Source organism: Hippoglossus stenolepis, chromosome 14, assembly GCF_022539355.2.
Source record: "Hippoglossus stenolepis isolate QCI-W04-F060 chromosome 14, HSTE1.2, whole genome shotgun sequence".
Classification (NCBI taxonomy): domain Eukaryota; kingdom Metazoa; phylum Chordata; class Actinopteri; order Pleuronectiformes; family Pleuronectidae; genus Hippoglossus; species Hippoglossus stenolepis.
This window is the reverse complement of record NC_061496.1, coordinates 22590584-22715394: the sequence shown is the minus strand read 5'-3', so window position 1 is coordinate 22715394 and position 124811 is coordinate 22590584. Positions and strand designations below refer to the sequence as shown.

The window sequence follows — 124811 nt, the reverse complement described above, 5'->3', positions numbered from 1 at the left end:
TTATTCTGGTGACCTGATCAGGGTTATCCTGGTTATTCTGGTGACGTGATCAGGGTTATCCAGGTGACGTGTTCAGGGTTATCGTGGTGATGTGATCATGGCTATCGTGGTGACCTGATCAGGGTTATCCTGGTGCGTGATCAGGGTTACCCTGTTGTCTGGATCAGGTTACCCGGTGACGTGATCAGTTATTCTGGTGACGTGATCAGGTTACCCTGTGACGTGATCATGGCTATCGTGGTGACGTGATCAGGTTACCTGGTCGTGATCAGGTTATTCTGGTGACGTGATCATGGTTATCATGGTGACGTGATCAGGGTTACCCTGGTGACGTGATCAGGGTTATTCTGGTGACGTGATCAGGGTTACCCTTGTGACGTGATCATGGCTATCGTGGTGACGTGATCAGGGTTACCCTGGTGACGTGATCAGGGTTATTCTGGTGACGTGATCTAGGTTTTGCTGGTTAACCTGGTTATTCTGGTGATGTGATCAGGGTTATTCTGGTGACGTGATCAGGGTTATCCTGGTGACGTGATCAGGGTATCTGGTGATTTGATCAGGTTGTGAACCTGGTTATTCTGGTGATGTGATCAGGGTTATTCTGGTGACGTGATCAGGGTTACCCTGGTGACGTGATCAGGGTTATTCTGGTGACGTGATCATGGCTATCGTGGTGACGTGATCAGGGTTACCCTGGTGACGTGATCAGGCATCTGTGACGTGATCAGGGTTAACCTGGTTATTCTGGTGATGTGATCAGGGTTATTCTGGTGACGTGATCAGGGTTACCCTGGTGACGTGATCAGGGTTATCCTGGTGACGTGATCAGGGTTACCCTGGTGACGTGATCAGGGTTACCCTGGTGACGTGATCAGGGTTACCCTGGTGACGTGATCAGGGTTACCCTGGTGACGTGATCAGGGTTATGTTATTCTGGTGACGTGATCAGGGTTATCCTGGTGACGTGATCAGGGTTATCCTGGTGACGTGATCAGGGTTATCCTAAAGTGTTTAAAGCTCCACTGCTACAAACACCACTGTCTCAAACACAGCACAACAAGAGCCCTTCAATTACAAACACTGATACAAAGGGTCCTTTCTACTGTATTAGGTACCATACCAATTAGTAGCATTCGGCTGCTATAAAAAGCTCTTGCAGCACATTGATATTCAAGCTTTCAAATGAATAAAATAGAGCAGCCGCATAAACTCAAACTGCAGGTGCATCACCAAAATAATAATCAATAAATTGGAACTATGAAAATATGATATACTTCCTGTACTAAAGTCAGGAGACTTACCCACTGAGTTATCCAGTTCCATATAAAACACATGTATACACATTAAAAATGTAGATTCATGTATACACAAAGATGTATACATGTATATATAATTATTAATAAATATGTAACATATTCATATGTAGCTTTTTAATGGGATAGTTCACTGAAAAATGAAAACTCACTCCATTTCTACTCACCACTAAGCATCGCTACTTCTGCTAATGGACATTTAGGCTAAAAACAGTGTAATTGACGCGTTTTGATTCAAATGGATTGACACTTGGATGAAACCACACAGGGCAGTACGGAGGAATTTGGTTTTTTTTCTTTTGTTTTATACGTTTGAAGAAGTGGTCACCATTTACTGTAATTGTATTGGATTTGGCTGCTGAGTGTTTACCCCTGAAACTCCAAAAGTGTTGTGTGGACTCAAGCACTTCACTCACCCCTCCATCAGCATAGTGGTGAGTAGATAATGAGTGAATTTTCATTTTCCGGTGATGTATCTCTTTAAACTATGAAATTGAAGTGCCAATATTAAAATGCTAATATATATTATTGATTAGGATTAGCTTCTTTTAGGTTAAAGTTTATGCTACAAGTATACATGATTTATCTTAAAATATTGTTCCAAAGTATTTCTTTCTTTCAAACCCAGTTACAGAGGCATGTTCTGTATTTGGCACATGTGCCCACACGTGCTGGAGAAAGAGAAAAGAGAGCTCATCATCATCATCATCATCATCATCAGAGCTCCTGTTTGCAGGAGAACTGGAAGTAGTCCTTCAGAAAGTGACGCGCACTTACCCACAGAGGAGTTGGTGATGAATTGGAGGAGCTCTGGATACACTCAGATTGCGCGCACCCGCGTCTACGACCAGCAGTGCGTCCGCAACCGAGGATGAGACCGCAACTGCGAGAGAGGCTGCAGCTTCGCGTGGAAACGACCCGCGCGGAAGGATGTGACAACTCCGTCTTCAGACTTTTAACCATGAGTGCATTTCTGCTGGATTACAAACTATGACGCGCTTTTCTCCGGCTCTGTGACACGCTCCCGGCTGCGCTGCGCCCTCTCACACATCTCCACTTGTCATCCTGCAGAAACATGTCAACCAAACCACTGGCCTGTGTCCTACTGCTGTCACTGCTTCACACCTGGTGAGTGGCGCACTCTCCTTTGTGGCGCATCTGCGTAAAAGGCGAATCCACGTTGTGTTCCAGCAAAGCGCTGCGCTGCGAATGTTTGTCACCAAAAGTAAACTTTGAGTGAGTTTATGTGCAGGAGCCGCGTGGACGTGATCTTGATGTCTACATGTGTGCACAACAACACCGTGCATGGCATCGCTTGTTTTAACCCCCTTCCTCCTCCTCCGCAGCTCTCTGACACTGGAGTACGAGGACTACGAGGATGTCACAGTGAACCAAAGGCTGGCTCCTAGATCACAGGAAACCGACGCCACGGAAATACTCAACAATCTGCTGAAAGAGTACGATAAGAAGCTCAGACCGGATATCGGAGGTAATGTCACCTTTGTCCCTCATGTTCTGATAGATGTGTTTTCATCTAAAGAGCTGCACACTGCAAATACACAGCGTGCAGGGAGCTGAGGGATGTATGGAATTCACACGGAGCATATTGAGTTCAAAGTGACCTGACCTGCAATAACATCATATATGAACAAATATATGATGTGTCAATCATTAGTCAATTGTGATTAAATCAATACTAATATATAATCTTTAACACTTCATTAAAAAGGCTGGTTTTTACGATACGAGCCTGTATATCACTTTAAATACATCGATTGTGCTATAATGTAATGAATGAGTTGCTGGAACATTTCTACAACAGACATTTATCACTATGCTTTTGTTGATATAATGCTACAGTGGTCTAAGTGTCACATTGTGCTTTTGGTCAAATGGCTGTGACGCCTACATGACAGCTCATCGTCTGCTTCAAGTGTGTTGGGGGGATATCATTGAAAATGAAACCCTCAGACGTAGACTACATGTCACTGGGGGCAGCATCAGCAGGTCGAAATCAGTCATTTGAGTTCATTCATCACATTATTTATTGTGTTTAAACTGTAGATATTCTATTTGATTTATATCTGTATATATCCTTTCATTTACATAGCATGTTTCCTGGTTCATTACTTTAACTGATGTCTATTTTTGGACTGTCCTCTTTGCTGCTACAACACAGCAAATTTCTCCATCTTACCTAATATCATCTTATAAACAAACTGTCTTCATAAGTTTGCAACTTTTGAATTCTGTACAATATGATAAGCATGGGTTTGCTTGTCAGTGTAAGAAGATGCTGGTAGCAGCCGTGCAGTCAGCTGCTCATGTACACAGTCCTAAGTGAAGCGGGAGAGGACACAGTGTGGTCATGTGCTGAAAGTCTGGAGTCTTCATTTTGGATCCATCAAGGATATGAGACCACGTCAGCTGTTTATCTGCCATGTTTTGAATTACACTTAACTAATCAATAGGCGGCAGTGCAATTGTTAAAACAAAGCCATGCAATCAAGAATAGGTTTATTTAAGGTACACCTATCATCATTTTATCAAACTGACTAATATTACAGTGAGATATTTTACTAAAATATCCACAGGTACAACAAGCTGTGAAGAAATTTGATTTTAGCAACATATTCTTGTCTGTAAATGTAATTATATTGTAAATATACTGTAAATCAGCAGTCATCAGTTCAGTAATATTTGAGATTTTTGTGAATTTTTCATATAATCAGGTAGAGTAGTTTGACTGAATGGTAGTTAAGGTGAGGTCCACACTTGAAGGTAATGATTAAATAATATTTGCTTAAAATGTAAAAAGAAAAGAATAAAATTCCTCATAATATCAGAGGAGAGATATAAAAAACATGATTTTTTTAAGAATACCTGGAATATGACGAGCCAAGTTGAAATTTGACCCTCTTACAGATCTAAGTAATAATAGATTAACAATATGAATATAGGGAGGTTTAAAGGTATAATCTTTCTCTCAGGCTGTGCACAGTCTAATCTTAGTTTCTGTCTTCAAGTGAGAATGACCCACTTCTTCAGATGTTTGTTGCCTGGACATACAGCTGACATACAGTAGCAAAGGTCAGCATGTAACTCATCAGCTTGTCTTCATGAATACAAATTACATTTGGAGATTGAAACTTTGAGTGGAGGAGAGAGATATGAGTGCTACAATTCAATGACTCTTGTGCTTTTTCCATTTTCTCACGTCATGTGAGATGATCAGACCATGTGTTACTTGTTGGTTTTGATGAGCCTGGCTCTGCCTCTGTTACTCCAAATGTCTGTCAAGCCAACTTCTATCTCTGTAGAAAAATCCATGGTTTGTGTTATTTTTCAACCATCAGAGTGAAGAGTCAGCTGTCTCTGTGAGACAGCTGACTCTTCACTCTGATGGCTGTTCCACGCTGTTTTGTTTTAAAGCAACGGTCTTGAGAGGATGCGATATCTCAGACATGATTGCCTCTAGTGCAGTTCCAGTTCTAAACCTGCCTGTACTCTTGTCCTGTGTTGATGCTCTGGAGCTACTTCAGAATTATTCCACGTCATTAGTGAGTCCTCCTCAAACAGTTCTACAATATACTGTCACTTTGTATGGTTTGTGAGCTGGATGGTGTGAGCAGAGGTTTTTATAAACAGTCTATGGTGCAGAGTGAATTTTGTGTTCATCCTACCTAGTTTATCTGGAATGAAGATTTTTTATAGTTGATGTTTTTCCTAAAATTAGATTACTTCTCTTCATGTGTGGCCAGGGGCGCCGCTCAAAATGTTGGGCCCTATGAAAGAATGTAATAAACACGGACACAGCAGCCGAAGCTTGAAAATTGATGCAGGTCTATTTCGGGTATTTTGGTACAGGTGCTTGGAGCGGAAAGAAAGGCCGAAAACAAACATTGAAAGTTTAATTTCACATACTATATAAACAAATCATTAATAGAAAGAATTTTAAAGTAAATTAAAGGCAAAGTCTTTTTATTCCGAATTTTTTTTTCTTTCTTAAGTCTTTATTAACCTGCCCACCATCGATGAGTCGACAAAGACATACTGACAGCTAATAATGTTAATAAAAACACAATTCCAAATCAATGCTAACCGTGTTGGATGTGTAAGCTGGTTACCAACATGTTTGCCACTAGGGTTCAGTATGTTTGGGTACTGGTGCAACACTTTCTTCCAATGCCTAGACGGTGCCAGAACGATATTTTTCATGGTTAAGCACATAAGGACAGTCAATGATAAGAATAGATTTTTGCATTGCTAAGGCAAAATTAAAAAAAGTTTACTTGATTTAAATATACAAAAATATGTACATGCAAAACTCTTCCTAAATTTACATAATAAAAAAAATCACATAATTAAGAATACCTAACTAAAATAATGTCTCCCCACATTGCCAGCTGATGTGTTTGACAGGGGGTCACCCAAGTAGTCAAACACAGAGCCTCCCTCTGCTTTCAAATGTATCCATGTGTCTGCAGATGCTTCATTAAGTTTGTCGTGTTCCTCAAAGTTTGAAACACGAGCTGCACGTCACGGCGTCAGAATCATTTTGCGTGAAATACAGCCACACTTTCAACCATTTAGCTTTCGGCATTTTGTTGTTGTGTCGACTAGAGGTAGCTACTAGCTAACTGTAGGCTAACAAACCTATTTGCTACATTATCACGTTGTACTGCCCCAAGTGGTCAACAATAAATGTTAATACAAACTGAAAATGAATGCTGTTTGGCCACACCCAAAGAACATTTGTCAGTCTAATTGGAATTGGCTCTAAAATAACAATATTCAATGATTATAAATCATGATTGATTGAACTGCCATATTTATGAACAGGGTTCAGTGGGACGTTCTGGGTGACAGCAATGTTCACCTCATACAATACACAAGTCAATGCTACGGATCAGAGCTGTGCAGCATTTTTTTGCAAGAATATGTTGCAAGTGGCTGTGACCTATAAATTCACCACGTCTAAGCAGATGGCAGAAGAAAATGTTATCCTGGAGCTTGACCGGGCAAAGCCTCTCTCTCTCTCTCTCTGGACAACTGCCTCAGTGTCACCCTGGGTCCAGGTTTGCAGCCGCCCTGTACCTGTCGCAGTAAACTACATCAAGAGTTACAGGACAACTTCACCTAGTGGGACTATTTTACCTTGGAGATCAGCATTAAAGTTATGAGCGCTCACTCTGCAGCTACATTTGGGGAGCAAAATGTCCCCAGTAGTAAATTTTTCACTGACAAAAAAAGGAAATACTCAAATTGAAGAACCTCAGTAGACTGAGGGGAGGCTGACTGATGATAGGAGTCTTTGGCTTTCAGGGGGCAGCCCTAATATGATGTGCATATCTATGCTTTATAGGTCGCTGCAATGACACAAGAAAAAGACGGTAACTAATCTCCGCATTGGCTCCGCATCCTGTGTTGTGGATCAAATGCACAGAGCAGACCAGACAAGCCAACAGTGTCTCTCCAGTACAGGAAGTTGCCAAGTATAGTTAATTTGTAATTATTCATGCACCTTACGGCAACACCACAAGAAAAGCCTCAAGATTACGCAAGCATCCAAAATCTGCCTTGACCTTTTGAATGAAGTACTTATTTTCTTTCTTAGATGAGAAAAATCTATTCCACTCTCGTTTTGATAGCTACAGCCAATAAGTGATAAGCTAAGCTTAGTTTCAAACATGCACTCATAACAAACATAAATGTACAGATGACAAGTTTAAGATGGATAATTGTACTTAACTGTACAAGTTTGACTATAGCTGACCAGCTGAGACTAATACAGCCAGTGACGTCACAGACTGCAGAGAAACAGTTTTTCAACCGCACGCTCCTAAGTTTGTTGATTTTCGTTAATTACTGTTTGTTATTTTGCTACTTTGGACTCAGACATTATTTAATACGTTAAGCTGCCAGTTGACTTGAATTAGACGTCAGGCCACCTCATATATCACACATTCATTCATCCACCTCGTCTCTGCAACGGGACCCGCAAGCAATTCAACTCACGGTAAGAAGACAATAAATATGTGCTATGTGTTGGAAGTCTCATATGGCGTCTGACTGGCTTTAATATCAAAAGGAGGAACGAAAGCCAGAACAGTACTGTCACATGGTGTCTCCTAACCAATCACAGTGACTTCCTGTTCGCTGCAGGGTGACTGTGAACTCAAAGTAGAACTACAACCTGTCATATTCACATTTTTGTTGGTGTTGTCATTGAATACAGAAGACAATGTGTTTTTAGGGTGATTTTTTAATTTTGGACTGAGCCAGACCGAGCCAGCCTTTCCTCCTGGTGCTATTTCTTATGATATGCTAAGCTAACCAACTGCTGGCTCCAGTCATGGATATTACAGTACATAACAAAGGTGCAGTTAATCAAATAACCATACATGCATTTCCACACAATGAACCGATGTCCTCCTGTGCCCCTTGAGGATCCAGGGCCTATAGTGGTAATTGAATTAGGTAACTGTAGGGTCAATCCTATTCATGGTCTATCATCTGTATTACTTGAGTATTATATTACATCTGTTACTATGGATACCACACCAGGTAAACTCCATTTGACAGAGAGAGGACGGAAAGAACAAACCGGTACACTGGACATCACTGCCCACACATCAAGCCGTGAAAAAGACATTTTGACGTTGTCCTGAGAGAGATGATCTCACTCTCACATCCTAAGTGTCACTTTGACTCTAATATCTCCTCATGCATCCAAACCCATATGGTGTTTTTTTTTGTGCTTCACCCTGTGGCCCCTTTCAGGTGATTTCATTTACCTCCCTCCACGCTCTAAATCCTCGCCTGTCTCTCGAAACACATACAAAAAATAATTCAGTGTAATAAGTTAAAGATTTTCTAACAGTATCAGGAGACATATGGACAGAGCACCACCCAGGCATATATGGTGATGAATCAGCTGGTAGCCTCCTAACCTGATAGAAAGAAAATGACTCAGTGAGGGGAAAAACAGGGGAATGAATCCTATCCCTGGAAGCTAATGGCACCTATTACCTAAAAATCCTGTAGAGTCACACTATGATTAACTGCATATTTACATTTATATAAATCATTCTCGTCAGGAAAACTTGATAATTTATCCTCAGGACCACTAAGTGAAATAGGGCACAAGTGAATTGTAATACTGAACAAGTTTGCCCAAGTTGCAGGAATTATACATTTACAGAGGACAATTTCTGTGTAGCCTTGTACACAAGCTCACCTCTTAGACCATTTTGTAACCGATCAGGAGCTTTCGATTAAATGATAGTGTTTAAGCACTTTAAACTTTACATTTTTTCTCTCTTATTTGCCACTTGAGGGCAGTGGAAACAAGCATTACTTACATTTAAGATAATATGGAGAATGTAAAATCAAGTAAATCAGCTGTTTATCTTGACAAACTAACTCTTACAATTCACATGATAGTGGATGGAAAAGTGCATTCATTTACATTTTCTTTTGCAGATTTTTCATTTTCATAATGTTTTGTAGCCAGAGAAACTAGTGGATGACATTATCCCACCATGTTAAAATGCCAAACTTGGAAGCTGTGATGCGTTTGAGGTGCCTCGCTCCAACAAATACATATTGAATAAATTGTGATTGTATGCATTAACTGTAGACTATATAGATAGACATCACAGCTTCCAAAAAGTGAAGCCAAAAACCTCTTAAATGCCCCCTGGTGGCTGGTGGTCGATAGGTCCTTAACTTGTCTCCTCCATGTTAATGGATGGACTTTGGACTACACTAGAAATTCATAGTACAAAGATACTCTCAAAGATGGTTTCTGTCATTTTAGTTCTTATCACACTGGGATTTGTTGCAGTTTTTTTTCCCCAGTAGGTCTTGTTTTGATTAATTATTTGATCCAAACAGGTTGAAATTTGATGGTTGACAGCTGAGACTGATTAACGATTGGTTGAAAGTGTGTGTCGACGGGACCTCATACTGCAGCTCTATACCCCAGTCTCTACTGCGCACTCTCTGGCTCCAAATGACGTCCTCCGTGCAAGATGGCTGCGTTCGTATCCAGGATATTTTGTCTTCTTTTCTGGATAGAGGGAGGAGATGGAGACACGTTAAAATCATTATATACAGACTATGAAAATGACTTCATTTATGAAGAAGGAATTAAACATTTTATGGATGTTCTGCTCGTCAGTTGTCAACCACTGAATGAGGTGTCTAGGTAATCAACACAGTGACCTTTTCACCAAGCAACCTTAGACACACCCACACACACAACTCATATTCTTTTATATAAATAACACATGTTTTACCAGTCATTACAGAAAGCTTATTGTACAGCCAACCTTTTTATCGGTCGTGGATTATGTTGATGTCATTTATAGGCACTTATCTGCCTCTGTCCTTAAACCTCTTGATGCAGAATATCTTTGCACCCTTGGATTCATAACTACAGACGGCTTAAGAAGGCATCATGAGAAAGTGGGTGGCAGTTGTTGGCTGAGAGAAGAGAACAACAAAGCCGTATTTTTATCTACAAAGTACAGATTGGCAAACCTCCTGGGTACCTGACATCTCTTTTCTGCTATAGCTGACCTTCACACGGAACTAGGTCTCAATAGTTTTATGAGAATCAAGGAAACTTTTGAGAAAGATTGAGAAATTGACTGTTACAATTTATTAATCCCACAAGTGGAACAACATGCAGAAAAGAGCTAAATTAGATGAGCTAATCCCTTTTTAATCTCATTAAATCTGTTTTAGCTGACTCAGGGCCGACTCAATGTTTGTGTCTTAATTGAGCTTGTGTATATATTGCTTTAATGTTATATATTGTGTGTTTTTTACATTGCATTTAATGTTTATTTGGCTTTATTTCTTACGTGTTCATAATTGTTTTTACATTTGTGGATTATTGTTTCTTATATTGTAAAATGAATCAAGATATATTTGAAAAACTGCTTTCTCTCACTGGCATACCCTGTATAAATAAAACATTTGAAAATTCTGAATAAGGCCAGGGAGAGAGAGGAAAGAGAGGAAAACTCTGACAGAGAGAAGCCACAGTAGAAGTGTGATATTAATGCATGGAGAGAGAGAGAAGATGTACTAGAAGAACAATAATTGCTCAGTGCACGATGAGACTTCCTCCAGCACTCAAGGCCCATAGCAGCATAACTATGAGATGGTTCAGGTCTCACCTGAGCCAGCCCGAACTATAAGCTCTATCAAAGAGTGAAGTTTAAAGTCTAACTTTAAATGTAGAGATGGTCTCTCTCTCTGGAACCCAAACTTCAAACTGATTCCACAAGAGAGGAGTCTGGTAGCTCTAGGATATGCCTCCCATTCTATACTTTTAGATACTATAGGAACCATAAGTAAGTCTGTATGTTGAGAATGAAGTATTGATCTATTGGTATGATGAGATACTTTCCAATATACAAGATAAAAGTCAAGAAGTGCGTAGTCTAGTTTTATTGCATAGAGTGTTTCGCAAATTGTGTCTCATACATCTAGCCTCATAAATAATTAAAGCTGGGTGTCATCTGTGTAAAAAGTCCAAGCACAAAACCTTGTGGAACTCCATGAATAACTTTTGTGTGCATCGGAGTCAGTGAGTAAATGAGCTACAATAAATCTACAATAAATCTACAATAAATATGATAAGTATGACTTTAATCAGCCTATTGCAGTTTCTTTAAATTGATTCAGCACTAAGATCCAGTAGCACCAGTAAAGAGAAAAGTCCATTGTCTGAGGCTAAGAGAACATCATTAGGATCTTACAGTAGCACTGTTTCTGTGCGTGGATGGGTTCTAAATCCTGACTGAAAGTCTTCAAACAAACTGTTCCTGCACAAATAATCATGTAATTGGTTTGTAAAAGCCTTTTCAAGGATTAAAGAAATGAAGGGGTGGATATAGGTCAACAGTGTTAAAATATCTGGGTCAAGGGTTGACTTTTGAAAGTCCTGGTTTAATTACTGTAATCTCTGCAGTGAGCAGCCTGTGTCTAAAAGACAAGTTGATGGTTAAGATAAAATAACTATTAAAGTCAGCTCAGAGAGATCTATAGAAGGGAAGCAAATAAATCAGGCATTACAGTTGATTTGAAGGCTGCTGTACAGGACAACGCTTGACCTACCACCAGTTATGGGAAGAAAGTGATGAATTTTTCTCTGATGAATTGAAAGAAAATTGTGAAGAAGCTCATGAATTCATTACTGCTGCAGGAACAGGCAGCTCAATAGAACTATGACTCTCTGTCAGCCGGTCTACACTGCTGAAGAGGAACCTGGGGTTGTTCTTCTACTAATGATGAATAATAAGAGGATCTGGCATTATGGAGGCTTTTATTGTAGGCTATTAAACCATCTTTCCAGGCGAGGTGAAATTCTCCCAGTTTGGTGAAATGCCAATGAACCCCAACACTTCCTTTCCGACAATCCGGAGGTCTGCTTTAAGGCATGTGTTAGTGAATTGTACCATGGAGCTAATCTCCTCTGATGCACTACCTTCTTTTTCAGAGGGGCAGCCGTGTTGAATGTTGTACGCAACGCAGCTGCTGCAAGATTAACAAGATCATCTTCTTGTGTGGGAATAAAGCTGAGATAACCAGTTTTCCATAAATTTGGTTACAGCCTTTTCAGACAGACACCGACTGTAATTGAATTTTTGTGTGGTCCATTATTGTAAATTCAAACTTAACCAAAGACGGTCAAACAGAAGTCAGAGGAGTTTTAGAGGAATATTATTAAATGTTCAATTTCTTTGCCATATGATTGAACAGGATTGAGGGTGTGATTAAAACAGTGAGTGGGTTCATTTGAGAGAAGCTAATTGAGTGTAACTGAATTAAATGCAGATCTAAGGCTGCCACTGTCAACATCTACTTGAATGTTATAATTACTACATGTATTAATGTATTACTTTGTCTGTACTTAGCACTTATCCAGATACAAAGTCTGAGACTTCAGATAAATATTCTGAGTGTACCACAGATCTGTATTCCTCCCTGGCTGCCTGGCCAACGTGGACTAAATTAATTTGTATGGACAACCTCAAAGATACAACAATAGACTTAATGTGAGCAATTAGCTTTTTATTTTCAATTCCACAAACGACAAACCAGAGATGAGCAAATTAGAAAGTCATTTGTTGTGATGCTGGCCCTTACATAGCAGACGGTGCACTGAAGTCATTTGACCTCGTCCCCTTGAGCATAAATGAATGTGACTTTTTAAAGGTCGTAATTGACCATGGGTAAGCAACAAGGGGCATGTCCACCACATGTCTTGAATGTAAAGTGACGTAGGGGATGTTGAAGCATTTGAACTAAACAACATCACAGTGCAACGCTAGTTCCAAGTGTCTCTCTACAACAGACTTGGAGAAAATCCCTTTATAATTGCCAGCAGCGTTTTTTGTTTCTCTATTATGCATAATGTCAAGACACAAAACGTTTAAAGCTGACACCATCACAGTAACATAATAGGCTTTCAGCACGCCACGACGAAACAGAAGATTTAGAGAAATAAGTACAAAAAATACTGGTGTAGAAGAAAGTACAAAAGGAAGATGTTGTTTCAACCAGCACCTTTTCACACACAAGACAAATCACTGACAATTAGAGACTTAGACTGTCACCCAGTAACTATATTGTTTACAAAAGAGGCTGTCAGGATCTGTCAGAAGGAGCTCTGCAGATAACAGTGGTTGATTGATCTTGCTAACACATTGTGGGTTTAGTTCATTGTAGTTAATCAGAGCTGTGTGCCGCAATGTCAGGGGAACACAACTGGTGAAATGTGAGGCTGGAGGAATAATTCATGCTTGTTGTTTACCTCTCAGATGTGCATTTTACATTTTATGCCTTATATTTAGTTGTCTACCATGTCAGTCGCAGCAACTAGAATTCAGTTCCAGCGATGCCATACCACCTTCTTCCCCTCCTATCGACCTAATCCGCAAATGTCTGTCCTCCTGTATTTCTGTGTCTGTATGTGGAACGCGTATCTCGAGAACCAATCATCTTGCCGACTTCAAGCTTGGCATGTGCATTCTTACTGGCATGGGGAAGTGCATTGAATAAACAGACGACCAGCGCTTTGTAGCTATCAGTGGGGGCAGGGCAGGTCCTTCAGTCTGTGGACCGAGCTGAACGTGGAATAAAGTCGGATAAAGTACAGCAGTGGTTGGCAACAACATTCATCAAATCACTTCCTCTTTAGCAATTTGTCAACAAAGTAAAAGCACAGTTTGCTTTGTTGCTGCAATGCTTTATATCAAGCTTGATAACAGAGCGTGGATTTTGTATAGTATTGTTGATGTTTAACAGACCTCTGAAATAGATAGCATGCAATGTATGGAAAAATAACAGCAGTTCAGTCAGACAACTCACGTTCGAATGTTTATTGCAACAGTAGAACAAGTTAGTGTTTGGCGTCTCGGCTCCGACTTAATCACTCCCCCAGATATGATTACATAGATATGATGGGAGTGATGAGCAAATACTTGTAACCCCCCTGTCAGAGCCTAGGGGCTGAAGCAACTAGTAGCAATACTGACGCAGCAGCGGGGGCAAGCTAAGGGAGAAATGGGGCATTTTCTCAGCTTAAATAGACCGCCTATAGGGTGGGTGTGTATTATAGATGATTGTGGAGAGTGAGGTATGTCACATGATGTATGTCACATGATTGGAGCAGTGCAGCTCGAGTTGGCTGCCTGAATTAGCTCGCAAGGGTCGCTCCATTTGTGTCAATTAATAAACCATAAAATCTTTACTGCAGATAAACCAGGTAGGATGAACACAAAGTTTTCTAACTTCACTCTGCACCATAGACAACGTCCAGCACACAAACAGTAAAAAGTGACAGTATATTGTAGAACTCTTTGAGGAGGACTCACTAAAGACAATGAATAATTCTGAAGTAGCTCCAGAGCTTTAACACAGAACAAGAGAACAGTACATTCTAAACAGGCAGGTTTAAAAACAGACACTGCACTAGTGCCTTAAATAAGGGTCAAGGATTTCATGCCATTGTGCGGTTATTTTCATTTAACTAGCTCTGCTGTCTTCCTTACTGGGTGACAGATGAACGGCCGTGGTACAGTTTGCCTGAGGGAGGTGATCTGTTCTGCTTTTTGAATATTTCAGAGCCTTTGGCATTTCTCAAGTAGCAAACCTCGACAGTGAGACAAGAGGCTGAAGTCTTTATAGCATCAGTTATCCTGCTACGGCTCAGAGGATGAAGACACAGACTACAATAAGAATACGATGTGACGGACTACATGAACTGCTTTCCTGCTAATTGAAGTGATTGATTACTTGACAATGCAGCAGTCACTTTAACAATAGTTAAAGAAAAAACACAAGGCTTGCTGCTTCGAGACAGTAATAGAACTGATCTGCTCTTGAAGTTTTTCCATTTATATATGAAGGAAATAAAGAAACATTACTGCCTTTGATTCATACAGTTAGTATACATGTAGCCATTTTCAGACATGCACTGAGGGATCCTTCGCAGTTTGTCTGTAGAGGAGTATGTGTGAACCCAAATGCCCGAAGGAGAGCCTCCAGACTTTCCGCAGACTTTCTTCGCCTGGCCCCCTAGTGTAAAGTCTGCAGAATCCCATGTGAAACACACAAAATTGATAAAAAAAAAAGAAAACAAACATCTCTGGGTGAAAAAGCGGAATCACACATGTAGAGGACATCGATGAAGATGTCAAGAGAGTTTATGGTGATAAGAGCCGACACCATGGTAGATGTGGTGTAAACCAAAACACGATCTTGCAGTGAATATTATGAGATACTATATCTAAGTTATGAGAAAATGGTGAATGAAGTGAGTTTTGTATTTTAGGGGGAGGTTTCTCTACAGTACGTCGAGGAACATTTTTTTTTAATCACCCTACTAATTCCAGTCATCTGTCTGTATGTGGAACTCGTATCTCATTGACCTCATCTTGGCTTCACACTTGACATGTGTATTGTTAATGGCCCAAGGAAGTGCAGTGTTGCATTGGACACGTGATAAGTTCAGTATTAACTGCGCCATGCAGTCAGTGGGGGCCGGGCTTAACAGACCAAATGTCTTGTTGGAGGCCTGCAGCTCAAAAACTGGTGCACCAGCAATAAAATATGTCCCACCAGATCATTCTGATGATTTGATTATTTTTGTTTCACCATATCAGACTGACACAGACAATCACGAGAGACACAGGCGTTGATCTCCATCATGGCAGCAACATTCATTGAATCACCTCCTCTTCTGTAATGTCTCTACAAACTAAAAGCATGTTGTTTTTTGTTGCTGCAATTCCTTATATCAAGTGGAAATACGGAAGATTGTGTTGCTTGCCTAATAGACCTCTGAAGTTGATCAGCAGTTCAGTAAATCATTCAAACTTTAATATAAGCTACAACCCATTATGTTATGATCATTTTTATATGACCATTTTCTGTTGTAGTTCTATGAACCATAAAACTACGTGTGATTTTTCTATGTTCATCATCTAAAAAATATTGTTCTTGTGAGTATTGTGATTTTGATTGATGAAGTTAATCCTCTTAATTCCAGCACTGACCAACAGTCACTAATATGCAGAGTGGGCAACACCTACTCACTGCCTCGGACCGTTTTCGTGATTAGTAATGAGGGTTTATTGAAAATCAAAGATGGATTATCATCCAGACAGAGGAGCCGTTCAGGAGAGGATGTGGTGGGAAGATGAAAAACCCACTCTGAACGATACACAGGGCATCACAGGTCAAACTAATTGATCAGTCTGACCCTTAACATCAGAGGAAGTCATTAAATATTTCAGACGTTTCTAAACAGAGTTAGTCTCCTGCGATGGTGCACACACAGACAGTAAAGTATTCAGAGAGGTGGAAAAGAAGAGATTCCCATATTAAACTCCTCAATATGTAATTTATAAATGCTGAATAGAATCAGTCCATTGAGTTTTTGGGACTCAGTCTCGTTTGAATAAAACTACGTTCTGACAAGCTCATTCAAATACTATTTCAACATGTTTTCCATAAATATCAGTCAGGGTGACTGCTCTTCACCAGCAGCTAATGTACATTCATCAGACAGGGCCAGGCTGCAGAGCAAACCTGGAAATTAGCTAATGTCTCAGGGGACCTGTTCATCATCCTCTGCCCACCCTAATGCCAAATAAATCTCACAAGAGGTTATTGCTTCCCTCTCCCCCCACTGCTTGATTTTATCTCCAAGTACTTGTTACCCATTGCAGAGCAGAATATACCATCCCCTGGGAGAGTTCATTCACTGTTGTTCTCTCGTCTAAACTGCGGTTATTTAAAAAGGCCCAGTTTCAGATGCTGAGTTTTTATTGGCATTTGAGGAGAAAGCATCGCAAACAGTGCAGTGTATTTGGGAGGTGACCATTCAGAGATGGCTGCACTGATAAACAGTCCACACACAACTTCAATTAATTTCCAGTTCAGTTATCTATGTCCCTAAAGTTAATGAGCTGTCCCCATTTACTGAGTGACCAGTCACAGCCTTGCTGCTGCTCAGTGGCACTGTAGGCAGGTGCAGAATTATAGGCTCCAACACAATTAGCATTGTATAATAAAGGAAGTAATGTAATCCAGCTTCATTGCCTAGATTTAAAATTTCAAAAGGACAAAGTGAACACATGGAAAAACCATTGAAAAGCCAATTGGTTTTACAGCATATTTCCCAGGATCGTCTTCATAGACCGACACGAGCAATGCTACAACATCACATTTCCTGATCAAGAAATATGCATCGTCCATCCCTTGGGTGTTTCATTGCAAGGTACAACAATTTCCTCTCTAAGCCGTAGAACTGTCATACACGTAGAGGACACTGATGATGATGTCACTTTAGAAAGACAAGATTTAAGTGTTTATGGTAAAACAGGCCAGTGCCGGTGTTGATGTGCTGTAAACAAAATGATCTCAGCAGTGGAACGTATACGTTACATCCTGCTTCTGCCCGCCGCGCCAGCCCTCACCTGACCGCTTCAGAGTCTCCAGTGTTGTGAATGTGTCTAATTGGAGAATTCCCTGCTGCGTTGTTAATGTGCGAAAGGTAAACTCCGGAAAAAGTCAGTACTCAGTCGTGAGGATATTCTCCGAAGTTCATGGCTAAAAACGGCTTCAAACTGGATGTTGGTATAAATCTGCCCTTCAATGCTTATTGCAGATTTCTCCTACCCTTCCACTTCCAGCATGTTACTGTTTTCAAAATGTCTTTTTGCTACATGAACAAAAACAACCACCAAGCTAAAAATGGGAAGTATTGATGAAGATTTGGATCGTGCAATCATGCAGCAGACATACATCTTGTTCTATTTTTGTAGGGAATTAGCCATTTTAGAGAGTGATCCCCTCCCTACGTGCAAATGCCAACACTATTTTGCAGGGGTCATGCATTCTGTTATTTTCAGTTTGCAAGGTGTGTAAGTCAGACCATTGTCCACAGCATTGACACAGCATCAGGCATTTGAATTGGGTGAAATTACAACTACAATATGTTAGTTGCTCTACACTGATATGCACCATTGTGAAAGGCATCTTTAAAAATCTATGAGACAAATGTATTTGGGAAAACAATAGTTAATCCCCGCGCATTGATTTACATTCCACTTCACCTGACTCTTCTTTCAATGGCACACTGTGCTCAAATGAAAGTAGTGGTGCATATATAGCGTGTCATCGAGTACGAGTCTCATTTCCACATGGTAGATTAAAACGTGGATATCCTGCCGATCTTTCTTTCTGTGAGTGCATTGTACAACGTGTGTCTCTATAGGTGCTCCTGCTGGTCGTCTTTGTGTAATTGTACAGCTGGACATGACATCCTTTATAGATTTTAAGGGGCCGATAATCTAAAGAGACACAAGGTGAGGAGAATCAATTCAAACCTAATCTGTGCATGAAGACAGACAACGCTCTCAGTGAATTTGATCTAAATCCTTGAGCGCCCATCCACTAAACTGACCCACACATTCATAATTTTCATTGCACTGTATGAATGTCAGACTGCTTCCTGCTGAACATTATTACTGATGCAATTAGTTGCATATCAGTCTAATATGAAAGGGGATTACGCAACAGTGGACCTTTTTATAATGGAGAATGTGCTGTCCTGAAATTAAAATGAAACCTGGTGATATTCTCTTTTGAAACAGTGTAATGAACTGGTTTATCTTTCCAATGGGATCACAAAAGTATCATGTTTTTCTCTTCTCCTCTTTGTCTGTTATTAACATAATGACTGCTGTGAAACTCTGTTAATGGAAGACCTTATCTTAACTTATTGGTTTACTTTTAGAGAGTGAATTGATTTAAACTTTTTGAAACTCCTTTGGTCGTTATTGATCTCTGGTAATTAAAGCCTCCATTGAGTGGTACCAGCAGGCTGTCTGCATACAAGCATAAGAAGAGGCGTGAGAAGCAGAGCCGTGGTGAGTTGAGGGCAAACCAGCAGGGCTGATTCGCTGCGCTAAATGTCCTCCCTTGGTGGCAGCTTCCCAGGTCAAAGCACATCCTGCTGCAGGTGCTGACATTGGTACTTGACAGGTTACACACGTTGACTAGTTAGCCCTGTCCCATCTGCTGGTTATGTGGCATTAAGCGGTCGCTGATTAAGACTTGATTTACAGAAACGTACAAATGAGTTATCACAAAAGGTTTTAGAATGATTTGACGTTCAAATCTTTGAAGCGGTCTTAATTTCAGTGGTTTATAGAGTCTCTTTGTTCACCAGGTGTTGTGTTGTGACGAATATGGTGCATTTGAAAAGCTGCATCAGCAGGGACTCTGCGGAAGTGTTCTCTAGTGTGCCATCTGTTAGCACGTGAACCCAATGCTGAAATGGGAACTGGCAGGTGGAAAAATTCTCGCTATGGATTTAAATCGGCCGAGACACAAAGACTCTAAAGACAGGTAATGTAAAATGATGGAGGAGCTCTTTGCTATGCAAATGTGAATGCTCATGGCAGCACTATGTCACATCTGCCACTTAGCTGGTTAAAAAGTTCAAGCTTTAAGTGACACTCTTACACTGAGCATGAAATCCTGAAGAGCAGCAGAGTTGGGGAAAGCCAGGGGGGTTCCACCAAGAGAGAAGCAGTCTGAACCAGGAGGAAGAATCCCATTCCCGTCCAACAGCCACACATATGAGCTGTGTGTACTGGTCTATGTTGATGTAGGTTATGAAATCAAGATGAAAGATTGCATGCGACACCTTTTTCCTAAGGATCTTTCTTGTGGAGGCGAGAATATGTGTGATTATCTGACTCGGCACCTCTGGCAGCTAAAAGCAGGGGACACACAGTATTGACATTGTCAAAGTAGGGCGAGTGAAAGGAGTCACCTTGAATAAAATGGACTGTTGTCAACTGTTAACGTTCGCAGGCCTTATCTGTATCTCTAGGGTTGGGCACCAAAATACTGTGTCAATCAGGCAGCGGTTCATATACAGCCTTAGGGTTGGGGTTGCCTTGTGATTGCCGAATCACAATGCAGATTTCATTGCCTGAGCTCAGTACTGAAATTGTTGTCCTGCTTACAGGCAACATCAACAGTAAACATTACACTTCACTGGCATCACACTCTCTACATGGCTCTGGCAGCATATAACCATAGCTAGTAGCTACCTCAAACTCGAGTTGACATGGCAACAAAATGCCTAGAGCTAAACAGTCCAGAGTGTGGCTGTATTTCACATAAAAGACTTTCAGCCATTGATTTGACACACGATTATGTTCATTTCCATGATTACAGACATGTGTAGTGTAAAGAAATCAGCCCAGTCAATGCAACCGACCTGACCCGCAACACAATAGTTATTTTTTGTCAGAAACCGGCCTGTTTGTCCACGACGAGTTGGGGTCAGGTATCCAAACTCTAATTTGAAAGCAGAGGGATGCTCTGTGTTCGACTGCCAACGTGACCTCAAACCAAGCAGTGTGGAGCTGGAGTATTTTTTCTGTATTCAGCACCGAAACTGTTATCTATTTTTAAATTATTGTAGCTGGGTTAGGTTTTATTTTGTATCTGCTTTTATTATGTGAAATTGTCAAGAGTTTTGCACTTATTTATATTTGTATATATTATTTATTTTTAAGTTAAGTAAACTTTGAACTGTCAACAGTTAATTAAAAAAAAGAAGTTGTTCTTTTCAAACAAAAATGTATCAGTTCTGGCACAGTTTAGACACCAGAACTGATAGAAAGGTATTGATTTTGCACCAGTATCGGAAAAAGGATTCACAAACTAAAGACTTTATGTTGATCTTAGCTCAATCCCCCATCCTCCACCCAGAGGGGGGGAACACATTGAGTCCCTGTTTTGCTGATAGCAGCACTAAATTATATTTTGATGTTAATCAGACGAAAATAAATACATGTAATATATTTTCTGAACCCCAAGCAGTTTCTTGGCATTTTTCCTTTTGCTCCTGTCACATTATAACTCGATGTGTCCTCATATTCTCACTGCAATATATACGTGTGTGTGTGTGTGTGTGTGTGTGTGTGTGTATACAAAATAACTCAACAATGCATGAATAGATGTTCATCCAACTTGCTGGGAATATTACTCAGGAGAGTATCTTCATAGGATTAGTTTATCTCCTGATGATCAGTTAAGAGCTGATCAGCCGAAGGTCAAGGTCAAGAAAATAAATACATTTTTCAAGGTATCTCTGCATCCCATAGGACTAAACACCCGACCTAAAGCCTATACATATACATACATAAATCACAACAACAAAGTAAAAAATTATATATAGTAACGCATTCACTTTAACTGGACATGATCAACAGCCTTTTTAGATTAACCCATCATTCCTCATCATATGATATTTGATGCTTTTCATTTACAATTAGATTCCCTGAAGATTGTTTCACTCACTGTGCAAAAGATTCTGTACAATAAAGTCACTGATTTGGTTTCACTTTGCCTCATTGATTCACAAAAGACAACGCTATGGTATCTAAATGTGACTTAATAATTCTTTTGCTCTTTTCTCCACAGTTAAACCAACTGTCATAGATGTCGACATATTTGTGAACAGCATTGGACCAGTGTCATCAATAAATATGGTAAGTGGACCCGAGCTATAACTGTTGCTCATGAGTTGAGCATAAGTCACATGTGTGGTGCAATGGTGGAAACAGAGATTATGTTTACAATATTCCACTGTTAACCAGATTACGACAATAGCCTGAACAAGACACTGTCATTTAAACAGTATTTTCTGATTATCTTAACCTGAATAAAGTCACACACAGATTAACCAATAACTGATTCATGCATGTGGAGTATTGTGACCGTAGTCTATAGACATCTATACGTCTCAATCACATTCTAACGTCTGATTGGAGTTTTCACAGCATTCTGCAGCATCGACATACAGCAGTTACAGACTGCTTGACGACAGTGTAATTGAAATATTGAAAAACATAATAAATTGAAATATTGTCTTATTCTAAATATGGTCAATAGTCAGAACATTGGTGTCCATGTAAACATAGTCGCAGCACACTGCAAGGTAATGGGTTATTTCTGAGAAAACTGGATCTTGGATGTTTAAGAACAAAGTCTTTCTCAAGACAGCATCACTCAGTTCAGGATTATATGATTTAATCAGAATAAATGTCATGATGGAAATGCCTATGTAATATATACAATGCTGATATATATATATATTTCGAGTCGAATTTAAATGTCGGGGCTGACTGACACTTGGATGACACCACAGGAGTAATAGCTGTGTAAATGATGGTTTAAACAAGCTGCTCACAGGTTTAGATATTAACGGAGTTGTGTTAGACTGCAGCTATAAATGGTGTATGAATCTGAAATTGAGAGATGTTATGTTGTTGAGACATTACTGTGTTTATCAGGGGCTGGCGAAGGTTGTCTCCCAGAGGCGTGACTTTATCCTCCCTTTTTAAATCACAGCTTACAAGACTTTATGAGCCTGTAGAGAGACAGGCTTTAACTTTGAGGCTGAGGGGAGGGAAGGAAGGAAAGTGGGAGATAAGAGGGAACGTACTGACTGGAAGAGGAGGGCGAGAGGCAGGATTTTCCTGCATACGTAGAGTTGAATATACATAAAGAATTGTCAAGTAATGGAGAGTTATGGGTTTTTGAAAAGCTTACATAGTATAGATGGTCAGATGGACGGGCTGAGGGAGATCTTTAATTAAGAGGAAAAACAGATTTAACATCATGTTGAAAGAACTGCAGAGCAAAACAGACAAGACACTTGAGACATTTTTAGACATTGGGTCTGGACCTTCTCCGCAGTTTGTCTTTCCCACAAGCACAATGCAGCGGAGGGTTCTCTGCTCAGATGCATTCACAACAACAATTATTACCACCACAAACTCTCTTGACAACTTCGTCTGTGTCTTCTACGTGTATGACACAACTTTTTTACCTGGAGAAATTTGATTTCCTTTCGTTATTTTGTCGTGTGTTAGAACCATCAACCTCCCCACTCGCTCGCTGTAATCCAGTGGGAGATCCACTGCTCTCTCAACGACTTCTGCGAACCTACCGGGGGTGAGGCGCGGAAAGTCCGCAGAAACTCTGAGGCTCTTACTCAGACATTTGCTTTTTCACACATACACATCCTCCGAAGAATCTGTAGAGAAACTCCGGGGTCCAGTGTATGTCTGAAAGCAGCTTTATTGGACAGCCCACCTCACCAAGAACACTGGTGTTGATACTGTGGTACGAGTATGATGATGACTACAATTATTTCTCTTTGAATGACAAGATTCTAAATCACTTCTGTCGTAATAATTATCTACACAGGGTAAGGTCCCAGAGGACCAACAAACATATTGGAGAAAGTCTGAATTATGACATAGAAATGAGAATTAGAAATTAGAAATGAGAGTCACTTAAAGACCTTCTGTTTGCTGTGTTACTGTCGACCCCTCTGCTCCACTGCTAAATCAAGACACCGAGTGGTGGTTGTAATGGCTCTCTTCCTTAGCTTGTACTCTGCAAAACAGTTTCTCTTCATTAAATGATTTAGAGCTAATACTATGTGATAATTGGCATTTCATTTTTGTCAATTAACAGAGCAGTATTGTATATTATCTAAACTTAAGTATACTGCGTAAGTAAAGTAAATATATTTGGGTTTAGGTGAGATGCATCAAATGCTTTTTGTTGCAGAAGCCTCTTCTTGCTCCTCAACTTATTTGCGATATGTAGAATAACTTTATCGTTAAACAGATGTGTTTCAGATCAGCAGAAAGGCCCTGCTAAACTACGCTGGCATTATCAGTTATTTTGGATGATTCAATTTCAAGTCTAAGTTGGGTGTAACACACGGATGTTACACTGTTCTGATGTGTGAGTGTGTGAGCTTTCTACCTGGTGTGGAGCCACCTCTTGCAGAACACCTGCTGGTTGTATAAGCTGAACTCAGCATTGAGTCAGAGTATCTGAAAAAGGAATAAGCTGTGCTTGCACAGATCTGTGTGACCTTCCAACAAACAGCAAGTCACTGACAATAGAATGGTTATGAATACATGTATTTTCTTGACACAGTAAGATGACACTTCAAATGTGCGTATTCTAATCACAGGTTGAAACATTTTACATCTCTTTTACTTGTGTAATTTATAAAACTGTGCAGTCCCTGTCATTTTTGTATCTTGTCATATCGGCCTAATATGGGACATTGTATTGAAAAGTTAAGTCCTGTTCTTTATGATGGTATTTCTGAAATATTCAGCACCCATGCACAGATAACAGCCTGTTACTCTGTTTAATGTGAAACAGCACTACTGCATTCTCCTGCATCTCCAGTGCTACTATGACAAGTATGCAAACATCCCCCTCTTTACCGTGTGACTAGCTCATTTGAAACCCTATTGTCAGAAGGAGTTATACACAGGGCCATCAGTTGTCATACTTGTATTGTTTCTAATTACAATGCAGTGTATAATTCAGGGTGTCATGACTTCTCCATGAGACCGATGGTGATTCATTTCCTTCTCTTTAAGAGGAAAATTAGGAAATCAAAGTACAATCAAAGAAAAAAAAAACTCCAATATCCAAAGGATATGAACTTATTAACATTGACTCATTAAAGTATTGGACGTTTGACATACAGGTGGGGATACCTACATACAATGCCTGAATGGTTTGAGAGGAGTGGCTGCTGGAGTCTATTCTACACATGCTAAGTGTGAAGCAGATAAGAAGAATGGTTCTCAAGATCTACAGAGGTTTTTTGGAATTAGTAGACTTATATATTCTGAAGTTTTAAAAAAATTATTTTATCTTGCTGTTAAACGTTTAGGCAACAAAGCTACTTGGTTAGGTTTTTGCGAAAACAAGTTTATGGTTAGGTCCAGCATAAATATTGACGAAGTGCATAGATGGCAAAGAATGTAGCTCACATGGTAAGAATGGAGCTTGTTCATTGGCACACTGTTTGGTTGCACGTATTGTTATGTTGCTTATTTGTAGTTTTTCCTTTCTGATTGTTTTCAGTTGGCGCTTGCTGTTTAGTGAGGTTCAGGCAGCAAAGCCACTTGGTTAGTTCTTGCCAAAACAACAATGCTTGGTTTAAGTATAAATACTGACAAAGTGCATAAATGAAACAAGATATGTTGGGTATAAAACAGGACTTTCACTCAGAAGACATGTTCAATTCTTACAAGATATATTATTATTTTCACTTTCCACTCCTTTAGGTGTAGGCACCAAAATGACCCTGGGACTGAATTTGCCATTTTCCACATATATGTATCGTGTGTACAAGGACTCACACTACAATCTTAGCATTGTGTCTTGGTTGACAATATGTGTTTTCCATACAGCTGCAACAATATCTCAACAAATACATAGTGCAATACAGTGCTGCAGGCGTCATATATTGTAGTTGACCAAACTGTGAATTAACATCCGTCTGATTCCCAACACACTACTACTAGCTGTTTCCATGCAGTCATGTTACCTATCCAGAGATTACAGGCTATCGCAAGTGTGTGCAAAAACGTTCCACATGCATATTTGACTGTTATCAGTCTTTACGCTTGCTGTGAGCATCCGTTATTTTTTGTCAACTACCTTCCATCCATTTGTCTGTCATTTTTTCTTCTACAGACTCACTAATGATGAACCACAGCATGAGTGACTCATTCAGAAGAAGCAACAAACATTATGTTAAGTCGGAGAAGGCAGCATCTTTGCAATTATACGGAAGCTATTTTTACACTGAGGTCATGCAGTGTCAAAGGCAACCTTGCGTAATCCAGATTTTCCTTCCAAAACAAAAGCCGACGCCAGTGGGATCCCCAATGCTATTGTCATCTGTGGAGAGAGCCACTCACTCAAAGTCTATCACCCAACGGATACCCAGAGAAATACAGTGTTCATGCCAGTTCATTTCAGACTGCATAAGTGAGCTGCTGGCGGGGCTAATGCAACATCCCTGGTACTGTGGCTTTCTTTTGGCTCCCAGCACAATATTAATTTGCAATGTCCCCGCAATTTGCAGCTCACTAATTGTTTGGCTCATACCTGCTGTGAAATGAGATGGGCATGATATTTTTTATTATCTTCAGTGGGTAAGTCAGCTGGTCCAACTTAGTTATTGGATGACTCAGGTAGCAAAAACACAAAGGGTATTTCACTCAATAAACCGCAGTGGTGCATCTAATTCATATTTCTTTATTTTTTCAGTTTTTCTGGCTGGAAGACTTTGGTAATGAAGTCACTAGCAGGAGGATCATGTAATGAGGCTCTTGGTAACGCCACAAACAGAACAGATCTCAGTGGAATATTAATATGCTTCCAGTGCCGTTCAATCAGAATGTAATGAACGATCAAAATAGATATTTCCTGTTACACCTGTGCTCACAACTTTCATGATACCAGTGTGAACACACTACGAGCTCCCTCTGTCTTTTATAGTGCTGTGACAGACAGTCCCTAAATTCATTTGAAGAGTAATGTAAGGTTTGGATTCCCATCAAGACATAAGCGACCCTGTACTTCTACTGTTCTACTTACTACGATCGAAGCCCTTAACTTTTCAGAAGGGGTAATATTTGAAGCAGATACCGGATGTAGTAACAACAAAAAGGAACAATTCACGTTTCTCACAGTGCATTAGATTCAGCATTTAACAAATAATTGGATGTAGGGCCACGATACAGTGTATTATGTTCCTTTTAGCAGAAGATACATCGAATATTTCCAACAGGCACCTAAAATGTTTTATCTTTACCTATTGTGTTACCTGAATTGTTATTGAAATAAATGTAGAAATGTAAAACCATTGACCCTGATCTTTATTGGACTGGTTACCTCAGAACCGATTGCTTAAGTTCACCACATAGGAAGTGCATATGTGAAACCCTGGCTGTTGTTGCACTGCAGCACATTGAATCAAAGTAGAGATTCCTCCTTCTAACTGTATCTGTGCACTTGACAACAAGCAGCAGGTCACTGCAGGTGGGTGATGAAGTTTTCTTTGTTGCAAGTGACCTTAAACTGGGTCTAATGAGGACACAAGGTCCCAGACAAGGGAACATGACAAGATGTCTCAAAGCACAGGACAGATACAGTATGGACTGTATGGCTTTTACGGCAAGTGTCTGCCTCACACTGCAGAGCTGGAGCTGCATGCTTTGTCCTAATTTACAGTAGTGCAGTGAAGAGAACTGGACTTTTGAACATTAAGTAAGCCCTCTGCCCTAAATATACACACACATTTAGGTAGGAACATGTTTATTTTACTTATATGTTCAGATGTTAAAGTTGTGACTATTTCATGTCTGAATAAAAAGGAGTTATTTCTACACTGAACAGCAGTGAACAAGGACAGAGACGGTGGGGGATGCTAATAGGAAAGTAGGAGAAGGAGCGGATAAGGAGATTAGAACTTCTCTGTTTATGTTTAATAAGACAGGCTGGGGAGTCTGTGGACCAAGTGGAACATGTCTTCTTCTATGTCCTCTGATAAACTACAGCAGTGGTCGGCACCTGGGTTAAACCTCAGGTCAAAATCCCTGCCAGATCATTCGAAAAATGTATTTATTTCTATTTCACCATATTGGACTGACATTCACTGGTGCCGATTTCCGACATGACAGCAAAATTCATTGGAGCACAATTGTGTAACTCTTGTTCATTTTGTTGCTGCAATGATTTCTATATTGAGTGGAATTACAGAGCTTTTGTTTTGAAAAGTTGTGAACTTGAGACAGAACATTGTGTCGAGTGCTTCACAGATCTCTGAAACAGCTGACATGCAATACATGAAACAAATAACTTGAGTAAATCATTCGAACTTGTATATAAGACACACATGTTAACAGTAATAAAGTAAATTGAGTTTCATGTTATACAAAACATTGACTATAAAATCTGTGCAAAAAACAGAATTTGATTCATCATAGGTGACGTGTGGAGTTTCAGAAGGAAAGCTGCAACCAGCATCATCCCAAGGAAACAGTCCATCGCAGCAGGCTTTAGAACAGGCACTGCGCTCGTTGTCTAACAGTGTTTTGTATTAGTACGATTTTTCTTAAGTGGAACTAAACTGTAAAAATTGTGATCAAGGGTTGCTTAAATATTATGGCAACAAAGTGACATGTAATATAATTGAGTGGATTTTAAATGCTACAAATTTAATTAAAAAAACATTGAATAAATTAACTAATCTAAACCAGTTTAATCACAATCAATTTCAAAAGGAAAACATATTTACATTTACTAATTATCCAAGCAACGTTTATTTATCTATTAGATTATTAATTATCCAGGTCAAATGAATTTATATTTACCATTTATCTGTGTGAAATGAATTTATATTTACTAACTATATGGGTGAATTGGATTTAGATTTACCAATTATCAGCAATAAATTAATTTAGAGTCACTTATAATCAGGGTGAAATTGATTTGGATTCACTAAACAGTCCTTATTCTAACTTATATATTAGCACATATACAATACGTATTTCAATTTAACTTTTAAATTGTATCACAGCACTTTAGATTTATTCAATATTATTAGATGCCACTTTGTTGCCGTAGTTTTTCTATTAAAAATAAACTCAATGTCATGCCTTGTTGTGTGGTCAACAGATCACAATGACAAAAGAACAGCAGGTACAACTGCATTTAACAGTGTTGAAGTTGAATTGCAACATGACAAATACAATATACTTAACAGAAGGAGGAGCTATAAAACAATGGTTAATACATGTTGGGAAGTCGTTAATGCAAAAACCATGTGTTAATTTAGTGAACGGTGATAAAAACCAAAGACCTTCCATTAAGTAAAATTCATAATTTTTCTGCATCTTTAACTTTACTGATAAAATATGAATAAACTTTACTAACTGATAGACAGCTGATTTTATTCAAACAAATTTTAGTAAAAAGAAAATAATAAATTCCTCAAATGTTAGACTCCAAACTAACTAACAGACTCATGTAAAAGTTACTATTATTTATTCAGTAAATATTAGTTAACCCCAGTCACAGGCCCTGAAGGAACAGCCTTAAGACCATAAATACAGCTATAGGACAGAAATACTTTTGGCTATACAGTGTGTACCTCTTTATTCCAAAACACGAGCTTCCCATTTCCCTGGGGTAAAACTGATCCGCACTCCAGTTTGAATAAATTCATCATGTAGGGTCCATTTTCAGTGTGCAGCAGTAGCTTTGATTTGACTGCAAGTATATACAGTACCTCTAACTCAGCAGCCTTAATATAGCAGCTCCTCTGAGGTTTTGCAGTGAAAGACCCATTTTCTTCACAGCGATGCCTCCTGTAAGGGCTCAAAGCAGCTGCAGGGAGGGCGGGGGGGGGGGGATCAATACTCTTTCGGCACATTTTAACGTACACACTCACGTGGAATTATAGAAGACTTTACTAAGCTGGAAATTCAGGTGTGTTATCTGTAACTCACCATTTCCTAATGTGATTCTCCCAGCGCTTTACACTCGTTTATTTGATTTGCAGCACTTTTCCTCCTCTGGTCATTAAATCTAACAAAATTGTTCAGGTTCTTCTCCTTTATTAAAATCAGCTGAGTGCCAAACAATTACAGGTCATGAGCACCTAGTGGCTCTCTTGATTATAGACGTCATTCTTATTAGTGAGCTATTCAAACTGGTGCAGAGACTGGGTAGAAGGTCAAATGTAATTTAGGTAGTGGCAGCATTATGAAAGTTGCAGGACGCACTTAATATTTTCATTATATTACATATTTTTCTGTTTATATATTGTCACCAAAGATGCCTCTAAAGCCCAACTGTTGCCGAGGAGAATTTTTGGCTTTGTTTGTGCGAGTGTGTGGCCCCACTAAAGCCGAGATCACACTACACAACTTTCAAATTTGACAGATAGCTGCACAGTTCACACCGCACAACTTCATGATGTGTGATCAGGAGTCTTGGAGTCGTTTGAGTTCACACTACACGACTGACTGGCGACAGAGGAGGTCACACACTGCATCTCTCACCAGGAGAAACCTCAGACTGGACCCCAAACTACTTCAAATCGCAAAAACACAAGCAAGAAGAGACACGTGAATCTGAATGATCAATCTGCTCTTCTGTGTCAACCTGTGAAAGAATGAATAGAGAGCAGCTCCATACAGCTCTGGCCGAATAATTTTGTCCAAGCCAAACTACCGACCTGAACTTGACAGGCATTCAGTTTTTTCCGTCTGAACCGGACCCGAGGCCGATGCAGTTAATATAAACTGCACTGAGTCTGTGTTACTCTGTCCAACACATGCATGGTTATTACTTGATTTCAATGCAATTCCCGTTTCCAGGCATGTGCAAAAAACACGTGTACCCTCACCACCTTCACCCCCATGCTGCGCTCTGATTGGCTGGAATTGGCTGGAGTTGTCACCAATTCCAACTTCCAGGAGGTTGGAAGTCAGACTTGACAGGTACTAATCAAAAAGTGTCTCCAACAGCGTCAGTGAAGAGTTCACACACAGCAAACTGCCGATCAAGCACCAATCTGGGGTTTTTGTCGGCGATTAGCAAAACCCGTCTGCGAATGGCAAATCAGGCTGAAAATCACCTAGTGTCGGCATAGTCAGAAAAATGAGGCATAAACTGGGATCCATCAGTCTTATCCACATAATTTTTAAATAGCTGTTTATATAACCATCTTTATACAGTAACTAGCTAAGCAATCACATATCTTCTTATACACAATACTGTAGTGGTTCATCTGATGAAATTGTATATAGATTGCCAGTGATTCTTTCAATCCAAACCTTTTACACAGGTTTTGCAGAGTAATTTACTGCTGATGTTTTCCCTCTAATCTATGATAAAGTTTACTGTCCTCAACAGGATAATCATTTTTGACTAATTTCACACAAGCAGCTACTGTAACTGACAGGCCGGGGGTTCAGTAAGACTACACACTGCCCTCCACCATCACTGTAGGGAGGAAGAAATACCTGGAGGTTTTGTATGTTGACAGTGTACATTTACTCATAGGAAATGGTGTGACCAACTGTGACTTCTGTGTTTTTCACACTTTAAGGTGTTAAATCACCACAAGTAACAGCTCCGAAGACATCTGATGGTTATATCTCAGCTGAGTACCTTTGTCATGTTAACATTACATGATCTGAGCAACACAGCCTCAACATGATAGAGGAAAATGTTTGTATTCAGTTTACGATTGAGAAAAGACACTGAGCACTGCAAAAACAATCTAGTGGATCGTTTCATTCTGATCTGAATGAAAAATTCTGTATACATACTCATTATAGATGTAATCCAGTTCTAACAACAGGTTGAAAACAGATCTTGCATAGTAAAGAAAGTAACATGAAATGATCACATGGAGACTAAAAGAAGTAAAAATTAGACAACAGTTAGACAACAACAAAGAAGAATCTCAAGAATGTGATATTTCCATAAGGGGCTGGTAGAGAACAAACACAGAAATCAAAGAGTGAATAATTAACTAATGTTTGTCACCAAAAAAACAACTTCAAATGCATGATCATGTTCTACAGCCAGGTGTGTGAATATGCATCAGTTTGCTAGCAGGTTTCCTTTTTACACACCAAACTGACATCGTGAACATTAAATGGTAAGGCCACTAACATGGCTGTGGACCAAGTCTAATTGTTTACTGATGATTTAATAGATCTTGGACAAAGGGATTCAGGAGCCAATTCTCATGCAGCATAACAGAAAGAAAACAAGCCGCACCACCATCATCATCACTTCAGATCTAATAGATTATGTTTTTTCAACAAAATAGAGTTGCTGCTGTTGTGCAGTTATTGCTGAAAACACATGCACTGCATCCTGGGAGTTTGTGGTCAGCACAATGGTGAGTTAGGCAGATCAGTGAGAGATGCCAGGTGAGGTCTGTGCTCCACATATGGCCCAGTGAACATGTAAAATGATAGATGGTGCCGCTGGTGAAAGTGATGAATGATAGATGGCACACAGAGATGTGCTGCTGAAACACATAATGCTTCTACTCACGCTCATTTAAAAGGAAAATCGATTCTATTGAGTAGCAGGTGAATTTGTTCCCTTTTTGTCTGTCTCTTGCTGAGAATACAGAACTGAATTATTATGATGTTTTGGAAATGAAACGAAACCAAGTGACACTGCACATTTATCCACTTCCATGACTTGTGGTTCTCTTATTTTAGGAATACCAAATCGACATCATCTTTGCCCAGACGTGGATTGACAGCCGTCTCAGATACAACAGCACGATGAAGATACTGACTCTAAACAGCAATATGGTCGGACTTATTTGGCTGCCAGACACCATCTTCAGGAACTCCAAGAATGCGGATTCCCACTGGATTACGATGCCTAACCAGCTGCTCAGAATATGGAATGATGGGAAAATACTTTACACCTTAAGGTAAACACACATATTAAGAGATAAATCGAGCTAAGGCTTTTACCATTTAGGGACGAGGATTAAAATGTATATACACACATTTAGAGTTTTCGTCCTTAATTATACAGGATGTTTTATTACCAGTTCTTCTGTGTGCTCCGGCAGTCTGCCAGTGAAAATACCAGCAAAATAATTAGCACTGTTATCTGCGGCTGTGCACATTTGTTGCACCCATATACTAGTTAATTACATGTACCTGAACCTTGCCATGTCAACAGTGACGTTTCAAACAGTGTCATCAAATATAGGTGATTAAGTTTATTGTAGAGCTGCAACATTTATGTGATGCATATAAGCATCTTAAATGTTTCTGTAATATTTCAAGACAAAATGCCAAATGTTTTCAACCATCCAGATCTCCCTGGGAAATTGCAACCTGATCTTATTGTTTATAGAAAAAACTATTAATAGATTAATCTGATTATTTTTGATTAATCAATAATGGAAAGTGATCATATTGAAACACTCCACAAAATGATTGATCGCACAAGTTATTAATGTGCCTCTGATGGGCATTTCACAGATACAATAGCTGAAACTGGCTGACAACCTAATCAAATATTATTTAATTACTAGACGTCTCTCACCTGACTTTTCCATCAACACCCTTTTATATGACCCTTGTGTTACTCACTGCAGAATCAGATTGTCTAAACAGAGGATTACGTGTTGGAAAGCCAGCAGGCACCATTTTGGGGCATACGCAGTGTTTATTCACCTGTTGAGTCAAGATAGTCGACATTATCCAAATGAGTTGCTTAGACATAGTTGTAGAGCTAGGGGCTATTATAGAATGAGAGAATACTGAGAATGGAAATAATTACCTTTTTAAATTGGATCATTTAAACCGGAAAATGACTCAATTAACATGTAGTTTGAGGAAGAAAAAAAAGAAAAAAAATCGCTATTTATACATTCAGTCTAATTTATGGGTTATTACATAGTGTGTTATCTGAAATCATCATTAGCATTTCTTAACATTGTTCCTGTAATGCCATTCACAAATCCCCAATTTTCTGTGCAGTGTGACAATTTATATGACCTGTTTGGAACCAATAATGTTTATCAATAAACCAATTTGTTAACATTGTCACAAATTCAAGCAGCCTCTATCACTAAGACCTTCATGTGAAACAATTTGCGATGCTAACTTTCCCCAAAAAGAACACCACAAAGCAATTAGCCCCTGTTATTAGCAATTGCAGCGCAAACTGCAGTTAATTTCCAGCACCAATTTACTAAGGCAGCCACCCTTGTGCCCCAAAGCACTCTTTGTAATTGTAGCACTCCACATTAATATAAAGTGCTCTTTCACTAATAAGCATCTTTTTGGCATTGTCGTAACATTTGAATGTTAATACAGGAATGACAGTACCTATGGGATGTGGCACAAAAGGTATTCCAGCATTCAAATATCTGTCAAGGAAAAGTTTTACTTCCTCTCTCAGTTGTCCCTAAAATGAACCTTCCCCAAAACTTCCTCCTAAAACTCTAGATAATTTACTGGATTATATACAAGATCACAATTAAGGCACTGATTTACAGCATTATGACCTTATCAAAAACGTCACACCATCTGAGAACCTATAGGTAAGACAGCAGTGGTAGTCTGATCTACACTGAGTTTCAACATTATGTACAGTGACCAAGACGTCTCACACAAGCGCATTTACAGAAAGCATGAATGAAAAAGTGACAACACAAATAGAAAAGCCACACAACGGAAACACAAAAACAATGGAAGTGAGTAACAACGGATGTTGACAGTGGGACGACATTTTCTGAAAACCCGGACAAGCCAGCTGCCGCTTGAAATGTGATCCCTGTCTATTTGAGGTGTTACGGTAGAGGTGCTTGTTGCACCCAAAAAGATTTCGTAAAAACTTTTTTTTCCCTCCTTTTTGGCTGCTCCACCTGTACCTTAACACATGGTATAGACAAATTCATTATAAGCAGCGGCTTGCTTCTCCACGTTTTCACCGATGATTACTAACATGACCGCAGTAAGTTATTTTGCTTGTTGCATTGTCACTTACTTCAACTGTGGTTGGGTTTCTGTGAGTCGCTTTTGTAGTTGTGTTGTGGCTTTAGCATTTGGGTTTTCCTTTAATGTGCTTGTGTGAGACGTCTCGGCCAGCGAAGTTATGCACTTTCAGGAAGTTCATTTTTGACTATATTCCTAAAACATTCATTAATCCATCATCACTCTTTGTTTTCCTTGGCTTCTCACCCAAGAATATTCTTCCATATATCTCTAAATCCCAGAAAGATGCTTCAGTCTTTGCCAACATACAGTATTTGCCTATGATTCTCACAGCCTAGAGGTCTACTCAACCTCCTTCTCATATACACCTGAAGAGAGGTTTAATGAGTTGCCTGCATCTTGACAAGAGTAAATATACACAACAGGGGCGGGTAGAAACTATAATTCAGGCTGGAAATTTGACTCCATCCCTGGGCATCCTCCCACAAACCAAGAGACTAGGAGTCCTAAAGACCATTAATTTTGTATTTCTTGATGTAGACGACTATGGCCACTATGTTCATCTGGCAAGAAAGTCAACCAGATAACAAAATATATTTAAGAAAATGTAATCGACCAGCAAATGTAAAAAAGTATCCATGACAAACTAATTGTAGAAAGAGAGACCTGGCATTAGCTGCGCCACTGCATTCCAGCAGAGCAGCCGACTTGGTAGGTTAACAGGTAAGCTAAGAGTTGTGCCTGTGCCAAGAGGTCCATCAACTCGTTCCTGCTAGTTATATCATTGCTGATGAAGTTGAGTGGTCATTGCAAAACCAAAACCACCCTCATGCCAATGGGAAATGCTCCGGTGATCCCCACGGGCAGTCCGCCACCAGTGACCAATCATGATAGAGAAATATAATATAATTTTGTATTTTTGTATTTTTTGTTTGTAATTTTCCTTTTTTGGTACCGTCTCATCCACTTGTGGAGTGGGAGGGGGGGGGGATGTTCAATATTTAACCTTTACAACTATTATCGCTTATTCCATGAAAAAATTATTATGAAAAAAAATCCAGATTCTTAATCGCTACTGTTAGGTATTGTAGATGTGGAGGATTACACGATCTGTGATGCATCGTGTTGGGCCGAGGGAAATGTAACAATTCATAGAGAGCTAGTCGAGTCTCAAACAAAGCCCCAGCTACATCCTTTTCTCATGCAGTCCTATTGATGTTGACTATTCAGGAGCGTGCACACTTTGAGCACTAATATCCGTCGATGGCTTGAGAGGAAGACAGTGAAATGTCATTTAGTATTAATTGTGCAGTGGCTTGGCTGGAGTAAACAGAGATGACATTTCACGATATCCATGCCTCTCCCATACACATGGTATTGTTCCAATTCCACGCTGTAATGAAATTTACACATCATACCAGAGCAGGGGGCTTTTAAAGTGCTTTCTCTGCTTTAGTCTTTTATGTTATCTTAACATATTTATTATACACATTTTCTTGGAATTGTTATATAGTGGACAAAAGACCCTTTTTATAGAAAGATGCCACTAAATTGCCGTTTCAAGCCTTTGCTGGTTTACATTGAACCAAACAAGGCCAGAAACAGTGTCACAGCGTCCACGTCCGTCTTGCGTTTCTGGCTCTTCCTTTTGCACACACATTGACAAAGGCAGAAGAATAAGGCCTCCTCGAATCCATGTTCATGCTATTAATACACAATTGTGAGGTGGACTGAAGCTGCAGCCTTGCTACTTTGAAGACACCCTGTTAAAAAGGGGCTGAAGACCTTCTGAGAGGCTGCAAGTAGGCTAGACTGGTGCTTTGAGCTGAATGTAATATTGACTGGCTACCATCCTCACAATTACAATGCTAATGTTAGACACAGATTTGTGAATTGAAAGGCTTCTCAGACTGCCAAACACTGTTTTTTAATAATATGAGAAAGGATTTTATAGGCGTCTATGCATGCATATATGTGATTGGACAAACAAAACAGAATACTTATTTATTTGCTTTGCATTAAAAGTTAATCCATGTTCTGATCGCCCCTATCCAAGCAAATGAGTGAGCTGCGCCCCTAGTGCAGTGCCCCTTTTAACCAGGCCTGTTTGTAATGGGCTGTTTTCTTGGCCTCTGGTAATACCCTGGAGGTCTAGAATACACTGTCACCTTCTATAGTTTGTGTGCTGGACATTGTGTGTAGAGTTTTGTGTTCATCCAACCTGGTTTATCTGCAATGAAGCTGTTGCACGTCCATGTTCAACTGGATTCTGTTTTTTTGCACCAATTTTATAGTCAATGTTTTTAATAACATGAAACTGAATTAATGTTATTACTGCTCACGTGTTTGGTTCATATTCAAGTTTGAATGATTTAGTTAAGCTTTTATTTTTTATTTTATTATTTATATTAAACAAAGTTGATCAATATTGACTGATTGCCTGTCTTAATTGGGCCATTAACCATACACATGCCAATGTGAAGCCAATATTATGAATGGTTGTTCAGATATGCGTTCCACAGGCAGACAAAGATTTCTGGAAATAATAGAAATGTAGATTACGCAAGCATGACTACAATTGCAGCCCAAACTTTAACAGAAAGCAGACTTCGCTTGTTTCTCAGTCAGATGATTTAAACGCTATTTTCAGGGGAACACAGATTCCTGGTGTACTGAAACAACCTTATCTTCAGGCTCTGTTAATTCAGGCTGATGTGTGAAAATACTTCATCATGTTAAAGAGGTCAAGCACATTTCTTGTTGCCTCTTTCTTTTTGAGCTGAGAATCACTATTTGTTTGCTTCAACCAGTTTATAATTGAACACCAACCACAAATTGGCTTCAAAATTATATCCGCAGGTTTGTGTTGTCTTAAGGGACAGCTGGCCTGTAGCTACACCACAGACAGATTTACACAGAACCTACATGTGATAATTGCAATTGGCTGTTTCCTAAGAAGTGTGTGTGTAAGCTTGTCAATACTTTATCATGAAGCTACACATGGCACCAGAACAGTGGGAAGATATACAATGTCAAACTGTGTCCGTCTTCACACCACACCAATGTTTCTCAATACTTGTCCAGAGAGTGAACACAGCTACTCATCACATCTAGAAATGTGTGTTTCTTGAGTTTTGTAAGTTATTGGCCAATGGAAGCTGTCAAAGGTCTGCAGGGCCTAGGTTTCCTGAGGAGGCCGATAAAAGTCATCAGAATACATCTTTATGTTTCCAATTCAGGTTATTTCTCTCGTAGATAATAGCTCTCATTTAATGGTCTTACATTAAGCACACAGCATGTTAACAAGAATGCAATGATGTTGCATTTGCGATATTTACTTTATTACCTACTGATAAATGTGTCCCCATGTGCACATCTACAAAATCCAAACAAAACATGGACTCACAACCTTTAATTTGCTATCGAGCGACTGATGTATTAATGAAATGTGTATGTGTATTTAATCTAAAATTTACTTATAATATACATGATAGATTATATCTAAACCTGAAAAACTTAAATTAGAAAAAAATTGGGGTCTGTATTTATATAGCGCTGTTCTAGTTGTAATGACCAATCAAAGCCCTGAATGGGGGTGACCGGGTCTGAGGTCAAACCACTAACCTTCTGGTTGTTGGGGGCGACCCACTCGAGCTCCTGAGCCACAGCTACCAATGAGCACTGGTGGTTATTTTTAAAAACGGTTTAAAAGGTCTTTGTTAACTACAATTGAACTTGATTGGCAATTTATGTAGAAACTGAATGAGGCTGTAAAGGGCAGATTTTTCCCAGCTCCAGTCCATGTGTTCTGAAGCTCGTGATTTAGAGATGTTTCAATCTCACAGCTCAGTCTCACACTAACGGATTATTCTCATCAAATCCCTAAACCGCAGAGGGGTGGCAACTGTTAACTGGTCGAGACTTTTGTAATAATCGTTACTACTCTAGAGGCTGAGGGACAACTTAAAAACCAATATGCACCAATGTATTCACTCACATGTTAATGTTGTATTATAATAATAAAAATGATATAAGATACGTTGCCAGTAAATAAAATAAAATTGTATTTACCCATGTGGTTTACTACTGTAGCAAAACAGTAAACATTCACTCTTTTCTTTGCAGACTGACAATAAACGCAGAATGCCAGCTTCAGCTGCACAACTTCCCCATGGACGAGCACTCCTGCCCTCTCATCTTCTCCAGCTGTAAGTACACCTTCCACAACACATTGATCTCTATAGCTGCTTTTAATAAAATAATAGAAATATCTCCGTGTGAAAAAGCAGTGCCAAGCACGTTGAAGACACAGACGAAGAGTTTGCGGTGATAAAAGCCGACGCTGTTTTCGATGTGCTGTAAACAAAAATCATGTGATCTCTGCAGCCGAATGAGTACGTTACATCCTGCCTCTGCCTGCTGGGTCACCCCTCACCTGTCTGAAATCAGCTTGAGGGGGAGGGATCAGGAGCCTTTTACATGCCTGTGTTCAGGGGCCCATTTTCTCAAACAGAAACACCATCTATTTCTATAACTTCCTATTAGAACATTTCAAGCTGTTTTATGTGGCATTCCTTTGTTTTCTTGTATTCCCTGATTATGTAATTATTTATTGCCAAGAAGCAGGGCTTTAATTTTGAGTCGACCCCTTCATTAAAAGTGAACTCCAAAGTGTCTCAGGAAGCCTCAGCAGTACAGATGCATCAGCTCGTCTGGGGGAAAAAAACACGTTAACACTGATGACTGTGCTGTCCTGCTGCCTTGTCATTAGAGATCCATGTAACATGCACCATGGCTACTGCTCATTCACCAAAACCTGTCCCAAAACGTGTTCATTTACAAGCCAGCAGCCTGTTGTATCTGTTGCCTCTCATAATGAGGCTGGTTTGCAGGTAGCTATGGCAACATTTGACCAATCTGATTCAGCTCCTGTTTCCACACAAGTACAATAAACTGAAGAATACTGCGGGTGCACTGAAGTACAAATTCCATTCAAATCTATTACATATACTATATTATCATATTATAAGTAAAACACAACTTGACCCCAAGTACTGTGGACTAACCTTTGACTCAAGCTAGCTCGTTTCATAACAGCTCTACAGAGTGAATGTCGTTCATCTACTTAACTTTAAATGTCCTGTATCTAGCACTAAATGAATCATGCTGCACGAGTGACATGTTATCTGCAGTGGATCTAAAGTATCAAGATCACTGCTTGGCTTCATCTGAGGGGACATTACAACCTTTTTTTACCATTACAAATCCATCATGTCTCTGGGGAATTGGAATGATCAACTGAGTGCAATCCAAATATGCAGCATAAATAAACAGACATAAAGAGAGCGCAGTTATCAGGTTGTTTACTAAAGGTGCTTTCAGACACGCACTGGGGTTCACTACACTTCTAACACACGTCAGATGCAAAAAAAAAGAGAAAACAAATATCTCCGGGTGAAAAGGCGTTGTCACACACATAGAAGACACCGAAGTAGATGTGTAGAGAGTTTGAGGCCATAAGAGCTGACAATGGTGTTGTGGTGCTGTAAACATGATCACGTGATCTCTGCAGTGGAGTTAATACGTATAATCCTGCCTCTGTCTGTTGCACCAGGCTGCTCCACCACTCGCCTGAATAATACAGAGGTTTTGTGACTGTTGTGAACGCGTCTAAGCAGAGAACCTCCTGCTGTGTTGTGCATGTGTGACAGGAAAACTCTGTAGCTAATTCCCCAGATTTTACCCGGAAGTCATGTCTGAAAAGATGCAATAGTCAAATTAATAGAACACGACCAATATGTATTTGTTGGAACGATGCAGGTATTATGTAGTTAAAAAAAAACTACGGAAACCGATACATCATTATACACATTGAAACAAATTTGCCATTTATTCCCAAAATGTGTTTTAATCATGAAATGTATAATAAATTACTAAAAACACAATTACAACCAAATAAATAAAACTTGAATCAAGAAAGTAAATGTATTTTAAAAATTGTAAACAGAAATGCACATCTTTTCTGCATTGTTTACTAAATGTTTAGCAATAAAAAGAATGTTTCATATAGGTGCATATCAGCAAATTCTGATATGTCTGTGAAAGACTTTCTTCGGGCAATTTTAAATATTACTCTTCTCATTATTAAGAAGTTTAAGGTTCAGAAAATATGACTGGCTCCCTTAATGTGTTTAATCAAATTTCTTGACAAAAAGTTTCACAGCTGGATTTTGTTATTTTTTTTATTTTGGATAATTATCACTAAACTATGGTTCCTCCAGCCCTATGGAGCATTTTATTATCTTTTTTAAGCTAATTGTTTGCTTTATGAACCATAAATTTACTCTATGATTTAACCTTCTTCCAGCCACAGCAACCAGCTGCTGAAAAATATTCTAATAACCGAAACTATATTCCATCTGACAATCAGATATTTGTCTTTGTAGACTGGAGCAGAGCTAAAATAAAGTGACATTTATGTTGTCATGATAGATAAATAATTATAAAAATTGCTAACATTGCCCCGCTTCCGCTGGATGTTTGAATAGGCACTTGTTTGCTAACGTGTTAATCAAAAAACTGGATAAGTTGTTGCAGTCACAAAATGACGAATTACTTAAGCTTAACAGTAGTTTACAAACCATTTCATTGCACTTGGTTACTTTGGTCACAGCTACATGTTTGCATTATATGTGATTGTGTGAAAATATGAAATGTTTCTAAATTCATGAAATATTTCCACTCCAACTGAACTTACTGTCATTATACGGTCTATTTTTTATATTTGCCCTAGTGCTTCCCTGTTAGAGTCACATCTCCATCAGTACATTTTAATGTGGAACATCAAAACACTCAGTAATAGAAGGCTGCTGAATCCTAGTATTAAATATTTTTGGACAATAAGACCTTTTCATTACCGCAGTTGTAAATTAATCTTTCTCTTGCACGGTGGTGATAATCCCTTTTACACTGGATATTTCCACAGAAATCACTACACTGAGACACTGGCCTATTTTTATTTTTAAATACTAAACTGACCAAACATGCAGATTATTATTTTGCAGTTACTGTAGCTGTGTTAAAACAGACTTGACCAATAAAGACAACACATTTGAATTGTCTATTTCAGAAAATACATGGAAACATTTTGAGGAGACTGATCCAATTCAAAAATCAATAGTCAGATGTCCCTATAAACAGTGGAACTGGTTTGACTCATGTAATTATCTTCCAAATAATTATTTAATACTAACATCCCTCTTTGTGTTAAGATCCTCACAGAGGCTTGGTACTGAAACACTGCCCAGGGACACACAAATAAGAAAGATTTTAGTAAAAAAGACTAACCCTTTATATATCAAATTCTATTTTATGGTTTTTCACGTTGTGACTTCATATGTGAAAAAATATGTTGTATAAAGTAGAAAATCAGATTGGTTTCCTCAGGTTACGTTACTGAAAAAAATACTCTCTTATATAAATGACAGACATAAAATGTGTTCCAGATAATAATGGTTACTCTGGATGAAATTAAATTAGTTCTTCAAAAGATGTATAAATAAGTTAACTAATGGATGAAGGTTTTACTGCATAAAAAGGGGCCAATTTTTTTTCAGTTTCTTTCTCTCAATGCCAAAGAGGAGAGAGCTGCCTGAGCGCACAGGAAATTTTTATCAAAAAAGATAACAAGGCAGTCGCCGAAGACTTTGTTATGTTGTCAAGATATTTCTAAGAAGAAACTCAATGCGAGACGTCTGAAGGCTGGTGTGGATTGTAGAAATACGCAGGACATAAAAAGAGCTTCAAAGTGACCTGGAGAAATCTCGAGTTGTGTTTCAGCTGGTTTCTGGGATAACATTCTAAGGACAGATGGAACCAGAATAGAAATCTTTGCAAGTATAGTGCATTAGTTTGTTTAGCTACTGGCTTTCAGTAATATGTATATGTCCCCCATGAGGGAAAGAGAAGTACAGCAGTAGATGGAGGTAATGCACCTTGACGTTGGTTGCCAGCCGCCAATAAGCCGAACAAAGAAGAAGCTTTTCAGTGAATGAAAGAAATGATGGAATCAGAGAATTTCCAAAATTATGAGGAAAACTGTGTTTGAGGTGAGGGTTGACCTGTTGAAAACCTTTGGAGAGCTTGACAAGGAATCGTGCAAACTTAAAAGACCTTGAATTTATAGTAGTTGAGAAGAGGCACAAACTACCAGCAGTAGTGCAGGGAAAAGAAACAACTCTAGATGGCTACAGAAATTCTTTAGAAATTCCCGTGCTGAAGTTCCTGCAACCAAATATGTCGACGATGAATAAACATTTTCTGTTCCGATTTTAATATTTAATATCTGCTGTGTGTCATGGTCTTGTACCCTGTATGATGCTTCGCCGGAACTTGGCCTGTTCTGTCTATTCAAGAGCTATTTAACAATAAACTATTATTTTCTGCAAATTTTGAATTCAGAAGTGAATCTGTGACGACATAATTAATAGCAAATAAGAACAGTGGTAAATGTTATTGTAATTGATTCGTAAAGCAGATTTGAAAATAATTACTATTTAGGGCAACATTCTCTCTCACAGTTCATGTTTTTCCTAATTGAAAGCCTATTACATCGAAGTGCCATCAGGTACGATCATAATATTGTTACCTTTTCTTCTTAAAACGATTATATGTCTGTTTAAGACGGGAAGGATTCAGGCTAGTGCGACACCAAAGATGGAATCATTAACCCATCACTAACCTCACTTGATCGATTGTAAAAGCACTCCTAGGCTTGGTGCACATCATGTGAAGGTCAGGCACAACATCAAGATGGATTCAGTACCTTATTGAACCAAAACTTTCATTTAATCTACATTCCTTCTGCCTCTGTCTTCGTTCCAGACTGTCTTTTCATTAACCAGCCTCCGGCACAAGACAAATGTTGCTCTGGGTGGCCCTAGGTCTGTCTGCACAGGGTATCCATCATGAGGATGCGCCACGTAGCACCTAGGGTCACACACATGCTCTGTGTAATTGCAGATGGATACCCACGAGATGAGATGATTTACAAGTGGAGGAAGAACTCTGTGGAGGCGTCCGACCAAAAATACTGGCGTCTCTACCAGTTTGATTTTATGGGCCTGAGAAACACTACAGACATAATAAAGACTACAGCAGGTAAGAGGCACTGTTACTTTCCCAGGTTTAATAAATGCAAATGTGATGAGGCTGTGGCTTGCAGAGACTTTCACAAGATGCTTTCAGTCATGCACAGAACTCCAAATAATCCCTTATTATTTGGAGGAGCTGTATGCGAGAACGCAAATGTCCCTGTGAGAGGCTCCGGACTTTCTCTAGAGTTTCTTCTGCCATCCTCCTAATAAATACTCCAGATAATGTCCAAATTAACTAATGTGAGAACACAGCAGGAGATCCTCCCGATGATTCACTGCGAGCAAGTGGGTGTGTTGATGACATTTCCAACACGCAGCAGACGCAAAAATGAAAAAACTAAAACAATAAAAATATCTCAGGATGAAAAGCGGTGCCACATTGAACACTCCAGTGATTTGTGTTGTTGTGAACAAGTCTGACGGGAGAATGTCCTGCAGCATTGTTCATGTGTGAAATGCAGACTCCGGAGAAAGTCCGGACATTTATGTAGTCACTAGTTGAAGGAAGACGACCATAGGACATAGTGGTTGCAATGCTGCACTGAATTCCTTTTAAAATCACTTCACTTTCTTTAGACCAGTTACTTTTTTGGGGACTGTACATAATAACCGTCCTCAGCAGGCTGAATAAACTGGTAAAAGGACTGATCTTGTGTGCTCATACGTCACAAGATCACATTCACCCTTTCACACAAAGCATATTTTCCAACATTCACACATCCCATTCTCACACTGTCATCAGGGACAATTAGGGTTCAGTGTATTGCCCAAGGACACTTCAACATGCAGACTGGAGGAGCTAGGAATCGATCCACCAACCTTGCGATTATTGGATGACCCACTCTACCTCCTGAGTCACAGCTGCCGTAGTTGTCCTTATTAAGGCTAATTCATCCTGCTCACTTCCAGCAGCTTGCTAAGAAATTACCTTTATGGTATGAATGACAAGTTGTCATATTTCAGCTGTCGGACAGAATTTACGTTTTAGTCGTGGTTGATTCTGCGTGGTAACATGACAAGCAGTTCGATACTACTTCACAGCTATCCTATGCTTCAGCAGCGGGGAATGGTGGAAAGTAGAGTATATACTATAGAGGTAACTACAAAATGTAATAATATTTACTGCTGAAAAAATAACAGACTATCAAAAAATGGGTTAGATTTTGTGACCATCGTGCTTTTAAAGTACTCAGTGAAACATGTCGATTTTTTATATTATGCACATCAGAAACATAACTGTTGGTATGTAAAAGGTTCTCCTATATATAGCTGATTGGCTAATAAAATATATATCAAACATGTTTATAATGAAACAGTTATAGATCCATAGATATAAATAGCAACAAGCCACAAGTTTTTTACGAAAATCCAGACACTCACAAACTTGATGTCTTTGTTAAAGGAGAAAAGTTAAAGGGGCGCTGGATTTTAAATATATTGGAATCATTCTACATTCAAATCTATCATTTCAAAAGCATGTTAGAAAGGTGACCAATACTATCAAAGTAAACCTCACTAACTTCAGACACACAAGGAAAAAAATGACATAGGCAACCAAACTTTTCATACAAGCTATGATCTTCTCTCACATATTGTTTCACGAGCTGGTCAAAAGCAAGCACGATGATTCCTCTACCAACTGAGCCCCTTTACAGGCAGATGTTAAAAACAAAAAAATCTATTTAATTAATTATTAGTTTGAAATGATCCTAGGCTCATCTTCAAGGTTTTACATGGCCTGCACCTCCCCCACTGGGTCAGTTTATAATGGACAGTAGTGGTCGGGCAACAAGGGAAATCACCAGAGGGGGCGGTGTTGTGCAGTACAGCCACATCAAGTTTGGGCAAACACTCATCTCAGTCAGCTCCACCAATCATTGGAATCATTCACCTGTTGACTTGAGAAGCATTGGTAATTGTTTAACCTTTAAATATTCACTTGGCACTTCACTCTTAGACATGGCTTACAACAAACTTGTGATTATCTGTAATCACTTCACTTTCTCTAATGTGATTTAGTTTACATGTGTATTTGTGGCTGTGTCGTATCTGAGTGTTGCATTACACTGTTTGATTTTTATCATTTATTTTAAATCATGTTTATTTTGCTTGTTTTGATTATGTGTTTAATCAAAGGTTATTCATATAATTATTAAATTATACTATATTAAGGGTCCGTATAGTTAATAATTTCTATGGACAATTAATGTGCATTTTACATGGCAATCGTTTGATTGCCATGTAAAAAGCTAAATTACATTACATTACATTTAGCTGACGCTTTTATCCAAAGCGACTTACAATAAGTGCATTCAACCATGAGGGTACAAACCCAGAACAACAAGAAAGTACAATTAGTCTTCAAAAAGCCAAACTACAAAGTGCTATAAGTAAGTGCCTTTTTTACTAATTACATAAGACAGGTAATTTTATTGTTTTTCAGGTTGCCTTTTAAAAACTGGTTGGGGACAACAGTGGAAAAATGGCTAATAAAGCCAACTCTGTTTAATTTACAGTATTTGGTTTGTTGATTAATGAGCACGGTTTCCTATCAAATTAATAAACCAATCATTTCTTACAAATAACATTATCTGAAATCAGCTGGAGAGAGAAACATGTGTTACAATATACACAGCACTGCATGTTAATGATTATAGTCGTTACATAGTAAAACAAAATATTATAATGATTATAATGAATAATAAATACTTCACATTTATAAGAAGATATTTTAAGTATAGAGTATAGATTTTTATATACATAACAGAACAGAGTTTCTAGTTTATGTCAGCAGGCATGTGTGTGTGTCTGCAAAGTTTGACACCGAGCTCTGCTGTTGTGGCCACAGGGGACTATGTGGTGATGACGGTGTACTTTGACCTGAGCAGGAGAATGGGCTACTTCACCATCCAGACTTACATCCCCTGCATCCTCACCGTGGTCCTCTCCTGGGTGTCCTTCTGGATCAAAAAGGACGCCACGCCAGCCAGAACGGCTTTAGGTACTGTGGACTCACTGCGGTTCAGTAGCTCTATCCACACCAGGACAATGTGTGTGTGTCTGAAACTCTGCTTTTGAGTCAACATTTTTGAACTTCCATTTTAACCATGTTTTGCTTTGAATATGCTTCGTTTTTATGTGTCATTATCTTTACTATGTGGATATTTATTTGCCACTTAACTTGCGTCACTCCATCTGCTTCTTCTTCTGTTTTGTTGTGCTTTTCCCCTTCTGTGTACACACTCTATTTGTTGTTGTTGCAGTCCTGTGGAACATTCTGGTTAAGGTAACTGATTTCAGTCTTTCTTTTCCCTTTTTTCTGTTTATATTTTATCCAACATTCATATGTTTCAGTGGAGATGCGTTTGCTGAGCCCTTCAGTTAAAAATACACCAACTTCAAAGTTTAAGGCTTAAAAATTTAAGAAATTATGTTTTTTTGCTTTGGAATAATTTGAGTATGAGGAAAACATCAGCCACTACTCACAGTGAACCACTCAGCCCTGCTGTTGTTTCATCTGCTCACACTGTGCTCTAAACTACATTCCCCACTGATGAAGAGGGATAAAGGTAGAAAATGAATGAGAGTGTCATCTTTTCTTCAAAGCATCATGAACAATTGCTTGTAAATCAGGAGAAGGAATGAAGACAATGAATGGACCTTAATTGTAAAGGTACAAGGGCAAACTGAGACCATGTGGGAGAAAAGATGAAGCCACTTACATGTAATAAAGAACTGGAGTGAGTCAGTGCCAGGAAGCAAACCTTTCACTTCAGGTGTGAGTCACAATAATATAATATTGAACTGTACTAAGTATGGGTATAAGTATAAGTGAGCCCTCATTGGGACTTTTCTGAGCGAGTAGCATATTTTTCCGCTCAACTCTGAATACAAGCTCATTCTTTTAAAAAATCCCTTGCTTGCTTCTTGTGGAAGCAGCCTGATTGGACGTAAAACAGCCGAACAGAATTGCTTCCTCCCAGTCTGTGATTGGCTGATTTTGTGATATAAGTACGCTGTGCCAACTCAAGGGAGCGCTCAGGCAGAGTTGGGCACACACAGGACAATTTTTTGTTTGCTCAGATTAATATTAATATAATATAAAATATAAAGTATGTGCTTGCGAGAGTCCCACTGCACACTCACTAATGTGGCACAAACATGACGCTATAACTAAGCACTGTAGCAAGTTATCACACAGTAAACCAGCTTGTAGGTTAAGCCGTCTCATACATTGTGCCCTCAACCAGCTGCCATCTCATCCATTGTGTGGCACATTATATGGCAAACCTAACAGTTACATCCACATCAAGCTGCCCGTCAGTAGAGATACATGTGTCCCAGACTTTTCCCTCTCTAAATCCAAAGCTTATTCTATCGTAAAGATTAAAGACTGTAGAATCTGTGTGTCAGCAGAAGGCAGGTAGGGGTAATCACTGTTGCAAGCAGAGGCTAAAGGAAAAGTGTGAGATGTCCGCCTGAAATAGATGGGGCCAGCTTGTTACCATGGGAACCTCAGTGAAACAGTCACAGATGGGTTTTTTTTCCCACATGCTATGGAGGACAGGGAGAGGAGAAAATTAAATCATTCAGAAATGCCTGTCAATCTGAGTGAATTCAGAAACATCTGCTGTTCATCAGAATGAGAGCCCTTCTAGCTTGGCAGCTAATTTGCCCAGTTAAGATAAAGATATGGTTCTCTTAATAATAAAAGAGAGGTGGACTCCATGCAGTAACCCAGAGAATCCTAAACTAGATGAATCTACAGTTTTACCATTACAGTTTTTTTTACAGCACCCTATCCCCACATTTCCTCCAAGGATCAGAGGACTAACATATACAGTATTTTGTCAAAGAGGTCGGTCATAGTGATAAACATCAACATCCCCAAAAGTAAATCAAAAACAACAAACTTAAGTCATTTTAGGTAGTTCATATCACACTGATATATGCTTAAGTGTTCATGTTTCTAATTTGGTTCCAATTATTCATTTGATGCTATGAAAATGGGGTGAAATGTGATGATTGACAGCTGAGACTTACTTGCGATTGGTTGAGCGCGTTCATCGATGGGACCTCGACGCCACGGTTCCAGTTCCACAATACTGCACAGACTCTGGCTCCAAAATGACACCATCAGCACAAGATGGCGGGAAAAAAAATGCTAAAAGGAGAGTGGATATTGGCCATAAATTCTAATGGTTACCATGTCTGCTGGATGAAATAGGCAATTGTTTGCTTTCACAACTTAGTAAAGCAATGGGAAGCAGAGACAGCAGCTCTTTAAGCTAAATTCTAACATGGCTACAAGGGCATCTGTAATGTGCTAATGTTTAGCAGGGAATGTTCTCCATCTAAGATGAGCATGAGGGCACATAAGGCAAACTGGTGTAAGTGTAGGGCCTTCAACCATGAGGTAGCAAACACAACCTGGAACTGGCAGCTACACAGAGCCCACCATATACGGGGTTCCCTTGTGGGAAATGCAGGGACAGGAACTAGGCAGGTACAGGTGAAGTTGATGCAGTGTTCAGGAACTGAAGGGACAGGAAGTGTTACTGCATGTCAAAATAAAACAAAAAATGAATGGAAATAATGCAAATTGATAAACTTATAACAAAGTATAGCTGCTGATTCATTTTGCAGGCATCAAATTATTATTATAAAAATGATTAATCGTTAAGCTCTGTCAGAGTGTAGCAAATGTGGGACACGGCAACAAGTTGTCTGAAAACCTTTATCCACGATAGCTTTTTATTGACAATATTTGAGCTTTATCACTCATGATATTCAACAAGGTTTTTATGGAGTCTACGTTCTCTCTATGCTAAGAAAAATAAAGTGTGCATCTCATTCCAGAGATGATGGTCTCCAGGCAAATACAGCACAGATCCGTAAAATACTTCAATTGACCAGGATCCACTTACTTTCTGTTATCGTCATCCTGCTTGTCACTGCTGAACGTTTTCATTTTTAAAATTCAGTCAGTTTGATTTTGCACTTAAACAATGACGAGATTTTATTTTGTGTGTTGTTTGATTGTTCACAGTTTGTCCTGCAATGTTGGTCTCTCTTGAGATTTGAATGTCAAAGGGAACAAATGTTACATCACAGAAAGTGAGTAAAAACATTTATCAAGACCAGCTTCGGTTTGAGGGAGAAGGATGTGTGTAAATATGACAGAACCAGCCTAAAGATTGTGAATTTCCATCACTACATCTGAGCAGTCCTAACATCGGTTCGTCCTCTCTTCTGACCCTCAGGTATCACCACAGTTCTGACTATGACTACTCTCAGTACTGTGGCCAGGACGTCATTACCCAGAGTGTCTTATGTCACTGCCATGGACCTGTTCGTCACTGTCTGCTTCCTGTTTGTCTTCGCTGCTCTGATGGAGTATGCAACATTGAATTACTACTCAAACAGTGCCAGAAGACTCAGCTGTATGAAGCCTAGACGACCAGTAAGTTGATATTTTCCATACACATCTGTTAAATCAATATTCCCTAAAGGCATTCCTTAAATGAATCCACTGATTAACTTATAAGGAAATGATAACATGCAGATTGAGATGATGCTATTAGGTACAGTAAGATTTTTTGATAATGCTTTGGCTTGATTATCACAAGGCTGAAGTGAGAACACAGTTCAGCGTTGAGATGATGTGATGCTGTTGCCTTTTATAAGCTCTTCTGATAAGACTGTCACTATGTTAAGGGACACTGCATCAGTCTGAACAGGCTTACAAGACTGAGGGGCCTTTTCTAGCCCATCAACAACTAAAGGAGGAGAGCCCAGAGCAGAGCAGAGCCTAAAATCACTCAAAGCTTCAATTACAGGAACATTAAAGGTTCAGTGTGTAGAATTTAGTGACATCTAGTGGTGAAGTTGCATGTTGCAGCTGAAGACCCCTCACTTCACCCTCCCCTTCCAAACATGAAAGAGAACCTGTGGTAGCCGTCAGTTGTAATGGCGGATCCTGTATCATGTTGGCTTCTGATTGTGGAGAATGGTGGTGGACATTGATCGCGGTGGCAGCCGATGGTGAACCCTGATGGCGGCAGTGGATCATGATGATGGATTGTGGATTATGGTGGCATCTGGTTGTGGACTATGATTACAACAAGACTGCTTGATATACAATATACCTACTCAGTATATTATATACTCAGTATCAAATACTATTTTTCTGATGTTCTCCATTACACATGGCATCTATTACACTTCTGTCCGTCCTGGGAGAGGGATCCCTCACATGTGGCTCTCTCTGAGGTTTCCATGTTCTTTTCCCCCTCTTAATAGGGTTTTTTTCAGGTTTTGTCCAGTTTGGACTACTGTAAAAAAACATGGCGTCCTCCACAGAGGGGACCCACTCCCGATAAAGTATTTCAATATAAATGGCCCGTTCTAAGTTAAAGAAAACAACAATTCGTACAATTTGGATGAAACACACTATTGAAAACATCACTAGGATTATTTTATGTTCAATTTCTGCCAGTAGATCCCTTTCACCTAAATCATACACACTGAATCTTTAAATGTATAGCTCTGAATTGAACTGTGACAATATTAGTATGAACTTTTTTATTCCAAATTAGCCTGTTTTCACTGTACTTTAAATCAAAATATAGGATAATTTTGTCAAACCACCTCCATAGGTAATCTGGAGTGTTTGTTTGATGTAGGATTTATTTCATAATCAAGAAAACTATGACTGGATTTCTCAGGCGTCTTCATGTAGTGGTTTATCCCTGAGATTTATTTTCCTGCATGTGATTAATATTCTATATTTTGATGCACCTAATATAATAATACTGCAAACATTTCCATTAGATAATTAATTGGGGCATAACCGTGACCATGTAAATGCAAAAATACGCAGCAATTGTCTAAATTGCTGAGTATTTATGCATTTACGATCAATATTAAATAGTATAGCCTATATAAAATATATATTTATACATTTCTTTGCATTGTATATATATTTATGGTTGACCTCTAGTAGGGATTAACGGTACAGTCACATAAATCTTGTGTTCAGTCAAATGTTCCTACATTCAGATGTGATGTCTTTGTTTCAATGTGGATAATAATAACCAGTTACCAGAGCGACCACCAACTGTAAACAGTCTGTGAGGTCGCTGCTCCACTTTGTAGTCTGCTGGTGTCATATTGTGCATCACTAAACAAGGAGGTGAAGTGCACGAGTCAGCCATGATCCACACAGCTACAGTGGAACAAAGGTGAATTCTGGAGCCATGAGATCAAACCAACATGCTTCAGCATCAATGAAAATGGGAGACACTGAATATTTGCGAGGCATTAAGTCTGGTGTGAATAAGCAGGAAAACTGACCCTGGTAAAAAGAGTTTGACTATTTTTATCCGTCTGAGTAAACTTTATGGAAGTTTTATACCACATTGCTGGTGTATGACTGGGAAAATAGGCCTATTCAAGTTTACACAAAAAAAACTATAAACCATCTAATCTGCACCAGCAAAGTTTTTGCTCCATGGGCTTTATTAGGACTGTCACTCTGTCTCCTCAGAACTACTCCGTCCTGGACATGCGATCTCCACACACCGTCATCACTCTGAACAACTCCCTGTACTGGCAGGACTTTGAGGACGCTTGTGTCTACGAGTGTCTGGATGGAAAAGACTGCCAGAGCTTCTTCTGCTGCTTCGAGGAGTGTAAAGAAGGTGGGTGGAGAAAAGGACGCATCCACATAGATCTACTTGAACTGGATGCGTACTCGCGCGTCTTTTTCCCCACCTCCTTCTTACTGTTCAACGTGGTCTACTGGGTGGGCTATCTCTACCTTTAGCACTCTGCAGGAGCCTGTTTGCTTTCAAACGGAGGACAGCACAATTTAACAGAAGAAATTCAAGTGTAATACAAGGTAACACCAAATTAACTCTTTGTTGTGGCACCTGGAAACCAGCGTTTGTCAGTAGGCCTGTGCCAAACAGGGCGGCAGTGAGGACAGGATGGACTGTCTGCCATGACAATACATAGACAGAGAAGGACTCCAAACTTCTCAGTCAGGAGGATGACCTGTGTCGTAGGGAATGTACAGACACGTTATTATCCAGCCATCAGTCAAATCCAGTTGATGAAACTCCAATGACACTCAAACCATTCATAGTGCCTTCCTCTGGAGGGGTAGATACTATCTGCTACAATAATCAGGGAGACATTATTTATAAAGTGATAATTAAAAGAGCCTGGTTTTGACTGATTATGGCTTCTCTCATTCAGAGCTTTGAGATACATTTATAAAACAGGCGTTTTTTATAAGAACAACATGAAGAACCATTAAGTTCATACGGACTCTCAGCCATTAGACATGACTCATTCCTCCTGCTTGCAACAATATTACTGCTTATACACAATAAATAAATTGTATCCAGGGAAGAGGAAGATCTGAACAGCAGAAGTAATCATTTGTGCTTTACTGGCACATTTTCGTGAAGTCAATGTTTAAATGGCTCTTTATATTGTATTAATGTAGTGTTCGAGCTGGGACAAATCTCTCACCGAGGTGTCCACCGAGGTGTCCACAGTGTGAACCCAGAGGTTAAAGTTATTATGGGGATGTCCTTTTAATTGTCATGGGAAACCTTGTGCACACTCTCAATAAGAGGATTTTGAAAATACCTTTCTTTTAAGGGAATAGTTTTGTTATATTTGACGCTAATCCACCAACACAAAGATAAATACTTGCTGAATAAAAAAGTCGGAATCCATTAGGCTAAGCTTAGCATAAAGGGTTTTTTACAGCATAGGATCATTACTTCAATGTTTATTTTATCTAAATTATTTGTGATTTTACTCTGGAGTCATGGTTTAAAATGACTTTTATTTGTCCCACCACAGTTTCACACTGTTGAGGTAGTTTTTTGATATGGACATTGTGTAAACCATTTTAAAGGTATGTATAAGGGGTATCTATACTTTATGCTAAGCTAACTAGCTACTTACTTTGCTTCGCTACTAACTGAGGACACATAGATAGAGAGACAGATAGAAGGAAAGAAAAAGAAAGACCATTCTCTTTATTTAGAAGGGAGATATCAGCGTATTTTCCAAATTTCAAACTATTCCCTTAAGAGAAAGGAGATCAATGAGTGGTTTATTGATTTGATCTGGGTCATACATTACGACTGTATTAACCTTTCCATGTCAATGCTTAAGGTTTCAGAGGTTGTACAGTTAGAGAAGAAATCTTGTGCTATGTGCAGACATAAAAATTGGAGTTGTGTGTGGAGTCTGCTGACTGCATTGTTTCACAGTTAAAGATGAAACACCCTCAGAACGAAGGCAGCCAAGCACATAATTCAATTGTTATTTTCCTAGATGCCACACATGTTCATGCCATGCATGCATGTTGCACAGCAGCTATGGCAGAGCCCTTAGCACATTAAATACCATATAAAGTGAATAGACATAGAATTGAGTTTTCTGCTTTCAGCTCTTAAACTAACAAAAACCCTACGGTTTTAGAACACAGTTCTTGAATAGGACACTCAAATTAAATATAATGGGTGTTATTTGTGCATCAACTCAGGCAGAAATATAATAATCCCATTCATCTCTGTTTGGCTGTTGACTCTTGTTTGCATGCAATAGACAATTTACCCATTACCATTCATTAAGCTCTAATACATCCAGAGACAGACTTATAGTTTTAATGTGGACTGTTTGTTTCCTGATTTGATTTCCCTGTGTTTAGACTTGGCATTAGCAACCGTTGAACTGCCTTAGCGTAGACTGCCCACAGCCAAGACGAGCAGCAGATATTTACCTCTCATAATAACCTCAGCATGGGGAAGACCTCACTTCAGCGAAGGCCACTTCTTTGCCTTGGGCAGAATACTGAAGTAGAACTTTTTATACCCCCATTTTTTAGCTCTTTTATTTGTATCATTAGATTTGCTATTTATGTGCCAAATATTTTGCTAGTGCCCACTAACCCATTTATGTTTTCAGGAATGTTTCAACAACCCTAAAATACTTAAACTAATGTGTTTTTATATTGCGCACACAGTAAAGTATGGCAACCTAAGGCAAGAAAAGTAGCACAGTGTGTATGTACACTCAGTAGTTCCACATGGAGAAGGACAGTACACTCTGCCGGCTCTGGTGCAAAGTGTTTCCCAATGTGCCTGCAAACAAGACAAACAGGAAGCAGCTACATATGATAGTGACACACACTCCCAAAATCTTCTTAACATACACAAACTACTGACGGCATTTTGGTTCTTTTCTTTGGTGCCACAAACTGGACATTCATGGGTTTTTTCTCATCTCTCTATCTTTAGTCATGAGCGTGTGTTTTGTTCGAGAGCAGGACTCATTGATTTCAGGATTTTGTATTGCTCTCACTCAAAACCCTGCACTCACACTCAAATTCACCCGGCTTGTGTTTAGATTTCCTGCGGCCCTGCTTCAGCTCTTCTCCTCGAGCTCAATCTGCTTCTGTGCGCAAGTGAAACATATGTTCCCAGATTTTTTGTTCTGCTCTTTGATTTTTTTCTTCCTCTCTAGAATTTCTCTGTGCAGCAAATCTTTCAAAATTCCCCAACCAATAGAATGACAGATGTAGTGTTGACAAGTGAAATTGTCCCGCCCTCGTTGTGGGTGTGTCTTTGTGAGTCCCATATGGTCAGTAATTTAAACCAGGTTCATGCACTCCTGCCCTTCACAGCATTCACCAGCTTCCTGTTGGTGTCCTGTAGATTGCTGGTCAATGTGGAGCAGCAAAAGTTGCTAGCAACTATTAAAACAAAAAAGACATCCTTTTTGTTTTCCACTTGTATTTTATGGAAAAAAGTACCAACAGCAAAAGTAACCAAAAGGAGGGTGGGGCAGTTTCATTTGCTTCACTACACCTGGAAATTTAACAGACTTGTGGCACAAAAACATGTGAGAGCAGAATAAGAAGTCTGAGAGCAGAGGTTTCACAAATGCACAGAAGCAGCGTGAGGAGAAGAGCTGAAGCACAAGAAAATCGAAACACAACCAGGGATATTTGAGTGAGAGCACAGGGTTTTGAGTGAGAGCATTATAAAATCTGAACGTGAAATCAGTGAGTCCTGCTCTTAAACTGAAAGACCAAGCTGTTTAATAAAGATAAGGAAAAAAAAAACATAGATGTTAATATAACCACAAAAGTCAAACTCCCGCATGTGGCATTTTGTCGGCCACGACGTGAAAACGGCAAGTGTTCTGACTCCCTCCTGCTGACAGATGAAGGACGATGCAATAAGGTGTTCTGAGTGGTGCTATACTTTACAATAACTTTTGCATTCTCCAAGAACATACACTGTGTTTGTGGCACATTTGCCTTTATGACAGTGAAAGAGTTGAGGCGTATAATGTCGGGCTGCTCCATCGCAGACTGACTCACACCGCATCGCATTCATCCATAAGTCTGTGTTCTGCCAAATGGACCCTGACTGTTAAAATCACACCGAGTGTCAAATAAAGTCGTTCTTGTCTCACTCTGTATTATCAGGCAATACTGTCGAAACACACAACACGAACAGACACAAGAAAGTTCCTGTAACATTTAACTCAATAAGACTGAAAAGAAAAAGTTGAAGAGTCATTGTGAACATGGCTCCAGATGGTTGTATGGACGTTTTCAAAAGTTCATTATTATCAAATGTTCTGTAAGATTTTATTGATACTACTTTAAATAGGATTTTGTCATATGTTAGTTAAGGGATTCCCATGGGACATAGGTCCACCCCGTTGTCCAACATGGTCAATTACAGAATTCTGAGTGTGGGTTACTTACTTTTCATGTAAGGGATCTACATCGAACATTCATGGAACCCCATGAGATACAAAGCATCATATATTTCGACAAAATAAATTCAATGTGCCTCCGATGTGTTAAATTGACGCATTGGTTTTTCGATCATCGGATCTGCCCCCGCTGTGTTATTCCCAACCTCCTCTCTGTATTCACTCTTAATTTCAAGCAACATGTTTCTCCAGCTGGACCGTTGACATTTCGGGTATTATCTTTCCAGACACTGGGACAGAAGAGAGGGTAAGCACTGCAGGGAGGGATTTGATCCCAGGCTGTAGTGTGGGCATGTGTGTGGCTGCAGACTGAAGCGGTGAACCAGCTCTGGACGCCGTGTCGTCTGTGGCAAGGATCAGCGGGATTTATGCAGACGGGGCATCTAGGGGGGCCGAGCCAGTGACAGACATTTAGAGATGAAACTCAACAGTCTGTTGCGGTTGTTCCGTGTTAACCCCTTGCTAAGAAAGTTGTGTATTCTGTGATCTGGAAAGTTTTGTCACTTAAACTGAAAGTTTTCAGAGTGTTAGTGGAATTTGTGTCAACTTCAAGAACAATAAACGCAGTGCAAAGACAGCACTGGTTCTAAGCCACATTCAGCATCAAGCTGTTTTCAGACATGAACTGTGGAAAATGTACAGAGATTAACATCTTCGTCTGGGACCTCTACGTGTATGGCTGCACTTTTTCATCCGGATATATATGCTTTTATTTATTTTTTTTACGTCTGTCACGTGTTAGAGGCTTTATCAACATGCCCACTTGCTTGCAGAAGATCACCTGCTGTGTTCTCCTTCGGACGTTCTCCTGAGGGGGGCTGGCAGGAGAAACTCAGCAGGAAGTCCAGAGGCTCTCACTCGGACATTTGCGTTCTCGCATACAACCCCTCCGGAGATTCTCTGGAGTTCAGTGCATGTCTGAAAGCAGCTTTACTGTGATGAATAAGCCAAAGACATTTCTGTGCCAGTTTTTACTTTGATAGATGGGGAATTGTTGTCTATTGATTTTTTTCAGGCTTCAGTTTCCACATATTCAGTGCTGTACTGTGAAGTGCCATTTATCTGCAAACTATGAGCGTAACAGAAATAATTAGCCTAGAAGTGTTTGAAGATGGTTTTTGTCATTTCATCCGCTGTTGTTTTATCCGTGGCAGAAATCTCACTGACAGCTCGTGCTCTGACTTGGCGTCTCTGCAGCTCTAGTGTGTTTCTACCACGAGCTTTCATTCTGTAGCCAAACAGTGTGTTTCCACAGTGGTGAGTCATATTTCTGTTGACTCACCACTGATGTATTATCGCCTATCTAACCTGATGTGTACACAATACTCAACTGTACAACCTTTTCTGCTTTGTGTTTACATATTAGTGGCTTCAGTGTGACTTAGATATGTCATTTCTCAATGGTAAAGTCCAGTGCAAGTGTTGAGATTGTACTCCTCAACAGCGTAGTGTCCTGTGAGTGGGGTTATTATATTATCATTACATTTTGAAGATGTTGCTTTTTCACCTCCATTATCTACATTTCAACCCTGATGACCATGCTATTTTCATACCTATGGTTTCTTTTATATCTGAAATGTGCATTACTACCAAGGACCAGAAAATATGAAATAAAGATTTGCTTTTTCATAAATGTACATCAGTGCAATTTTGCACTTTTAGTGTCATTTGTTTAAATGCATTCACCTTGAAGCTATGATGGTAGTTGGACTGAATTGTTTTATTAGTAAATGTGCCTGACAGACAATATCTGACCTGAGCTTCTCTTTGTACAGCTCCAGAGCTTTGTCAAAATAGATTTGGGACCAGATGAAATGAATAATGTGAACTATTAGGGAACTGCTGTATTCATAAACCACTTACAACCAGCAGGAGAGAAATTAAATCACTGCCGATCTCCAGAGTTGCACCTGAGCAAAATATCTGAACCATTTATCGGCTGCAGGTTATTGCCCTGTTAGAGGAAAGGAGCGGAATATATTTTTCAAATCTAAAATCTAAACAAATTGGGCCTGAGTCTGTCTTCAAATTCAATTGTACGTGTCCGAAATTCAATAAAGGATGTTCACCTAAAGGCAAAGACAAGTAACATGATTGGGTTTCCCTTCTGAAAACTGTTTGCTCACACCCATAAATAAATGATGCGATTATGTTTGTCCTTTCACCACAGAGGCAAAATACGCGTCTCTTCACTGAACATGCACTGTAAGACATATTTTAACATAACATAACACAATCAGGGTTGTGAGTGTGAAAGTCATGAACATAAAACATCCCTAAAGAGGCTCTAAATGATTTAATAAAGTGCAAACACATCAGTTCTTGATGTTGTTCTCATGAAAACTGTCAACAGTTATATCCACAGTAGAAGGAGAGAACAGGGTTCTGCTGCAACAGAGAGTATAAATAACAATCATTAGAATGATCTGTGAAAAGTGCTGACCCAGCAGAAGGTTTAAAGACGTGGGTCTGTTTACAAATACAGTCGGTCCACAAATCAAGTTAAACTAATCCTGAAGTCGACACAGTGCAGTTCACCTCATCGACCTGACACAAGTCACACACAGTCTGCAGTCGTGAGGTCATGAGTGACTGATGACACATGCTACACCAATTGGACTTTCCCCAAATTTGACACAAAAGTTCAGTTGGACTCACAGATGAACTGATTAGAACGTGTTGGTCAAACTTCAACTTCACAGGACACATTACTGGTTTTGCGAACGCAACATCACAGGAACACCCGGGGGGAATTTCTTCAAATTTGGTACAAACATTAACTGATTAGATTTGGGTGGTCAAAGGTCAAAGGTCAGAGGACAAGGTCACGGTGGCCACACATACCATGTTTTTGGAATCTTGAATACATGAATCTCAACTCCTCGAGATATTCCTTTCAAATGTGGCAGAAATGTTCACTTAGAAGCACAGATTAAATGATGAGATTTTGGTTCTCAAAGGTCAAGGTCATGGTGGTCTCACAAAACATGTTTTTGTTCCTCTTAATCATGATATCTCAATTCTGTCTTTAGGAGATTTCTTCAAATTTTGACCACTTGTCACTGGGACTCAATGATGAACTGATTAGATTTCAGTGGTCAAAGGTTAAAGGTCACGGAAAATGTGTGTAGACTGAAACTGCGCTGATTGGCAAAGGCATACAACCGCGGTATTTCTAGTTCAAGTAAGATTAATCTGAAGCTGAAGCAGGCGAATAAGATACTGTACCACTCGGGGTAAGTTCAAAGATTAGTTAACATTTTAAAGGACTATGTAAAGTTTTGTAATTGCAAAAGCCAAAGTTAGAATTAACGCCTTTTAAAGTCGAGAAACAATGCTGGCAAGTTCATCACATCGCTCTCCAGTGATGGAAAGTTTTAAGTCTTGTTTTGCTTCTAGGAATAAACTGATAAACCAGGGGCAGGGATCAGGTGCAGGCACCTCTAAACCATGAGTTTATCTTCCAGGTCCTCATTGAAAACTCTGAAGTCTCTCTCTGTAAATTTGACCAGTAGCGGCTGCAGCTGTAGTCGGGTAATGCTGTGGAAAAATACACTAAAGTAGATTATCGCATTCATAGATCACCACTGTGCTCACCTGCCAGCACTGCACTACACATCATTGGCTTCCATGGTAACAGTGTTTCTTCTGACAAAATGACACGTACCTACAGGTCTGATGGCAGGCAGCACGTCTGATTTGCATTTTTCTTAAGTACATAATTCACACATGCACTCATGATACAGCTGAATGGGCTCAGTCTATCGCCTGGGACATATTAGACATATACTGTACTGTATATATGATATGTTACAAACTTTTTCCAGCTTATAGATATTATGCAATATTGCATATCCCTGCTTTATTAAATCAACTAATCCACACCGTATTTTCACTTCCAGGAAGTGGAGGTCAGACAGAAGCTGCACATGAATATTATTTTTCCCAGAGCTTTTGTCATTACAAATTTCAAGGTAGTGCTTCCACATTTACCTCCTTGATCTTCGACTGTGAACAACACTTTATGATCCATTGTTTTATTGTGACTCTGCCAACACAGTGCTGCAGCAATGGCTGTCCATTCCACTTTGCAGCACAATCATCTTCTGCTGCTTTCAGAAAGGAGGATGTTGTTCTGTTAACCACAGTGACTGCACATGTGTGTCCTTGGGTTCTGCCAGCTGGGAGCAGGTGAAGACGATGAGGGAGAGGCTGTAGGATGAAGAGCGTGAGCTGCTGGAATAATCCTTTCCTGGCCTTGTACTGTTTCCCACAGATGCTCTCACTCCACATTACACTGAGAGCTGGAGGCTGCTTCTATATGAAAGTTCCCACCAATCAGTAGTTCTCAGAAATCACAGAACATCATCTCTCTCTGTATCTACATATTCATATGGGATACTAGTTTGATTATCAAGTGTAAATGATGGGTTGTGCAAAAAAAATCACATTTCGCTGGGATAAACAAGCAAGGGAGGGAAAGTTGTAGAGGGCAGACCACCCAACCTCCTGTCCAACTGAGATGTAAGATCATCACTGCCTGCTCAGTAGCGTTTTAAATAAGTTATTTAGCCGTTCATTACCTCCACCAATATGATATTGTTTTCATCTGCATATTAGATGGATTTTCCATAAAACTTGTTGGAAGGATACGGTGTTGGTCAGAAAAGAACCCGTTCAATCTGAATGCGGCTCCGTAACGGGGTGGATTCAGGAAGTTTTTTTTCACTTTCTTTAAGATTGCGAGAACAATTCAAATATGGTGCAGATCCAAATAAAAATCTGTATCTAGTGAATTGAAATGTGGTTTCATAAGGGGACTGTTTGACCTTGGTACAGGTACTGTATGTGCTCTGACAGTCAAATAAAATAAAGTAAGAATAGTTTAGTGTTCATTTTAAAATAGCTTTTGACTTTATGTCAGGGTTAACTGGTCGTTGCCTGGAGACAGAGCTCTTTCATTAAAAGAATATTTAGCAATTTCACAACTTACAAATAGGACATGATGTTGACTTCATATCCAACGCTTGAACAGAAAGTAAATATGACTATTCTAGTAAGGATCAAAGTACTGCATTAAAATCTTTTACATTTGACTGCAAAAGATAAAGTTATTTCAACTCAGCATATCAATAGTTAGTTTTAAGATACAACGCATAATGTTGCAATTGTAGGGGCTAAGAATTTATTTTTAGGGTTTCTTTAAAATGAAGTTTTAAGACATTACGCTGGTGCATCCTAGTGCTTGATGTGGCCAGAGTGTGTGTGTAGTTCCGGGATGATGAAGGTGTTGATGCCATTGTCTGGCCCACACGTTCCCTTGACCTAAATCCAATCGAGCACCTATGGGTTGTGATGTATCATTTATCCAATGCTGTCAAGTACGGCCACAGACTGTCCAGGAGCCCTGATCCAGGTCTAGGAGGAGATCCCCCAGGACACCATCCGCCGACTCATCAGGAGCATGCCCGCACATTGTCTGGAGTGCATACAGGCACACGAAGGCCATACACACTACTGAGTCACATTATGAGTTGCCGTGATGAAATTAACGCAAGTTGGATCATTCTGTGATTTAAATTTTTTAATTTGATTTTCGGTGTGGTTTTGAATACAGCCCTCAATGGGTTGATGATTTTGGTTTCCATTGACCGTTACGTCATTTTGTTCTCAACAAATTGTACAATGTACATCAGTAAAGATTTTATACTTGAATAGTTTTTTCATCAAGGTCTGATGTGTGATTTAAGTGTTCCCTTAAATTTTTGATTAGTGACCACAAGCAAATGAAAAAACATCTTTCAGCACTGATGTTATGTCAAGTTCTGCCTTCCCGCCGAGAATTGATACAGGTCCCGGGAGCACACACAGCTACAGCGGAAAGACGTGACCAGACGTAATCACCTCTAAGGCAATGTACTGTTTAACAACTATATAATCTCATTTGTTGGTGTTTATTAATGATGATAAGTCATCTGATGCCTGATGCATGAATGTTGAGAGTCAGTAGTGATTTATTAGACTTATAATAAATTATAATTATATGAACTAGACTTGTTCCGATCAGTCAAATTTCTGTAGACAAGTTCGTTGGCGATAAAATGTTGAAAAATCCCAAACTGCCACTCAATCAAATAAAGCCGGTGCTAGAACACATTTTTTCCTCTCACACTTTGACTAAAGTGTCTTTTAGTGTTGAAGTGCTGAAAGTGTGACTCGATCTGCAGAACTGCAGCCATGTAATGCATGCCCAGCTACTTCAGCATTGCTGACCTGACATTTATAGTCAAATGTTTGAAAAAAGCAATTCGGTTTATGGATCTCTCGAAATAAAATTGCATTGTGAATACATTATTTGGCAGTTGTGTATTTGATTAATTGCTGAGATTTGTGTCCCATTAATAGATACCAACAAACATGACAGCCCCCCCCATGCAGCCACAGTTCACTCAGCTCTAGGAGAGAGAGAGGCAGCGCAGAGCGGTCTCAGCAGGGGCAGTGCCAGGTGAGCTGATGAACACAACTGCATCGAATTAACTAACCACACTCTCCTATTAATGTAGTAGCAACTGGATCAGGAGACAAAAACTGTAGATCAACAGGAAAGTCAGTGGAAAGAACTGGGCGCCAGTGAAGCCGGGCAGCAAGCTCTGTGTCTGTGTGCTCCGAGCCGAGAGAACCCACGGTGACAATAAAAGGTAAATCCAAATGTACAATAAAAACAAGTGCATTAATGCCATATGCAGAACGAGACAACTGTGCAATTATAATGTTTCAGGGAAAAAAGGCATCAGAAATCAAATCAACAATGTCCAAAATGTGCACATACATTTGACATATGCTAAACTGGTTATCTCACAAGTACATTTCTTTAGCAAACAAGATTAACTTTCACTGCTGACTACATATGGGCCCACTGCGATACCTTAGTTACAATGTCACAGAATAAATGTCTATCACAACCTCAGATGCAAATGAAAAATATCCACAGTGCAGCCACAGGGAGAAGTGCATGTCATCCCTTTTCCCCCCTCGCACACAGAGTTCCCACACAGAGACTGAGCATTGATTTTCTACCCACACTTTTCTTTTGATCAGAAAACAGTCCATCGCTCACAAGCTAGCCTCATATGCACAAGCTCCGCCCCCACTCACCACACACATGGTACAATCCCAGCATTGAGCTCGCAGACTGGGAGCGAGCCGCTGTATGTTCATAAGTAGTCTTTAATATTTATATATTTATAATCAAAAATAAAAATAGGCATATACAGTAGCCTAGGCTTGATTGGGGCTGCATAGATTTGTTGCAGGGCTATAGCCCACCCTAGCCCACCTTAGCCCTGGTGTAGACATGGCTTGCTCACACCTGTAGATTTATCTCAGGTTGTTTGAATAAGCACAAAGTTTGTTTAAAGTTGAACCCTGCATGGATCGTGACTTCAGCCCTCACACCCAAAGTTTATTTCTTCATGCACACAAAGGCCAGATAAGAAATCCAATTAAGTCAGTGCCATGCAGTCTTATTTCCCAATTTCTGCAATCACCTCGTACATGTCTATAAACAAAGAGCCATTGAGAGCGTCATGCATTTTCCATCATAGATATGCAAATGCTCCATTATGAGGGAATGGAACAGTAACAAGGCGAGTGAGTTCTGATCAGCTGTGATCACATCTCAGGCTCAAGCACAGTGAGGCACGGCAGCTTTGGCTCTTTCAAACGTCTGGTCTGCTGGTTTGAAAAGAAAATAATAGGCCTTTGACGACTCCTGTTGGCTGTGACAGATAATTATCACAAATAACTTCAATATGGTGGCGAGTGGGGCTCTGTGTGTGTTCAGGCTGCATCAGGGCTATGAAGCCTTCAGGGCCTGAGAGTGTGCACGGCTACACTCCAACGTGATTCACCAGGTTGTTCATGTCTGGTCACACTTGTTCATCAGTGACAGCAGGTGCTTTAACATTTCCGTGGTGTAAGAAAACCTACAGTGACTTAACCCTTCACATTGTCCTCAGTCACTGCTCCCAGTGGTCATCTGGAAATCCTTAATCTATACCTGCTCCTAAAACCAACAGGTGTATGTCTGACCATATTACATGTACAATGTGTGTAGACAGCTATGCCAGTTCAATGATAATAAAAATAGAACCAACACGTGACCAGTGCTCAGTGGGGGTGATGCAGTGTATCTGAGTTGAACATGCTTTCTTCTATGTTCCTATGTAAACTAGAGCAGTGGTCGACAATTGGGTCACCCCGTACTAAGTAGTGATCATTATGATCATTTGATTAACTTTTGTTCACCATAGTGACAGACATTCACGGCTCCTGCAGGTCATGTCATGATGGCAACAACCGTCATCGAATCACATCCTTTTTAGCAATTTATCTTCAAAGTAAAAGCACAACTTAAGTTTTGGTGGTGCCATGCTTCATATCAAGCCAAATTACAGAGCTTTGATTTTGAAAAGAACAGTAATAAATTAATGTCAGTATTATTTTATGAAAAACCCTAACCCTATGAAAAACATTGACTATAAAATCTTCATTGCACATAAACTAGGTAGGATGAAGACAAAGTTTTCTAACTTCACTCTGCACCATAGACAGTTTATTAAAACCTCTGCACACAACGTCCAGCACACAATCAATAAAAAGTGACAGCATATTGTAGAACTGATAGAGGAGGACTCACTAATGACAAGGAATCATTCTGAAGTAGCTCCGGAGCTTTGACACAGGACAAGAGAACAGAACATTCCAAACTGGCAGGTAAAAAAAAAGAAAAAAGACCATGACAGTGAATTTAGATGTTTTATTCCTGCAACTAAACATTCCATGTATTGTCTTCATTGTTTGGATTTTTAAATACACCATGAATTCTATTTCCATTTTCTACCTCCCATTAATTCCACTATACGATGGAACTCAAGTTTGAGCCTTCAAAATAAAACAAGCAATTTATCACAGTGAACAAACATTTATTCATTCATGACAGGCAATTAATAAAACTCCCCTGCATTAAGCTGGGCTGTTAAACCCAATGGGAAAGCAATGGATATTGGATTATAATATTGGCTAATTGTGGGATTGTCAGTAAATGTTGATTGGTCATCTGATGTTTAGCATCTTATTGAAACAAAGAAAAGGTTAAAAGCATCAAAATTTACTTATCAAATAAAAGGACAAATTCTAATCAAACAATTTTGTGTCTTTCCACAAATCCACTTGTAGCTTCAGTTCTATCAAACAGTTCTCATCTGTGTGTGAGTTAATAATCGATAAAACTTCAATGTCATTAAGGGAAATTAAAACCCGTTTTTAAATGAACCTGTTACGCACCAGCAATCTGCTGTCTGGAACAAATTCACGATTTCAATAAACTTTACTGATGAAATTAAATCCGTTTCACATCAACCTGCAGAATTGTAATCCCAAACAACGAAATCAAATCTGCACACAGCAGGGGACTGATGTTGTGCTACTTATCTTGTTTTTGTTTCCTTTTATTGAAAGTCTGATGAAGAACCATTCCCGAACACAAAAAATCTTCACATTGGTTTTAATTCGGCATCATGCCAGATAACAACATTAAACGTTAAAGCAGCACATAATCAAACTATAAAGCTGCAGCAATCCATTTTTTTTATCAACACTGGATGGATCAATTGACTTTAATGACTGTAATGTGAAGGATATTGTTCATAATCACAAGGCCACAGATAAATAGCAGCATCTTTCAGCTCAATCTTTACTTATTTCATTTCAGCAGCCAGCCATTTTTGAGAAAAGCCTTATTTAGCAGAATTTAGAAGCTGAAGAGCCAGAATGTTCCTTCAGGACTTTGAGACCAAAAACAGAGCAAAAAAAGCAGGATGAACAAATGATCATGGTCCCAAAAGACCTCATCTGATTTGACCTGGAGTGCTATCAGGAGGTTCACAAATGGTTTCAATGTAAGGTTTCTAAGTAGCAGGACCCAAATACAGCCGAAGGTGCAAAAGGATATTTAATAACAGACCTTGGTGTCAGGGTGACAGAGCGAAAACGCAGGAACCCAAAACACAAAAACACAGGCAGCAGAAACATCAGCAGACGCTCAGGACGGACGGGAAACACAAGGGAACCCAGCAAGGAACTAATTGTGCAAACTCAACATGACTGAACAGACGAACCAACAATAAAGATTGTTGATTAACATGAGAAACACACCAGGGCGTGGCAGCCAATCACAAAGGAGGGAACCTAGACAAAGACGGAAGCAAAGCAAGGGACAGACACAACAGACGCTATAAAATAAAACAGGAAGTAATAAACTCAAAGTGCAAACAATTGATCCAAAAACCAAAGTCAATGAAAAAACAAGGCCAAAATCCATGAGTAACTAATTAAGTCCAAACATCAAAATAAACAAAAGCAAAGACCAAACACAGGATTAGGAGTCCAAATGTCAAAAAGTCTACAAATTCAAAAATAAGTCCAACACAAATTCTCACAATTAAAAATAAACAACATATTTATCCTCTGATGGCCTGAATTTCCATTTTTCATCGTCACTTTGTCAAAAACTTTAGTTAAAAGTTAAAATCTTTTGTATTTTAACTTTGCATTTAGTAATAAATAGCACAGGTTAGCATTATAACATGCTGAAATAAGATGGTGGAATATAAATACTTAAATATTGAACACCAGCATGTTAGCATTGTAAATATCATGTTAGCATCAGTTCAAAGCACTGTGGCTGCACACTTTTGTTCAAAGACACACTTATAAACACAACTGATCACGACCATGCAAAACTATTTAGAATTTCTAACTCAGTGATTTTACAGTAAAATCCAAAACACTGTGCAAAAACATAAAGATCCTTTGTTATAGATTCACTGAAATCAAATGCTCTCTGTGTTCCACTGAGACCTGCAAAAGGTTTGTGCTTTACTGATGATATACGGCAGCCCTCACAGCAGCATGACAAATCACTGTGCAGCTTGTTCAGCACTGCACTGTGCATCTGTGGAATCTCTGCCTTCTATTTATAGCTGAGTGAACATTATCATCCATGCACTGTCGAGTATAATTATGTATTTGTTCTCTGTCGTACCTTGTTTTCAAATCTGAAGTTCGTTTTAGGGTTTTTTTACCCTGTAAATACATTTTGAATGTCTACAGCCTTCTAATCACTCATCAAAATCACGACTGTTTGCTGTCCTGGCTCCTAAATGGTGGAATGAGCTCCCCATTGACATCCGGACATCAGAAAGTTTACACATCTTCCGCCGCAAACTAAAAACACACCTCTTCCGACTATACCTTGAATAACATTTTTAAACTAACAATTTAGTAGCACTTAAATGGCACTTAATTATAGCACTTTGTAGTTTAGCTTTTTTGAAGAAATTGTACTTTCTTGATTCTTGTTGTTCTGGGTTTGTACCCTCATGGTTGAATGCACTTATTGTAAGTCGCTTTGGATAAAAGCGTCAGCTAAATGTAATGTAATGTAATGTAATGTAATAATCATCAGCAACTGTTCATCATGTGGTATTCCATAATACACCGAACCTCTAACCCGGATTCACCATGAGCGAGTGGGGGGGTTGATGATGCTTCTAACGCATGGCAGATGCAAAAGAAAAAATGAACAAGAAAACTAAAAGAAATCAAATATCTCCAGATGAAAGAAGCATTGACACACATAGAAGACACCGACAAACATGTCTAGAGAGTTGGTGGCGATAAGAGCTGACACATGCGTTGTGCATGTGTGAAAGGGAAAGGGCGGGTAGCAATTCTCCAGATTTTACCCGCAGGTCATGTCTGAAAACAGCTTATGTCTGGGTGATGAAAGAAGAAAATGTTTATTTCAGTCCCTATTGTATCACTTCTTGTAACAAGAGCATCCAAGTTTTTTTTTTACTAGCCTTTAAAGTGAATCCTCTTAAGCTCCCTCACTCCACTTCTTAATTACAGAGGGCAGAACATGTTTAATCCCTTCCTGATGAATAGGAGCATTAGTCCTGGATAGAGGAGGCTTCTTAGAGGAAATCGAATGAATTCTCATTGAAGCGGTATAATTAATTAGTTCATATGGTCAGAGAAGCAATAGTGTCGCACGCAGACGCGACTCAAATACAACATGATCAGCTTTAACCACACCGTGCTCTGGACTAATTATGTGCATGAGCAGTTTTCTTACCACTTTCTTTTCATTTCAACTAGGGCATTACAAGTGGTCAGTGAGAGCTGATCGCTGCAAATCTGTATTAAAATCTGTGCTTCTTCTCTGAGTCATAACTCAGTTCAATTACTGCAAATAAACATGTAAACAATCACTTTTAAGTTTTAAAAAACAAGTACTTTAAAAGACAACAATTTTCTTAAGTTTCAGTGTAACCTAGTAAAGTTGTCAGTATTCTTCCATGGGTACATCACAAACAGGAACTGGTGCCAGTTATCTAAAATATGAACAAATTCAAGTTTCACAAATATCTTAAGCCTGACAGTGAAAATACACCTTATATACCAAATGTTTGTTTTGGAACATATGGTATCAATAGCTTTTCTCTGTGTATAAGTAAATTACTCCCACAGGGTTTCAACCTGCAGCCATAAATTACCTCAAGTCCTGCAACACATTAAAAGCATCAATGATGTATAACAGTGTGGAATTGTCTTTAATTAATTAGGTGCTAATGAACAGTGTGATCCAGACCACGGCTCTCTAATGGCAACAAAGTGCACGACACAAACAGATTCCCAATTCACAACAACTCTCCCGGGAGTTTTAATGTGAAACAACAGACCTATAGGAGGTGCAGACATCAATCTGTGTAGTGTGGTTCTATTTGGCCCAGAGTCAGTCTCATTAAAGGCAACATGAAAGTCACTTTGACTCTCAGTTGCTGCCAATAAACGTTAAGAGTAGAACTGCAGGAGAACAACATTGTGACTTGTGAGGAAATACTGTAAAACACAGCATCAAATGAGAACTCAGTTCATGTAGATGAACAGTGTTGCAATTTTGTTAAGTACCTGATGACCTCACCGGCTACACATCTGGTGATTTCTCACATTGTGTGGATGGGAAGAATGAATCTAAAGTGGGAAAGAGTGCGTGGACAGAGCAATAACGAGTGTTGCTAAAGAACAGGGAAGATAACAGCACATTTCTCTCATATCAAGTTGAGAAGAATGTGAGAGTCACAGGCCTCAGACACAACAGGTCTCAGTGTCATTAATCATCTGTGGTTGAAATATCTAAACCCGATGTCACGTCCATTCATGGGGGCCGAGACGTCTCACTCAAGATCACCACCACAACAGAAGTGAGTGACAACAGATGTTGACAATATACCAAAAAATATATAAAATTTGATGCTGGCTATTTGAGGCGTTACTGAACAGGTGCTTTGAGCGCCAGGAGGTGCTGCACCAGAACGCCTCAAACAGACAAGAATCACATTTAAGTCGGGCTCCATATCCATAAGCTACTTCGTCTATGTTATATATACTGCAATATCTCTGAAAACATCTGATACTACATGTCTAGTAAATACCATAAACTGTAAATAAAGATGGACTACAAGTCTCCACTTCCACCCACTACCCAGAAATTAAGCTAAAATAACCTAGAAACAAATGCATCTCGCACTGAAGCGATCAGGGAATGGAGTCATGGTATTGAGTTGATACACGCGCTCAACTCATTGGGAGTGAGTTTCAGCTGTCAATCATGATGTTTTACCTTGTTTTTATAGCATTAAATAACTAAAACAAAACTGAAATTGACACTTTAACAAATGTTGACAAACGTGTATATATCTATACTGCAGCCTGCCACAAGGGGGAATCAAGACACTTTGGATTCACTTTTAGGGAGCAGTCATGTTATACATCTTTAAATACAGTCTGTGGTAAATTCCCATTTCTTTTAAACTCCATTTCCCCACTTTCAAAAGCAAATTTGAAGTCTTCAAACTCAGTCTGAGAAAACCCTGATGATCATCAGAAGCCTGACGTAATCAGGGTAATGTTCTCAGACTGAAGTCCCAAAATCCACAAAGGACTAAGTAACTGTTCCTTCAGGCTAAGTATCACTTCTTATAAGAATCAGACAAAATCATTCAGAGCCAAATAAAATCCAGAAACATCACAAACTTTATTCATGTTGATCTTTGTCTGAACATTCTGAAAGTTTCCAGGACATTCAGGCGGGGCAGTGCGATAAATAGTTTAACTGGAAAGGGCTACAAAGTTGTTGCCTGTTTCATGTGACACTATTTACATGATTAAACTGCTTCTACATGGTTAACTGAACTAAATCAATGAGGTTACATGAGATCATTGTGTACACAGTACAATATATAGTATACAGAGTTTAGATCTATACCTGTGTTATTTCATCTGTAATTAAATAATCCGTCAAATGTCTTTGATTTTAGTTGTTCAGACTCAGTCACAGACCGCTGAGATTTCTGAATCCAACAAAGTACTATTTGACACAAACCGTTATAAAATCCCTTTCAGTGGGTCTTGTGGTTCCATTAAAATATGAACATTATACACTTGGTGAACTGAGGGGGAATAAATCATGACCAGTGTTCTACGTCTCTAAGAGAAAATCAGTGTGATACTAGTCAACAGAGATCATTTGCTGTGGTTGTAAACAGAGCACATGAATTTAGAAAATGACAAAGAGTCTGACATCAGAGGCGACTGGACTGGATCACTTACACCAGCTGTACCCACTGAGGCAGTAGCACCATGTTCAGCATCGTGGATTGTTCGAGCCATTTTTGTCAGTAAAAACTCTTTTTTTGGTCAAAGCTCCGGTAAGTCTGGTCCCTGATGGTCTGCACTTTACTCAAAGACCCATTTACGTTAAAAATATACTATGGCTACAATGCTTCAAACAGTGCCTGTAATCTGATCACTCAATCGGGCTACACATCACATTACAGTGAGCAGGGAGGTGTTGGTCACATGTATGAGCACACTACCGGCAGCCTTAGCTTCAAACAGGTCCCATACGCCAAAGGGCCATAGTGAGGATATCATTTCAAACAGACAAATTTAATAGATTGTGGAGTTAATTTACTTAAACTGCTGGAGTTATTGAAGGCACACTGGCTATTATTCTCTGACGCTACTGCGGGACACACTCTGGGTTCACCCTGACCTGACCCTGAAGCTGTGAGGTGCACCGTGGATTCTCTTTCATCTATTGCAAACGTTACTGAGGTGTCCCCCTTCGTCTGTAGTGTATTCTTCCTGTCAATCACTGTCTTTACGATCAAGTTGGTCTGATTCACACTCACCAATCTCTCTGTTTCATTTTAAGTTATGTTAAAATACCAATAAACATAAATGTTTTTATTGTTGCCTGTATTTTTATTCATGAAATGGGCTGTTCTGTATTTGTGACTGTTTTGTAGTAGCCTATTTTTCTCTAGCTTATCTTGAACAAGACAAACACCCTGTAGGTGATGTGAAACCCTAATATAATAAATAAGCAATGAGTAAAATATTCTGATTATGAATAAAATATTATGGCAAACTATAACTTATATAAAATGATATATTGGAGAAAGAACTTGAATACTGTTATTAACTGTTAACGGATCTTGCCAACACTGTCAGTAACTATAACTAGGCTGTAGCTACCATCTAACCCAGTGGTTCTCAAATGGGGGTACGTGTACCCCTGGGGGTACGTGAAGGCACTCCAGGGGGTACGTGAGATTAAAAAATATATATATTTAAAATTAGCATCCATTCAAAAATCCTTTCAAAATAGTTATTTAATAAATATTCAATAAAATATAAGTGTTTAATAAATCAGACACTGATGGCACAGCGCTGTGTATTACATCCTTTTTTCAACCAAAAATGCTTTGCGCTGGTTAGGGGGTACTTGGCTGAAAAAATATTTCACAGGGGGAACATCACTGAAAAAAGGTTGAGAACCACTGATCTAACCAACCTGATACTGTACAGACAGGATTCACTGTATTGTTCTATAGATGTGGTGACAGGGCCCAGTGGACTGCGGGAGCTGTGCGGGCTTTATTCTACCGCAGCGTTGCCTTTATGGTAAATTTAATTTGAGTGTTACTTTTTTAAGTAATTAAGTAATAGTACTATTAAGTACAGAATAGATGCTCCAGAGAAGGGAGAGGCTTCTCCGCATTCCATATGATTTTTTCTGTAAAAAAAAACACAACTAAAGCAACACTTTGTTACTTTAACTGAGCCTCTGCAGCCACAAGTGGATATTAAGTCTGTTTGCCTGTTTATCTGAGCAGTTAGGCAGTTTTCATGAGCAGAAAACAAAGCCTGTCAATCGCTTGACCACTCACTAGAGGAAAATGTATCAATGTTTTTGATGCATCGATCCAGACATGGACGACTGCATCGATGCTACGCATGTAGTTCATCTGCTACACCCAACATGAGATGCTCACAGCCAGGACATCAGGGTTTAAGTGACCGGAATGATCTCAATTTCTCTTCCGACATCATCGATTAATAACTAAATACATGTGGTTTTCAGTTTGTTACCTCGATTCTGCCAAGGGAGGCCAGGCGGGACCACCCAGGAATTCTTGATAAGTGTCCTCTGTGAATATCGGAGATGAACGTTGGTTTTGAATGACTTCTGTATATAACTGATCTATAGTTTGACATTACTCTTGAACGCTCTTGGACTGATTCCTTCAGTTTAAGCTTCTGATGCTTCTCGTTGGAGATCATGTCCACTAACTAAAGTTACATATAGTGCAGGAGGAGGTGTTCAGGGGGCAGAGTGAGAATGAAAGAAGCACCAGACGCCCTATGATAAACCATCTAGATTATTTGGATCCTGTGATTTTAAGGGAAATGCTATGATAATTTCTAGCTTATGTTGAGCTGTCCATTATTCTGAAAGTGTACATAATGCATTTAAATCAGAAAATATACCATGAGAACCAACTGGAATCCTTGCATTGTTTTCTCATTATGTTGTTTTATGGGGGTAAGGCCCCGGGATGCCTGAGGCCGCCTCTGGCACACACGTGAATATACACAGTCTCTTTGGTTATGTACAACAGGTGGGGATTACATGTTCCATCCAAGTCCGATGTGGGTAGCCAGCAGGTAGCACATGCCAATCATACACGTCATTATCATCATGGGGAATCCTAACCTGTGAGACAAATTAAAAGAACAAAAATTTAATTAATCAACATTTTATTCTTACTGAGAATGTTTTAGAAATCATAGGAAATAACCAATAATGGTGTAAATGATGAATTTAGGGAGAGAAACAGTTATGAGTCTGTACCACCAGACTTAAATGTCAGTCCGGCAATTTAGAGTCTCCAATCATCCTGACCCCAATCAGCACATCTTTAGGCTGTTGGAGGAAGTTGGAGAAAATGCATGTACACGAACTCAAGGAGAAGTCCAAACAGAAATCAGGATTCAAACCAGGAACATTGTTGTCGTGAGGCGACAGTGCTATCCACTGTACCACCGTGCCTTCTCGTCTGACTAACAATCTGAATTTGTGCGCCTCTGACAGGGTAAAGTTCAGGATATTGTGATATATATCTACCAACAACAGGAATGTAAATAGCTTCATGGTGCAACAGCAATGATCACAGCCATTACAGTAGAAGCAAGTAGACTACAGGCCAGCCCGCTCTGCCAGTTTTCATTCCTAAATTAGTATCATCAATTTCAAATGTGTACTTAGATGACTCCAGAACTGCAGATGGTTTGTCCTTTGGATGTGTACCATGCCCTATATGGACACATGGCTGCTCTGAGGGCCAGAGAACTGTTTGCCCTCAGTCTGTGACACAGATCAGTTTCACAGGACCAAGGCAGAAGCAGAAAATACATGTAGAGTTAGTCTGCCAGCAATTCATCTCTGTCAAAGCAGCCAAGGACTAATTAAAACTATAGTGCTCCGACTGAAAAATGAAGTGCAGCGTATCGTTAAAATACTATTTAGAGCAGATGTGTAACAGTACAGTGTGAGATGTGAGGCACAGACTAAATGTATAATTCAGCCCCAAATAAAGCAGAAAATACCTACTGCTGCCATATGATGACTCACATCACTGTTTATTAGCTGTGCTAATCTTCCTATTGAGATTAATGGGAAATAACAGCCTGTTATTACTAATGAATGACCAATTATAATGGGGATGAAGCATGAGTCAATTGGTCTAAATGCAGTTGTGTTTTCCAGCAGTATGCACCCATTAGCCTGATGTGCACTTCAATACAAAAACCATTGCTGCTCACACACTCAGGTTAGAGAGAACGTCACAGACAAATATATGGAAGGTTGACTGTGTTCGATTTTTCGAGAAAGAAAGACCACATGCCTCTTTGTTGTGTGTTTTCCTAGAATGATCCCTTCTCAGAGTATCTCAGGCCTGTGATGACTATTATAATTCATTTAGCACTGATGCTCAGTTTTTGATGGGCAGTAAGTCATATATAATTGCTTTGTTTCTAATTTCCCATCTGCAATTTACCTTTTATGTTAATATTTTGGAGGCTGGATCTGTTGTGTTTATCTGATTTACCGGCCTTCATTAGTTATCATCTGTGTATGTAATCATGTGCTTTATAAATAAAACTGCCTTGCCTTGCCTAACTTGTGGGTCATTAGCAGCCGCTTAATAGAGCTATTGGCACCTGTGGGCTAATTTAAGAAATGTAAAAACTTTTACAATGACTGTCTGATTGTTGACTGACTTGCTTATATGCAACATGCTAAGGGAAAATCTGTCAATAAACAAAACATAGCAAGTGAGAACAATGTAAAGAGTGAGCACCCACTTCAGGCCTGAGCAGCGGTGAGCATTAAATGGAGTATAATTTTGTCTAAATAAAGATCCCACATGTTGCCAATTAAAACGGTCTTACATTAGTTAGGTTTTTGAGATATTTTCAACAGCTGGCCAAATTAAATGTTCGGATAATTTAATCATTATCATCCTTTGTTAAACTGCATCATAGACAACTACTGTCCAATCAAACATCTAATCATATATGAAAAACAGCAAAGAACAACGGGTTCAGTACATGCACACAGAAAATGCAAATCCTCAGGAATACAAAAAAATGGTCTACACTCAATAACAGTGCAGACCGTAATCTGCTAAAAAAGCTATTCATGTGCATTATGTGCTTTTTGTTCAGAAATTGAAAAAAATAGCCGCTCTTGACCTATTCTATATGTTTTTCCTCTTGTGTAAGGTATTTTCAATCAGAAGCACCCATTTTAAAATGACCTTTCACAATGTTCCCATTCATCGGATCCTCTGCACTGAAGAAGCAGAGAGAAGCAGACAAGAAGCCAGGGGGACCCTAAATTCAAGTGGAAGTGGTTTATGTGTGAGTGTCTTTAGTGCCACTACTTTTTCTATAGTCACATGCATGGAATTAAACAGTTTTAATATGCATGTGGAAATGTCAAATTCGTATTTGAACTAAGGATTAATGAGTCTATTCAAGCACTTAAACTCATTAATAATGATATCAGTGTGGCGTGGTGGTGCATTTAAATTGCAAGTGTCAAACTTTTTCAGTAGACAGTTGAACCGAGTCTCAAAGGTCAGGGTAATTATCATTTCTTATTTACACATCAAAGGTTTAATCAGGAGGTGAGGAAAACCTTCAACAAATGTCTGCCGGCTAAACAAAGACTGAACCTGAGCATTTCCTTCTTGCCTGTTCTTCAATCACAAAAACATCTGCTTAACATATTAAATTTGATTCTGAATAAATCTGATTTATTATTTGAAATGAACTCACAGCTATTGCAATAATTCCATAGACTCTGCAAAGTGAAGCTAATGTGGAAGTGCCTTGAAACCTGTATTCGGTCCAATGGCCATCAGAGGGAGACTCCACTGGCTGCAAACATGGCCTATTATAATAATATAACATAATAATAATATTGCCCGCTGGTGGCTGGCTGAAGGAATAATAACATGTTAACAAATGAGAGGTACACGTTAAAACATTTTCAGTAACTTTGGTTTCAATTAGTTATTTGATGCTATAAACACAGAGTGAAACATCAAGATTGACAGCTGAGACTGATATGTCATTGATCGAGCACGGATATATTGGTGGGACCTCACTTTCATGGCTCCATCCCCCAATCGCACAGAATCTGGCTCTAAATGCACAAGATAGCAGCGATTGTATCTGGGATATCTGTTTGCTGTCCTGGCTCCTAAATGGTGGAATGAGCTCCCCATTGACATCAGGACAGCAGAAAGTCTATACATCTTCCGCCGCTAACTAAAAACACATCTCTTCCGACTATACCTTGAATAAAATTTTAAACTAACAATTTAGTAGCACTTAAATGCCACTTACTTATAGCACTTTGTAGTTTTGCTTTTTTGAAGAAATTGTACTTTCTTGATTCTTGTTGTTCTGGGTTTGTACCCTCATGGTTGAATGCACTTATTGTAAGTCGCTTTGGATAAAAGCGTCAGCTAAATGAAATGTAATAAATAATGAAATGTAATATTTTAGCTTGATTTCTGGATAGTGGTAGGAAGTAGAGACGCATTGTTCATCACAGTGGTCAGTTGCACAAACAAATCTGTTTCTATAGGAGTCCAAGAGAAAATGACCCTACTTCTCACTTACAGTAATTTATGTAGCAAGTAAACATTTTTGTACAGAGTTTTTAATCCCAACCAAGTTTCAAGTCTTTTTCAATACAACATGATGTTCATTTTGTTAATTATGGACGATAAAGCACAGTAGGCATTGGGGTATGAACACCATGTGATTGGCGGTTAGTACCAAATATGGTAACTTCTGGTTTCAAAAAACAAGATGGCGCTGGACAAAATGCCAAACTCGAGGCTTCAAAACAGCCGTTCACAAATGAATGGGTGACGTCACGGTTTGATGCCACTTGAATAACTCTAGTACCAGTGTATGGATGGAGTTTGACAGCATTTGAATGCAAAAAGGTTTTAAAGAACAGTCTGACGGAATATTTGGCAGGGGAGTCAGGTGAGAATTAGGCTAGAAAGCATTAACGACTTTCCGTCGTTCCATCCATTGTCATGGTCTCCACTTCAACTACTACACTATGGTCTCAAAGCCTTTATGTGACATCCACAACCTCTGACTAAACTTATTTGAGATACCTCTCATTCAAACCTTAAAGAAAACCTCTGCTGGCTCCCTGCACCACAATGGATTAGTTTATTTGGTATTAATTAACTGTAAGCTAAGCCTCTGCTCCCCTTAGTTACTGTTGCTATGTCTTTCGAGCTCTCCATTCTTGCACAGACCAGATTAACCATTGAAAACTCTTTCATTGTGTTTGAAAGAATTAGTTCTTAATTTCAGAGGCATAAGGAAGTAGATTAACACTTCTAGCTGGCAACCATATATTTTGTCGGCTAAAGTGATGCTGTTACCAACAGATGGTTTTATAGATGTTTTGAAAATCCACTTGATGCCAAAAGTCATCATCCTCACCAGCTAATGATCCGTGTAAAAGATGTAGAATTAAAGCTACATTTGAATATTTCATTCTGTTTGGCTGCTTTGCAGGCACACTTGAATAGGTAAGATAGAACTGCGTCCCATAGACAGAGACACAGTCAATGTTTAAAAAACTTCTTCCAGGTCTAACCCTAACCCTAACCCATGGCTCATGAGGGGAATTACCTAACGATGGAAGCACGCTCCTGTTGTAAAATTTAGTTTTTTTAACCCATTTTCACACAGATTATTGGACCTTTTTGCAAAGTGGTGTTCCCGAAAATGAAACATCAGACCATTGAACCATTCAGCTCACCCTGAGGCAAAAAAAAAAGCCTATAAAACACCATCTCCTGAGAGCAATGTAGCATTCAGCAGTATAGATGGAGGGTCACAACATCTTACTGGTGTATACTGAATATTGATCTGTTGTGAAGAAATTTAGTTTATATTGTGCCTGTTGCTAACTATTTCCTCCAATGTCAGATATAATGGCTTTTAAATTGTACTCTAAATAAATATGGTTTCACAAGGTTAAATCATTAAATGGTCCAATGAGAGACTCATCATAGAGAGTGACCCTCATTGTGAAGTGAATGTCCACTCAAGACGGATGGAGTAAGGAATCTCTAAACTGTTATCCTAGACAGACAAAGTGAGGTCACTTTTCTGCTGATTTCCCCATCACGGCGCGCAGCATGAAGGGACAGAGGACAGATGTAAAAGTTGCCACAATGCAGCATAGAAAGAAAACAAGGTCAACCTTATCTAAAAAAAAATTCCCATCCTACCTTGTGATCTCATACATCGATATAATTGCATTTGATGGGAGCTCTTTGAAAGTCCAGATGGAATCTCAAAGACGCTCTTTAGATAAACAGGGGGACGCACCTCTGTCATTGTAGAGGCTGCTTGACACTGGACAGCACTGCTCCCTGTATGACAATACCTTTACTTGTGTGTAGTTATAGAGAGGTATAGAATATACTACCAGTATTTCTAAAAATATACTGGATTTTTTTGTGTGCATGTTAGATTTCATGCAAATGAAGAAAGCGCGACTGGCGTCTCTAGTGCAGGGGACGATTGTCAAAGCTCTCTTTTGAAGATGCAAAGAACTGACTGAATGGGAATATTAATTGATAATAATATTAAAAATAAATTGTACACACCTAAATCCACCCTACAATGCATCCTAAATAAACACTTTAAATAATTAAAGTAAATAAATTCAACATATGTGACATTAGAGTAGTTAAAAGGTTAAAATCAATTAATTCTGTTACATGGTGAGAAACATAATAATGGTCGACTGCACTTTTAAATCAGCTCAAATCGTTATTTGATTTGGAGCCTGTTTGTTTACTGTACCTGTTGGTTAATGCACAGTCCACTGGGAGCTTTACCAAAGTACAAATATACAACTGAAATGTGGTACAGTGTGGTTATTAAGTTTTTGATCAGGACTCTGTAGTGATTTTATTTGGGCTCGATACACAAGTCTTTCAAAACTCCTGACACACACCCTTGTTTCAGTGTGTTGTCCTGTTTCTGCCCCATCATTAACCTGCAGCAAAACAACTTCATCACAGTTTAAAGAGGAGATTACATTAACACACACCTTGTAATTTGATTTAATAATTCCTTTTTGTGCTACTTTACCAATGTCAACTTACACACATTCCAGTGGGAATTACTGCTCTTAATACTCCACTGCATTTATTCAGTAGTTAGTATTACTACAGTATTTAGATTAAGCTTTACATTAGAACATTGTAAAAGATTAAAAAACTAATTGCTCCAAATATCTTTGGCTTAGGGCTTTAAACTATTCAAAAGTATAGATACAACTTGTTCCACCTTAACCAGCTACAAGAGCCAACTGTTGCTTATATGTGCCACAAGGGTCATTTTTTCTGCATTTTTTCTATTTCATATTGTATGAGAAGGACTTTATTCTACTTAATTTGTTATAACTAAGGCAGTGTATGGACACAAAATGTGTCCATACAAGCAAATTATTCAGCTTATTCGGCTTGAGGAGCTCTTTCCAGGCTGTTGGTGTGATGTTGTGTGTGTCAGTCTTGTTTGATACAGCTGAAGTTTGCTGCTCCGCTCTGACAGTGGCTCCACTCCGACAGTGGCCTAATCCCAATTCCCTCACCTTGGCCCCTTTGTCTAGTTTTGAAGTTTCCTTTTAGAGTTTTTAGAACTCCATTTGAGTGGTAGAAGTAGTTACAGTGGCTGTCTCTGAACTGAACATGTGAACAATAGCAATGACTCATACCCTCAAGGTGGACAATGCCTTATATACAATAGAGAAAGTGCTTTTGCCATGATCCCCAGGTCAATTGTCTTAGGAGAAGAGAGATGATTATGACCTAGAGGCATGAAAGAAGAAAGAAAGATCAAACCAACTTATTTCTGAGCTATTCAGGGCCTCTCATTTTCCTTTGTGATGGTCTGTCAGAAGAGAATTGTGGACTGATCAGGGTCCTGGATTTAATCGCTTGTTAAAGCACTAGTCAGTCCCAGCTGCCTAGAGTCACATACTAACACTTCTTTCACCCTTACCTGTTTCTCTGAACAACTGTGACCCTTGCCATAGACAGCCAATTACAGACAACGCTTCAGCTAAAAGCAATGCATCTTTCCAATAACTGTGAAGACACTAGTACAGTGTGTGTGAGCGAGAGCAGAGCTGACAGGATGCAACGGTTTTTTTAAGCAGATGGACAATCCTGAGTCTTTCCAGTGCATCAACACATTTGTGGACGTACAATAACTCTGATGACATTCTCCACCAATTATTTTATTGACCTTTAGTGGCACTTCACAGCAGAATGAGAAGGTAACAAGAAACAAACAATAAACAGGTAATTGTGATATATCCTTTCTTAATGCCAGATGTCACCTATTGTTATTCTTTTCCACAACCAGCCACAATTGCTCCACAAGTAATCCCACTAATGCTCCTCTTGCCTTTTTATTTGTTATGATTACTATTATTATCTGTCTTTTATTAATAGTTGTTCACATTGACATTTACTCATTTGGCAGATGATTTTATCCAAAGTGACTTGCAACTAAGGGACAACACCAAAGCCTCAGTACACTAGAAGACCCTCAAGTAAGTGCTACAAGCTAAATCTGTTTAATAAGACAAAGAGTTGAAGTTTAGTTGAAGAAATGAATCAAAATGCAAAGTAACATGTTCAAATGTTAGAACCGTTAGGAGAGGAGGCATTCTCAGAAGAGATAAGTCCTTAAGATATTTTCTTAAAGGAAGAGTGGGACATCCCTACTCTGATACCATTTGGTAGTTCATTTCACTATTGGGGAATCACAAACAAGAACAGTCTGAACCGTGACTGCCGTGTGTGCAGGGGTGGCAGATCCAAACGACATTTCTTGGAAGAACAGAGATGGTGAGAAGGAGCATAAGTCAAAGGGTTTTAAAGTGCTGGAAGGCTGACATAACAATGGCTTGTACCACTAGTAGGGAGTCATACTGATTTGGGACAGGTTCGATTTTGTCTTACATTGTACAATACAAAGCTGCCATGCTGGGAGACATATGCAACATGGTCAGAAAATGAAAGCTTGTCATCAAAAAGAACACCCAAGATTCCCGTGACCTTAGCTGGGGTTAGAAAGAAAGAGATTTGATCTTCATATTATGATAGAGATTCAGTGGCCAGGATGACTTAGAGTTTCTAAGATGTTTAGTTGAAGGTGGTCCTCATCTATGTAGATATGCCTGCGAGACAAGCGGAGAATTATGCCCATACCATGAGGAAGAACATTTGAATTGGTGTTACCTGTGTAGCAGTGATATGAGAAGCCATGTGAGCAGATAATTGGACCCAAGGAAGTAGTGTATATTGTAAAACGAAGGGGCCCCAACACAGAGTCTTGGGGAACCCCTGTGGGTATGGGATATGGTTGTTTGCCCTTGCCATGACACATTTAAAGAACACCCAGTGACATATGATTCAAATCTTAAAAGCACTTAGCCTGAGATGCCCATATTGGAGAGAACAGATGGTGAACGGTATCAACGGCTGCTGATAGGTCCAGAAAGATAAGAGCCGGAAACTGAGCTGCATCCTTACCTACCCTTAGGGCTTCTGTCACAGATTATAGAGCCCCTCTTAAAGCCAGACTGATTTGGATCAAGGAGACCTGTTTGAAGACTGACCTTTCAAGAGCCTCAGATAAGAATGGAAGTAACAAGATTCAAGGATAATAGTGCTCAACTTGAGCAGAGTCGAGTGAAAGCTTTTTGAGGTGATACCTGAGCCTGTTTGAAAACAGTTGGAAATGATCAGGAAGACAGTGAAGCATTTATCCCAGGACGAGGTTGATGAGAAAGGGTACCCGTGTAATGGGACAGCTACCAGTCAGGAGTCTGATGCACCTTTGACGTTCAGGATTCATCGTCTGGGTACCATGACCAAATTTCATGGCAAACCATTCAAATGTCATTGATTTATTTCTATCTATTGCAGACAAATGCCACCAACCCCCTGTAGGTAAACAATCTTTGTCACTCGATCAAGTGGAAACGTTTTTTGGGAACCATCAGAGCATTGGAACAGACAAAGCCTTAAATTATTGTAGTGTATGATGGCACTGCTGCCAAATACTATCTGTACATAAAGAAGTTTCATGTAAACCCCAACTGAAAACACTCAAATCACCAACTCAAATAATATCTACAGAGCAAAATCCAAAAAAGGAAATGGTCTGACACTCTCTTTTAGTAGCCCAGTGAGTCAAATGATATGCTACGTCCAAGTGATTGCACATCAAGACTAATCAGACTTATATTCAACCTTCTTTCAATAACTCTGACCGTATCCACTTCTCGAACAAAGCAAATTGCAGAGTATATCTGGCTGTTGCGTCACCAGAATTGAGATTATTGGTCAGCAGGTGGCAACCTGGGAGGCAGCCTTATTACCACCATGCTTGAAATACAATGGAGTATTTTTGCCATTCACTCAGGTTTCAGACACCAGAGAGTCAAATCAGGTCTGAGTCTTTCACTCAGTATCAAGTCAACCAATCACCAAAAAGTTTGAATGTTTATGCTTTTTTGATTGAGTCTACCAAACTGTAGACCATGAACACATATTTCTGCAGTTTGAGTTTCCAACACCCAATATAGTAAAACGTGTTCAGTGCCCTTACAGTGTCAGTGGAGAGGACACAAACTAGAATTACTGCCCAGAACAGATGACATCATCCAATGTCTGCCAGGTTGTTTCCGAGAGTTATTTAACTGACAGAAGGGTACACTGCTCTATATATCCCAAGCAAGGTCAGGTGGAAAAATCTTAGTTCTTCTTCGACAAATAAACTAAATGTGGCAGTGCCCAGAATTATCTCACCCCCCCCACAAGCAGAGCAACATGCGAAATAACACAAGGGCATGCACAAACACAATTCAAGTCACTGTTTTACAACACTGAGGGCTGCAATATAGAAATTATGATTATGTGTTGAAATATTTAACAATGGTAAAATTCAATGTGCAGAAAATGACAACACCTTTTGTATGAACATGTTTTATGTGTATACGCAAATGATTTGATTATAAGGGGAGGTTATGTATATGCAAATTATGATAGAATTTATTGAAACATATTGATATTTATGCCATTTAGGTTGAAGGTTGTAGTACATGGCTAAATATATACATATGCAACCTATATAAAGACAGGAGATTATTTGACTCAAACATTTGATAAATCTAAGCCCTGAACTGTGATTCTTGAGGCTGTTTTATAAATATTCTGAGGCAACTCAGTTCACATTGTTGGCATCTCCTCTTGTAACATATGACCGATATTAATGTGTAAGCACCACTTCGGGCAAAATAGCCTATGGTACAGGATCCACGGTAATGAACAAGTCTGACATTATCCAATAAGATAAATTATCAATAAAAACTGTGCAAGCCACATCTTGAAATGTGGTGTTTATGACCCATTTCTAACTTCAGATTGCATAATGTGTTGTGTAAATGCTGTTGAGGGAGAGAGAGCTCACCTGAAGAACTCCATAAAAGAGAAGCCGTAGCCATGTTGCTCAGCAATTCCTGCGCACACAACGTTGGCTGATGCTCCTATTAATGTTCCATTTCCTAAACAGGCAGGACAGAAGAAATTCAAGAACATGGTTTAATGTTTTTATTTACCACTAAATATTGAGGTCTGAGTTCAGTGTCACATAAAACACATCTTTCAACAAGGGCACAAGGATAATGTATACACTGATATTAAAATACTGGTAATCATGATCATCTTTCAGCATTCTCTGTGTATTTTCTGCCTTAATCTATAAAGTTTTACTATTTTATCTACTGTAGGCAACATTTTGACAGTCAGGGTGTGTATCCACCCTGCCGCTCGATAACGCTCACATCTCAAAAGGTGTCAGTGTGGGGATGGAGCTGGGCAGTGGCAGCATCATACTGCAGATCGATAAGGACCTGTCACAGCGCAGTTGATTAAACTGAAACACTGAGACAGCTCTCTCTCTCTCTCTCTCTCTCTCTCTCTCTCTCTCTCTCCTCTCTTAAGGTTGAGAACTTCAAATTCATATAGCAAGGTACTTTGGCGACTGTGGAGAGAGGAAAGTCCCTCAATAACTGGAAGAAACCTCTAGCAGAACCACTCAGTGTGGGCGGCCATGTGCCTTGACCGGTTGGGGTGAGCGGAGAAAAATGGGGAGAAGAGGAGAGGTGGGTGGCAAAGAGGGGAGACAAGAGGGGGCACAAACCGTTGTGTAACCATCATATTTATGTATGATGTCCTCTTCTGGCAGAGGCCATCGATAAAGATCCACACCCTTCAAACGGGGATGGAATATAAAGTCCCTGGTGTCTTCAATGAACTCTGGGAGGTTTTTGTGTGTTTAGCCCGAAACAAAACTGTCTCATACCCTATTGTAGTACTTTTTACTTTATTACATGAAGCAGATAAAATGAGAGGCTTACCCCCGAGACAGGCTCCCATTGCCAAAGCATAGATGAGAGGTTTTACTGGCAGGTTCACATCTGCATCCTTACTCAAGTTGATGAGAACTGGAATCTGTGAGTAAAGACAAATTGGAAATTATAAAAAAAAAACACACACACTGATTTTAGTTTCATACCCTAAAGCCTTGTTTCAATCAAAATGCCTGCCCTTGGTTGGGAAAGCAAACCCTAACTGAGCATTTAGAAGGAATATCAAATAAAAAACAAATACTGTATCCTAATGATAAATTTGCAGTTTAATGGCTGGTTATCACAGACTTGTTTGTGCTTAAGGATATAAAGATTCAAGAGATACAGTTGATGCTTCTGCTAAATATGGTTCACATAGCTTAGCACAGAACAAGGAAATTAACTTATTCACTTTCTTGACAATAGACAAGATAATTGATACCACTCATGTCTTTATAGCAAACAATAAGCAGAATGCAGCAGCTATTTTAGCTGTCTTAGCATAAAAACTGAAACAGAGGAACAACAGCTAACCTGGCTGTAAACAAGGAACACATTCTGTCATGAGTCATGACATTCTTTTTTACATGAATTCAATGAAAAGGTAGCTTTAGCTTAATATAGCAATACAGACATGAGTAGTAATAACCTTCTTGTTTAACTCTGGTCAAGAAGGTGAGTAAGCAATAGTTTGCACAGTTCGAAAGTATATGTTTGAAAAAGAAAGCACCTCTAAATGGATTATTTTTTACATAATTCTTTCTTGTCAGAATGGGGAAAACAATTTTTTTCTAAACTTCAGTGTATTGTGACAATTGACTGATACATGCACAAGTTTGAAGTCCTCTCTTTTCAAGTTGAACAACATTTGCATGGGACTGGAAAGTGACAAACTATCAGAAGAACTTCTTCAAAACCACTGGATACAGTTGTACTGAGCTGACGAGTCAAAAATCTGATGGTTTCATTCTCGCCAGCAGCGTCTCATCCTGTCAGTATGATAACATCTCTTCCTTTTCTCTGTCATTTTAATTGAGCACACTGGCGGGGGCCCCAGCAAAACATTGATTTCTCTTCAGTCTTTTCATTTTCAGCCAAACAGACAAAGGAGTGAGGTGGCAGTTGCTCTGATACTTGAGCATCGTATTTGCATTTGGACCAACATTGTTTCCTCTGCTTCTTATTTGTAACTAATTCATCAAATTATGGCCTGTTCTGGCTGTCTATTGGAAAAAATATATATGTTTTATTTCCATATGACTTAAAACATGAGAATAGCTAATATATAATAATACAGCTAGGAGTAATCAACATGTAATAAATTATTTTAGAAATCACATATATTATGTCAAGGCAGAAAAGTTTATCTCAGTACTGCATCAAGATAAGTATTTCTAAAACCAAGATAGCACTTTGTAATGTTCACTTCTAAGTCTATGAATTTGTTCCTGTGTGGTACATTAAGTATAGGAAGAAATAAAACCTATCCAACATATATGACTCACTGTAATCCAGTCAATGCACCTATTTGTGGGAAAATCGGTTATCATATTTTTTATTTAGGCTATTTGTTATTTATATGATATTTATTTAGTTTAGCTCTCCTTAAATTTATTGCTGCAGCCAACACATCTCGCGACTCAAATCTTTACTTTGAAGGCGAGCGGTCTCTGTTTCCGTCTCTGAATTTCCTTGTTCCATTTTAATGGAACAAGTTGGATAATGGAAGAAGTTGACTCTGAGTTGTGCTGAAGTGCATTGGACATCTTCCGTCTTTTCAACAACAGTGCAGGGAAATACTGCAGCGTGACTTCAAAACATCCCAGTGATGCTTCTCACCATGGTGGCAGTGAAGGGAATGTTGTCAATGAGAGAAGAAGCCAGAGCGGAGACCCACATCACCAGGATAATGGCTATGGCCAAGCGCTGGTCTTCTGGCACCGCCTGAGGGGAGAGATAATAAAAACGATAGATAACTGCAACTTTCATCGTCACTCAGATGCACCTGCCAACCTCAGCCCATCACTGAGTAAGTCTTTGACAATGAACCTTTCTTTGGCGAGCAGACGCTGGGACGATGAAGCTGTCTGAGGGTGTGACACGACCACAGGTGGTGGCATCTGATAGTTGTGTCTACAGGTGTGGCGTACGCACACAGCGAGGCCAATTCTCCGCATGTGACAAGCATGATGTTGTTTGAACAGCCCCCACCCCCTGATTGTTTTCTCTTAGATATGCATGGCCCAGTTAATGCAGACAATATCTAATCCGTTCACCTGTCCTCTACCTGCATCAAGAGAGAAAGGCCATGCTCCTCTACCCAGCATGTTATCCATTGTTTGGGGATGCTGAGCAGGTCAGAAAGCATGAATAGCACGCCACCTGTCATGTGTGATTATTAAACTTATACAGCCCAACAGTGTAAACACAAGCTGACATATCTATTACAGGTGCAATTCTATACTTGCTCACAATACACACTGGCAAGAAAATGGGTGAGAAAGACCCCAGGCCTCTTTCAGCTGCTGACAGGTATCAGAAGTAAACAAAATAATTGAATTCAGAGCTGTGCTGAGCAAAAGGATCAATATGCATGAAATGCAGCATCATGTCACCTGTGCCCAATTATCAATTACGCCAGTCGCACTGCGCCCTGAGAAACGACTGTTAAGGTTGAGAAACAAAGGAATAAACTCACTTTTATAAGCAGCGCTGTCTGTTCTCCAATATAGTCGATAAGCTGCAGCTGGGCTAAAGCCTGAAAAATGAAGAGGAGAAGATTAATTTTAAAAAATGTGAAGAGAATACGATATAGGTGGGATTAAACTAAGGGAAGAAAAGCTATTAATAGACAAATAGACAAAGACAAATATATTCTTGTTATAGTTATTGACACAGAAATCAAAAAAGGGCCATTTCTTATTGTTACTGCTTTATGACAATGTACACTGTTTAATGTATAAACAAATAGTTTTGCTAACGTTATTTTCTTCCTTTCACTTGGGGATTCATGCATAAAGAAATAGATACTTTTCACGTTGTAAGACAATGATGGATTTTCTGTCATTATCCAGTGTACTGTCAATAGATCCAAGCACTGATACTGTTCTCCTGTAGTTTTTCGTGAGGATGCTTCTCAGAGAGGTGTCGCTAACCTTACATCTACCCCACTTTTTGTTTGTTATAATTACAATATGTCACTAATAGAAGTTGTTGCTCGGCATGCGGCTGTAGTTTTCACTGTCAGGAGGTTGAGATTTCCATCAAAATACTAAAAATATTATAGTAAATACCTCCATCAAAACAAAGAGGCCAGCAAAGAAGAGTAGTGTGGCCCACTCCACCCGGTGCAAGATGATCTCAAAATCCTGGATGTCAGCCAGAACCAAAAGCCACAGTGCGCCCAGGATAGCAATCCAACCTGAGAGAGAGAACAAGAGACTCCATGTGACATCTACCTTTATACACACACATATATGTCACATATTTCATGAACTCATCTAGTTGACATTAAACCCATTGTAGAAGATTCTCATAGATTTATAACACTGGCATTGATTTGAGTTTGGAAAGTGGATCAGGTCTATGCTGTTACTACCAATTACCATGTTTTTGTTTATACTGAAAATGTTGGTTATTATGAGCTATAAATTGTCAAACCAACATTAAAGAAATTATCAAGTAAGATTTCTTTTAGTTAGAAAATATAATAATAAATCAAAAAATATATAATAACATAGAATGAGTGAGGCAGGAGATTAGGTCTACACCTGTCGCAGATGGGGAAGGTATTGGGATAAATTTGAGAGAGTCTGAGTTTCGTCCAATGAGTGCGATGTACGATCTTACATTGGATTAGACCATGTTTGGCACATATAGATGAAGAGTGGACCCGGAGGAGAATATCATTCCATAGATCATTTGTAATGTCTTCACCTATATCCCACTCCCACGATGTTTTAACAGCCGACAGTGAGGAACTCTTAAGAGAGATAATTCTGTTATATCCACACGAGATGACACCTGTCGACGTAGGGGGTGGTAATAGAAAAGCATCAATGAAAGGGTTTACAGGCTGCGAGGGAAATTGGGGGATTGTGTGCCAGGTAAAGCTTTGAACCTGTAAATATATATTTTTTTAAATAGACTCTTTGGGACATCAAATTTAGCAGAGAGCTGTTGAAAGGATGCAAAAGTGCCCTCAATATACAAATCTCTAAATGACTTTACGCCAAGATTAGACCACATGGAAAAAGCTCCAACTGTTAGAGAAGGACAAAAAGCATTATTTTGGACTACAGAAGCCTGCAGTGAAAAAGTTTGCAATCTAAAATGGCGTATAAATTGACTCCAGATTTTAAGAGTTGTCTTGACTAATATGTTTTTACTGAATTCTGAGCAGGTTGGACCACTAGGTGTGTAGACCAAAGCAGCCAGTGAAGATGGCAAACAGGAAGATGCTTCCAACCTCAACCAAGCTGGGGCATTATGCAAGCTGTCCGCATGCAACCAATATTGGAGTATGCGGAAGTTGGCCCCCCAATAGTAGAAGTTAAAGTTTGGTAAAGCCATGACCCCCAACCTCTTCGGCCCCTGTAGGTATACTCTGAGAATTCTTAGATTATTTTTATCCCAAATAAACCTTGAAATGATCCCATCAAGTTTTAGAAAAAAAGATTTTGGGCTAAAGATGGGAATGCATTGAAACAAGGAACAGGGAAACCAGACAAAGACAGGGAGCAAAGCAAGAGAGACACACAAGGAAAGGAGTTTCAAAATAAAAACCAAACCAGTGGTGGATCTAGGATTTTTCTAAATCAGGGGCCATGAAGGGGTGACAATTGACACCGAGGGGCCATTTATGTCCTACATCAACGATCAATCCCTAATTCAGTAAGGTGCATATTTAAGTCATTTGATTTATACTGTTAGCTCTATAGCTTTGAGTAAAGCCACACATTACTGGATATATTTTTGAAAATTGTTCCTTATCCAAACACATTGTGTTATTCAAAAAAGCTAAGAAAATTTTTAAAAATCACAAATTGTCATATGTACTATTTGTATTGTTAGTATTTTAGTCGGTGTTTATCGGAAAACAGTACTGACAGGACAGAGGCACTTCAGGGGGAGTCCATAACTCCAGAAATGCCAAACACAAAAGTACTTCATTCACAGGAGTTGTTATTCGACGGAAGAATTGTCACAAATGTTTTTTTTCTAGTTTTTGATTTCCTCACAAGTAAGGTTGTCTGAAGCTGCTTCGTTAACAGGGCCAAGCACAGGCAGCAGATAACAAACCTAGAGAGCTCACCAATCAAAAAGAGCTTTGGGCAAATATGAACGCTTTATGAGAGACTATCTGTTACACCTGAGAAAACAGTGTCTGAGACAGGAAATGTGCAGTGAAAAATGTCTCATCACTGTTGTCTTTAAAGTATACAGAACGAAGCAAATGAACATGAGACTAAAGTCAGAAGATAAAGAGATTTGTGCTCTAGCACAATGTCATGTTGACTCATAAACATTTGATTAGATAAGAGACTGTGAAGTCTCTGCAGAAATAATCTGTTAATTGATAAATAATATCACTAAAACTGCTAAAGAAACAATTTATTATCCATTTTAACAATATACACAAGTTTTTAGAATTTTTCAACCAGGATCAATAAGGATTTATCCAAACCACAGATGTAACAACACAGCAGCTCACACAGACACATTAGAGAGATCAAATGACCAGGTAAGAAGCAGGCTTAGATTCAATTTTACTGTGTGAAGTTAATTACATTTTAATGAGCTTCTAGTTTGGAAACACGTGTGAATAAATCGGGTGGGCTTGCAGCAGTAAGGCAGCCCTGACTGTGACCTGCATGCATTAATGAGAGCCGTGTTTGGACAGACGCCTGTCCCTGCACAGAGACAGCAAACACACCACTGTGGGGTCATTCCCATTTAATAAATGTCACCGAGAGGTAACTCGAGAAGCACCTGTAATTAACCGAGCATGTTTGGTGAATGAGCGGCCTCCGCAGCGAGGGGAGAGAAGATATGGTGGGTATGAAGACAGCCATCTTCATAGTGTTAGCATTAATGAGTCGCTGTCAAGGTCATCTGCCAAACACTTATCCCAGACATCACAGTCTGAGGCGTCAGACAGACAAGATGTGACCTCAGCCTAAACCACATGACCTGATTTTACAACATGTCTGAAATAAGCAGGAACGTAGGCTCAGAACCTTTTGTATATTTCCAGGAGAAAACTTGTTGCATCAGCTATTGGAAAAATAATCTGTCAAAAGATCTGTGTGCTAATTTGGCCGTGACGAAGATTTGCGGTAACTTGAAATGCTACTCAAGGAATAAGTGCAGCATACAGATCATTTATCGTATTTTGACTTTAAGATTTTGTTAACAGATTTCTTATTCTTTATCTGGATGTGTCTGCTCAACAACCTGTTTGTCTTATAAACTGACTGGTGACATCCAATCATATTCATGCTGTACATGCATATTATTACCTTTTGCCAATATGGCAACACAACATGTTTGCATTCAGTTTATATTGAACTCATTCAGCAGACATAAAGCAAGGCAAGTATTAATTTGGAATTTCTTTCTGTGTCCATCCAGGGAAATACAGTATGTTTTACTTTAACTTCAATTTAGTCTGTCTGCCTTTGGTTACTGGGCAGGTGGTGTACAGTGGGTTTTGAGAGATCTCTCATTGAAAACAGACAAAGTAAATCATTGACATGTGTGTAAACGTCTTATGTGTAAAGTGCTTGGAAACCTGGTTGTTGTTACCTGATGTTGCCATATGTACTTTGTCTGTAATTAAGTGTTACTGCTGCTGATCTTTGCCAAAAAACTTTTCAGAATCTTAGGTCACATATTGTATGAAAGTGCCTTCTGCAGTTTCACTGGAACATTACTCACCAACAAAGGTTTGAACTAGCAGCAGATGAATAGACATAATTTGATTGGTCTAAATGCAGCTCAGTATCCATGTAATTTGTTGGGTAGATTTTCTAGTCAGCCCATTATTTGGGCTCATTTCAAATGCAAGGACAGAGGAAGCTGTGTTTCATAATTACATGACAGAACCTATAACCACCCTGTGGGGCCTGTAAAAGCAGCTTGGTAATGAGATGGTGTGGTACTTACCGAGCTCTAGATGAATGCTGGGAACAAAGGAGTTGAGAAAGAACATGAAGATCACCACGCCAAGGACGGACACGCACTTCACCAGGAGAACTTTGTCAGTTATTCTGTGCTGTGGAGGACAAAAACATATTCTTTATGAATGGGGAGGAAAAAAGCAGATTTTATCATGAAACTGACAGCATTTGTCTAAAGTGAACTCTGAAAGACTGGGCCAACTTCATTACTGAGATAACATCAGTGCACCACAGTGGATGAGGAGTGTGTCTGAGATGATGTACTGTATGAAAGCTTACCTTCTTTTGCAATTCCTGAATGTTTTGCTCCCAGTTCTTATCCTCCTGAGAAATTTGTCTATTCAGACAAAGCGACATTTCAATCCCATAGTAATTTTAAATCATTCTATCAAGTGTTAATAGACAGAATAAAACATTCAATTGTAGACTAATCTCTTTGTCAACAGCTTGAAATGTTAGGTACATCATAGACAATTGCATTGTATTATTATCGAATTGTATTAATGGATTTGTGCAAAATAATCTAAAATAAAGTCAGGTAAATTGGACAGGTGTGTTTCTTTTCAAAGTACAACAACAATATAATAAATATTGAATCATCTCATCTACACAATATGCATCTATCATCTATCGTCAGGTCACCTGGATGAGGGTGACAACAAACTACAACACTGATGATGTGTCAGAAATCTTTCATCACGTGTGAAAACCATTAGAAACACATGCAGTAAAAGCTACAAAATAGAAACATGTTTTACGAGGTGATAAAAGCATTCAGATAATCTGCTTTCAGTGCTTTTCTTTTTACCTTTGGAAGGTTTTCATCATTTTGCGGAGAAGATTTTCCAGGTTAAGGACTTTTTGCATCAGGAGGCATTTCACAGCTGTCTCCTCTCGGCTGGCAGGGTTAATGCGCTGAGCCGTTTGCCTCCAAACCAGGATCTCATGCTTGAGTTCTGTAGGATCAGGAAGCAGAGAGCAGGAGAGTTATCTATTTGTGTTGTGCATGGACTACATAGTCATCGCGGTGGTGAAGCTGTGTAGCAGTACGGAGCATTTTATAGTGAGGGATTTGGTTGCTAATAGCTACAGCTGAGGATGACTAAGAGGATATTAAGATGTTTTGGTCAATATGCTGTGAGCTCCCATAGAGGGACTAATGCATCCAGGCGATGGGCACATTGACCAGCTGAGGAGCAGGCAATGCTGAGGCAGAGATAGACCCTGAGGGAGCTGGACACCTGTGTCGATACCAGTAGGTCCCCTTCTATTTTCATTGAGGTTGCTAGGTGACCCTAATAGGATCTAACTGGCACAGGAAAAAATATTCCTGTAAGGAAATCAGCACAATTATGACAGGGGCTTTGTGCTGATTTTGCTGCTCTCTGGACCAGGTTGGCGGGAGAGGCGGAAACTCCACAGGGTGGGATTTTCAGATAGGCTATTGAACAGTCACAGTTTTCGTTTGTGGCTTCCTTCACTCTGCCCTACGGCTCAGTGGGACAAAATTCCGCTGCAAACACTGCGTCTTCCTCGCTCCTGGACTGGGAGCAACGCAACAACAGTGGTCTGTTTTCAATTTTCCCCAACCGAGGTTCTTCCAACAAGTCATAAATATCCATGTTTTATTAGTTCTGCCTTAATACATCCACAGGGTCTCATATACAAAGATTTACAGTGACACAGAATTGATGGAGGACATAGATACTGTCCAAAATAAACACAACCTTTTATTCTTTATTAATTATCTATTAAATTATATTACCCCTACTCTGGACAACTTTCCAACTTGTGCGAGCTGAGCTTTGAAAGTTCTCCTCCCCAGTTAATGTTGTTTAAATTGGGCTATCACCATGACTACTGTAATTTATCCCAGATCAAACTTGAGCTTAAATTTCCGAGGAGTAGCTATAAATCTGGTCATCCTAAACATTAGATAAGGTCATTCTATAAGGACAATGTAAATGGAACACTATGGGAATTACCTGAGGCAGAGGGGGCATAGTCTTCAATTCAGACGGCATGATATATCATATGTAGGAGTTAGAGGGCTGAGGCCATAACGCAGCGTTAATTACATTTCTATGAGGCCAATGCATCACTTTAAAAAGTGAGAGGCTTCATTGTGGGCAGATTTTCTTAGGGTGTTAATGGTCAGTACAGTGATAATCATTAAAAAAGAAATTAAGATTCCGCTGCATCTGCAGCTTTACCACAATTAAGATTTCAGCTCGATGACAACGAGATAATATTCCTGTCTGATAGCAGCCATCATCACTTCAAACAATCATCAACTGTATAGAAAAATATAAGGGGAAAAATGCAAAGTATCAAAAAGTTTGAAAAAGCATTTGAACTCACCAACTATTTCAATTGACTCTTTGTTGTAAAGTTTTTTGTTCCAGTAGAGCAACCGCAGGAAAGGAAATGAGGTGAAAAGGACGAGGACTATCCCGAGGAACATGTAGCCCGTGAAACTGGCAAAATCAATCCCCTGAAAGACACGATAATAAACAGAGTTTTAAAAGCAAAGACAAATCAAAAATCTTTTCATACATAAGTATGTGTGCTAAGACATCGGTTTTGGTTAATGATTGTATAAAGTGTTGCTCGATGCTTAAAACTGTCCTCTGTAGTTCTGTAGAGTTAAGGCTGAAAGAATCCTGAACCATCCCTCAGTTATTCTGCTATAGACCTAGACTGCTGGGGTGACTCCCATGATTCATTGAGCACCCTTTATCATACCTTGAGGTAATGCATGTTGTAATTTGGTGCTATACAAATAAAGTAGAATTGAACTATAGCACAGACAAAGTGGGAAAAGTCAGTCTTCTGAGAAAGCAATAGCATCCACTGAGAATTAGGTTCACATGGTTCAAAGAAACTCTTGAAAGGTTGAAAGTGGTATGTTTGAAAAATAGAGGTGTTAAAACATGTATGGTATGATTAATCAATGAAAGTCTATACACGAGAGAACAACATAAAAGAGTGGTGATGATGGATCCTTTTTTCATCTGTCTATTTTTCAGATCCACATTGCTTTAGTTTGGCATGAATCTCTCTTCCTGAATTAGTAAGAAATATCAGCCCTCAGTTGATATTGTCCTCTAAATTGAGAGCAAATCCTTGACAAAGAACACAATTTTATCAGAGCCATTATTGGAAATGAGTCCGGGTATGACATCATATTCAGAACATATCCTTTCTAATTGACATCATCTGGTCTAAAGCCTCTCAGTAGCTGTGACTGATTCATATATAACATCTTCACTAGAGTTTAAAGAAATAAACTGACATCAAACAGATATTGAGTGACAACAGTGGTTAATAGTGACCTCTGCAGGATTTTCAATTTAAAATTGCAACAGAAGGGAGAGGAGGGTTGGTATATGGCCACACGTGCAGGATCAATCAGCACATCGCAAAGAGAAAGAGGTTGTCAAACATGATGAGCTGAATTATTTGGAATATTACATATTAGTATCCAGTATTAAGTATGAACTTTGATGTGAGTCCTGTAGGAGGTCTGTCACATCTTCAGCATCACAAATTATAGTAATCATTAATAATTATTTAATGCAACGCTTCCCCTCATGTCACATGACTATCTAATTACGTCAGTGTGTCACCTCCTTGCCTCACTCACACAGTATTAGTCAGACTATTCCTTTATTCATGCCTCCATAGAGACCTGGTCTCTCACTCTGCTGTGACGCTCAGGGCGGTCACACTTGTGGGTTGAGGCCAGCTGCTCCTGCAAACATGCTGTAAATGAAAATCCTCATTTTTCCTGTTTAAGCCTCATGTTTAGTTACAAACTGGAATCAGAGAAAAAATGTAATGCCCTGTTTCTGTGTCTATGTCCGACAAAGATCTGGAACAGAGGGACATAAGACAGTAAAGCTGAGCTCCTTGCTGCCACCGGATTTCTGTTTTCAGCTGCTGTGACCCAGGTGTGTCTGTATTTCAGAGCCAATGTCATAGAATGCTCTGCCTGATTGGAGGAGATCCATTTGGCAGAGTCCCTCAATAAAATAACACCAAAAGGAGGTTTTAATGCACCATGCTACTTTGCTCTCTAACCAATCAAACACAAAGACACTGATGACTGGCAGAATTACCTAAACACAAACTACACAGCTGCGCCATTGTTTCTATCGCTGGAGTTCTCCCCCGAAAATCCCCTCCACACAAACAAGCGAACATGCAAACAGACAAACAAACCATGCATGTACATACAAGCTATCCTTATCAGGGGGCAGACATGACTGAATGAGCCCGCCGCTTCCGCTGACTCCCTGTGGTGCTGTCACCTGGGACAAACTGGACAGCGGGCTGCGGGCTGCGGGAGCCTGGTGTGGTAGGAGCTACTGTATACTGGGGAGACAACATTCTGCTGCACCCACAGAGGCTAAAATGTCACACGCGGTGAACAGATGCCACATCAAGCAGCTAGGAAAATGTCATGTCCTCTAGTGATGTAACATTATGCCCCTCTGAGCGTAAGAAGAGTGAAGGTCACAAGACGAGCCTACAAGTCATTGTCCTTTTCAGAAAGCAACAGGCTGCTCTCATTAACACAGTAAAATGTCCCTACGCTCTTTACTGACTTGTCACAATCTGTACATGAGAGGACAAGTTATCACTAAATGGGTTTCCAGAATAACAGGTGATAGAGAAGAACAATGTGGGAGTATTAAGTCAGTCAATGACACTAACATCTAATTCCACAAACATCTGTCTGTCTCTTTGTAAGATATCATCTGATCAACTTCACACATGGCAAGTGTATTCTTACTGATCCTGGGAAGGGCAGATGCTTTGGTGCGATTTGGACTTACAATTTATTTAATAATAATAAAAAATTAATAAACACTCGACCAGCGCTCTTTAGCAGTCAGTGAGGGTGGGGCAACGTGGACTGTAGGCTCTGTGGCCTGAGTTGAACATGTCTTCTTCTACCCACTTGAATAAACTACAGCAGGGGTCTACAACTGGGTCAAACCACAGGTCATAATCGCCACCATGTCGGACTGACACAGACATTCACAGGAGTCCAGGGTGCTGATTTCCATCATGGCAACAACATTTAAAGAATCATTTCCTGTTAAAGCACAATGTTCGTTCTGTTGCTTTGATGCTCTATATAGAGCTGAATTACAGAGCTTTTATTTTGAAAAGCGAAATTAGGTCTGAAGATTGTGTCGCTTGCTTAACACACTTCTGAAATAGCCAAAATGCAGTGTATGAAAAAATGACACCAGTTCTTAACCAAGTGTGATGTACGTCATCCACCACAGGACATTGTCTCCTTCAAAGTTTTAATCAGACGCTAATCCTGAAGAAAGGGTCTCTAGTGTGGCCCATGCAGAAGGTGAGTACAGATACAGGAAGGGGAAGCTACAGAAAGGTTCTACTGCACACAGATGTCAGAAATTATTAAATGTGTGGCAGGAGGAGAACTCTCAGCTGCTGTGTTGCTTCCAATGACTTTACCAACTGTTTGAATTTTGCTTAAAAACAATTCTGGATGGGGAGATGCAAATCTAAATACCGATGTTATGATCATTTGACCAAGAAGACTGCTAAAGCAACACTACGTAAAGTGGTGACAATGATGAGAACATTGGAATTGGAGGGTGTTACAGTTTCTTTTCTCACTTTTTTGACATATTTAATTCCTGTGATTTCTTCACTAACACATTGAGGTCTCAGTTCACATCGACCAGAGCTTGCTGCTACATGCTTCGACAGGAAACTGTGATCTTAGTCCCAAAACCTTTGCAACAAGTTTTGACAGATAAAAACTAGATTCAGAGATCTGTACCTTTCATATTTAAATTTCTGGAATGTTAAAGGTTTAATTACTCTTGACCACTTGAGGGTAAAACACAAAAAAATTATTAAGCAACAGGGGCCTTGATATTGGTCATGATTGCAGGTTTTCATTATTTCTTTTGATAGGTTGCCAATCTTTCAAAGAGGGTGGATGTTACTTTATCTGACAGAGGGCCAACGCCATTAAAGTGCTGCAGCTGCTATCTGTCGCACCTTAGCATAATTGCACTATTGTTTTTTCTTTAGCTGTATATATATATATTTAGATATATATATTTTATTTTATATTTTTAATTTTTTGATATTCTATTTTATATATTTTATTCTATATTTTGCTGTAATATTCTGAGCATTGCGATAAGAGAGCCTGTGACCCAAGCATTTCATTGCCAGCAATTGCTTAATGTAATTGTTGTGTATTTGACAATAAACTCTTGAATCTTGAATCTTGAATCTGAGCTGTTTCGTATGATAACTGACACCACTGTTTCTCAATATGCATTAAATGCAGCAATTGTAGTGATAACTCCTTCGTAACACCCTGCCATAACATGATATTTTCAAAACAGTAGCACCAAACATTATATACTGTATATAGAACAACAGGGTGCTCTTTCGTGAAGAATTCAAAGAAAAAAAGGTTCTTAAACGTGTGTTTTGTGTAATGACAAGACATCTGCACTGCCCCCTGACACATGCAGCTTTGATGGTATAAAGTGATACTGCCCACTTAAATGTGTTTTTTGAGCGTTAAACTGTTTTATATGACTATTCATGTATTTACATGAATATTGTAACATCAAATCTTTTACCAAATTTATAAAAAATCTACATCTAGGGGTGGAATATGGTTCAAACACAACCTAGTGTTTTGTCGACCATTAAGAGACGTCCCCCATCCTGTCTTCCATGTCCTCAGACCCTGCTGTCTCTCACACACCATTCAACCCGCAGGTAGGTAGGCATCTCAGCCTTGCATCCCAACACTGCCTTCACCAGGCCATCTTTGAATTTCCAGGGATAAATGGGGAATCTTTAAACTAAATCCATTTCCAGTGACATGTTCCTCAATGTTTCATTCTCCTGTCAGTGCTGTACTGTTTGTATGGCTGAACATTCTTATTAGTTAGTTGCACTCAAGTTAAGAAGAGGATTATGTTGTGTCCTACTAAGCATCTGGTTCATGTGTCAGATTACACCAAGCTTGACCTGTTACAGTATATTAGTGCAAGTGTAGGTAGAAAGCTGTAAAAGTGCCTACTTCTTTGCGCAGTTCCTGATTTGATACAATAATCACATTTGGTGGATCTCCGACAGCTGTGGCGGCCCCTCCAATGTTGGTGAAGATTACTTCTGCAATCAGGACATGTCTGGGGTCTAGATTAAGCACCTCACACAACCTGCAAAATCAGATAGAGTCAGAAAAGCCTTTTAGTCCTGATTAGATTGCAAACGGGTGAGAGAAATAAATACACGAAAATAAAAGGATATTGAAAGATAAATCGCATTGGTCCTTAAACACTGGCTGAACAAAATACCCACCATGTTGGCCTGCTAAGATATCAGAGCACAGCTTTTAGCAAACATCTTAATTATTGTGTATCAGGTGTCTAATTTCAGTCAAGTCAAAATTTTAGCTTGGTTTGGAACATCTGGTAGCAAAAGCCATTTTAAGAGCTTAATAATTGTCAGCATACAGAGGTGGGTGGTTAATAGGTCATTTGTAAGACATCACACTGTGGTAAATTATAGCTTCTGTGTAGTAGTTCTGTTTATAGGAATGTAATGTGGGTTTATATGAGCAGAAGTGGTGGGGATCTATCAGCTGATGAGACTATTTGAGGGTGACTGCATACAAATCACTTTTTTTATTTGATTGTCTCTTCTTATTATGTAAACTGTTAAGTGCAAACTGTTAAACAATCATCAGAGAGATTGAATATCTACAGAAAAATCTCTGTATTCACTCTCTGACAGGGAGATAGATTCAAAGTCAATGGGAAGATGAAGGTTTGCCACTGCAGTCACATGTGTGACTATGTGCCTTAAGAGTGTTTAGAGTGGTATCTGTCTTATCATCTACATCACATGAGATATATTAATTAATTTATTTGACAAAATGTCAAACCACTTCATAAAGACAGTCGATTGTTTAACACTATATTATTTGAGGCCGACACTGCCTATGAACCACTGCAAGGTTGGAAAAGAAGGTACATATAAAAAAATTGTTGAAATTTAAAAATGACAACACTGTACCTTATTGTGACAGGGGTGAAAAGCATCATAGTGGTCACATTGTCCAGAAAAGCAGAGAGAATGGCGGCAATGAGACAGAGGATGATGATCATAGGCCACACTCTTCCTCTGGATAACTGGTAAGCCTGCAGAAAAGTAACATGAAGAAGCAGTGTTGGACATGATCAACCCATTAAGTGGATGTACTGATCCACTTAATGGATCAGCACAAAGACAGCTTTTGGGAAGTAAACTAATGTATTCTGATGCTGAACTTGCAACCTTTGTGCCAGATAGGTGCGTGAATAGCTGTTAATGATAACATTAACTATGTCACAATAGCAAGAACACATCTGGGGCAAAGTCATCAAACTTTTAAAGTGGCTTTAATCAGATTACTCTGTTAACTGCCTGGTGGCATTGCCAAGATGGCTGCCTGCCGAGTGATGAGAAGTGCCTTTCAGGACTGAAAGACGAAGTGTACTCAGATTCCCAAAATAACCATAGAATATATAATTACACAGATTCACACTCAATACTATCTTGCAGAGGTCCGAAGTCTAAAAAGTTGATATACCAGTCTTAATTCCATGGCAGAGGCTAAGATAAGTGTTTTAATTTGAAGTGCCTGCCCTTGTCCAACTCACACTTAAAATTCATGAGCCTGCATGATGCCCCTACTCTCCAGGTCTGAGTGCTTCTGCACCTGAAGGACAAAGGCAATCGCCCTTCTACACCAGCGACAGAGAAAATTCTGGATAAAACTTCAACAACACAGAGCTTTTTTTTTCTGATGGAAAGAAACCTTGACCTTGTAGATGAAGGATTCATCTTCTGCCATGAGTAATAAATTGAGAATGTTCAATGATTTATCATATGTTCATCCACCTTTTAGCTTTGATTGCTTTTAACTACTTCAGTCCAGGTCAAGAAAATACACTGTGATCTTTTCTTAATGAACGTGGTTTATTTTAAATAGTGTATATATTGACCTAATTTAACCTAAACATTCCCATAAAATTGAAGAAATGTCTTGTCAAACTATTTTAGAACTATCTAGTTCTGTATTTTTGTCAAGATGTAAAGCTAGGTATTAAAAAGTAATCGATTAACTTCCATTCCAAAATTTTTAAGAATCATGTGATAATATAAATAGTAGGCTTGTTGTGTATCAGTGCTAATTTCAGAAACAGCTCAAAGCCTGTTGCTGTAGAGACACAATACCAAAGAGCAGTTTCTGTCATAGACCTGCCACTCTACAGTATATGGTAAAGGTAAAAGTTCAAATGGTACATTACTTAATTAAGAAAATAACATCAACAACTGCTACAGACCTTTGAGGTGATTCTATTGATTTTGTTATTTTCTGTGTCAGAACATAATTGTTTCTATAAAAACAGCCAACTCACCTTCACAGCACAATAATCAAAGAAGCCCGTCTCTGAAAAAATGGCCACCAGAACCATCTGTAAGAAACAGGACAAAGAAAAACATTTCCTATGATGTAACATGATTACATCTTAACCTGACATTCCAAATATAGTCACCACAGGCAACAAGGTAAGAGAGGAGATTGTGGTTTGTAAGAGAACTATTTCTAGCATGATCAACCTTTTTCTTTATTATAATATCAATAACAGTATTACAGAAACTGACATGAGACAATGAGTCTCAAAATGCAATATGACATGACATCATTATTTTAATACAGTAATATATGGTACTTGTATCTCACATGTATTGCATGTACTGCACATGAGTATTATGTATTATTAAAATCAATTGTCTTCAGATTTTGCAGAATGAGATTAAAATTTCAACAGCAGCTGTTAAAGGCATAGTGGTGAGTAGATAATGAGTGAATTTTCATTTTTCGGTGAACTATCGCTTTAAGTTGTGCAAAGGAAGCCACCATCTGTGATCATGCATCAAAATAAAATGTAGCTATCACTGATTGAGCAGCATTATACTTTATGTGAAAATTGAGAATTGAATATTGTTATGGATGAGATCTGTCATGAAGCTATAACAATAATAATTCATTATTTGTAATTATTAATGCTTTAAATATAATGCAGCCTACATAGAAACATGTCAATTTCATACCAAGCTTGAAAGGAAATGCTTGTTTCCATGGAGATAATATTATTTTATCCATTTCACTGGCCTCCCCAGAAACAGGTTTTACTGTCTGTAGCTGGACAAGGTGTTTGAAAGGAAGTTAATGGAAGATAAAATGTCAGATCTTGATGTAAAAACTTTTAGGAATATTAAACAAAGATTTTATCAGCGTAATGTCTTGCAAACCACAGTGTCCCTAAAGAAATGAATAAATTAACCTATGAAGAACATCTTTGATTAAAAGTCTCACCATGCCAAACAGAAGAGACAGGGTCTCATAATCGATCCACTCCACCACAGTAACCAGACTGGGTCGCTGTGGGAGAGACAGAGACAATAATTAACATTTTACAATATTTTAAAGGATTTACTTGGCAGTTATTTTGATTCTCTTGAGTGGGAAACTATGGAGCTCTGGAGAAAAGACGTAAAGAAAGGTCATGTTTTATTAAGACACATTCCCATCCTTACATTCATTAGTTTTACAGGAGAATTTGTGTATATACAGAGACCCAGACAAGCCTTTCTCCCTGAAGCAACCAGCCAGCCTTTGAAATTGCTTCATTTCTCAAACTTCAGGTACATTGCTCCATATTGTCTGGACAGAAATGGCTGATCTGAGTTAAGGACAACTCTGACTATATATATACAGTATATATATATATATATATATATATATATATGTATAAAAAATTAAGCCTTTTAACTGTGTGAATTGAAAAAAAATTCAGAAGTGAAAGTCCCATATTTGTTCCTTGAAATACTTGTAAAATCTTAAATTTGAGAAAGGTATAGTTTATGGATAAGATTAGCAGCACTGGGAATTATATTTATTTTACAGCTCACAAAATAATATGAGGAAGGGACTTACGTCACCAATGATAGCCAGAGCAGCCAAGGCTGCAAAAGATCCCAACATCGCAGCCAGAGTGCGGTGTACAATCTGAAAATTAAACAGATTACAAGAACAAAATGTAATGCATCTGAAAAATTTTAATATTTAAACATTAGAATATGGGTAAAAATTGTTGCACACATACACAAATACAACATTTCAAACACGCATTTCTTTAACTAGCTGCCATTACAGTGGGTCAAAGGACTTAAAATAGATGTATAGTTATTGCTGCAGAGCTATGGGGTTCTTATTCATCTGTTAATTCTACACTATGTTTTAAGTGGTATGAAGTATTTATTTATCATCATCCCAGTGTTTTACCTGTTGTACCAGTTATTAGAAAAGCCTGATGGCAGGTACTGCATCTCAAACTGTATTGAACAGATGAGTCAAATTTATCTTGTTGAGACTTGTTCTCAACCAGGTCTATGATGATGTGTCATTTTCTTCTGAAAAAGTAACAAGAAACTCTGAGATGTTACTGACAAATCAATGATGCTGTTGAGAGTTGCTCTCCCCCACCAGGCTCCATCACTACTCTCATGTTTGATGCCATCTATTATTAAAAATTGAGCCCTGAGATAAGTATAGATGTGTTATCAGGAAGCATCGCGGCTCCTTTGACATTTATGCCTGCACAATAAATTGCAGGAAAGTAGGTCGCTTTATGTACACTATGGTGGCAAATGCTGCGGCTGACGAAGACGAGCTTATTAATGGTAAAAAAAACTAATTCAATGTCATTCATATTGTCTAAAGAAGCTTTATTGGCAGGCTTATTCTACCAAATGAATTGTTACATGTTAATTCTGCCAAAACAGTCATTACCCTGTGAACTACTCAACACTAAACTGGGTCTAGTCGCTCAAGACTTTCATACACTTCTCTGTCTGAATTAACGTGTTCATAAAATGGATAAAGGATAACAGAAGCATCCTATTTTTTTCCCACAGCCTTGTCAAAAATGACAAAATACTTAACTTTACATTTCACTGAACATTTCACTGAAGTGCCCATTAAAAGAAGAAAATTGGTTTCCAATTGATAACACTGACCAATTCCTTTGTTCAAACAGAAAATCAAAACATCCTAAATGTGAGAGGAACAGTGTGTGCTCACTCGTTAAGAGGCATGAGACTAGTTTAACAAATCTTCGCAAATGGAGACGTGACGTCAGGTGACGTCAGGCGACAGTTGCTGATGTCTGAATCGCTGCACACTGTGTGTTCTTATACTTTTGAGACGATCCCTCACGCTTTCAGCCTCAGAGAGAGGAACTGTCACTATCGCAGATTACACATGAGAGTGTGTTTGCAGCGTAGACATGTTGTCATCTCTTGTGGCCCTCTGTTGACTCTCACATGATAGTATTGGCCACTGAGTTCACACCTTGTCGCACTCTGGGATTTTAGCCTGTCAAAATTTAAACCACACACTGACGGGAATGAATGAAAATTACAGATGTATATGAGGCAGCTCAAATCTTAATAAGTGGGTGTAAAGTGAGACGCCAGATCACAATACGTCGACGTAATGACAGCTAATGTGTGGAAAATGTGTGATTTTATCTGATATTGAATTAGTCATCAATCTACTGAATCATCAATTAACATCTAATTGACAATCAATCAGGGACTTGTTGCATGTATAGAGTTGAGAGAGAAGAAGAAACTTTTTTCAATTCTAGTCGATGTCTAATCCTTTGCAGTTTTTCAGTTGATGCATTTTTTTGAAAAATCTTTTTTGAATCATTAGCAAACTATAATAATACTAAAACAAACAACAAACAAAAAATACATGAATTAATTTTGCTTGCAAACTTGAACAAATATATAAATGACTATCTACAATAATGATACATCTACTCATCATTCTTGATCTGTATTTTTAAATGGATGAAGTCTATGAACTGATGATCATTTCAGAAGTAAAAAGACTAGTTGCAATAAACATTCAACAATCATTTTTTTTATATGAGACACTAGTTAATCTGACACATTTACAGAAATGTTGATTTATGTGCATTGTGCTTTCCAAAACTCGGATGTTTGTATTTAAGACTGGGTAGACATTGGAGATACCATGAAGACATATGAATCTATCTAAAAATCTGTGAAGACATGAATTTTGAGATGAGTGCATTATTATAAAATACACATGTGCTGTACTAGAGTGGGAAAGTTTTAAATCGCCCCCTATTTACTGAATAGTATATTTATAGTAGCACATATAGCATTCAAAGTACTATAGGACTCTGAAACTGAAGGATCTAAAATTAAATTTCAACCATGTTTCATATTTCAAAGCTGTGCGGCAGAAACTGAACACAAGCTTGTTCATCACCCACAGAAAAGTGTGAGCACCACAGGTCATTTACCTCAAAGATGATGAGAACATAGACCCCAGTCAGGATGATTCCAGCGATGGCCACCTGTGTCTCCACATTGACGTAGAGGGACTGGTGGGTCATGGACAGCGGCACCACCTCATTGTCCCGCAGGAAGGACTGAATCGTGATGACGATGGGTTCACTGTGTGGGGAAAGCGGCAAAGGCTATGGGGATGGTTTTCTTTCATGACATACTATCTCTAATATACAAAATGTTCAGTCATGCAATTTTTTTAATCTACACACCATTAACACCCCTGTGATGTCTTCTAAGAAAAGACCATACTCAAAAACTATGGCACATCATATGACATTACGCAGCATAAATTCAGCTTCAGACATTAAATAAAAAAAGAACCAAGATTTTCAAAGCATGGGGACAGAAAATGTAATATAAGCTTAAAGAGAAGGTAAGTTTGCTCCAAAGAGAGGCTGTGTGGATATACACACTTCAGTCTCTATCACCAGGGGGCCTCAATGACCCTGTCAAGGGTTAGCAACTTTTAGATCATCTGTGGCAGACACAGAAGAATTCATATGCAACAAACACATACATTTTTTTATACAGTATTTGAGTGCCCTTACAATGAAAGTCCATTTTATTTATATTTGATTTAGAAGGTATTTAATAAGCTTGACTTTATTGCGTGAGAAAAATAAGATTAAATATAAATAATCGTCTACTTTTTCTGCCCCCGCCCCCTTCCTTCCTAATAATAAAGTCCTTATAGTCTGCTCAAATCAGCATGTCACAGTGTTTTGAGTACCTGCTGAGCATCTCAAAGGTTTTTGTCACCAGCATCTGGTCACTTCGTTGACTGTGTACCGGGATGGTCCAGTTATAAATCACCTGTTTGCACACATGACAACATGATGAATGACTTAGCTTTTCACTGATGATGCAACAAAGAAGCGAGACGCCTCACATACCTGCTGAGCTCTCCTCCTTCGTTGTCCCGGCTGCTCTGTCTGCTCCACCTGGATCAGGATGTACTCTTGGCTGGTGAGGTCGACCATCCCTCCTGTGAAAGGCCCCCCCACCTGGAGCTTCAGCAAAGCGTTGTCCCTGAAATCTGTCAGGTTCATTGCTGTGGGACGCGGGTCGTCAAGATCAAAAAGTGGGTGTGTTTGATACCAGAGGAGAATACTTTTTCTGGAGCAGATTTTTGGGACTGATTTAACAACCCACAACAATAAATAATCTTATAAACTGCACAGTGTTCCTCTCCGTGTTGAATATGACACAAAGATTGCCATACACAGTGAAACACAACAGTAGAGACCATTTGTTTGCTACAATCCCTTATTTCAGATTTGCTTCCACTCCCTATTTTTTACCGCAGCATTCCCTCTGATTACAGCCTGTTGAAGACCCTTGTGAATTAAACACATTTCTTCAGAAATCTGTCAGAGTTGTTTTTTCTCTCTGCCTATGTATCTCAGCATGCAGCATACTCAAAGAAAAACACAGCTGCATCGCGCCCCAGCCGTCTCCTCTTGACTGTGTTGATTGAAGGCCTGCTGGGCCTTTTAGAAACCCATTTTTTAACATAGCATTAAGTAGCAGTGTGCATCAACAGTAATGCAGCAGGGAAGGATACAGAAACTGTCTGTGGAGGAGACTGCCAACATCCTCCAGGGGTTGTCTCGGTCTGGATACATGCTAAAGAACAGCTGAAACCAGAAAGCAGTAGACACATTATACATTCAACATGCTGTATTATTCAGTCAGTCCAAGCAGTTCCTACCAGAGGCATCGAGATGCAGAGGAAAAGCAGAATACAGTGTGTCTGCTGGACAGTTCATTTAACATGTGGAATGCAGAAAAACCTGGGTTGCTAAAACACAATTAGTAAAAGTCAATTATATGATGGTAAATATTACTTGAATTCGGAGCTATGGTAAGTTTACTGTGTGTGCTGAAGGTAGAGTTTAGTGAACAATAAGTATTTGTGAGAGAGCGCTAACTCTGCTAAGGATATTCAGGTGTTACAGGGTTCTCCTCGAGAGACTTCCTGTTTAGGGTTTCCTGTTTTATTTTGAAATTACCTTCTTTCCTGCTATTGTTTACTTCCTTTACATACAGGATATCTGATACACTGTGTTACAATTGTGTCTTGTTATCTCCGCCCTGTACGGGAAATTTTGTTCTTCATTCTTTGTCACTTCACCTGCTCTTATCCTCTGTGTTAACTCATACCTCTGCTCAGGGCACTTATTTTTTCCCTGTGTCTCTTGAGAATGGATTTCCTTTTTTAAGCTTTTTAGCTAATCCACTCCTTAATCCAGCTTTATGATTTTTCATTGTTTTACACTGAGGGATGAGAATATTGATATCACTCTGATATGTGTGCAGACTGGTATCAGTTTTATATTATAGAATAAACACGTTTTCCAAAATGTTGACCCAATTTAATATTTCGGAATAAAAAATAATGCAACAAAGTAGGTAAAAAGAAATTCAACACGTATGTTAGACCATCCACTTACACTGCAAAGAACGACAATGGTGAACATGGTGGCAATTTTGGAGACTTTGAAGCAGCATCTGGAACAAAATAAATCAAATTGTAAACAAATTAAATATATTGACAACAGAATTGTGTTCAGTATGACAGCGCACCTATGTTTCAACCTATGGCAGAGGTCAGAATTCCCACAAGGGGTCACAAGATGAACCTGAAACGATTCTCCACTCGACTTTACTCAAATCTTTTGTGTCTTTTTCAAGTTGGATGAAGTTTTACCTCAAACAATAATCGAATGAAGCCCCCAGAGGGGAAAATAATGTTTTGGATTAATTAAAATTGGGCCCCATCCTTCATTTCATAAAACTGGACACAGATTGTGGATTTTGTTGTACTGAATACATTTTAAATAGTTGGAGCCGTTGGGGTCACACCAGTCTATGTCTTTACAATCAGCTATGCAGTCCTCATGGACCTGTGTTGCATCTTAATCTTCCTGACACTCTGGGTGGCTATAACATTTCAGAAAAGGTTGTGTTAAAATGCACATAATGCCCCTAAGTTGAAATATAAAAAAAATAAACATTGTTGATGCAAACCAACTAGAATTCTTGTTTTTCAGGATCATATGTTAACCCTAACCCTAAAAAGGTGGTCACATGGTGTGTGAGATTCGTATCCATTAGTTTCTATGGTAAATTGAGGTGTCTCACTTCATACTACTGGTGAGTCTGAAGTTTATGTTGTCCAGAGGGTCGTTCTTCTCTGAGGAGCTGGAGCGGGACAGGGACAGGCTGGTGACCTCGCTACCCAGTCGAAACCTCTTCTCATGGTCCAGGGAGCTGTTGTCCCAGGGCTCTTCCCCTCCGACAAAGCTGGGGTTGTGTAGGGACATGTAGGTCAAACTGGAAGAGAATAATCACGTCAGTTTTCTGGACATCGACCACAGCAGACTCAGGGACAGAGACCAACATGACATTGGAATTCAGGACACCAGCTGTGACGGAATATTTTGAACTGAAGATCTGATGATACTGAGCGGTAAAAGCATGTCTGTAACAGGACGAGACCCAATCCCAATTTCATTAGCAGCCTTGTACAGCAGTCAATTGAATCAATGTAAGAAGGGTTAAACAGTGATTTTACAAGTTGAGCCGTTTCATTAAATGACAGCTAGCATGTCATTCTGATTTATGACTAAAACCAAAATGCGTAATCTTTTTTCTTCAGTAAAAAAGTAATATACCAGTCAGTACAGTACTAGATAACCTGAATGAAAAACTGTTGTCTGTAAGCCGTGGTGAAGAAGATTAAACAATATATGTCAAATAAATTATGTGAATAATGTGTAAGATTGGTAAATCAGACAAAATATTATTTATGACATAGAATTATAATTTTTACTTATCAAACTAAATTTCCAGCTAGCTACATAAGCAACCTTTCAAGCTACAAAGACTAAAACTAGAAAAAATGTGTTGCTCTGTACTGAGTTTTGTTTCTTTTTTTTTGTTTTTGTTTGGGGGGAAAAGGGCTAAATTAGCCTGATTAGCCTGCTAGCTGCTGCCATTAACACTGGCCCTTCCCTTTGTGGACAAGCGCTAATCCAGGCTCACTAAGCAAACTAGCCAGGTAGCCCACTGGCTGAGTAGCATGTAGCCTTATTAAGCTAAATATCAAGAGAGGTCGGTTGGGGTTTATTTATAGCAGAAGTTTTTAATAGGTTTATTGAAAATGAAGTTAGAATTGTTGTCACTGTAAGGAAAAGAAGCGAACAGGATAAATTTGGTAGCGAGTTGTTTGCATGCTAGCTTAACCACTAGCTTAATAGAGGCTATAGGGACAGGCTATTTGCAGGAAGCTGAGTGTGGTGACAAACTCTGAGGGAGTTAATTCATGGAATAATTATCAACAAATGATCGGTTGTTCATCAAAATATCATCATGTATCTCCTCCATAATGTCTTATTTATTTAATGATGGACACAGAAGTGTAATGTGATGAGCAGGGACCCACCTGTCGTCTTGAGAGAACCTCAGCAGAGGCGACCTCTCTGTCTGGTTGGCTGAGTTGGTTCTCCCTCTGAGGATATTAACCGCGCTGAAATTGTGCCTGGAAAGGAACATGCAATGGAGAGCAGTGAGTTAAAAAATAAGAAAAATAAGAAAGGAAATAAATAGATAGTAAAAAAACTAAAAATAACTGTGCTTTTCAAAAACTTTCATGACCTCTGACCCCAATAATGACGCCCCCCAGGTGAGGCCTCCCAGCTGCCAGTCAGTGGTCAAAGCCGCCTGTCAGAGGCTTTGTGGCCCACCGGTGGCTGAAAGGTGGGAGAGCAGCTGGTGCCTGGACACCCTGAGGCCATCATTAAAGTGCCTTTTAGTCACCCTGCTGCTGCTCTGTGTCCCTGAGGCTCCTGCAGGCTGCCGCCCTCTGGAGCATCACAGCTGGGTTTCATCCAGCGCTCACATGCACACACGTTCTCCTGTCTCTCAAAGATGATCCATACTCACACCGTATATATACATTTAGAGCTGCTATTTCAAAAAAAAAAAACACGATCCACTGTTTCAATCCCAACAATATACTCTTATATACACGTCATGTGACTGGTTTGTTAATAGAATACCAACCCACTGAGCCAAAACATTAAAGGTTGCCCTCATTTTCTTGAGGGTTTTTACTCTTTGCTTGTTAAAATGGTTGTGTGCTTAAACACACTATTTATTTCCTTGACACAGCAGAATGCATTTCATATGTATAGTGGTTAATTTACTTATTATGAATTAATGTATTTATTAGTTTTGTGTCATTTTTATTAATTAACCTTATTTTTTATATTGGTGATCATTCAGTAATTGATAAGACCTTGCTATTGTTGTATTTGTTATCCAACAAGTCTTGCAGGTGTTACCAAACAGGCTGCAGACAGTGGGGTGCTTTGAATCAGTGGATGTGGCAAGGGTGTTGGATAAAGGAGTAGATTACATTAGGGAAGTCTGCCACATTAATCCTTTTCAATACTCTTATACAACTATAAAGAGATTTGCTGCATGTCTGCAAATGCTTTCTCCTCTCTTCTCTCCCTGACAAGACTCTGATCCTGTCCCCTGGATGTGACTTGGCAGGGAGATTGCATTTTGCAGAGGATTCTTTAAAGGATACTGAGCCCAGACAGATGATAAAATACAGCTGAAATTAGAAGGGATTATTTACAGTGGTCTTTTTAGGACACACAATATGAGAAATAATGACAAATCTTTCCAAGACTCATGCTAAATTTTCTTTTATATGTATGTATATATATATACATACACGAGTAGTGTCTGCTAATTTCAGTTTTTGGTTATGCTGCCCTTTATTAAGATGCTATGTGAGGTTGTCTATAAAGTGTCTTTATATATAAAGAAAACAATAGAGAGACTTCAGCTCACTCAGAACTCTGCTGCTCAGCTTTTAACCAGAACCAAGAGGAGAGAACACATAAGTCCAGTTCTAGCTGCTCTGCACTGGTTGCCTGCTCCACACAGGATTGACTTAAATCCTGTCTGTAGGAAAGCTTAAAACATTTCTCTTTACTCCACCTTTAACTAGATCTTGCACTTGCCCGCACTCCTGCACTTTTATATTTGTTATCACATTCCATCTTTTCTGTATTTATGCAATTTTTATTTAACACATTTTTTGTATGTTTTTTATTTATGTCCTTGTGTTACTCAAATCTGTTCTTATATGAATAGCATTTTAACATGTTTTTATTTGTATCTATATTGTATGTAAAACACTGCATTTCTTGAAAGGTGCTTTACAAATAAAGTGTATTATTATTATTATTATTATTATTATTATTATTATTATTATTATTATTATAACCCTATCTAACCCTAAAACTATAAAGAGTATGTTAACAAACATGCGTTTTACACATATGCATCACATTTATTTGGAGCTGTGTTACTGGCCGCCTGGAGATTATAAATCCAATACTTTCTGCCTAATTGGAAGTGTCTTTTAATTTAACCATCATCTAGTTTTTCTAGTAGGATCTATATGTAATGTGACTGTTTTCTAATTGTTGACCCCACGTCTTGTATATAGTAAAGTATTGTCTACCCGCTCCCTCTGTGTGCCAAAGGAACTCAACAATCTCATCACCTGATTGTCTACAGATAGTGTTACGTAAAATATCCGATATGAATCAGCCAACAAGGCCGTGCAGAAGGCACACAAGTATCAGCTGTGCAACTTTGACTTAGTTCATGAAGCAAAAAAAATTCCTTAGTTTAATCCCAATGACGTCCCAGCCACAGGCTTGAGATTAACACCCCCCTGAGGCGCTGAGATACACACTCACAGCCTGTGTGTGAGTGACAGTGTTAGAAATTCAGTGTTTTCCACTTATGTTCATACATTCCAGGGAAGATTTGACCAACGTGGCCTCTGTAATGTGATTCTGCACATGTGGTTCAGATTCTTTAAACTGTTGTTATGTCTTTACTCCAGGAAACCCGGTGACAAGAGAGAATGGGACATAATCTCCTGTACAACTCTAGACTACGACACGAGGTTCACGAGAGCAGTGAGAGTGAAACAGAGCAGTAAAGTCAAGTACTGTACAACCAAAACAACGAGCTTAAAGACACTAAAACCCTCCATGGAGCTAAGTGGAAGTACAAAGTTGGGTGGTAATTTACTATTTGTCCACTGTTGATATGGACATACTGTTCTTAATTTTTATACATTGTGTTTCTCTAATTGGCAGAGAGATCTCCACAAAACTCATCACCACCATGATGGTTAGAATAAGTTGTGCAATAGATGTTTTCTACAGAGTGTCTGCTTATTGTTATATTTGACACAATCACTATGTTTGAAAATAATATATAATATATCACCAGCCATATACTTAAAGGGTCTTCCTCCTCTGTGAACTTCATTTATTTCTGCTGCCATATTTCTTTTTTTGCCACTTGGCTCCTCTTTGGACTCTGCCCACTGACATTTGACTTTAACTATTGAACCCCCTAAATCATATCTCCCTCCAATAACAAAAACCCCGGGAACTAATAATGAGCTGTCCTGTCAGTGAAGCACTATGAGAGAGCAGAAACCAGTAGTCATACCCATCCTCCTGTCGAACAGGGACAAAGCCCTCGGTGTGGATGACGCACTGTCCCAAAGGCAGAACTGCAGACTGCTGGAGCTTCTGGGTGTCTATCCTCTCTGAAATGTCCTGCAGCAGACGGAGCTCCTCGAAGTTCGCTGCGACGGCCTGCGGTGACCTCAGGCTGCTCATGCCCTGATGGCCTTGGGCGTCAGACATCTCAATCTCCAGGTTGCTTTTGTTCTCCAAATACATGGTGAGACCACTGGAGGAGACAGAAGTAGAGTAGACATCAGAATTATCAATAAGATTTTTTCCAGCCACTTGGGGGCAGTAACATATTATCACCTGTTAAGTTGATATGGCTCGAGTGTTAGCAAGCAATCGCAGCACACACGGAGAAACATCTATATTCATTTGCAGTAGTTTCTGTCCACCCTGCAAACTTAAATCCAACATTTCCTCAGCTTTTATCTCCTTGTTGTTCTCCACACACCCCTGAGGAAAACTCTTTAGCTGCTTAATATGTTGTTATTTTATTTGCCAAATGTGTTTGTCTTCCATTTTCTGCTGAGCAGTAGTGCACAGTGGGTTAACCACAGCTGAAAACAGCTGCCGGCTGCTGCTAACACTATGTGACAGCAGTGAGAATGAACAGTGAAGCTGTGGGCAATCAGCTGAAAGACTCGGCAGCATTTAGAGGAGCTGCAGAGTCAGGTGATAAATCTCTTTGTGTTTTTATCACAATGAATGATGCATTGCAGATATAAGGGGTCATGTGATTCATTATTGACTGTGGATTTAGAGTTTTGACATTTCAGTTCATTTAAATGACTGAAATGTGGATTGTGTTACCGTACGTTGTCGTCTTTGTCTATGACTTTGTCTACTTCACCTGCATCACAGATTTTTCGGCTTTCATAATTTTTCACATCAACTGTATATCAGCTATACAAGTATTGCACATAGCCTGAAAACAGGCTGCGGGATGATTTATGGGCAGAATTAATTTGCTAACATCACTAACATTCCTCTCCCTGGGCCATGAATAAACAAAGAGCTCTGCTGTGTACGTCAGACCCACCGTCCTTAAGTTCTGATCAAACCACAAACCATAAAGTGTTTACTGTTCTTGTCAGTTACAGTATGAACTAAACACTGCACACGTAAATGAAACCCCTGTCGTGCCACAGTATCCTGGAGAGAGGTCAACATGCACAGTACCAGCTGAGTGATTCTCTGCTCTCATAAATCACAGCATGAGGTCAGCGTGTGAGGTCAGCTACAGCAGACATGTGGTCCTCGTCCACACAAAGGCTGCATGAATTCGATGGGAACTCAGGTGTGACACGGCAGCTCTCGGTAATAATAACCCTTTGAGGAGGTAAGACCAGTTTGAGCAGCACGTTTTACATCATACACATTCCTATGAACCATTCTACATGGCACACAAATAATTGTGAAATTCACATGTCTTCTCCAACATTCAAGATAACATCAGAGTAACGACTGCTGTCACTTTGTTTAGTTATGCCTCACATAACATCCTTGTCAAATGCTTGTGATGAGCCTCAAATAAGTAAGAAGAATGATCCTTATTGTACGCGTCCTGCCCGGAGGCTGTGTGTGACGACAAACACAAACTGCTTTCTTAATTTTTCCACCCTCCTTCACAGCAATTTAAACATCTAGATAAAGCTCTATCGAATCAAGTGTAACAAGATAAAGGCAAAAAAAAAAAAAATTAGATGAGGTCAATGACCACAAGACTGTAAAGGAAGGATTAAATGCAGCCAGTGTTTGACACAGCTTTTTTTCTGTCTTTTCATTTTCCGTCTCAATTAGTACAAAATTAAAATACAATTTCTCATGCATTTATCAGATATTTCAATTTACATATCAGTGCAATAAAAGGGATTTTCACTATGCTACTCTTCAGCTGTTTTAGGAATTAAAACTAAACCCCACTAAAACAAAGCCCACTAGTGTAATATAGTAAATCCACACAGAATGCAAAAGAACTGGAGCAAATGTCAGGTGCTGAATCTGAAATTAAATTAACACATTTTAGGTAAGAAGAAAATGAGACAGATGAAAGTGATAAAACTTACCTTGACAATAGTTGTTCTATGTGATAATGGTCATAAAGATGATGAAGACAAGGACAAAATGATCAAAGTTTTTGATGTGAAATGATGAACATCCAATTCAATATTCACGGCTACAATCCTGTTAAATCTCTGATATGTGCTACAGATGCCGGGAAAGTTTCTCTTCCTCTCTCTTTTTTTTTTTAAGTTTATATCTGAGCACCGAGATATTTTTGGTGGAGACAAGAGTGCTTCTTCTGCTCTCCTGTGCTTCCCAGCGAAGGAGGGAGATGTTCCTGAGCAGCCTGGCTCTGGAGGAGCTGCTGATGTGGGAGTATGGCGCTGAGAGGGAGTGGCACAACTCTCCACTAATAGCAGCTTAACAGAAAACTTTCCCATTCACTCACTCACTCTCTCGGCTTTTATACAACCATACTCCCCTTGTTGCATAGCCGCCTTATCCTTACCTCCACACCACATTCCTGTGCTCCAAATCCAGCAGTGAAAAGAAAAGGTTCACGGCTTCTTCAACTAAATAAATACAATTTAGGTAAAGTTTCATCATTAATGCAGGATTTTTAACCAGATAGTATTGTATGACAGATTGACTATCACATGGAGATATGTTGACCATAGTCATCTCAAAGTAGTGTGATCCCATAAAGATGACAGAGGGTAATAGTATTCTTTATTTGCAATCCATATTGTAACATTGTGTCTTTTTATACTGACATGTTGTCTTTTCTGGGACCTGACCTTGAAGTTGATATTTCAGGGAGGGGGAGCTGTCACATATTACCCACTGAGCCTAACTCAGTATAAATGGGTGAGTCAACTCCACAGACTTAAGGTGAGGAAAAGGTCAGGAAGGTCAGACACAGGGAAACTTCAAGGAAAACTTAAAAACTCCATCAGTGTTTGCATCTCTTCTATGAATGTTTCTTTTTTTCATCTTGCATTATGTCATGTATTGTATAAAAAAATGCACATTATGTGTCTCCAAAACACATGGGGCATCTGAGGATTTTTTTTTCACGGACCTTCTCATGTCTTTGAAATTCTCATTCAACAACAATGCCAATGTGTGTCTGAGTGGCAGGGGAGTGGGTGAGAAGGTTAAGCCAGATTTAGTCAGAGGTCAGAGGGTGGGAACGAAGGTCTAAAAAAGATTTGTCAAAACTGCCTTACAAATTGTTTTGGTGAACTGAGAGTGAAGTCTATGGTACCAGAAATTATTTGTATACCAAGATTAAATATCATAAAAGGGCCTCGGGTAATAGATGATTGCTTCTCAGCTGCCCATCAAATGACCCCTAATTGTAATCAACAGAGAAAGTTAATGTTTGAACCCAAAATGCTGGAGGCCGAAGAAAATGAGATGAACCCTGAGCATCTGTCTCCCAAATTCAACTATATTTCTCTTTATGCATCAAAACCAGAGGCTACAACACAAATTTTCCGATAAAATGTTATCTGTACGTTGCTCATCCACAATTTTTTACTGAGCATGGAGCCCAAACACAACTGTGAACTGTTAAAAAAAAAAAAAGATTGATTAATTATATCAAATTTTGGGTGGTGCTAACAAAATCAGAGAGTGTACCTTAAATTTCATCTCTTAATTCATTTGGCTTTGACCAAACACAACATAGCAGATTAGGATTTTTAACATTCCGCCATCCGTGATTAAGAGCCAGTGAACCAGACTAGCAGGATTTAAGTAATTAGAAACTTACCACCACTAAAACCTTCCCCCTATGAAAATGATATGTCCGGTGAACTGAACACATTCAGCAACAAAAATAGATTTCCATTAACTCTACATCTCAAAGTGATCTTTGCAGCTGAGCAATAGCAGCATTCGCTTCCTTCATTCTGAGAATCGGCAAAGACAATGTTTCCCATTGAGCGGCTGCAGTCACCTGGTCTGGACTCGCTGCTGCCTGTGACACCAGGAGATGAAAGCTACACAGAGAAGATGTCCAGGGGGGGGACTGCACACTGGTCTTGTGGGCTGGCGTGAGATACAGTAGGAGGAACAGATACGTCACATGTGGAACCAGGAGAGAGGAGATGAGCTCAGGGCCTGGACACCGTGAGCCCTGCGATGAATGACTTACTCTCTGCTGAATACTGTTAACGTCACACATGTTCATACCAACATTCATGTGATGCAGGGGGACATGGGGCCGATGTCATGATGGTCCTGGGAATTATTTGATTTAGAAAAGGTGGATGTGTATAAACACTGATGGTCATCTACAGCTGTAGCTGCACCCACAACTCTGTTGTAAAAAAAAGATTTGTTGCAGACCCAATGGATAAGATGTCAGTGGCCGCGAGTGTCTTTTTGACACTAACACCCTCCCATTTATTTTTCTTTATTTTAACTTTTATTGTTTTTTTTCTTATAAATCTGTTAGTCTGTCTCTCCATCCATCCGTCTGTCTGTCTGTGGAGAGCATATCTCTAGAACCCTTGATCTTAATGACGATCTTCACGTCCGCCAAGTGTAATAATAGTCTCAATGTACACAATATACATTCAATGTTACAAAGAACAGGAGACCAGTGCTCTGTAGCGCTGGGGGCGGGGCAGTTTGACTTCATTCTGTGGACAGAGTTGAACATGTACAACGTTTGTCTTGTCGCTGACATGCTGTATATCGAGCTGAAATACAGAGCTTTTATTTTGAAAAGTTGTGAACTAGCATTTGTAGATTGTGTCTGTTTTTTAACTGACCTCTGAAATAGCTGACTTCCATTGTATGAAAAAACAACACCAGTTTAATAATTCATACAAACTTATATATAAGCCACCCATGTGAACACCGATTAGGCCTTAACAGTTTCGTTTTATGAAAAATATTTACAATAAAATCTTCACTGCAGCTGAACCAGGTAGGATGAACACAAAGTTTTCTACCTTCACTCTGCACCACACCGTTTATAAAAACCTCTACACACAACGTCCAGCACACAAACAATAAAAAGTGACAGTATATTGAAGGACTCTTTGAGGAGGACTCACTAATGACAAGGAATCATTCTGAAGTAGCTCTAGAGCTTTGACACAGGACAAGAGAACAGAACATTTTAAACACACAGGTTTAGAACACACCCTGTCATCTATTCATATTTCAATGTTGTATAGCATCTAAAAAAACAACATTTTGATTTTAAGGGTGAGAACATAAGGGGCTTCAGCACATTTAATTTTAAATGAAATCATTGACACAAGTTTCAGGTCTCAGCCTAAATATGAGTATGTTTGCATCAATATAGACAGAACTGTGTAAGAGATATAGTCCTTTTAACACAGTCCCAAAGTTAAGGGGTTCAGAAGTAACTGAAAACATGAAGTCAAATAAAATCATTTTATTTGATATGTTGTGGAAAATCCTCTGCAGTCCATGACAGTGTGACCCACAAACATCCTCAGACACAAAGTATCTTCCCTGTTAATGCTCTTCACTGCACTCTCCCTCAGCTCTGGCTCTGTCAGAAACTACATATATACATATATATATATATACATGCATACATATAAATATATATATATATATATACATCTATATACATATATATCGTTTTGTAGTGTATATATATTATATTATATAAAAAATCTTGGTTGTGGGAGTAGGGTGATATATATTGTTTTTATTGATACATAATAATAATATAATATAGTACAATCAATCTGCTTCATCAGCAGATGGAGACAGAAATGCAGCTGTTCGCACTTTGTCAACACAGACTCAAAAATGGAAATTTGAGCTTCACCAATTCCAAAACAACCGTCCAACTCCATCTGCTGATGAAGATCATGTGTAGCAATACAAAGCTCAAGAAGAGCAACTAAATAGACCTTGTGGTTCGACCTTTTTTCTCTCAACTTTTTCAATAATCATCTTTCGGATATTTCAGCTCATCATTACACTCATCAGCCTGGTGAGAATCAGATGCTGTCTTCATCACAGAGATTGAACTGTATTCACCCTAATCCCTCTCAGTCTACTGTAGATTAGTGAGATCATGTGATGCCAACCCTGTGACCTCTCTGGCTCAGCAGATAGCTAACTAACCTTTCTGAGAGCAACAATGGGCAGGGGACAAGCCACCACTCCCAATTCATCAGGGCACTGGCACAGATGTATCAGAGGTAAGCTTGAGCTACAGCAAGAAGAAATCCACATCTAACCCGAACAAAACTTCCTCAAGGCGAGCTGATGAAAAGCTTGAAGAGGAAGCTCAAGGACAATTAAGAACACACAAGCAAATAGAAAAAACACGAGCAAATTAAGAAAACAACCTCAGCAATTTGACGACACAAAAAGTCACAACACAAGCAAACCTGGCCGTAGTTCAATGCTTTGTGAAGTTATTGAAGTCTGCTACTCGTCAGTGGTGATGGAACTTCACAAAGCATTGAGCTACAGCCAGATTTGTCACTTTTTTGGGTCCCCTGGAAACATTTCCCCTGTCGTTTTCGCAATTTGAAGAGTTTTTCTTATCAAGCACGTATTTACATGTGTTTTCTTTATCGAGCTCTCAACCACCGTAGATACAGGTTTTTATCGTCTTGGCCTCCAATCAGCAGTGATGGAAACATGACACCAGGGTGAACGTGCGAGAGAGAGAGAGAGAGAAAACGCCTCAGTTGTTGGTACTTTCGTGACATTGAACCTCACTAACTGGGGGAAAAAATAGAAACACAACTCTTTTTCCGGCAATGGGAAAGGAATCAATTGCCCTTTTTATAGATTTATCTGCGTTAAAATACCTTGTGTAATTTTCACGTAAAAGAGGTAGAACATTACTTGACGATACAAAAAGGTCTAATGTATTATGTATTGCGCAAAATTAGAATTAGAGTGATGATAGAGTATCAGGTCAATGATGTAGAATGGTTTGCCTACGGTGTGCAGGCAGACACAGGCTACACGATGCTGCTGTATTATTAAAGGTCAACAGTGACATTGATATCAGGAGTTTTCTGAATGATACACATAGAACATTTAAGATGAGTTTTGGGAGTATTATTGGCCCAGATCTACATTGAGTGACGGCTGTTCTGCTGTTTTGAGGAGGCATGATGAAATTGTGATGATATGGTGAGACCCCACCACACATTTCCAAGCCAACATCATAATAGTTGCTTACCCTTTGGACTGTGCAGCGACGGGCCATGGGTAAAGAGTTTAAGCTTCCCATTAGCTGTGGTGCTGGCGTCAATTTTTCAACCCCAGGGCCTGAGGTCTCACATTATCCCCTGAACCTGGGACCTCTGTAAGAAGGGTCATATGATCATTCTCCATAGATTCATTACTTGAGTACTGACTAATTTCATGTGCTCATGTGTCATATAAAAATACTTATTAATGCCAAACTTGGATTATTACTGCTGATGTATTAATGCGGTTAAAGCAGGACTTTATTGATGCTGTGGTGAATTTTGATGGTGTCTGCTCCCTGAGCTTCTGATACGGACTCCACATCTAAATATCGGATGCAGAAAGACTTTCCATGAGTTTATGTGACACACTTCATTGTGGTCAGGTAGCTGGATGGAGGATTTCTTTGTATACATGTGAGGAGATATCAAACAACGAGAAAGGCACTCGGAAAGCACATATACCTCCACCCCATGGGCTCTTTGGGTCAAGGCCCACCCCTCCACTAAATTGCATGGAAATTGGTTAAGTAGTTTTGACCAATCCTGCTGACAGACGGAAAAACTGGAATGAAAACATGACCTGTTTGGCAGAAGTAATTACATATTCAAATTCCAGCACTAACAACTACTGATAAAATAGAGAAAATGAGGCTGACATTAACTTTTCGCGCGCTTCACGTCCACCATCTTGGCATTTCCATCGTCTTCAGGGATCAAAGGAATCTCCTGTAATGTAACACAAATAACAAACGTTAAAAAAATGTGAAACAACCATTTCATCAAATGTTAATTTAATAACATAATAGATCATCATCAAAATGGAAATACTTCATTGCTTCAAAACTGAATTGTGCATGACTGGTTGTCTTCTTCATAAGATATCAATAAGCTGAATTTTAAATGATTCTCATGAGAACTTGTATGGTCAAAGTATTTCTGATATCTGATGAAGTTTTTTTGGTGGAAGGGTATCTGATAGCAGACAGAAGAGGAGAGGGGAGAGTGAGAGAGGGATATTTTGAAGGCTTCACTGGCTGTGGACTCCCACTGTCGAAGCTGCAGTCACATGGTCAGAGTCTCAGCCTGTGCCCCGGGCCACAGGAACCTGGCAGGATGGTGATCCTCTTAAGATACTAAAGATCTCCTAATAGCATGTTATGTACGTGCAGGCATGGAAGCTAAAAAGGATGTAGTTAATGTGGAACACTAATATGGTGGGAACTGTCATATTACTGCATGAAGCTGTATAGTTAATGTGTATTATAACATATACACACATCAGGAAGATGTTTTATGTATTAATACATGGTTGAATATAACACTCAGATAAAAACTGTACTGAAATACAGTATAACTTTTTTTATTTATTTAATGCAATATTAGGACTATTAAGAATAACTGGATGAAGCTTTAATATTAGTTATGAAGAAACATTGTTAGTCTGAGGATGTAGAAGCAGAATTCAACAAAAGTGTCTTCAACCACTGAATTTAGATCACACAGATCTAGAGACAGAGACAGACAGACAGACAGACAGGCCGACAGACTGAGAGACAGGCTGAGAGACAGATAGATAGATAGATAGAGAGAGAGAGAAGGACAGACAGACAGACAGACAGACAGACAGATAGACAGATAGAGAGAGAGACAGACAGACAGACAGACTGTGAGACTGAGATACAAACAGACAGACAGACAGGCCGACAGACTGAGAGATAGGCTGAGGCAGACAGACAGACAGACAGACAGACAGACAGACACACAGACAGACAGACAGACAGACAGATAATGAGAGAGAGACAGACAGACTGAGAGACAGGCAGCGAGGGAAGGCAGCACTGTGGGTCTGCAGCAGCATGTGACTGCATGTGGGAGGTGGACAAAAGCAGGATGACCCTGTTTCTGTACCTTTCCTTGGCTGATCCACTTTTATCTGCACTGTAGATCCGTACTGTATTGACTGTGTGTGAGAGGAGAACCGCTCTTGAAAGAGATGAGTAGTGAAATGCTTCATGTGCAGGATGTAGATCCACTGTCAGGAAGTTGACTGTATTTATAAGAACTGAAACATAAAGCTCAGTTTTAGGTGGGTTAGTATAAGAGCTGGGTGGGGAAGGAGTGGATCAGTCAGGTGCAGTATAACTTACTTGATCAAAGTATGCAGAACTGTGGCTGGAGTCATGAGGACCGGTGAACCATGTATAAGCAGTATTAATTTCTGGAAAGGCTGAGTGAGCTCTGTGTGACTACTCAGCCTCACCAGTGCTCCGGGCTGCATACTAACGTCAGCAGGCTATCTCCCTATAACAATGCTGATGTGATGCTTAGTTCATGTAATGTCTATTGTGTCAGACATACACAAACAACAAAGAACATCAAGATGATGGAATGACCTAGTTGAGGTTTTTGGCCATACAACAATATTATTTGACCTGATGGTAGTTTTAGAGGAAAAGACAGAGGATCATAAAAGTGGAGAAAATGTACCCTCTGGAAAAATTAAAGTTTGTAAAGTAAAGTCCTGAGGATGTTGGCCTATTTTTTGGGATTGGACGGAACCTGCTGGTGGCGCTAGACGAAAAGTCAAGAGTTAACCAGGCAAAGTCATTAGTCTTCAATAGTCGTTATAGATGGTGACACAAAGAGTGGGATAAGGTTCGCATCACCCTCGATCCTACAACAAAAAGAAACTGGGATCTTTCCACTGAAAAGCAAATATGCTCATTTCTTTCGGGTTGAGTATTTAGTCTGTTGGTTGTTTGTACTTTATTTGTTTTCAACTTGCATGAATAATATCTACGGATAAAAATCCTTATTCTAAATGAAATTGTTCATTTACACCCAAATATTAATAAATCATTCTTAGCAATCTGTACAAGGTGCAACATCCGCTGTCCTTAATCGTCAACTAGGGTGAGGAAAAACATCCCCCAAAGAAGTATCACTTCTGATCACCCCACAGACGCCAACACTGTACCCTCATGTACAACCAGCTCTAAAAACCAACTTTGCCCATTGTGTTGGTTTTGTTACACTTGACCACCATCTCTACAGCCATGGTGCTCATGCAACCCTCTCCTTGAAATATGCAAATAGTCACAGTAATCAAATGCACACTCTAGTTATGAACTGGGCGTCAATCTTAAGTTGCATTCACCTCCATTCGTGCTTCCAGTCTGGTACTCAAGTGCAACATCAACCTCTTTTACTGTTTTTTGTTTAATGACAGCGATCATCTCTCCCACATACAGATGTTTCACCTAAACAGGTTTCAACCAACAAAACTAACTTAGCAGCAAAACTTTGCTGCATAATAGCCGAAGCCATCTACAGAGAGTCGGTTCACTTCATGTTGATACAAGAAAACGTCTGATTACAGAATGTGAACATGGATTCAATAAGTCCTGCTCTCAAACTGAAAGACCACGCTCTTGAAAAGGAAGAGGAAAAAAGCAATACTTCTAACCCTTACATTGAAAATATAAAGACGCATTTATTGTGGACTACCTCGTGAGCCCCCCCTAGAGAACCCGCACATTGTGAGTGTTGAACTTCTCCTGTTATTAGAAATTCTCTACAAAATAATTCCCTAGTCTCAGTGCCGCCCATAACAATTGTGATTGGTGAAAGAAATACAAACAAACCATTTTATGGGAAACATAATCACCTGCTGGATTATATTCAGTGGCAATGTTCTTTTCTTTTTTTTTGATGAATGAATGAAGCGCTACATTTATAAGCAGTGCTGGAGTCCCCGGGGGAGGAGGAGGTTGTGATGGGTGGTGATAGTACAAAGCACAGGACAGTCACACCAGTGACGGGGTTTGTATCCACATTCCAGTCTGTGGTTAGGTGGAGGTGGTTAGGGGGGGAAACACGTGTCTGGAGTCAGCATTCACTTTTTCTCTTTCAAAAGAGATTGCTATCGTTTCCTGACCTCAACCAAGGCCTGTGAATGCCTCATAACACAACAACGAAAAGTTACATAAGGATAATTACCAGTGGATAATGTTTGTGAATAATTTCAATGCTGTATTTTTTGGTATAAAATAGTAGAACATTTAAAATATATGCCATGTTACTGCTAATATATATATTTATTGGTAATTCAGGAGGCTACATGAACAGAAACACTCCCATTTTTCCTGTGTGAACGCCCCCTGGTTTATGTAACAGATCATATGACACAACCACACATGCGTGGATGGAGACCATTCATTCCTCGCCTGCCCCCTCCTCCCCTCCACCTTCAGTCTCTGGATTGTATTGAAAAGCACCTGACTCCCACCAGCATAATGTTCTTTGTGATTATTTCTGTAAAAGCACTAAGTCGACAAAGAATGCTGAGGATTTTTAAGCCAAATCAATCCTTCATAAAGCGTTTTTATTTCTTCTTCTGCTTGTGCCTTTGAACTACACAGAACTATGCATGGGTGGAGTGGAAGTAGACGAGTAGATGACACATACACACACAGGGGGGACGTTTACTACAGCCAGACACACCGTAAGGAATGTGTAGTCTGAGAGAGTCTGAGCATGAGTACGGGTC

The 124811-nt window shown here is 39.2% G+C and overlaps 2 protein-coding genes across 2 annotated transcripts; one reads left to right on the top strand and one right to left on the bottom strand.

The window, feature by feature from the left end:
* The first annotated feature begins 21354 nt into the window (after positions 1–21354).
* Positions 21355–57872, top strand: LOC118120613 (gamma-aminobutyric acid receptor subunit gamma-3). Its single transcript, XM_047342768.1, has 7 exons — positions 21355–21418; positions 32021–32241; positions 38390–38472; positions 43286–43423; positions 46268–46420; positions 49683–49882; positions 51968–57872. The coding sequence occupies exons 1-7, from the start codon at positions 21416–21418 to the stop codon at positions 52244–52246; spliced, it is 1077 nt and encodes a 358-aa protein (XP_047198724.1). The 5' UTR covers positions 21355–21415; the 3' UTR covers positions 52247–57872.
* A 14227-nt stretch (positions 57873–72099) lies between these two features.
* On the bottom strand, positions 72100–115374 carry oca2 (oculocutaneous albinism II). The gene is made up of 24 exons (XM_035176728.2): positions 115109–115374; positions 113017–113262; positions 109907–110002; positions 108604–108795; positions 107913–107970; positions 107024–107096; positions 106353–106510; positions 106190–106272; positions 105411–105564; positions 103007–103078; positions 102386–102451; positions 101424–101480; positions 100036–100160; positions 99038–99176; positions 94300–94432; positions 92747–92894; positions 92218–92275; positions 91925–92033; positions 88051–88178; positions 87456–87515; positions 86597–86701; positions 84767–84860; positions 83818–83911; positions 72100–73423 (listed from the first exon to the last, which is right to left on the bottom strand). Exons 2-24 carry the CDS (start codon positions 113250–113252, stop codon positions 73336–73338), a joined length of 2526 nt encoding a protein of 841 aa, XP_035032619.1. The 5' UTR covers positions 113253–113262; positions 115109–115374; the 3' UTR covers positions 72100–73335.
* Between the last annotated feature and the right edge of the window lie 9437 nt (positions 115375–124811).

Bases quoted from the DNA above. Each gene is read 5' to 3' on its own strand.
- LOC118120613 (XM_047342768.1), top strand. The intron at 43,424-46,267 runs GTAAGAGGCACT...TTGTGGCCACAG, and splicing joins CATAATAAAGACTACAGCAG to GGGACTATGTGGTGATGACG. The intron at 49,883-51,967 runs GTAAGTTGATAT...CTGTCTCCTCAG, and splicing joins GTATGAAGCCTAGACGACCA to AACTACTCCGTCCTGGACAT.
- oca2 (XM_035176728.2), bottom strand. From the start codon at position 113,252: ATGTATTTGGAGAACAAAAGCAACCTGGAGATTGAGATGTCTGACGCC. The intron at 103,079-105,410 runs GTAAATGACCTG...TTTAATTTTCAG, and splicing joins ATGTTCTCATCATCTTTGAG to ATTGTACACCGCACTCTGGC. The intron at 83,912-84,766 runs GTAAGCCTCTCA...CTGCCTGTTTAG, and splicing joins AATGGGAGCCTGTCTCGGGG to GAAATGGAACATTAATAGGA.